The sequence below is a fragment of the Mobula hypostoma genome, chromosome 2, assembly GCF_963921235.1.
Source record: "Mobula hypostoma chromosome 2, sMobHyp1.1, whole genome shotgun sequence".
In the NCBI taxonomy this organism is placed as follows: domain Eukaryota; kingdom Metazoa; phylum Chordata; class Chondrichthyes; order Myliobatiformes; family Myliobatidae; genus Mobula; species Mobula hypostoma.
Genome location: NC_086098.1, coordinates 197,531,658 through 197,675,836, shown reverse-complemented (window position 1 = coordinate 197,675,836; position 144,179 = coordinate 197,531,658). Strand labels below are relative to the sequence as shown.

Genomic DNA, 144,179 nt, shown 5'->3' with positions numbered 1-144,179 from the left:
CGATTCATGCACTTAGATGTTTGGTATACAGATAGAGTAATCAAATTTGCACTGGCAATCTGACTTTTATGAACGGAACGTAATACACAAGAGAAAATAATAATGTACAGAAACCCACAGACCAATGTTCCCTCTAATTTCCTTTATAGCTGCAAGGAACAACCATTGCTCTGAGCAGGAAATTTTTACATGGCCTGAAAACTGCGCAACACTTTAATAAAAAATAATATTAAAGAAATTTCCAACTGCACAGCAACAAAAGGCTTTTGAACGGGAACATTTCAGTTACTACGTATCTGTGCACCCATGCAGCTCAGAGAGAACAGTGCTACAGAACGTGTACATAAATCAACACTTAAGCTACACAAGGGTCTTCCGACTGAGCTACAGTTTACACTATTACGACTCCTGAAGTGAGAAACAATGTCTTAGTGAAAGAAAATTCAGGTATCTTGGGGGACACTTTGTAAAGTTCTTCTCTATGTAAATGGAATGAAAGACTAGGTGGGCTGAAGCACTAAGGCAGCACTTGGCCTTTTAATATACGGATTGGGGTCTGTGATCTACTTACTATTCCAGTAGCATTTCCGCACATCTCCTGTTGCCGACATTTTGTTGGGACAAACTGTTTTTCTGGTAGTTGGTATACAATTGCTTGTTGCCATACAAAGCTCAAGGGATCCAGCCCAGGCAAGCAGATTGAAGAATAATGGCTCTACCTTACTGTTCAAAGAGCCACTTAGGGTGTAGATTGGTTTGAGAAGAGTGGAAGTGACAGGTGATGTGGGGAAAATCCTCTTCTCAATCCTAGGCATTCTGATACTGCCGATGCAGAACCCTCAACAGCTGGTTTAGCACCTCCTGTTTCTCCAGTCAATTATATCAAGGTGAATCCTGGAAAATCTATTGGGAATGTGATTCAAGAAATGTTGCCGACAGTAGTATTTAATGAGCTTCCATTTTTTTAAAAATTGGCATCATAGATTCACTGAAAAGTGGTTGCATTTCATTCTACCCTGCAATGTTTCTGTTCTGACTTTAGCATCAGACGTGGTCACTCTACCCCCTGACCTTCTTCCACCTCTTAGTTACATCACAGTAGATCCTTACCACTGGTTTATTTAGCCAGCATTGCTTTACGTTCCATAACATCCATTTTAACAATAAATTGGTCTCGAAAGCTCAGAGGGAAGAAAATTCCACTACTATTGTGTGGAAGAAAGTTTCCTGAATTTGATTCTGAATAAATAAGTACTAATTCTGTTCCATCAGTATATCTCTGCCAGAGTAAATACCTTCTCCATACCAACTATATTTAACATGTCTGAACATGCTACATACAGACCACAACAGCAACAATATTTTACAATAAAAGAAATGTAATATTAGTTTATGCAAGATGTTCTCATAATTTAGAACTCTTCTTAGAATTATTATTTGTATCTCTTCCTTCAGCTAAAGTCTATTCCTAATTAGGTTCTTCATGTTCATTTGGTGATCATCAATTTTGAAGCATTTAGACTATGCTGACTCAAGTGTTAATGCTAGATCAGAGGTCAGCTAAAAAAACAATAATTTTGAATATTTTCAATTTAAGAAATTGTGCTATTGTTTTTTTCACTGTTCCAGATGCAGAACATGTTCACACCTCATTGTTCATTTGTGAGCTGCCCACTGTGTGGTGAGTCAGCACTGTTAAACTGCCATGGAGATGAACGTAAGAACACAAGAACATAAGAAATAGGAGCAGGAGTCGGCCATCTGGCCCATCGAGCCTGCTTGCCATTCAATAAGATCATGGCTGATCTGACCATGAACTCATCTCCACCTACCTGCCTTATCCCCATAACTCTTAATTCTCCTACTATGCAAAAGTCTATCCATCCTTGTCTTAAATATATTTACTGAAGTAGTCTCCACTGCTTCATTGGGCAATAAAGGGAGATGTCATAAATAGGAGGGTGAGCTGAGGGACGTAATAGCACCAAGTGAAACTGGGTGAAATGAAGGATATTTTATTCTGATTAACCCTCTTCCCACCTAATTGGGACCCATACTCTGATTGGTCTGATACTGCAGTGACTATCTGAGCTATCACAACATCTTGTTTGAGGTGGGCAGCACTCCAATCCTGCAATCCTTTTTAGAACTGCTGACTGAAAAATAATATGGAATATTCAAAAATAAAATAAATATTTAAAATAAATAAAATAAGAGTGTCCCCCAGGAATACTTTAAATCATGGAAGATTCCCAACTTGATGCAAAATTGGCTCCATGTTACTTGGAGTGATTGAAAAATTAATGAAGTTCATAAGTTAGACTTTTGATCTAACTTCTGTCAGTTTGTCTAAAACATAACGAATCAACATAGAGGAGGGAGATTGAAAATCTAGCTGAGTGGTACCTGAACAGCAACCTCTCTCTCTATGTCAGAAAGACCAAGAAGCTGATTATTGACTACAGGAGGCAGAAACTGGAGGGTTATGGGTCTGTCCTCATCAGGGGATCAGAGATGGAAAGGGTCAGCAACTTTAGGTCCTTCAGTTTTATCAAGTCAGAGGATCTGTCCTCAGTCCAGCACATAAATGCTATTACAAAGAAAGCACAGCAGCACCTCTACTTTCTTAGAAGATTGCCAAGATTTGTCATGTCATCTAAAACTTTAACAAACTTCTATAGATGTGCAGTAGAGAGTATACTGATTGGTTTCACCATGGCCTGGTATGGAAACACCAATGTCCTTAAATGGAAAAGCCTACAAGAAGTAGTGGATGCACCCCAGTCTATCATAAGTAAAGTCCTCCCCACCATTCTCCATATCTACAAGGAACTCTGTTGCAGGAAATCTGCATTCATCATCAAGGACCCCACCTTCCAGGTCATGCTTGTTTCTAGCTGCTGCCATTAGGAAGGAGTTACAGGAGCCTTAGGACCCACACCATCAGGTTCAGGAACAGATTTTACACCATAACCATCAGGCTCTTGAGCCAAAAGGGATAACTTTACTCATTTGAATTTGAATTTATTTACATCTTACATCCATCCCACAATATGAGGAAGTAAAAATCTTTGCATTATGACTGCGTCGCAATATACAGATATGTGAATTTATAAGTCGAGTGGCATGTAGCCTGTCCTGTAGCCTGCTGCAGTAGTGTTTTCCAGATGGAAGCAGTTAAAACAGTTTATGGTTGGGGTGACTGCTGTCCCCAGTGCTCTTCCAGGCTTTCTTTATGTACCTGCTGCAACTTCACTCACCCCAACACTGAACTTTTCTCAAAACCAATGGACTGACTTTCAAGGACTCATCACTTATTTTCTTGATATTTATTGCTTACTTATGTATTATTATTATTATTATTATTATTTATTTTTACAGTTTGTTTCTTTTGCATATTGGTTGTTTTTCTGTCTTGTGCTTAGTTTTTCATTGATTCTATGGTGTTTCTTTGTATGCCTGCAAGAAAGTGAATCTCAGGGTTGTATATGTTGACATATATGTACCTTGTTAATAAATTTGTTTTGAATTTTGAACTTGTGCAATGCACCTTGGTGACATCGTCACTTATGTGCAGAAACAGTCCATTTCCTAATTTCTTTAAGAGTTGTAAATGCATGATTTACAGATATAAACTAATCCTTTTTCTGATCCAATTTCTAGGCGAGCTTCTCTGCAGGAAGGCCAGGCTAATAATGCACATAAATTCAAAATTGAAGGAAACCATTATGAGTTCTATTGCAGATATGAAATAGACTCCAATGCCTATAAATATTATTACATTCCTGGGGGCCTTTCACCAAACATTGACACTCCAAGGATTTTGGCCTAACATCCGAAGGAGCATGCTAACCAACTAAAGGAAGAGTATAAAATCATTGTAGGAGTGATTTTATTAACATTTGCTTATAAATATACTTCTTTGATTCATAATAAATCTGATGTCCAAATAACTAGCTGCACAAAGTGATTTGTGGATTAGAAATTGACTCCTGATTTCTGGTGAGGTATTTAGAGGCTGGAGGTGAAACAATTTTACTGTAATCTGGAATAATTTTGCAAATATAGTTTGATGTTGTGTACTTTACTCAAATATATAACTCTCTTTACTCAGATTGTCATAATACATGCATGGCACAGGTATTATGTAAATATGATTCACCAAACCCATTTCGCAGAGGTTATTCATTTCGGAAATAATTTAGTTGAAAATAATATAGTCAGTTGAAACAGCTAAGGAAAGATCCATCAGTTTAGTTCCTGGTGAATAATGAGGTTGTCCTGGTCTTTCAAATAGGTTTGCAGTAGTGGAGGTGAAATCAGAAGGAAGTGTGTACTCAAAGATATCCTGTCTGACCATGTTGTGACGGTCTACAAAATGAGAATTGACCTCAATATTATTTTTAAAAAAACTATCACAATTAGCAAATATCTAGCTACCTTTGTAGAATGAGCTGATCATATTATTTGTACATTTTTTTTTCTAGGCTGGTTTAAAAAGTAGTAAAGAGGAGGTCATTTTATGAGCCTATTCTGCAGTAGAGTGAGCTAAATTCAGCATATATTTAGAATTTAGTGTGTCATCTGCGACAATTTTAATGATGAATCTAGGGGCCACATTGAGCTGGTTGCAGCTAGACTCAGGCCATACCAACAGAAGTAAAATCACTGGAAAACAAAAACAGAAAATTGTGAAAATACTCAAAGGCTCAGGCCACATCTGTTGGAAAAGAACCAACAATAGTGTGTCAGGACACTTCCTACACATATAATCTGACCTTCTGAGTATTTCTGGCATTTTCTGTTATTATTTTAGATTTCCAGCTTCTGTGAATTATTTTGATTAACTTCGACTATGCATTTGTGCATTTGTGCTGTGAGTTCTGAACTTATTGACTAATTCAGTTAAGTGGGTCCCATGTTTGCCAAGCTTGGCTTTCTAAACACAACAGCTGCCACTTATAAGATCAAATAATTGTAAGTAACTTTTCAGCTAACATTGTTTAGCTTCTGGTTGTAAATGGGAGCTAGTTCTTCAGTTCTTAAAATATAAATGGCTAGCATTAATTTGAAAACACAGCCTTGTAATCAAGCTCTGCCTATAGGGTAAACTGCAAGTTCACAAAACCCAATTTATTGCTGCTCAAGTGGAGCAGTATAAGATGACAGGTTGTTTAATTTGGCTTGCTTCAAAACAATGACTAAGTTGCTTAGGTCAAGGAAGCTTGGAGATCAGATAGATAATACCATTTAGCATAGAACATAGAACAGTACAGCACAGTACAGGCCCTTCGGCCCACAATGTTGAGCCAACCCTCAAACCCTGCCTCCCATATAACCCCCCACCTTAAAATCCTCCATATACCTGTCTAGTAATCTTTTAAACTTCACTTGTGTATCTGCCTCTACCACTGACTCAGCAGTGCATTCCACGCACCAACCACTCTCTGAGTAAAAAGCCTTCCTCTAATATCTCCCTTGAACTTCCCACCCCTTACCTTAAAGCCATGTCCTCTTGTATTGAGCAGTGGTTCCCTGGGGAAGAGGCACTGGCTATCCACTCTATCTATTCCTCTTATTATCTTTTACACCTCTATCATGTCTCCTCTCATCCTCCTTCTCTCCAAAGAGTAAAGCCCTAGCTCCCTTAATCTCTGATCATAATAAATACTCTCGAAACCAGGCAGCATCCTGGTAAATCTCCTCTGTACCCTTTCCAATGCTTCCACATCCTCTCTATAGTGAGGCGACCAGAACTGGACACAGTACTCCAAGTGTGGCCTAACCAGAGTTTTATAGAGCTGCATCATTACAGGGTGAACTAGAGTCTATTCCTCTCCCTGCAATTTCTGCGATGAATGATTAGATCATCTGCGTCATTGGTGTATCTTTTTGTTTTATAGGAATTGCACTTGTGTTTTGGAAATCCTTTGATTTTGGGAATGTTTCTAAATTGGAAATGTTTATAAGATAGAAATCCTCTGTGAGATTAAAATATGTTTTAAGAATGTTGTTTGAATTTAAACATGTATGACTGAAAATGAATGAATTGTGTATTAAACTCCTTTGTTAGCTGGGCGTATCTTCTCCTTGGTAAGAGGGGGGACCCACCACACAAATAGTGGGTATTGGCAGCTTAGCTCAACATAAAGAATAGACAGGGAAGTAAACTAGTCTTTGAAGATTGGGTAGTTACAGTATCATTTCCTTTTCAAGAGAGCACTCGTGGCTATTTATATCCATTAGAGCTTAAAGTCTTGAGTTTGAGTTTTAAACACAAAATACTCTGCAGATGCTGGGGTCAAAGCTACACTCACAACACTCTGGAGGAACTCAGCAGGTCGGGCAGCATCCGTGGAAACGATGAATCAACATTTCGGGCCGGAACCCTTCGTCAGGACTGTAGATGGAAGGGGCAGAGGCCCTATAAAGAAGGTGGGGGGAGGGTGGGAAGGAGAAGGCTGGTAGGTTCCAGGTGAAAAACCAGTAAGGGGAAAGATAAAGGGGTGGGGGAGGGGAAGCCGGGAGGTGATAAGCAGGAAAGGTGAAGAAAGAATAGGGGAAAACACAATGGGTAGTAGAAGGAGGCGGAACCATGAGGGAAATGGTAGGCAGCTGGGGGAGGGGGCAGAGTGACATAGGGATAGGGGAAAGGAGGGGGAGGGAATTACCGGAAGTTGGAGAATTCTATGTTCGTACCAAGGGGCTGGAGACTACCTAGACGGTATATGAGGTGTTGCTCCTCCAACCTGAGTTTAGCCTCATCATTGCAGTAGAGGAGGCCATGTATGGACATAGCTGAATGGGAGTGGGAAGCAAAGTTGAAGTGGGTGACTACTGGGAGATCCTGTCTGTTTTGGCGGACAGAGCGGAGGTGCTTGACGAAGTGGTCCCCCAATCTGCGTCGGGTTTCACCAATGTAGAGGAGGCCGCACCGGGAGCACCGGATTCAATAGATGACCCCAACAGACTCACAAGTGAAGTTTTGCCCCTCTTGGAAGTACTGTTTGAGGCCCTGAATGGTGGCAAGAGAGGAGGTGTAGGGAAAGGTGTAGCACTTGCACTTACAGGGATAAGTGCGGGGTGGGAGATCTGTGGGGAAGGACGTGTGGACCAGGGAGTCGTGGAGGGACCAATCCCTGCGGAAGGCAGAGAGGGGTAGAGAGAGAAAGATGTGCTTAGTTGTGGGGTCTGCTGAGTTTCTCCAGCGTGTTGAGAGTGTTGAGTTTGAGTTTAGAACTTTACAGGCAAAAAAACAAATACCATCACATTATTGTCACATGTACCAAGGTACAGTTGAAAGCTCGTTTTGCATACTGTTCATGCAGATCAATTCTTTCCAACATTGCAGTTAAAACAATAACAGAATGCAGAATAAAGTGCAACAGTTAAAGATAGAGTGCAGTGCAAGCAGAAAATAAGGTACAAGATCCTAAGACTGTAAGATTAAGGTAGAATGTGAGGTCTAGACTCTATCATTGTACTATAGAACTACTCAATGGTCCTATATAATGATATAGAAGCTGTGCTTGACCCTGGTGGTATATGCTCAAAAGAGCTTTGAGATATTCTGTCCATTGGGAGGGGGGAAAAGAGAAAATGTCTTGGGTAAGTTGTGCCTTCGATTAATCAGGAACAAGTCAGGATCTGAGACCCAATTGACATCGAAGGGATTTGTGCAGCTTAAAGTCAAAGTATACAGCAACATTTTATAGTTCAAAACAATGTGCCTTTTATATGATGTTTGTTATTTTGCAATGAACTTTAAGTTTTGAATTACATACATTTAAAATCATTAAAATCTGTGAAAGCTTTGACAGTTGCAAAGCCCAAACTTAGTTTTGCTTTTGTGCAGCACTTTAGAAACAAGTGTGCCATCTTCATCCACAATCCATTATCATCAGACTTCATCCAGGCTGACTGTGTTGTTCAGTGGGAGAGTCCCACCTGCCCACATTTGGTCCATCTCCCTTCCATGTACTTATCTAGATTGCTTGTACAGTATATTCTACTAATGTGCCTGCCTCAGCCACCATTTTTAGCAGCTCATTACAAATATGCACTGGCATTTGAATGAAAAAGCTGCCTCTGATGTCCCTTTTAAATCTCTCACCTCTGATCTTAACCCCCTTCCTGAGGAAAAGACGATATGGTTTCATTCTGTCTATGCCTCTCATGATCTTATGTACCTCGACCAGATCACCTCTCCATCTCCTATGTTCCGGAGAATAAATTCCTGATTTACACAATCCCTCCTTTTAACCTAGTACAGAAAACATCCTAGTATATCTGTTCTGCACTCTATTGAGTTTAATAATATCTTTCCTATAACAGGATGAAGAAAACTATACAGGAAACTCCAAGTGCAACCTCTTATATATCTGCACCATAACTTCCCAACTCCTCTATTCAGTGCCCTTGCAAATGCAGCTGAAAATGCCAAACAATGTCTTCACCACTCTATCAACCTGTGACTCTGCATACCGTGAATGATATTCCTGCACTCCAAGGACTCTCTATTCCACAAAACACCCCAGGACCCATACTATTTACTACATTAGTACTACTCTGTCTTTATCTGCCAAAATGCAAAACCTCATGATTATCTCTGTTATCTGGATTATCACTTAAAAATGTCTATAGTTGTACCGTGAAGAGCATTCTGGCAGACTGCGTCACTGTCTGGTATGGAGGGGCTACTGCACTGGACCAAAAGAAGCTGCAGAATATTGCAAATCTAGTCAGCTCCATCGTGGGAACTAGCCTACAAAGTACCCAGGACATCTTCAGGGAGTGGTGTCTGAAAAAGGCAACATCCATTATTAAAGACCTCCAGCACCCAGGGCATGCCCTTTTCTCAATGTTACCATCAGGTAGGAGATACAGAAGTCTGAAGCCACACACTCAGCGATTCAGGAACAGCTTCTTCCCCTCTGCCAACTGATTCCTAAATGGACTTTGAAGCTTTGGACACGACCTCACTTTTTTAATATACAGTATTTCTGATTTTGCATGTTTTTTAAAATCTATTCAATAGACGTAATTGATTTACTTGTTTATTTATTTTATTTTATTTTACTATTTATTTTCTCTGCTGGATTATGTATTGCATTAAACTGCTGTTGCTAAGTTAACAAATTTCACATCACATGCCGATGATAATAAACCTGATTCTGATTCTGATTAAAAACCATTTGCCAATATTCAGCCCACAGCTGATGAAGATACCTCTATAATTTTTCATAACCTTCTACCTATTTAAGTATCATTCAGAATTTACTAACCATTTCCTGTAATTTCATATCCACGTAATTTATCCGAAATATACATAGCAATGGTCCAAGATAGTGTGGAGAAAAAACAAAGACAAAAATTGATCTGATTTTGTCAATGGTTGCTGGATGGAAGTATTAGCTATTGAGGATCACAGTAGAGACTCTTTCTATTCTGTATTTTCTTATGTTACCAGATGTCACCAGATTTTAATATTATATAACTAAGTTAATATTATATAACTAAGAGTCAATTGCATAAATATTATAGCATTAAATAATTACTTTGACTGCATCTTACAAATCACTCCATGTGAGATGATATCTTGAGAATATCTGTTGCTGCTATTGTTTCTTTTATTAACGATGGGGTGTCATTTTTCTTGCTTCAGTTTATCCGTGGCCTGGTTTATCAGGTCAGAGAGCAGACTTGTTCCAGTGTTAGTCCAGCACTGGCCAGATTGTTTACATTCTGCTTCACGTCAGACTCAAGTCATCATCCATACAGTCAAAGAGCGCATGGCAGCTTTCAGAAAGAGCTTTACTCTGTTCAGCTTCTGTGTGTCCTAGAGCTGGTATCGACAGCTCTTAAAAATTACAAATCAAACCATTGCCATCTCATTTCTTGAAGAGGCCGGGTACAAAAGAAGGAAAACATCAGGAGAGGCAGAAGAAGAAGGTGGCTTATTGCTCCAATAAAGTGACTTCGGATCGAGAAACACAAATCACTGAAATTAATAAGGACATTAAAAAGATAAATCATGTAATAGAATTAACTTTTATGATTACATAGATTAGCCCTAACTTTGATTATTGTGTATAATTCTCTACTTGAGAAAGGTAATGTGAGGAACAAATGAAAGGATTACCCCAGAAGTGAGAAGCTATATTGATCAGGAATCAAGAACAAGTAAAGCTGACCCATTGGAAGGAGTGATCTATGGTTCTATGGAAGGGGACTGATAGAGTAGAAGTGAAAAATTACTTTCACCTTTGTGGGACAAACGCACATTTAAAAGGTATACATACAAGATAATCACAATAGATCAACTGAGGAACTCCAAAAAAAAGTGGTTGCTTGAAGAAAACAACTCACTACAATAAAAAGATGAAACAAACAGGCTTGAAGCTTTCAGAGCAAGATATTTATTACTTATGGGAAAATGGAATGCTGGCTTTATATGCACAGGATTAAATTAGAAAGTAGTTAAGTGAGTAAATGCAGCAAAGAAAGTTGGGTTAAATGGTCTGTTTCTCTTCTGTAAACTTAGTGTAAAAATTCACTGGAAGCTTCATTATTGGAGGTGTAACTTTCTAAGGATAGCCTGGTAGTTATTTTCAAATAAGTTCCATTATTCATTCTTTATGACATCAATGAGTTTTGGATTTTGCTATATCGCTTTCAGTACAAATGTTACTAAACTCTCAAATCGATGGTATTCAGACCCTGAGTATGTCTATAAAATTAATCTGTACTCAGATGACATATTGCCACAGTTAATCAACCTTTCAAGTTTCCCACCCAGTGAAAATTTCCTAATTAATTACATTGATTCTCTCTGATTGCAAGGTCAACTGAAGGTTTATAACTTTTGTCTTTTGCTGGTTTTGCCTTCTCTTTATTGATCAAAATGTTCACTTTTACTTTAAATGTTTAATTGTTAAGTTGTTAATCATTATCACATCTTTATCTCATAAGGGATTTACTGCTACTATCATTGGCACGTTATTCTCTAAGGGATTTTGAAAGACTGATAATCAAACGTTTACTTCACTGAGGAGGCTGCTGAAGGAGTTTACTTCAAGATTGTTCTCTCATTATTGAAGATTTACAATTTTGAAGTCCTTTCTTTTTGAAAATAATGATGGATTCATTTTCTCATTAAAATCATAATTTAAACTTCTAATCAGTGCTCAGGTTTCTGTCAATCATGTGGCAGGAATTAAATGCATGAAGACATAGTCAAAAGGTCCAGTTGTTGTTCAGACCAAACATCAGAACGAGGAAGAAATGTGATCTACGTGACTTTGACCATGGAATGATTGTTGGTGCCAATGTGGAGTGATTTGAGTATCTTAGAAACTACTAATCTCCTGGGATTTTCACACACAGCAGTCTCTAGAGTATACAGGCACTTGTGTGAAAAACAGAAAACATCCAGTATTGGTGTTTCTGTGAATGAAAACACCTTGTTAATGAGAGAGGTCAGAGAGAATGGCCAGACTGGTTCAAACTGACAGGAAGGTGACAGTAACTCAAGTAAAAATGCTTTACAAAAGTAGTGTGTTGAGTAGCATTTCTGCATGCACAACACATCGAACCTCAACGTGGATAGGCAACAGCAGCAGAAGACCATCATCATATACTCAATGGACACTTTATTAGGTACAGGAGGTATCAATATAATAACATTAACCAGGCGCTGATTTGGGATTTGAACTTTCTGGATTCTTTCAAACTAACATCACATCAACCACTTGACCATAATGCAATACTGCAGACAAATACAAAGTAAATAGCAAAGGAAGCACGACAAATTGAAAGCATGCTGTGCTGTAAATCAATGTCTAGAAATTACTTTAGTTCTTCCTTTTAGTGATCACCTTCCATGTTTTCTTACTTCTCCTACTAGGACTATTTTTTTTCTAACCCTGTGTCTACTTTTTTTGAGGTTCTGTGGATGGTAGATCTCCAGCTCTGGCTTTAAACTGCATTCCCCCTTCCTGAGGACAGTGCCTGGGAAGCTGGTTAACAGGCAATAGCAGAGAGGTTAAGAGAATAGCAAATTCATGCTCCCCAGTTTCCCTTTCTCACTCTGTCACTCCCATTCCTAGAAGACCTAAAGATCTATCCTTCAAGTTCTGGATGCTGAAGGTAACTTGACTGATTTCTGGCATTGTATATGTAACCGGGTGACGTTGGATCTTAATCAGTATCGTTAAAAGTGTACTTAGGCATCCATCCGGATAATGCTAGGATAGTTGTCTGTGCCTTTAAGGGAGACGGTGATGTCATTACGCACGCGCGGGATAGTAGGGAGACCATTTTTGTTTCTGCTGAAGACGCTGGTGGGGCATTGGAATCAGGTTCCTCCCAGATTGTGCTGGGCATGGTGAGGAAAGGTGAGCATTAATTGACAATATCCATGTGAATTTGTTTGTACTTGTTGATGGATCGAGAATATCAGTAATTTGACATGTTTTACATGTGGATGCTTTAGATTTCCACGAGTGAAGGAAGCGACGCTGGGTACCATGGCTTATACAAAGTTCCTCATCATCCAAGTAGGTCAGTCTTCCTGTAATTTAACTACCAGGCAATACCTTGTAAAAGTTGTGCCAAAGTGTACCTTTTGTCTAACTTTATTGTAATCATGACTGATTGTGCATGCAACCGCGTAACATGAACGTTTAGTCTCTGTTCGGAAGTTTTTAGATTATGAGAACGCTCAGTCCTCTTTCATTGTCATTTAGAAATGCATACATGCATTAAGAAATGATACAATGTTTCTCCGGAGTGATATCACAGAAAACAGGACAAACCAAAGACATACACTGACAGAACCACATAATTATAACATATAGCTACAGCAGTGCAAAGCAATACCATAATTTGATGAAGAACAAACCATGGGCATGGTAAAAAAATGTCTCAAAAGTCCTCGAGTCGATCAACTTCTGAGTCCTCGATAGCAGGCAGCAAAAGGGAGAAACTCCCTGCCATAAACCTCCAGGCACTGCAGCCGACCACAGCCGACACTGAGTCCGCCTGTCTGAAAACTTTGAGCCTCCAACCAGTCCCTCCGATACAGCCTCCCAAGTGCCATCCTCTGCCAAGTGCCTTCAACCTAGCCCCGGCGGCTGAAACAAGCAAAGCTGAGGATTTCGGGGCCTTCTGCTCCAGAGATTCCAATTACCACACAGTTGCAGCGGCCGCGAAGCGGGCATTCAGAAGTTTTCCAGATGTTCAGCAGGTGTGTACGTTTTAGATGAGATGTATTCGCTTACATTTTTTGCTGTTATGTACAAGATGCAGGGAGGGTGGGATTCTAATGTTTGTATTGTGTTTCTTCAGGATTGCCACTGCCATATTAGTACAGTATTAGTTCTGGTATTTTTATACTGCATACACAATTCTGTTCATACACAAGGGTGTGGATCGAAAGTTAAACTGAGATTGTAACTGCAAGAACTGGTTGTAAATTCGTTTGTTTTGTTTCGCAGCCCTCTTCTGGCACTTAAACATCTAAAACAGATAAAGGAATTAAAACCCAAAGAAGTATTTGTTGTCCTGAGCGTGTACTTTTCCCCAGGCTACATATATGTGACTTCAGACTGTTGACATCCTTCTTGGTGTCTGGAATTCTGACATTAGGTATTGTCTGTAGGGAGTTCATGTGCTCTCTCCATTACCTCACGCATTTTCATTGGTTTCCTTTCAGATCCAAAGAATATGCAGACAGATGAAATGGTTACTGTAAATTACCCCTTTATGTAGAGCAATTGCAAACAACTAATCCAAAGAGACTTGATAAGCCTGTGCAGGAGAGGAGACTGGAGAACAGATTTCTCCTCAGGGAGCTGGTATGAACTCAGTGGGTGAAACAGCCTTCTTCTCTGGGCAGCAGAGTGAAGAAGCTGCTTGTGCTATTTCCAGAAATTCACCAATGCCTTACAAAGCCTCAGCATCTCATCCCTGCTCTTATATTCTAGACTTCTTGAAATGAGTGCTAACATTGCATTTGGCTTCCTCACCACCAACACAACCTGCAAGTTAACCTTTTGGGTGTTCTGCCCAAGGACTTCAATGTCCTTTTACATTTCAGATTTTTGGATTTTCTTCCCATTTACAAAATAGCCTACACATCTTTTTCTACTACCAAAGTGCATGATCATGTATTTTCCAACATTATATTTCATTTGCCACTTTCTTGCCCATTCTCCGAATCTTTCTAAGATTTTATGCAGCCTAGCTGTTTCCTCAATGCTACCTGCCCCTCCACCAATCTTTATTTCATCTGCAAATTTGCCAAAAAAGCCATCTATTCCATCATATTGTTTGCTAGCTTGCTTTCATGTTTTATATTTTCCCTCCTAAAGATTCTTTTAGTTGCTTTCGGTTGGTTTTTAAAAGCTTCCCAATCTTCTGTCTTCCTGATAAATTTTGCTTTGTTGTATGCCCTCTCTTTTGCCTTTACATTAGCTTTGACTTCACTTGTCAGACATGGTTGTACTATTTTGCCATTTAAGTATTTCTTCGTTTTTAGACTACATCTATCCTGCACCTTCCTTATTTTTCCCAGAAACTCAAGCCATTGCTGCTCTGCTGCCATCCCTGCCAGCATCTCCTTCCAATTTACTTTGGCCAGCTCCTCTCTCAATACCACTGTAATTTCCTTTTCTCCACTGAATACTGCTATATCAGACTTCACTTTCTCCCTAACAAATTTCAAGTTGAGCTCAATTATATTGCATTCACTGTCTCCTAAGTGTTCTTTTACCTTAAGATCCCTAAACATCTCCAGTTCATTACATGACACTCAATCCAGTAAAGCTGATCCCCTAGTAGGCTGAACAACAAACTGCTCTAAAAACAATCTCATAGGTATTCAACAAACTCACTTTCTTGAGATCCATTTCCAACCTGATTATCCCAATCAACCTGCACGTTAAAATCTTCCATAACTATCAATTCCTTGGTTTTACTGATGTTGAGTGAAAAGTTTTTGCTGTAACACCACTCAATCAGCTAATCTATCTCACTTTTGTATGCCTCCTTGTCACCATCTAAAATTCTACCAACAATAGTTGTGTCATCTGCAAATTTATAGATGGTGTTTGTGCCATGTCTAGCTACACAATCCTTGGTGTAGAAAGAATAGGACAGTGGGCTAAGCACACATCCATGAGATGCGCCAGTGTTGATTGTCAGTGAGGAGGAGATGTTATTTTTGATCCAAACAGACTGGTCTCCCATGAGGAAGTCAAGGAACCAGTTGCAGAGGAAGGTACAGAGGCCCAGGGTTTGGGGCTTGTTGATTAAAACTGAGAGTACGATTATGTTGAACGCTGAGCTGTAATCAATAAACATCAGCCTAATGTAGGTATTACTATTGTCTGGATGATACAAAGCCAAGTTGAGAGTCAGTGAGATTGATCCATAGATAATGTTTAGCCTTTAAATAGTGTTTTCAAAAAATGCATTTTCAAATCTTCATTTTAATTGTAACCTTCAAAATGATTGTCGATACCTTCAATTTCATCATAGTCCTAACTTGTTAAAGTAGTGAAATTGTTTCATATACTCTCCTATCTGTTTCGGGCATTTCTAAGCCTGAACACCTGAAGCCGCAGTGAGTAATGCAGTTCCGAATTGCCTTACTGCTTATTTTCGCCAACTATCAGTGGGAAAAAAAAATCACAGCTTTTGAACACAAACACACACAACTGACGCTATTTTAAAACTGTTCCCTCTAAGCACAGTGTAGTGTCTAACGCCCATGTGATGTGAACACAACCCACGCTAGTTACAAAATGTTCGGCACAGTCTTCTGCCCCAATTAGGTGGCATATACACGTATACACAGTGGCTTCCAGTTCATTGTATTATATATATATATATATATATATATATATATCGATAGATAGATTATAGATATATAGACATTAGATATATATGCATTACTTAAATGCTTGTTTCTTATTAAATATTATACTTTTTTATTTTATTCATGACACTACCTGTCTAATAGTGCATGAACTCCTTTCTAAACTTGGAGACAAAATGAAGTTTTCAGTATCAGTACATTTCTAATGGAACGTGGAATTGATTCAGGAGATCCTTACCGCTACTTTTGGGATGAAGCTCATAATCCTTGCATGTAAAATTTAAAAAAAAGCCACTCTCTGTCTTGCATGGGAAAATAAATACAATACAAAATATATAAGCATATAGATGACAATTGAAAGGGAATCATGTCAAATATGAGTATGATGGATCTTGTTTCAAATAGACATAACATATGGCTTTGTGCAATACATCTTCTCCTTGTCTATCAAGTAGTTTTTCAGCATGCTGGCTGGAGCTGTGCTGCTATTTATTTTTCAGTTATTGGTGACGGTATTTCACAGCTGCTGTATTTTAGCGACCATTCTGTCGCAAGCCCTCTTCATCCAGACTCATACACTTTCTAATCAGTTTACTAGGAATATAATGTATTTGAAAATAAAGGAAGAAATTGTAACCAGATATTCATGTTGTACATTTCAGAAAATATTGAAGTAAATGAGCTAGTTGCCACCGATTACACCACACTGAATCATCAATAAAACACATCACAGAAAGCTGTGTTTCTATTTTTGTCATTTTTTTAAATTCCCAGATCATCAGTCCATGCAAGCTTTCATCTGTGGGAAAGAATCTGGTGAGAATCCTGCAACACCAGTACATCTTCAACTATTATGTTGAATCAGGTTGACCCAATGTGAATCTCTAGAAGGCAAGGTTGCGAATTTATGTGATCCCTGAATGTCTATGTAGCAGTGATTCAATGCTCAATGGGCATGGAGGGTTCTGTTTAGTCTTGCCTACAATTAATGAACTATAGTTTCCAATTAAAATCATTTTTTGCCGTTTTACAACTTATGTGTGAATATTCACAAAGAATAATCTGGATGGTGTCCATATTTCCTTCTTTCACTAATAATTAATGGTCGGTTTACTGAATCTGGGTTCCTAGCCGGGAGCCAATGACTGTGTCTTCCAAGAATCTGCACGTATTCTGCCTGTAGTTTTCTGATCTTCATTGCTGGTGGTGAAGTGCTGTTTCAGGAGCCTATATTGATAAGATCATTTCTTAGGTGTAAAGATTATTCATACCTTTGCCTTTTTAGTTCTGCACTGTGGAATAGAAACTAAAGTTACAAGAAACTCCATTGTTTGTATCGTCAGTGGCAGTACCATTCATACTGCGATACCTCAGCTACTCCATAAAAAGGTTAACTTTGCACATCTGTATTCCCAGCATGAAGTTCCACTTGACCTAATGAAATAGCATTACCTTTTCTCTTAACCATAATCACAGCTAGGTAGTTTCAATACTAAGGAAAAAAATTCACATAACTTGTTTGTGCTTTCTCTGATCCCTGAGTAGTAGAATTAAAACTTACTGTATTTAAAATGAGAGATTAAATAATAGTAGATAAATATAAGTTATAAAAATTGTTTAATACCAAAATTCAGAGATTCATAAGTAGCAAAGCATTGGTTTTGTGATCCTGGACATAGTCAAAGAGATTTATTTGAATTTATGCTGTGCAATTCAGAAAAAAAATACCATCAATGTTATATGCAGCACCAATAGTTAAAAGGAAATTGCCTTATAAACTCACGAGAGAGCATAGGTCATCAACCTTTTACTGCTGATGTTTCTGTAGCAGGTAATACGAGGTCGAGTTGCTAACTCGACGCTCAACCCAGCACGGATGGAAAGCCTGCCTGGGGAGCTGGCTGGGTTCGAATTCTGGAGCCTTCGCTCCAAAGTCTGGTGCTGATGCCACTACGCCACCAGCCAGCTAACCAATGGTTATACTAGTGCTAATTTTTGGAAGGTAAAATGTCACTAACACCAATGTTTCAATGTTGACTTCCTCAAAGGCATAGAGTCAGAGTGGATCAGTGGTAATACCTCCTCCTCACTGGCAATCAACACAGGTGCACCTCAGAGATGCGTGCTTATCCACTGTTCTCCTCTATCAACTCTCATGACTGTGTGTCTATGCGAACACCATTTATAAATTCAGAGATGCCACCATTATTGTTGCTAAAATCTCTGATGGCAATGAGGAAGTGTATAGGAATGAGACAGATCAGCTGGTTGAGTGGTGTCACAAAAGCAACTTGCACACAATGCCAGCAAGACCGAGGAATTGATTGTGGACTTCAGAAAGGGGGAGTCAGGAGAACATGCACCAATCCTCTTTGAGGTGTCAGCAGTGGAAAGGGTGAGCAGCTTCAAGTTCCTGGATATCAACATCTCAGGAGATCTGTCCTAGACCCAACACATTGATACAGTCATGAAGAAGGCTCACCAGTGACCTTATCTCCATTGGAGTTTGAGGAAATTGGTATGTCACCAAACACTCCTGCAAATTTCTATAGATGCATGGTGAAAAACATTCTGACTCTTTGCGCAGGATTGCAAGAGGCTGCAGAAGGTTGTGGAATCAGCCAGCTCCAACATGAGCATAACCCTTTCCACCATTGAGAACATCTTCAAGAGCAGGTGCCTCAGGAATACGGCATCCATCATTAATGATGTTCATTGCCCAGGAGATGGCATCTTCTCATTATTTCCGTCCGAGGAGTTATAGGAGCTGGAAGACCCATACTCACTGATTCAGGAACAACTTCTTACCCTCCACAATCAGATTTCTGTACATTCCATGAACTCATGAACACGACATCATTATTCCTTTTTTTGTGCACTATTTATTTATTTTGTAGCTTACAGTAATTTTATGTCTTTGCATTACACTGCTGCTGCAGAATACACTTCATGTTATATAGGATGCCAATAATAAACTTAATTCTGATTCATATTCAGATCAATTCAAGATTACACCACTGTAGGCACTTGTGCTCTGCAGCATACTGAGTGATTAGGCAAGGAAAGTTTTAAATGACCCTAAGCATGTCCTTAACCCTGCTGTTCAGAAAAAAAAAGGTGTTTTTGTTCTGTACTGACTTTGGTAAGTACAACATCACAAATGACCTTACTGCTACTGAGAGCGAAGAGAAAAGGACAGAGGAAAGCTTAGAAATACCTGTAGCTTTAACTTTAATCTCTTGTAGTGTCTGTAGAAATAATTAACCTTGCAAGAAGTTAAATCAGAATGATATATAATTATTTCACAGCATCTTGGATAGATTGGAATTTAATATCAGTGGCATAGGTTTGTTAATGTGGCTTATAAATTTATTTCACTTCTTCTCAACTGTTGGAATTAAGGAAAAGTATACTTAAATATCTGATTTAGAACTCTTGATTGCCATAATGTCCTGGATTGTGTCACTAACATAAAAAGAAAACAAGAATACACCAGAGTTGCTAGAACCAAGACTTAAATATGGACAAGGGCTCTGCTAACCATAGGACATGTTACATGATGACCATAGGACATGATGAACATCTTATCTGTTCTAAGTTATGTGTATAATTTGCGTTCTCCCTGCATATTCTGAAATGTCAGCAGCCAAAAGGATCACCAAATAAATGTGAACTTATAAGGGAAGAGAAGATGAAAGATAAAGCTAATACCTTCTTTTCAAGGAATAGTAACATATAATATGGTGATATGCTATCGTAGCGGTTAGTGTAATGTTATTACAGCACCAGTGACATGGGTTGAATTCCACTACTGTCTGTAAGAAGTTTGTACGTTCTCCCTCCCCATAACCACATGGGTTTCCTTCGGTTGCCACGGTTTCCACCCACATTCCAAAGACAAACAGGTTAGCAAGAGTTAGTAAGTTATGGGCATGCTATGTTGGTGCCAGAATCATGGTGATACGTGGGGGTTGTCTCCAGCAGATTGTCAGACTGTGTTGGTCGTCGACGCAAACAAGACATGTCTGTATGTTTCGATGTAGATGTAGATGTGACAAACAAACCTAATCTTTATCTTTGTACTTATAAAACCATGAATACTGTCCATTTGGAGATAGCTGGGAACTGTGGAAGAGTATTAAAAGATTACAGTTTTTATTGTTTTACTTACTCATGGCGTGTAGACGTCTCACTCAATCTCAGCAATTATTGTCTGTCTCTAATTGTCCATGAATAGGTCTGAGCTTACATAATAGAGTGCAGAGTGTGGCGTGCTCAGAGTTGGAAAAAATCAGTAGTGAAGCAGATGGGTTTTTTGATGATCTGACAGTCCATGGTTACTGTTAATGTGATTTATTTTTTATTTAATTATGTGAATTTAATTTTCCCAACTGCTACACTGGCTTCAAACGGATGCCCCTGCATTATGGTCCAGACCTACAGCTGCTAGTCCAGTAAGTTACCTACTACAGTTAGACACACAAAATGCTGGAGTAAATCAGCAGGTCAGGCAGCATCCATAGAAGTGACTAAACAGTCGATGTTTTGGGCCGAAACCCTTCTTCAAGACTGAAATGGAAGGGCGAAGATGCCAGAATGAAAAGGTGGAGGGAGAGGAATGATGCTAGCTAGAAGGTGATAGGTGAAGCCAAGTCAGTGGGAACTATAAAAGGCTGGGAAGAAGGAATCTGATAAGAGAGGAGTGGACCATAGGAGAAAGGGAAGAAGGAGGGGAGCCAGGTGGGATGTGATAGGCAGGCAAGGAGAGGTAAAAGGCCAGAGTGAGCAGGAGAAGAAGAAGAGGGGAGGAGGAAGGGAAGGTTTTTCTGCTGGAAGGCAAAATCAAGGGTGGCCTCAATCTTGGCACAAGAGAAGGGCATGGACCAACATGTTGGAATGGGAATGGGAGTGATTGACTACTGGGAGGTTCCACTTTTAGCGGATGGAGTGAAGGTGCTCAGCAAAGCGGTCCCCCAAATTATGACGCCTCTCAGCAATGTAGAGGAGGCCGCATCAGGAGCATCGGACACAGCAGAATTGGGGGTGAAGTGTTGCTTCACCTGGAAGGACTGATTGGAGCCCTGAAAGTGAGTGAGGGAGGAGGTGGCCCAACATTGCCACCTATGTACTTGTGCATATAACAATAAACTCAACTTTGACTTTGTAGTTCACAAACTGCAACGACTTTGCCATTTGCAAATTTAAAAATTGTGACTCGCACCTCCAAATCTAGGTCACTAATACAGATGTAAAAAGGCACAGGCTCAGCAACTAATTTCTGTTCTCTTTAGAAATCTGAAAAAAAACTATTCAACAATTATTCTCTGCTGTCTTTTACTTATCCAACTTCATGGGCATTTTATCAGCCTCCTTTTTATAATGTGTGCTTCACCTTTGCTGATAAGTGAGTTATGTTGCAACTTATTAAATACCTAATTGAATCTTATGCACACCATATCAACTGCATTACTCTCATTAGCACTATCTCTCATGCAAAAATTCTGTCAGTTTGATTAAATATAATTTTCCCTTAACGAAAGCATGCTTTAATTAACCCTATCCAGATCAATGATTCAAAAAGTTTTCCTACTATCCAGCTAAACGGAACTGGCCTGTAATCACTATGCTTATCTTTACTGCCTTTTCTGAACATTTGTATTCTTCAGTCCTCTGACACTACACCCATATACAAAGAGCATTGGACGATTAGACACCACCCTGAAAATCTTAGGATGTGTCTTGCCTTATCTCCATTGTTCTCCTGATTTTCATATTATTTTTTAACATGTGTGATGTATTACTCTACACCTTAGACTCTAACTCTTTGCAGTATATAGTATCCACATATACATGAAGGCAGTTCATCTGCACTGTTGCAAGGATGACCAGAAATCAGAATTATAAAATGGTTTTGTCATTGATGCCCACATCCTGCAAGCGAATAAATATAAAGTCTCTCATATATTAAGTACAATCCCTTAAATCTAAAATCATTGGTGAGTATTCTAAGCTAACTTTAGTTCTGGAATGTCCTTTCACATCAGACATTCCAGAATTGAATACAACACCTAAAACTGTGATCTAACCATTGCTTTGCTTAAGTATATTACCATCTCATTAAATATTTGTTCACTGGCCCTTTTTCTAAAGCCCAGGATCCCATTAGCCATTGTAATATGTGTATTTACTTGCAATTGCCTGCCTAGAGACGCTTCAGACCCACTGTTCATTGAAGTCCTTTCAGTGTTCTTCCATTAAGTGGATGCTCCCATCTTTTGCCTTTTCTTCAAAACATATCAAATCACACTTGCCTATGTTAAATTTCATCTGCCAGCTGTCTGTCAGGTCCACTAACACATCAATGTTAATAACAGAAAAGCTGAGATTGAAATCTTCTTGAATTAGCAGTGCATGACAGATAAAGAATATTTTAGGCTGATATTGTGGAAGTGATGTGGGGCTTGTATTTAACTGTCAGCAAAATTCGGGTATATCATAGTCAAAAACTATTTCTCTGTGTAATAATGGTTTGTTCCACTTGCAGTGATATAATAATATTCAAAGAGATCTCTCGATTTTTGATCTAACCTGTGGTTGGAAATCAGTCTTCTTTACGTTCTGGTTTGTAGATGCAAATGAAATAAAGAGGCATCATTTCCCATTGGACAAAGGGATCTTATGTCAAAATTTAGGAGACAACCTCTTCAAATTAAAGTCCAAATTTTGATTGTGCTTTCCTCTCTGATTTTGTTGAATGGTTCTCTGTTGTAAATTCTGCCTTCCCCTCCATATAGGAGCCAGTCAGTTCTAGAGTAACCCACAAATATCTCTAGAATTGAAGTCAAAGCATTTAGCAGAATGAGATATTTTAATGATGCATTTAACGTTGGTATCTCTTACAGTCTTTCTGTTGTTTTGTAAATGCATGCAGCTGCTCATTGAGAACAGCAAACTGACCTCTTCTCCACAAACAAGAGAAAATCTACAGATTCTGGAAATCCAAGCAATGCACAAAAAATGCTGGAGGAACTCAGGAGGCCACGAAGCATCTCTGGAAAAGAGCAGTGGAGATTTCAGGCTGACACCCTTCATCAGGACTCCTATACCAAGTAGTTTTCAGTAATGTGGGGCCATAAATTTCATGCTCCTGATCATTTAGTTCATAAGTGAAGTTTCAGCTAACTGCTAACATTTGCCTACCTCAGGTGACTTCACAACACCGAACAACTATTGCAAGTATGTTCTGAAGCAGATTAAGGAGAACATTGCACTGAAAACAATATGCCAATGAGGTGTGTGTACTTCGGAGCAGGAAATAACAAGAAGGCAAGAAGACTGTCATTTGGAAGGAGATGGAAGTACACGATATTTCAAAGAGTTTGCAACAACATGAATTAGCCCAGGCAAGGTTGTAAATATTCTATAATTGATTAACCATATTTAGAAAAGAAGTAAGTACTTTTATTTAGGTGAAACAACAAGTTAGTTCATTGTTTGAATTAACTACACACATAATATAAAAATTATACTGAAGAGATTGGCAAAGGTATAAGTAATAATGAAATGGATATAATGAACACATTCATTAAGTCGAGAACAATGACTGCATTTTCAGGTATTGTTCCTCTCTCTTCAACCTTGTTATTTATTTATATTTTATTTTTCCCATGACAGATTTCACTTTATTAAGCAGGTTCCAAATCATAGAGGAATGGACATTTGTGTTTGGTCTCTTCACAATTAATTATAAATATCAACTATTTTTAATATAAAATGTTGGCTGTCAAACATGGAAAATTGATGGAATATTGCATCAAGGAATGTCTTTTTGAAAAAGGAATATCTTTTTGAAATAAAAAAAAGGTGACAGACACCTATTAATTAGATGTTCTCTGTTTAAAATTAGTAGCCAAAATGACTATTTTATGGTCTTCTTAACTTAGAGTTTTGTTTTGAGCTTTCATGTGTTTTATTCAACTTTTCCAGATGATGGGCATTCAAAAGTTTGCAAGTTTTAACAACATTTTCCAAAGACATTCCTTGAAGCTATTGCTTAAGATTTGGGGTTGATATGACATAATGACTTTTTTTTCCAGAGCCCTGGCGAAAATTCTTCCCTCAACAAAGACACATCATGTAGTCATTGATCATATTTGTTCTTTGTGGAGCATTATTGTGGCCAGTTGTTTGTTTGTTTGTCTGTATAACAACAGTGATGGTGCTGCAAGTTAATTGAGTGATTATGTAGCTTTCTGGAAAACTGCAGAAATGCAATCTGATGAAACATAAATCAATTTCTCCTTTCACACCCTGTAGTCCAGCAACCTGCTTTAGGTTTCTGTGTGTTGCTCTTCAAATGGCACTTCATGTTTGAATGTGGTCAGGGAATTATTTTCCAATTTTCTTCACATAGTTCCACAGCAACATGGTTTTAAAGACGGGTTGCCTGTTGAGAGTAGAGTCAAGCTGGAAATGTGTAGTTTTGCAGGACAAAGCATGTCATAATAGTGCCAGATAAACAAAAATGTTCTGGGGCTCTAATAATAGCTTGGACTCAAGCAGCATTCAAATTTAACACCAAACTCATAGATTGGCAACATAAGCTCCACTCCTTGATGATAGGGATGCCTTCCAAACATCACTTTTTTAATGTTCTGATATCTTAGCTACTTAGCATAGATGATTATCATTCATTGGGGTAGATTTTCAGCTTGCCCCTGGGATATTGAAGATTGGTTGGTTGCTATGGAAACCAAACAAGCTTTGATGAAAAGCAGAATGTTTCCTTTAATGGCTGAGCATAAATGTTAGTTTTACATGCTGGGAAAAGATTTAAACTAGCATTATTTTCTTTGAAAACTTAACCTGATTTTAACCAAAAGTTAATTTTGAAGATTTGTGTGATATTGCGAAATAATATGATAATTTTAATAACCCAGATATAAAGAATATTTGAAATCCAATTGCTTGGTTATCATGATTCAGCTATTTAAATTCTCCGTGATAAATCTAATGACTAACTCATTTTATTTGGCTTAGCTTAAAGCTACAACATCTAGGTGCCCAGAAAAATCTAAAGCCAGTGGAGCAGGAAGTCTGTGGTAGTCATCAACACATCGTTTTACATGACAGAGTTAAGACTCTGAGCACTCATGTGCGAAAGAATTTCAATTAGAGAAAGGCTGAAATATGTAAGTGGATATGTTATAATTGAAATATATTTTACACACAGTTGCACAAAGTTTAGATTTTGACTTATGCAAGGGCAGCTGATGTTAATAACAAAGTCTTTTAACTCAGGCTTGAATAAGCAAAAAACCCTTCCTCAGTGCAAAGAGTATAATGGGCTAAAGGCTATTAGAAATAGGCAGAAGAAACATTTCATTCTTTGTAATAACCTAGTCATAATGAAAGATATATAACACTTACAATCAATCCTTTCCATGATGTCTAATATACTGTATATCCAAAATTAATTAAAAGGCAAAAATCAAAAATGGAGATCAGAGGAAATCATAATTATTTACAAAGATAATTGATTGGTTTAGAATCAGCAACTGAAGCCTTAACTGGTATACCTTCCTGGAATTTCTCCCTGGGAATGATTTTAAGTCCAGCATGAAGCCAGTACACGCAAACGCGAGGAAATCTGCAGATGCTGGAATTTCAAGCAACACCCTTAGAAGTTGCTGGTGAACGCAACAGGCCAAGCAGCATCTATAAGAAGAGGTACAGTCGACATTTTGGGCCGAGACCCTTCGTCAGGACTAACTGAAAGAAGAGATAGTAAGAGATTTGAAAGTGGGAGGGGGAGGGGGAGATCCAAAATGATAGGAGAAGACAGGAGGGGGAGGGATAGAGCCGAGAGCTGGAAAGTTGATTGGCAAAAGGGATATGAAAGGATCATGGGATGGGAGGTCTAGGGAGAAAGAAAAGGGGGAGGGGGGAAGCCCAGAGGATGGGCAAGGGGTATAGTGAGAGGGACAGAGGGAGAAAAAGAGAGAGAGAAAAAATTATATATAAAATAATAAATAAATAGCGGATGGGGTACGAAGGGGAGGTGGGGCATTAACGGAAGTTAGAGAGGTCAATGTTCATGCCATCAGGTTGGAGGCTACCCAGACGGAATATAAGGTGTTGTTCCTCCAACCTGAGTGTGGCTTCATGTTGACAGTAGAGGAAGCCGTGGAAAGACATATCAGAATGGGAATGGGACGTGGAATTAAAATGTGTGGCCACTGGGAGATCCTGCTTTCTCTGGCGGACAGAGCGTAGGTGTCCAACGAAACGGTCTCCCAGTCTGCTTCGGGTCTCGCCAATATATAGAGGGCCGTATCGGGAGCACCAGGCGTGGTATATCACCCCAGTGTCGCCTCACCTGGAAGGACTGTCTGGGGCCCTGAATGGCGGTGAGGGAGGAGGTGTACGGGTATGTGTAGCACTTGTTCAGCTAACAAGGATAAGTGCCAGGAGGGAGATCGGTGGGAAGGAATGGCGGGGACGACTGGACAAGGGAGTCGTGTAGGGAGCCATCCCTGTGGAAAGCAGAGAGGAGGGAAGGGAAAGATGTGCTTAGTGGTGGTATCCCGTTGGAGGTGGCGGAATCAACAGGGTCAACAAACTCATTCATGAGGCCAGTGAAGTTGTGGGGATGGAACTGGACTCTCTGACGGTGGTGTCTGAAAAGAGGATGCTGTCCAAGTTGCATGCCATCTTGGACAATGTCTCCCATCCACTACATAATGTATTGGTTGGGCACAGGAGTACATTCAGCCAGAGACTCATTCCACCGAGATGCAACACTGAGCATCATAGGAAGTTATTCCTGCCTGTGGCCATCAAACTTTACAACTCCTCCCTTGGAGGGTTAGACACCCTGAGCCAATAGGCTGGTCCTGGACTTATTTCCTGGCATAATTTACATATTATTATTTAATTATTTATGGTTTTATTTTGCTATATTTATACTCTATTCTTGGTTGGTGCGTCTGTAACGAATCCCAATTTCCCTCAGGATCAATAAAGTATGACTAGACTATGACTATGACTATAAATTACGGAGAATTATATGCTGGACCCGAAGGCTGGAGGGGTGGTAGGTGTGGACAAGGGGAACCCTATTCCTGTCCCCCACTTTTCCTTTGCTACATCGACGACTGCATTGGCGCTGCTTCCTGCATGCATGCTGAGCTCGTTGACTTTATTAACTTTGCCTCCAACTTTCACCCTGCTCTCAAGTTTACCTGGTCCATTTCCAAAACCTCCCTTCCCTTTCTGGATCTTTCTGTCTCTATCTCTGGAGACAGCTTATCTACTGATGTCTACTATAAGCCTACAGACCCTCACAGCTACCTGGACTATTCCTCTTCTCACCCTGTCTCTTGCAAAAACGCCATCCCCTTCTCGCAATTCCTCCGTCTCCGCCGCATCTGCTCTCAGGATGAGGCTTTTCATTCTAGGACGAGGGAGATGTCTTCCTTTTTTAAAGAAAGGGGCTTCCCTTCCTCCACCATCAACTCTGCTCTCAAACGCATCTCCCCCATTTCACGCACATCTGCTCTCACTCCATCCTCCCGCCACCCCACTAGGAATAGGGTTCCCCTTGTCCTCACCTACCACCCCACCAGCCTCCGGTTCCAACATATAATTCCCCGTAACTTCTGCCACCTCCAATGGGATCCCACCACTAAGCACATCTTTCCCTCCCCAACCCTCTCTGCTTTCCACAGGGATCGCTCCCTACGCGACTCCCTTGTCCATTCGTCCCCCCCATCTCTTCCCACCGATCTCTCTCCCGACACTTACCCTTGTAAACGGAACAAGTGCTACACATGCCCCTACGCTTCCTCCCTCACCACCATTCAGGGCCACAGACAGTCCTTCCAGGTGAGGCGACACTTCACCTGTGAGTCGGCTGGGGTGATATACTGCGTCCGGTGCTCCCGATGTGGTCTTCTATTTATTGGCGAGACCAGACGCAGGCTGGGAGACCATTTCGCTGAAAACCTATGCTCTGTCCGCCAGAGAAAGCAGGATCTCCCAGTGGCCACATATTTTAATTCCACATCCCATTCCCATTCTGACATGTCTATCCACGGCCTCCTCTACTGTAAAGATGAAGTCACACTCAGGTTGGAGGAACAACACCTTATATTCCGTCTGGGTAGCCTCCAACCTGATGGCATGAACATTGACTTCTCTAACTTCCGTTAATGCCCCACCTCCCCCTCCGTACCCCATACTTTATTTATTTATATACACCCATTCTTTTACTCTCTCTCCTTTCCTCCCTCTGTCTCCCTCACTATACCCCTTGCTCATCCTCTGGTTTCCCCCCTCCCCCTTTTCTTTCTCTCTAGGCCTCCTGTCCCATGATCCTCTCATATCCCTTTTGCCAATCACCTGTCCAGCTCTTGGCTCCATCCCTCCCCCTCCTGTCTTCTCCTATCATTTGGATCTCCCCTCCCCCTCCCACTTTCAAATCTCTTACTAACTCTTCTGTCAGTTAGTCCTGATGAAGGGTCTCGGCCTGAAACGTCGACTGTACCTCTTCCTATAGGTGTTGCCTGGCCTGTTGCATTCACCAGCAACTTTTAAGTGTGTTGCTTAAAGCCAGTACAAGTAGGTATCAATCCCTAAAAACAAGCTATCAGCCCAGAATCAGCAACTAAATCCAGCTACAAATAGCATTTGTATTGGAGGCATAGGGAAGTGAGAAGGAGTTGGTGATATGATGTGGTTGTGTTGGACTGCGAAGGGTTTCATGAAGTTCCCATACATAGTTAGGGAAAGTCTTAGGGTTATTATACATGGCTTTATGGAAAATAAACCTGCACATCACCAAAGCCTATGGGGTTATAATTACAGAGCTGTGTGATAGCCGCAGGAAATACAATGGCTCCATTTCAACTGTTCCTTATTATTTCCAATTAATGAAGGAAAGGTACAGCTGCACAACATATCCATTAGTTACTATTTTAAAAATAGTTTATGCATCAAACTCTTGGAATTTCAACTAAAATTATTTTCATCTGCACAGAGATTCCTGCTATCTTTCCAGCTGGATTAAAAAATCATAAACCTAGATGTTGCAGTCAGCTGCACCTACTTTCTGCTGGTGTATAGGTTAAATTTTCACTTCTTCATGGAACTTCCTGGGCAAAGCCAACTGTAAACTAACATCTGTCTGCCAGATTCTACAGTGAGGTAATGCCCTTGTTTCACAAACACTGACACATTGTGGGGCAGGGGGCACTAAATAGTGGGGTGAGGGTTGAGAAACAATTAAGGTTGCTGGTAAAAACCTCTTCCATGAAATTGTGGAGAAAGCTGTGAGAGATAATTAATCTTTATTCCTTGTTTATCCAGCTTTCAAGTTGTCAAACAATTAAATGTTTCTGACAATAAAAGTACTAAACATAAATCTAATGTTTAGAGTATTGAATATTAATAAAAAGAATCTCAAGCAATTAAAATCATTCAAGTAAATTCAAAAAGAATCTAAAATATAAAAGCCCTAGGAATAACTTAAACTATCACAGTTAATAGTTTCTATTGAAATTAATGGAGTACATTTTCCTGTGTTATATATGTAGTAGCAGTATAAATTATCCCAGATTCCTACCTCACGCGTAAACTTCTCAAGAACCATAGTTAAAAAAAAGAGCTGTGGAATTCAAGTTTCATTGCTAAAGCAGAAAGCAGCAAACAAACACCATCAAATTACTTGGCTTCATCAATAAATGATAAAGAATAAATCTGACATCTCAGAAGTTTGGGTATAATTTCTATGTGGACCACTGATTTTGTCTAAAATGGGAAATCTACCTTATTAAAGAAGTGTATATTCTACTTAGAAAGTCCAAAGTGCAAATATTGTTCTATGCATTGACAATTATGGATTTATGCTAAAGGAGTCAAATTTTGAAAGGAAAATTCAAGAAAACTAATTTGAATACAATTTTTCCTCAAAATGCAAAAATGCACATTTAATGTCCTTATATTTAATTATCCTTATATAAATAAATTAACTTTTATGAATTTTAGCTAATTATATATAATAATTGCTTCATATTTATCTACATATTTTAAGAAACAATATATATTTCTATCAAAATATCAATGGCATATGGTGAATATAACTGAGTGGAAGTTAGTCCTCGAAGACTCAAATATTCTTTTTGCTTATTTGCCGGTTCTTCTGGCAGAGTGCTACACAAGAAAGAACTGCTGTGTTGGACAAAAAAAAAATATTTTATTATTCTTTTCTGGTTGCTCTGTACTTGTGATGGTATTGACTATAAAGCTTACTTCTGCATTCTTCAACTGAAGCAGCTAGAAAAAGTCATCACAGAATCTGCGGCGTCTGAGTCTGCGATAGATGAAAGCAAATAAAGATAAGTGCAGACTACTAATTTTATTTGAACACTATCATCTAGTTTTCGGGTAGAAATAAAAACAAAATTTTGAAAACCTCTAATGAATACTTGAAACAGAAAATAAAGCAATGTGAAGTGCACAAAATAAAACATTCTCTTATCCTTCGCTGGCAACTGATGGAACCAAAGAAAACACAGGACTAAGGAAAAGAATTAAAATCATTATATACCAGTTCATTTAAATATATGGTGAATAAATCAATCCTTGCTAATCATTCGTTCCACTTGAGATTTAAATAATTTAAATATCAGAGGCTATAAGTACATGCTGAAGAAACACTGGAATGTTTGACAAGTGACATTGAGATTCCTTCTGCCTTTTAGAATAGGTGTCTGGATTCCCATGATACAATGGAAAGGGCAGCTAGGAGATCACCTTGTGTTTTGTGCAAGGCCACCAGAAATAGATGAACAGGTTCTTTGTTTAGTGTCAAAAGTTTAGTTTCCATATTAATCTACTTGAACCTGTATAAGTCAAACATATAATTCACAATGCACAAAATGCCTTTGAATCTTCACAGACTATGTTAAGGTGCTGTATGAATGCAAGTTTGTTCTTAATTGCAGGGCTACAGCAGGTGAATCCTTCTGACTGCCTACCCTCCTTTCACCTTTCATCAATCAATATCAATGTTATCATCAACAGAAGAATTCTTAACTTTTGGAAATGGCCACAAGAAGAAGATCCTTAATTGTGTAAGCAGATGAACAATAATTACTTTTTACACAGGAGCTCAAAAATGTGTTTGGAATGGTGTGTAATCTTTCAGTATAAAAAGGTTGAATCAACAGTAAACTTGTTTTAAAAATTACCCAAAAACTGAATGTTACTTTGCAGAATTATGGACTCATTGTAGAATCATTCAGTGAATTCCATCTGCAGATTCTCTTTTATTTTTTTCAGAATGAATTGGAAGTGTTGGTCAATTAGTTATTTATACAGTGGAACATGATTAGCAATCACCATTTGGAAATACCAAACAACAAAACAATCATTGACCCCTATGATTAGTCTTACAAGTCTGTAGAATTCATTACCAATTAGATATGTTTTTTTTTCCTTTTATTGGACTAGTGCTGTCTTTAAGGTCCATTGCTAATTAGACAGTAGTCTTAATAAGTATCCACTAAACAAATCAGTCCCGTGACATATACTTATAAAATCACTGATATTTATTTAATAATGTACAATAAATTCCAATTAGTAATTGCACAGCTATTCACAATGCAACAAACTACACCGACATCAATTACTCGGCATTTTAATGATTACTTTACGAACGTTGAAAGTATGCTACCTTTCACGTAAGTCAGTATCCTAATTCAAACACAGAAAATATATTACATATTCTGTGTTATAATTCTTTTTTTCTCAAATCACTAGCTTCAAATTACTGGAGTTTCATGTTTTAATTTACAGTACAAAAAAGTTTTGCCATAAACTAGTTCACCAGAGCATATGTTTTATTGTCCAGTGTTTGAAATACCAATTGATATGACTTTCTTCATCATGATCGCACCACAAGGAGGAGTGTGATGTTTTATTGTGACCTCATTATTTTGATGCAGCCTAGAAAATTATAAATCTCACAGCACCGCTTGTAACATGTAAAAGGGACAATGAAAAATTGATCTTCTTTGGGTGGCAGTATAATCATAAGGAAATGAGCATTGTACATCAATGATATTGGCTTAAAAGTTCACATTGATTGTTTTGACCTTTTTTGTCAGCTCAAACCCTACTTAAAGCTGCAGTGTGCCTGCATGTCAGCCATTACAGTTCCTTTCAGCAACGAGCAGAAATGTTTGCAAATGTGACTACACCAGCAATTCACAAGCATTTAAATTCATGTACTATATGCTTTCACATTAATAATTAATCTCCCACTATCCCACCATCACATTCCAACAGCAAATTCTGCTCACTGCAAAAGCTGCATTTGATTTTGCTGTCACTTATAATTAATAATTGTTTACATTTCGTGGCAGAACACCATTCCTATTCACATTTTCTTCATGCACAGAATATTGAAACGGGATTTAATGTACAAAGGCGCAAAGCTATCACTGCATATGCATTAAAAACTTGCGATATGTGGAAGGTAGCTGATTAGACTTGGAATAGCATAGGGTGTTTCAGTGAACATACTGTACAATTGTGCAAAATTAGGAAAAAAGGAAATGCACTGAGCTTGTGAAAATAAACTGGCAGGCCTACTGGGAGCCTCTCACACAATTGTAATACATCTTTCCCATTATACTGTGAGGTAAAATAACACTGCCGCTGTTCCACTGGAAATGTACTTTACAGAAGCTTATTTCAGATAAAGAAAAACATATCATAGAAATGCTGTTCGCATTCGATGTTTCAGCAGTTTGCTGCTCAGATTTCATTAAAGCTAAAGCAGGAAACAATGCCACAGCTACGTATATTCACTTACCCTGTCAATCATTGGTACTCTGCAGTTCAGTTGTATGTATAAACACAATCTGTAACCTGTGAAATTCTAATACTATCAGGGCAAAAACTAGAAAAAAATATGGAAACGATTTCAAAAACTCATTTCTTTCAAGGCTTGAAATTTCATGTTGTTGTAATTTTATAGGAAAGTCACCTTGATCCTGAAAATGGAATACTTCTACATTTTTCCTCCATGCTGATATTTTAAGTTCTTGGAATAAAACTCACTTCATGCTGATGCACTGCCCTTCGGTGCATGTGATGCTTGATAAACTTGCGCACAGGTTTTGTCAAAAGTTTGAGTCTGATGAAAGAAGATAGGTATGAATACTGATATTTAATTCAACCTCACTGACTGTGCAAAGCACTATCTATTTAAAAGAAAATGTTCATGGTGCAAAAATTATATTGAAGTCTTAGGGAGCGAAATCAAAAAAAAATGCATGGTTCTGTCCAACAATAATCTGTTAGAGCCCCCATTACAATGCACGTAGAAACAAGAGGCAAAGTAAAAGTGAACTACAATAACATCAGAATTCAATGGTCTTCTGCTTTTTAAAAATTTTGCTTGTGTCAGCTGGGAGTCTCTGTGCACTAAGACATGTCACATGCTCAACGCCAAGCAATTTTTAGTCATCTGCTTTCAGGCTTCTATTAACACAAAATATTAATGTTTGAACAAACAAAAGTGTAACTGAAAAATGAAGACATTTAATTGCATGCAAAAGTGAAAAATTAAAGATGGAAATGAAAATAACTTACTAAATAAATATAAACAGAGAAAAGATAATAATTCTGTGAAAAGCAAGCTCGTGCTTTCATTGATGCTTAAATTCCAGTGAAAATCCAGTCAGATTGCAAAAGTTTAACTACGTAAAAACCATATCTTGTGAAATTGCATAAAATATTAAAATACTCTGTGTCCATAAAGCAAAGCTACAAAAAGGATTGAAAAATACAGCTTAAATTTGCAGAACACTTATTTGCAAAATCCAAATGCAAAATATGCTGCCCTTAAAATGCACATTGTTTACCGAACATATTTTATGTGCACATTCCTATACACTCCTTTTCCACATGAAATATAGTTAGGCTAATTGAAATCAGTTTTATGCACTCTCAGAGTTAACTTTGACACCTAGACATTTAAAAAAGTTACATGGCAAAAATTTATGTTTAAAAAACAATTCCATCTGCATTGCCTGAAGATTTAAAAAGAAACATCTGGGTGCCAATTTCCATCTGTGTGTGTTCTCTTGGGCAAAGGAGGTACCTTCTCACCTTTGAACTTGAGCAATACTTTTATGTGATACCTGTGAAATAGTTTGCAGTGTGCCCACAACCTGCTTTAAATACAGAGGTGAACATTATAATGGTTATTTCATTTTAAAAGAATGTAGACAAATCTTTGTAGGTTCCCCATGATCTATAAGTGCAAATAGATAAACAACAGCAAACCCTAGTATTCAAAACAGAGGGACAAGTATCATACACTCTTAACAGCATCATTTTCCAGATCAACTTCAACTGTAGCATGGAATCAGCAATGGAAATTTCTCTTATGCTGCAATGTAACATACAGTGCCTGTAAAAAGTATTCATCCCCCCCCCGCGAAGTTTACATGTTTTATTATTTTACAACATTGAATCACAGTGGATTTAATTTGGCTTTTTTGACACTGATCAACAGAATAGCCTCTTTTGTGTCAAAGTGAAAACAAATTCCTACAAAAGTGATCTAAGTTAGTCACAAATATAAAACACAAAATAATTGATTGCAGAAGTATCCACCCCCTTCAAGTCAATATTTAGTAGATGCACATTTGGCAGTAATTACAGCCTTGAACCTGTGTGGATAGGTCTCTATCAGCTTTGCACATCCAGACATTACAATTTATCCCCTTTCTTCTTTACAAAGCTGCTCAAGCTCTGTCAGATTGCATGGGGATTATGAAGGAACAGCCCTTTTCAAGTCCAATTCTCAATTGGATTGAGGTCTGGAATCTGATTTGGCCACTCTAGGACATTAATTTTTTTGTTTTCAACTGTATACCTTTGGCTTTATGTTTAGGGTCATTGTCTAACTGGAAAACAAATCTTCTCCCAAGTTCTGCCAAATTCTAGCTGAGATTTTATGCAAACGTTTTTCAACAGTAGCTTTCTTTTTGCCACTGCCCCACAAAGTTCTGATTGGTGAAGCTCCCAAGCAACAGTTGTTGTATGCACAGTCTCTCCCATCTTAGCCACTGAAGCTTGTAACTCCTCCAGAGTTGTCATAGGTCTCTTGGTGGCCTCCCTCACTAGTTCCTTTCTTGCACAGTCACTCAGTTTTTAAGGACAGCCTGCTCTAGGCATATCTACAGCTGTTCCATATTCTTCCCACTTCTTGATAATTGACTTAACTGTACTTAAAGGGATATTCAGGGGCTTGGAAATCTTCTTGCATCCATCTCCTAAGTTGTGCTTTTCAATAACCTTTTCATGGATTTGCTTGGAGTGTTCTTTTGTCTTTGTGATGCAGTTTTTGCCAAGATACTGACTCACCAGCAGTTGGGCCTTCCAGATACAGCTGCAGCCCATCTCATACATGTTCAAGGCAAAGATCAGGGATAAAGTCTTTGGAATATCTGTTGGTGTTTCTGTAGCTCTGAGTTTTTACAGGGTTGGTCACTAGCCGCGTGCCCAATCCTCTTCCTTTCACAGTCCAGTTCGGGCCGTCCATGGGGTAGGTAAATTATTTGATTAGCAAAGAATAAATAAAACCCTACTTTCAGCACACACGCAGAAAAGGTTTTCTAATTTACTTTTGAAATAATTACTGCATAGGCCCCTCCTTTTTCATGAGTCCTTGCACTGTGGAAGGTTATTTCACAAAGTGAAAACATAACAGAAAGACTTTTGTACACATTGTAGAATTTTCACAAAAGCTGAAAATAGCAGTAATAGTCCATGCGACTATATGCTGATGTAATAAAACAAAGGAGACAGCAATTGTAAAAAGTGTTCAACAAATTATTTATCCACAGGAGTAAACCACAGAGCTGTGAATGGCTAATATTTGAAAGACCAGATGCAATGTTAGTTTATATTCAATGCTTGTCTTTTATTTGTTCAAATTATGGCATTCAGACACCAAGAATTAATCTCAATATTCAAGATCTTAAAAAATAAATTAGATCATAATGCAATTTTGGTAATTGTTCCCTGTTGTACTAACTAGAATAATACTGTAATCCAATGAAAATATCAAAAAATATTATTGCTGCACTGTTGAAATGTCATTAAAGCATTCTATCTTTAAGACATTTTGGCAGATAATACCCATATCATTGAGATTTGGTAATTGTTAGAATGACTATTAAAATATGACACTTAACATGAGATCTTTATTAATTTGTATACAGATGTCATATAATACACTGTCACATTTAAACTGATCTATTAATAATATTATTTCTACTGCCTGTTCAGAAAAAAATTACTCTGAGGGTACTAACACTTTGATTTTCTTTCCCTATCCTTTGCAAAATATCTGGAGAAATCTGCAAAACATTACAATCACTCAAGTGAATGCAACAGAAAATCAAGCTCTGGATAAATGATTAACTCTTTCCTGATAGGTCTTCTTCATGTTTACTACCACAGCAGTTACAATCACCTTGCATTACTTTCCAATCAACGTGGTTTTATAATGATAAATCTGATGTCAACATTGGCCACATCCCAGGTTTCAGCATAATGCTTTCCGTCAAGGCTACTGCAGCACTTTCTAGCAATGACTCAACCACACTGCATTGCAACACAACAGATTCAAAAACGCTGTAGTTTGCTGATTTGTGCATTTCATTTGGGGCTTGCTGATCTCAAGGCTTTTTTTAGGATGTACTAGGTAAGAGTCATTATGGCTCACTCTAATGAAAGCTCTCGTGCACATAGAACGTTTGCCAAAGATTATTTTCATTACTAGTTAGACTGATACAGTATAAACCAAAAAAATATAACTCAAGATAAGTTAAGACATAATTAATAATATGTTTATTCACATCTGCTACTTTTATTTCTATTTCTAAAGCAATATGTTTTGGGATGTATTTAGGTAAAACTGACCTTTTACTTTGTAATTTCACTTTATTCTTTGAACTCCAAATGTAAAATCCTCCCACTAACAAAATGCTGTCCAAATGGAAAAAAAAATGGCCTCACAAACTTCAATCCAATTACTTATAAATTCAGATCAATTTCATAGATCCCAATAATCCCAGTTTTCAGAAAATTGATAACAAAAAGGATATATATTTAATTTTATATTTATGCAATTAAGACAATAATTAAGTTCAACATTAATATTTGAGAAAAAAATTGGAAACACAGAACATAATGTATAACTGTAGTTGCACTTGAAATCGCTTAACAGGAAGGCCATCCTGTTGAATGTCAACCTTCAGCTCACCCATATTCAATTACAAACAGAAAATTTCATTTAAAATAGCAAGGTAAAGGGTGAAGAAAAAAATAGGCCATTGCAATTCCTCTCAAGTATCATAGAGGATAATTAGATACAATGGCAAGCTGTGGTGGGTCTACTTTACAGTGTGGTTTGGAGAGCTGTATTTGTAATTACACAGCCATCATACTGAATGCAACAACTAGTGCTTGACTGCACCATGGCAGCCCATCAAACCACCAGCAACAAAATAGCTTGAGAATCTATATAAACCAGAAGTTAAGATCAATGAGTATCACAAAGTGTTTATGATGAATCCTGCTGGCTTGCAAGAAGGATTGTTCTTGTTGATCCATTATCATTCGAGAATAAAACTGGCCACAATAAACCGTGATCAAATACACATTTTTCAACTGCAGACCTCTAAGAAGGTCACTGTAATATATCATCTGTCCTATACTGACTGTCAACTGAAAACAAATTCATTACTTGAATTTTCAAGTTGAGAAGTACATAATCTCCATTCATTTCTTTAGCTTAATGAGAATATAACATAATTCCCATTTTCTTAACAAGTTAATCATGCTGTTTAGGCAGTGGACTTCTTCCTCACCCAACTTGAACTTCAGGCCTGTCCAATGTACTTTAACACTGAGTATTGTCTTCTGTTGATACTTTACTCGTATTTAGAAATTCAAGTATTTTTAATGAGAAGTGAAAATGTAAACTATCACAAAAATCACAGAATAAATTATCACCCAAAGCTCAATTGGCTCACTTCAAAGTAGATTTAGACTTGATTATACTCAATGTCAGCACATGATTGATTCTGCTAAAACAAAGACTGATTTGGTAACTCAAGAATAACTACAGAAGTAAAGTGAACAAAACCCAGACTTCCCCTGCACAGTACAACACTTTAATGAACCACACATATCATACAGAGAAGTAATTGACATTTTGTACAATACACAATGCATTTCCAGACATTCATTTAGGTTAACAGACACAAAATATGGGGGAACTCAGCAAGTCAGGAAGCATCTAAGGAGAGGAATAAAGAGTTGATGTTTCAGGCTAGGGCCCTTCATCAGTACTGTATGAATGGTCGTGACCTGCCCCAAGATGTCCGATCTGCCCCAAAATGTCAAATCTCCATAGATGCTGCCTGACTCGTTGAGCACCTCCAGCATTTTGTGGGTGTTAATATTGATTTGCAGCATTTTCAGAAACTCTTGTGTTAACTCTCTTAGTACTATTGAGATTTAGCATGGACATGGGTCTTAATAACTCGGTTGTGATTTGCTTCATGATTAGGTGTGTTCAAAAGATTTACATCTACTTGAATACCATTGGGCAATCCAAGGGGCCCATCTTTCTTAAGGTAGATTGCTTCTTTAAAGTTTTCATCTTTGATTATCAGACTATTTACAGTTCCTATATATTAATGCCCTTATTCTCCCTTGGGTTGTTTTCTTGTTCCACTTCTCAAAGTTCTTCTTGAATCCTTCCATAAACAGTGCTCAACCTACCCAGTCATATTTTCAGGTCTCCAAGTGATCTCTTTAGTTACCTTCAGGCCCAATGATCTCATTGCGATTTCAACATCTCAATGATTTTCCCTCCCCTTCTTGTTCTTCTCCATGCAATCCATCCTTCTCACCCTCACTGGAAACATAAACCCCACTCTAATATTTTTTCCTGACATCCTCCACAATCTCATCTCTCCCCGATGGAAGGTTATAAGCATTTGTGTGAGAAAAGCTTATCTATTATATAACTGTACCTTAGGTACCTTGCATGGTGAGTATTGGAGCCCACAGGGTATTGCACAAAAATGGAGTGGTCACCAGCACAATACCACTTCAATGAACATTTTATGTGATGAACAATTTCTAGACCAGAGTCTTTCAACTCGCACCAAAAGCTTTATTTATTTATTTTATTCAGAGATACAATGTGGACCCTTCTGGCACAACAAGCCACACCACCCAGCAACCCACCTATTTAACACTAGTCTAATCACAGGATAATTTACCATGTCAATTAACCTACTAAACAGTATGTCTTTGGAATGTGGGAGGAAACACATGTGTTCATGGGAAGGCCATACAAACACCTTGGTGACAATGTTGGAATTGAACTCCGAACACTGATACTCCAAGCTGTAGTTGTTTCGCACTAACCACACTCTGCTGCCATGACACCCCATGGTGGGGGATAAAATCATCACTCATCCAACAACATTGCAGTGGGACACAAATTCCATTCAAATACTGGCCAATCTTTGCAATCAGCATAAATGCTGGTAATTGGGCCCATGAACTAGAAGGGTGGCTAGGAATGGGGAGATGGAGCATTTTGCAGCAATTAGATGATTAACGAATAATCCTCCTAAATAAAACTGAAGCATTTGGACTTCGACTGCAATCTATTTGTATAATGTAAGGCAAAAATGACAGACAGGTGGCTTCCAGATTTTCTGGCAATACACTGGAGCAGAAGGAATATTTTATTTTCATTTGATGGGGGAGGGATGCACCATCCCTGGCTGAGAACGTCAGCAGTGAAGACAGCCAGAATGAAACAATGAATGGAATTCCTCCTTCTCTGATGACAATATCTGTGATTCTCGGCACACAAAGTTCATCAACCTGACTAGGGCAAAGGAAGATTTGTTCCCAGTGCAATCTCCCGCAGTCTTCATATCAGATCTTTAAGTATCCTTCAGTATGCTCTTTAGTCCCACAACTCACAGGTAGTTCTGCTATAACACAAACAGTCATGTTTCTAAAAAACCTCGCATTGTAGAAAGTTGTGCCAAAGCATAAGAGGCTGTAGTTGTCTACAAAGCACAGATTTAAATAGGTTTCCATGATCATGATCACACTATAACCAATGCAGATGCTTTTTCCTAATTCATCATTCATATTATATATAACCAGTTCACATAATGGAAACTTCAAAATGCAGAATTTGCACCAACACAATAAGTGATGCTTGTTTTGGATCTTCATGATGACATTCTGAAATTGAAAGATGTATCAAACTCCCAAAAGGGAACACCCCAACTCAATGCCCTAAGCTCATGAGCAGTGTGCAAGTAAACTCTGGGCCTCTAAACTGCTCACAACTACCCAATGCCAAAACTCAAAAAGCTGCAGCTAACCATCAATTAAAATCATCCTTTTCTATGATAAAAAGCTTAACTTGCATGTTTAACAACAGTACAATAAAAGAAGTTTTATTTGATGTGCAATATCTTGCATGAGCTCAAGGCAGCGGACTGCCCTTTTACAAAATATTAAACTTTTAACCCCTTTCAGAATGGTTAGAGGTGATCATGATATTTTTTGCTGTTGGTGCGTTTCAGTTGCCAGCAAAACTGAACCTTAGAGGCCCATCACACAGCTTTCCAATCCTTCTGCTTCACAGTAGGCTTTGCCAAGGGAGCAACCAGCCTCACAGTGCCCCAGGCAATATTAATGTCCGAGACCGGGCATTCCAGTACATCTGCCAGGTGTCAAGCCACAGTAGAGGGAAAGGAAATCTGTCTTTACAAAGGGTAGGGTGACTTTGACAGGATGAATATTTTCTTCTACCCTTGTGATAATAAATGAACAGATGAAATTGTTTACCTGCTACAAATTTAAACAGATTATTTAAATTTATTTACCGGAAAAATATATTTCATAACATTTCAACTCATTAAGTGAAGCTGGAATAGTTGCATCTTTTTTTTAATCAATTTGCACATTGAAACAAAACCTGAATGCATTCCAAGTGGAGCTCATTGCTTGATTTCTAGATTACTAAAGGAGTCAGAAAATCAGTCGTAAGGCAGAAATGAGCCAGCACTTTCCCAAGGTTGAGAATATGTAATCCCTTCTAAATGTCAAATTCTAAATAAATGATAAAACACAAACTGTTTGTGTTATAGGCAGAGTGAAAAAATATTAAAGACTGACCAAAAGGATTTCCACTATCAGCTCCCAGAGATAAATGAAATAACTACGCTGGAGACATTACCCAGATATTTATGCAAAAACTAGCACCTTTCACCAAATATTGATTTCAAGATTATTCTGTCTACCTCTCAATTATTTTTATTTTATTCAATTTATGATAAATTTGAATATGGTTATGTTGCATTCACAATCTTCCTAAGTGAGTAACAACAGCTGAGAGAAGTAGGATTGGGAGTACTCATTGTCGACAAAATCTATCTACATCTACACTGTCCCAGACTCCCAAGAAGCAGCTTGGGGCTCTAGGAATAACGCCAAAAGAATCCCGAAAATGACCTTGTGTCTGTTGCTGATAGTTCTGGCTTTTTAAATATCTATGAATATTTTAATTCAAATTAATCCTAAATTTCTTATTATTCTTTTCAAACGAGAGACAAAGCATTAAATTCTATTACCACAGTAATGGTGTATTTTGTTCTTCAGTATTTAAAACAGACAAGCAAATAGGAAAAATGTATTAAAGATGTCATAGATAAACATGATTAATTAACCTTCTTCATGGGCTGGAACACCATACTTCATTGCAAAATCCTTGCAACCCTATATGCACCTAGGAACCAGGTACTATAAAAATAGATAGATGGCCAGATGGACAGTGGTTGGGGATGGGGCCAGGTGCATTGATGGACTGGCCTTACAGTGGGCAGGTGCACCTGGAAAGGAAAGGTGTATAAGGACTGAGTGTACGTGGGAGGGCAATGGGAGCACCGGGGTGTGGAGGAAAGATACTCAAACAATGGATTCAGGAGCAGGGGTTGTGAAGGGCCAAAACAGGAGCTCCCAAACTGGGGTCCATGGAACCATTCCATAAAAAATGTTAGGAACCCCTGGGCTAAAACGCGTGTGTTCACTGAATTGGATGGGGAGCAACATGTGAGGCTATTGACAAGGGTTATGAAAGAGAGAAGGAGAGAGAGAGAGAGTGAGTGAGTGAGAGTGAGAGTGAGTGTGAGAGAGAATGAGTGTGGGTGTGGTGGGAGGGACACGATATGCTCCAATATATCCAGTAAGAATAGCTATATATAATCTGTTATGTAACAATTCTTAAAACTGTTACTTAAACAGGGGCATTTTTAATTCCATATACATTTTTATGTATAAAAGGAGTATTATTTCATTTTCTGAGCATATCTTGGTTTGGTAACATAAGTTACTCTGTAAAATTACATCATTCGGCTGATTTAATTCAACAGAATTAATTGGGCACTCACTTTAAAGATTTTGGCTGAAGTGGTCTCCACTTGAAAAGCAGTAAAGGTCATTAAGTAATATTTCAAAATTCAACTCTACAGGATGCCATTTTTTTTCAAATAAAAGAATATGTGGTAAAACGATTTAAAAAAACACTTTAATGCAAATATAGAATAGGAAATGGAAACAATCCATTCTTCAGTCAAAATCTATTTCTATTTCTTACACTGGTTATTTCATAAAATGTGTGGAATAGTGAAGAATGACAATCAAAGGGTTAATCAGAAATAAGCAGTTAGATAATTACATTTCAACTTCACTTTCATGAAAATGATGTAAAAGATATAGATATGGAATGAGAATGCAAATTAACAAATCAAAACAATTAATCAGTCATGTTAAATAGCCCAGGCAAACAGTGTTAGAGTGGATGCTGGGTATTCGACAAAATCAATTATACAATACTTATTGATAATTTATTCAGTCATTTACAATAAAAATAGCTTTTACTTTTTATGAAGGAAGAATTAATTAAAATTTATGTTTAGATAGCATTAGTTAGTATTTAGGAAGAAATTATGGTGCTTTTAACATGGGCAGATTCCCAGAGCCAATAAATAAAATATTTAATATTTTATTGTTCCAAATTAATATAAAACAATAAATCAGACTGGTTAAGTATGGTCTACATTGTAAAAGTATTTAATTAACATAGACCACATACTGTATTTTTTTTGTAAAACAGATGCAAAGATACTGTATGTACTTGACCATGATTAATAATTCAGCTGCAGCAATGCACATTAATTCAAAGGTAATAATTTGATTTTCTCTTATACAAATTATGGATAATTTGCCATTTTACTACAACACCGAAGTACAATTCACACTAATATAATTTTTCACTGTTGTGCTGCAATAGAATGTGATATAAGATGTTTGCACACGGATGGTTTTCCTCATTTAAAATAAGGATACAGGGAAGACACTCACATTCGTCCACCTCATTTGCCAATTGTAATTCCGAAGATCTATGCACTTCCTCTGTTATCATAGTATTCCATAAGCTTTTACTCAAAGGATTTCAAAATGGAAATCATTAATAAGTCATTGCAATTTATTAGTTAAACTGTATTAACTAATATTTAATCACCTTTCATTTTATATTTTAAAATATATAATTATTATTCATAATTATACAATTGAAATTTACTTCTTTTTCAGGCACATAATAAATGAAAACTAATTTCAGGTTGTTTTGCATCATTTTAGAAATCTAACAAGACATGCTTGAGCATGAGATCCACTTGCATCAACATCAGTAGCTCTCTGTTCATTTTTCCCTTTCTTGTTTCCTGACCAGCAATGTTAAATTTGTTGATTTTCTGATCTCTTCTTACCTAAAGAAGAAATCCCAGTCATTTTCATCAGTATTGCTAGACAGCATATATTAAAAGCATAGAATCAGAGGATCATAAAAATGTACATTGCAGCCCATCAAATCTATACCAACTGTGATACCTATCTAATCTCAGTTGTCCATATAAGGCCTGAATCCCTCTATGCCTTTCCTATTCAAGTACCTGTCCATATAACTTTTAGACATAATTGCATCTGCCTCCACCATCTCTTCTGACAGCTTGTCTCTCACCCCTAACAGCTCTAATGTACCCTGATTCATAATCTTTGAATTGAATTTAAGGCAGAATAATAGATGTTACTGCTACTATGAACTTCCGTGCAACATTGCTATACTGTTGATAACATTTTAAACTTTTGTCATTCATGTACATACATACATAAAAAATAACATTCTCTCTCTCTCTCTCTCTCTATCTCTCTCTGTCCGTAGACTTTTAATAGATGTACTCAGTCACAGAAAACTATGCCTGAAGAAGGTCTTGGCCCAAAATGTTGACTGTTTATTCTTTTCTATTGATGTTGCCTAACTTGCTGAGGACTTCCACCATTTTGTGAGTATTGCCTTGGATTTCCAGCATCTGCAGGCTTTCTCATGTTTGTGATAAACTATCCCTGTGCTGTATTACCTTGAAATGGTAAGAATTATGAGCACACATATTAAATCCTCATCAGTGTCTTCCCTTGTTTTCCATCCTACCATTATATTTCTACTCTTTCTCCTTCTACAACATTTTTCCAAAAAATATAACAACTAATGTACAAATTAAGCAAAACGCTATAAGTATACTGTAATTCATTAGGAATGGAAAAATAGAAACATGTGAGAACTTTATATGATCTGAAAATACTCAATTTTAATGAACGGCTAGAGTAGATTATTTTGTCATGAAGGATATAATTTGTATTTGTCGAGGAAATATTAAACAAATGTTTGTTAACATAAGAACATAAGAAATAAGAGTAGGAATTGGACATCTGGTCCTCTGAGCCCACGCTGCCAAGCACTGAGGTTGTGGATGATCTTTCACCTTAATGCCACTCTTCAGCACTATATCTACAACCCTTAAAATAAATCGTGGTTAGTTGCAAAAAATTCAAGTGAAGACTTGTGAGGGGTAGACCTTGTATTTACAAATTTTAAAACGGTCAAGGATAAATGTGACTTTCTATCAGGATTTTTTTAAGTTCCAAAAACAAAATTATCTCAAAAACAAAATAACAGACATATTAAAAAATACACTGCAGTGAAAATATATTGGAGGTCATTTTTATCCACTCGATTGCTATCTTTCTTTCTAAGGTTGAAGTGCCAGAGTTTATATGGTTGTGTTGTTTTGTTTTGTTTTCTTTAAAGTTTTCTTTTTAGACAAAGTCGTCTGGTAGACATTGATTTAGTGACTGCATTGATGAAACTGGAGGCAGTTCGGCTGGTGGCATAACTGAATAAATTGTTTGATGATTGCCTTTTAGGGCAAGTACCAGCATAGAAGGAAATAGACTGATTATCTTTCAGGTTGATGTGTTAGCAGGGTGAATAAATCTAGGTCATTCTCACTCGCTCTGCCCTGCTTTTCATACCACAGTAACAACTGCAAATAGATGCTTCTTTATGTTTCCATGAGATAAATTTGAAATCTGTGCTGAAATCCTGTTTCACTCTGCCTCCTTCACCCCCAGAATCTGTGATGTTTTAAGTAGAAACGCTTGCTCTCCAGAATCTCTGTGTGAATTTGCCTCCATAAAACATCCCCGCCTCCCCAAAACTTGTCTCTAGATTGATTTCTACATGAAAACATTATCCTCAACTTCAGATTTAGTTTTAGCAGCTCATTTCAGAATAACGCTTTCCACTCATAGATCTAGTAACTTCCTAAATTCTGTTCTTCTTTCTACTGGGAGTGAAGCAAATCCAACTGTATTAGACAATAATGTATTTTACAAAAATAGATTTCAGAATTTCTAAAGTCCTCTTTCCCGACTCTTTGGCATGTTATCCAATATCAAGTGAGAGGATTATGGGATTATAATTGTGTGTGTTACTGTTATGACAGACAAGGAAGTTGACATCACTCACCTAATGACAAATACTTTAGCAAAATAGTCATAGATAGACTTATAATTATAATAGAGCCTCTCACAGCTCAATGTGGCTGGAAGTGCTTTAAAACCAATGAAGTACTTCTAAAGCACAGTCAATACAGAGTAGGGAATATAAATTAAGAATTAAGGACAATGAGAAAGTAAAGAGAAAATGGTCCTGCCCCTTTAAATAAATTGTTTTTACCTTGACCTCATTAGTATTAATCTGGCTTTGCCTCTCATTTTATGCCGCAGGCTGACAGCATTGAACAGTGCTGTATCCATAGCATTTTTAACAGCAATGTGAACAGACAGCCACTGTTCTATAGTGCGCTCACATGATTGTTGCAAAGCACAGAAACAGACTCTCAAAGACACCTACAGGATTCTGCTCGCCCCACACCCCCTCCATCCCACTGCCTGCAAAATTTCCAATGGTTAAAAGCTCAAGAGGACTGATCAGTTTGTTTTCTTTTTGGTATAGTTGACCAGACAAGTTATTAAAGATTACACCACTTGCACAGGCATCTTTGCAACAGCTGCATGAAAGGTCACACTGTCCTTGCACAAGTATAATATATTGGAGTAATCTGCAGTCTGCAGAGAAAAATTGACCCTATTTTGTTGGGAAAATGAGCTGGATAAAATTCACTATTAGCTGCTAATGACTGTTTCCTCCAGGTACAACCAAATGATTGTTTTACAAAAGCTGATCTTTCTGCTTCTTTAGAAACCTGCAGTATCAATTTGATACCTTGTGATGCAACAGAGTTTCCACTGAAGCCTGACCTGACTCAGAAGTGAAGACATGGTCTTCTTTTCAGGCTTGTTCAGTTTGAATTGCTCCCCATCAGGTGAGCCCCTGAGTGTTGAGCTACCCTGCTCTTAACCCAATGTCAAAGCCGTGATTGAATGAAACATGAGTATGACGTCAGAATATTCCCGGACATTCACAGTCATTGAGCATGTCTTCTGGACTGCTTTTCCTTTGAATTGGCTTTATTTCTTACATCCTTCACATACATGAGGAGTAAAAATCTTTACATCACGTCTCTGCTTAAATGTGCAATGTAATTTATAGTTATTTATAATAATTTATAATAAATAGAACAGTCAATGTAACATAGAAATACACTCAAATCAGCGTGAGTTAATCAGTCTGATGGCCTGGTGGAAGAAGCTGTCCTGGAACCGGTTGGTCCTGGCTTTTACGCTGTGGTACCGCTTCCCGGATGGTAGCAGCTGGAATAGATTGTGGCTGGGATGACTTGGGTCCCCAGTGATCCTTCAGGCTCTTTTTTCACACCTGTATTTGTAAATGTCCTGAATCATGGGAAGTTCACAACTACAGATGCGCTGGGCTGTCCGCACCACTCTCTGCAGAATCCTACGATTAAGGGAGGTACAGTTCCCATACCAGGCAGTGATGCAGCCAGTCAGGATGCTCTCAATTGTACCCCTGTAGAAATTTCTTAGGGATTTGGGGGCCCATACCAAACTTCCTCAACCATCTGAGGTGAAGGAAGCACTGTTGTGCCTTTTTAACCGCACAGCTGGTGTACAGACCTCATGAGGTCCTTGGTGATGTGGATGCTGAGACCTAAAGCTGTTTACCCGCTCAATCCCAGATCCACTGATGTCAATAGGAGTTAGCCCATCTCCATTCCTCCTGTAACCACCTATACTAAAGCATTAATGCAAAATTAATGCCACAAATGAAGGTATATCCTTTCTTTCCAAGCAGTATACAGTAGCCCATGTATGATCTCCCCAAAGGCCTCTACATTTGCAGGAACTATTAGTCCTCCCTCCTACTGTCATACCTGCATACTCACTCTGTGTTTAGCATATGAGGATCCCCATTACTCTCCAAACAGCAGCTCTCTCTTTATTTTAACAATATCCTACTTTTCTCTTCTGACTTCCAGAGTACATAATCTCACGTTTTGCCTTTTCACATTTCACAATTCCAAATTTTTATTTAATATCCCTTTGCCTAGAAATTGGATCTTGTTGCAATAAACCAATCATGAATTGGGAAATTTGAAAATGTGGACAATCTTGATTTAAGAGAGCATTATCAGGCTTTTCTTCCATTTAAATAGATTTGAACTTATGCAATCACAGAAGGCACAGGCATATGAAAGAAACAACAGTAATGTCATCTGGGCATTGCCCACTGCATGGATGTACAGCCGTCATTAGGATAAGAGAGAAAATAATGGAGCATGGTGAACAATCAGGGAAAACATAGAGTGAATGACAAAAAAAATGAGGGTAGTTGGAGAAAGAAATGGTGAGGATGAAAGAAAATGAATTTTTGTTTCCCAAGAGAGAAGGAGAGACCCCTCTGAATTGTGGAGCTGGATAATTACAGCTCAGAATATGGATGTCTCCACACAGAAATGGTGTAGGTGACCACTGGGTCTATGAATCTAACTTTCTACTTCTGACGGAATCAGTGTGCAGCTGTTTCAGTCTGTGGCTGATGTTGCTGGAAATTCCATTTTCAATCTATTTAAGATGACTGGGAGAAAGGAGTGTTTAAAACCTAAAAAATGTCTCTTAAAGGTCATTTTATATCATGCCCAGTTCCTGGCTGTAATTTATTCAGTGCTTTATTTGGGATAAGAAATGAAACTTGTGACTTATTGAGTCTATTTATCGTAAGTTTTTAATGAAAACATGCACATTATTGAATAGCATCACACACACAAAATATGACAAAGAGGTGACAATAGCACCAGCGCGAATCATGACAGGAAGTGCAATTCAAGGATTTTAAAATCATACCTTATGCACAACATACACATACCAAACAAGTTTCAATCAACTCTCAAATCCTATGGCAAGACACTCTTCCTCAAAACATTCTTCCACATTTTATGCATTGTTGTATTATCTCTCTTTATCTAAGTCATTAATACAGATTGGAAACAACTCAGGCTCTATCATTGATCCTGGGTATTCCAAAGGTTTCATATTACAATTTTACACTGATTCTAGATAATCAGCAGCCTTCTTTATAGCTTTAAACATTATCCCCAATGTCACTGGAACTTCCCCTGCATAGCAGCCTGTACAAGGTATACACTATACCCTGTATAATATATGGCAACTTGTTAAGTTCTGTTGGAAAATCCAAATACTCTACATCTACTGATTTCCTATTATCCCTCTTGCTCTAATAAATCTGTCATCATTCTGACTATTTATTTGTAGGACATAATGATTTTGTGCCATTTTAATCAAAGATCTCAATACATTCACAATTAGAACAGGTCTATTATTTCTTGCTTTCTATCTCCTTGCTTTCTATCTCCTTCCTTTTGTGAATATGATGTTATGTCTGTATTTTTTCAATCTGCTGGAAACTTTCCAGAATCCAGGAAAGTTTGGAAGGTCACAACCAATGCCTTTAAGAGTCTGGGATGCATGCCAATGGATCCAGGGGACTTGCCAGCCTTCAACTCCATTGGTTTGACCAGCACCAATTCCATTAGTAATAATGCTTTGATGACATTTCTCTAGTTCTCCTTCCATTTGTTTCCAGATTTCCTGATATTTTTGGGACATATGCAGTACATGTTTTTCTACCATGAAAAGTGAGGTGGAATATTTATTCAATGTCTCTGGTACTTTCTTATTTCCCATTATTATTTTTGCCCAGCTTCCAATGTTAAGTTACTGTCTTCCTTTTTGATAGTGCCATAGATCCATAGGGTAATGCAGCACAGGAATATACATTTCATCTTATCATGCCTATGCTGACCATTAACAAGCCAATTATATTAATCCTTCTTGCCAGTACTTGGTGTGTAGCCTTCTATGCCTTGGCAGTTTAACTTCTCATCCAGATATTTGAATATGCTGAGAATAACAGCCTCCACCACCCACTCCCAAATTTGAGCTTCAAATCTAAGTTTCTTCCTCTTAACATGACTGTGAGTTTCTAAGATATTATGTTTGTTCTTCCCCAAAGCACCCTTTACAACAAAATAATTGATTGATCCTATAATTTCCTTTTATTGTATTCACCACATATTGTCTTGAGAAAATGCTCTTATTACCCTCTATAAACTCTTTCTTGGATTTCTAGGCTGCAAAAATGCTATTTATATTTACAAAAATGTGCTATTCTCAGATTCTTTGAGCCATCACAGCAAACCACATGATATCAATTAGACAGAAAAGATTATCCATTAGTGACAATGATTCCAGTGCATCATCCAGGTAAACACTGGCAACAAACATACAAACAATGGTAGCACACATACAAGCTGTCATAAGAAACCTTCTTAGTTACAATTCAAAGCCTCCCAATCTATAAATCAATTCATGAAATATTACATTTGGAAATCAACAGATCTTTCTTAAGCATCACCTTGGTACTTGTCCTTGTGTGGCTTTACCTGTCTAAATGCTATTCTACAATGGGTCATGACATTCACAGGATAAAGCTGAAGAGCAACTTGTAGAATGTTCAATAGCCCAGGAGGCAGAGCTGTGCAGTTCACTGTCTCAGCGTGAGGGCAGTAGCCTGAACTGGCTAACTCTCAAGCAGTTGCAAAGGGTGGGAGATGAGAGCCACCACCCTAATAGTGAGGAATGGGAGGATGAGAACTACCATCCTGGCATGATGTTTGGTGATGGCCCAGGTGCAGAGGGAGGGACGCAGTGCAGAATGAGCAGTTCACTGTGTTTTAATAAGAACAGAATAATAATTTAATAATAACAGAACCAAAGGGGAAAAAACTGCTGGGCCAAAAGGTCCACTACTTAGAACTCTCAAACTAAAATCCAATGCCATCACTGAGGCTCAGAAGTAGTAATTTAATACTAAATTAGTACCACTCCTTTGCAGCATCAATCTAAATTGCAGTCTTCTTTCCCAGAGCATAGACTAAGGTAAGCAGGGAGTGTTGCCTTTGCTATGCTTTGGTCAAGACAACATGACTGAAATGAAGGAAAGGGAGTTAAGTGCAACCCTGATGAAACACTAATTGGCTGCAGCATGCATATTCACAAGTGTGATTCCTGACCCCGTTCAGTTGTCTGCCTGCGAGGGTGTCAGACTCCGTGGCTGAGTCTGTGGTGGTGGCACATCCTGCAAGAGGTTTATACTTCATAAATCTCCTGCCACTCTCCAGGGGCGATGGCTCCTAATAGTCTATTGCAGTTCAAATTGCTGTAAAACTCTCTACACACTGAGAGCCAAAATGGAAGCCACCTGTGGTGCTGCAATATCTCTCATCAGATTCTGCCTCATGGTTGGGTCCACAACTTTCTAATCGATGTTGTCACAATTTCCAATAGTCTCCCAGCTCTCAGGATGTTGCTGCCCATTTCTTCCATTTTCTTTGACCTTGAACTCTTGCCTGCTAGACTTCTGAGTTCAAGGTCAAGGAACATGGAGGAGGCTTTCTTCTTGATAATGCACCATTAACATCCTCATTTGATTCCTCACTATCAGAACTAGAGTAGTCTTGTCCTTCAGCACACTGGTAGCCTTAATCTCCTGCTGTTTTTCCCAGCCTAGGTAAGTAGATTTTCATTAGGTTACTAAAGTGAGAAAGACACACACAAATGATTGTGGTGTGGAGCAAGGGGAAAGTAAAATGTGCAGGTCATCTACAACTTGTAACTCAGCGGAGAGCATGAGTTGAAGAGAAAGTATGAGTGAGAACAGAAGGTGTAAATATACAGCCACTGTTCAGCTACTCACCCGCAAAACTGGCCACTTCGTTAGCAACTGTGTTCCTACTGATTTGCACCTTGACCTTTATATCTTGACCTGCAAGAGAGAGGTGTGCGTGTCAGTGAGTGTCATATATGGTCATGGTTTAATAACTGCTGATAAGTTGCAGGAGTGGGCCAGGCAGTAGTGTTAAGTGTGGAAGGCTGCAGGAGAACATGCAATATGAGTTCTGATTGCCTGGGATTACTAGTATTAATCAAATATTACTAGATAATTTAGACTGGAAGATGTTGCAATTGAAGATGCCTTCTCTGAACATAGCCACTTTTCTGAGTTTATTAAACTCCTGCAGAACTGAACCTAGGCCCTCAGGCCACTCTTGAGCATTGCATTCCAGGGCTAGATCTTACTTCTTGGCATGTGCAAATAGGGCCTCTATAAGAAAGCATCAGACTTCTTTTTCGTCTCCTCCACCAAGAGTCTTAATGTCGGATCCAAGCAATTTGAATTATCTTTTCCACTTCAAGAAAGTCTTACACCATATTTTCAAGAAAGCTCCATGATGCGCCACCCCTTTAAGAGACTGGCTGGGTTTAAAAAGAATTTCATGAGATAAAAACCATAAAGAAACTACAGTTTCTGGAAAACTGAAACAAAAACAGAAAATGTTGAAAATATTTAGAGCTTGTTTATTTAATATTATTTTTTATTTTATTTATTATTTTTTTCTCTGCTAGATTATGTATTGCATTGAACCCTTGCTGCTAAGTTAACAAATTTCATGTTGCATGCTGGTGATAATAAACTTGATTGTGATTCAGATCAGGCAGCAACTGTGGAGCGAATATTTCAGGTCGATGATCTTTCATCAGAGCTGGTCCTGACCTCTCACGATATTGGTCTTTGACCGTAGTACCCAATAAATAAGTAGTGTGGATATTGGTGGATGGGTGGTGTTATCACGATAGTTAGCAGGCAACACAACATTGGCAAACAGCCCACGTTAAAGGTTGTGGGTTAATCATGTATTGTGGAAGTGTGCTCATTTTCAGACTTCGTCAAATATAGCCACCACCATATTTAGCAATTAGCTGGAATTTTCCAAAATTTACTTATAACCACTTGGTTGAAGATTAGCCATTTGTTTTTAGATCATTGTATGAAACTTAAACTGAAAGTCTATTTGAAAACATTAAACTGTATAGAATCAGAAATAAACATTCCTATGTTTTCTTGGACAATTATCTAATGAACTACTCCATTATTTTTTTCTGCCAAGCCATGTAAATGACTATTTATCAAAAATTCTTTACTCAGTTTTAAAGCTGCAGGAGTTTTAACAGAGGTTCAGGAAAATACATTCAACATCTCATTATTTTAAGCATGATTCTATACTATCTCATTCCCAGCATTAAATTCTTGAAAAAAAAAATTTAATCTATTCTATCATGTCCAAAGAATCTGTAAAAAAGGTATTTTATATCTTATTATTTTCAGACAATGTTGAAAATGCATAGATTTACTTGAGCTCTGTCCATTTAGTTTTATGGTTTATTTGTGCTTAAATGAAATGTGATATAATTTTTTATTTTAAAAAATATTTTGAGATGAGTATTGATAATTGATTGCATAATGTAGTGTGCATTAATATACATTTAAATGTGCATTAAATATCTAAAATGATTACATTATTTCTTATTATAAATATAGAAAATACCACTACCAAATGCTATAGGCTAATCAAAGCCTTCAAAAGCCATTAAAAATTTGAGATGAATTAGTCATTTATAAATGACCTCAGAACACAAAGGAACAAAATTGAGTGTCAAAGCCACTTTCTATTTTTTGTTATTTATTGAATGTATGGTATGTGTATGTTTTCAATTTATGCGGTTTCATTTTGTCTGTGGTCAGTTTTGTTGCTGGCAGCAGCTGGCAGTTTCAATGCTCATTGCCAATATCCCATGTCCTTGGTGGCTGACATTTACAAAAGAGGATAGCAGTCTGTGACATCATTACAGAGAGTTTATGGAGGAATGGTTTGAAGTTGATTACTCAGATTTTGAAGTCATTGTACCTCTAGTCTGTGCTAATGAAACATAAATTCTAACATTTCCTTAACTTCAGGGCTTCAGCAGTTTCCCATCTGTTATTTTCTCTGTTCTTTCGTATTCCTGTAGCTAGGATATTCTGCCTCCCTCAGAGGGAGAAAAAAGAGAGCATGTAATAGAGGAATCACACCTGCAGGCAATATTAATTGACCAACACCTAATAAACTTATATGATTTCCTTTGTCTTTTTGAACTTAAAAAAATGACAAAATTGTGATATAAGTGCATTATTAAGTCAAGAGCTCTTCAGTCAGTAAATTGTTTTACTCCTTGCTCTTTTAAAAATGTATCCTCTCTCCTTCTTTAGTTCTACCACATTGCATACCTTCCCCCAGGCAAGCAAGTGACATTCTCCTGGGCTTCTGTCAATGTCACTGTTGAGTCAGCTGCTAGGAGGTGTATAAAAGTGGACCAGATTGAATCACAGTCTGCTTTTCCCCTCCCTGCCATATGTAGATGCACCTGGTCTCCATTCACCACCTCCCCCATAGCTTAGGTGGAGTAGAGAACTCACTCTGTGCTGTTCTGCAAGTGTGAACTTCTAACACAGCATTTGTCCATTAAAGTGGTCCAGTATCAAGCTGTTCAAATAAATATGACAGCCATACTATTAGAATGGCACAATAAAATACACATTGACTTATGTTTTCAAAGCAAAATATTATCCACTTAATCGATATTGCAGTATTTCACCATCTTCAAACATTGCAAGCTGCTTCACACCACTAACAGTATTTTGCAAGCAAACAGCATTCTGTTAAGGAAAGCATGTTGGCCAGAATACCAGAAGAACTTCCTGCACTTCTCTCAACAGTGCCTTTATGATCTTTAACCTGTGCCATTAAAACAGGCAGGTGGTGTCTCAGACATCCCTTGTGAATGAAGATGCTTCCAACAATGTAGCACTCCTTCATTCTTGCACTGTAGAGTCATTTCCGATGCTATTTAAAACCAGACCAAATGGTGATGTTAACACAAAAACTCCAAATCAACTTTAAATAATATTGCACAGAATTTACTGCTCATATTTTATTGAAACAAAATTGAATTTTCTCAGCTACTATTTAGATGGCCGTGTAGATAAATATCAGAAATTTTAATGGAGTTCAGAAATCTTAAATAGTAAATAATAGAGTCAACTCAGGGCTGAGGAGGTTGGCAAAGGGAGTTATACTGTCTACAACAGCAAAAAGTCAAAACCTATGGTCATAATTCTCAGAATATATTTGCTTCTAAAATAATGTTATGTGAGCAAATACACTCAGTAGTCATTTTATTAAGTGCACCTGTACACCTGCTTGTTAATGCAGATATCTAATCATGCTCAATGCATAAAAGCATGCAGACATGGTCAAGAGGTTATAAACACGAGAAAGTCCACAGATGCTGGAAATCCCAAGCAACACATACAAAATGCTGGTCGAACAACATTCATGGAATTGAATAAATAATCGATGTTTCGGGTTGATGTTTCAGGACTGGAAAGGAAAGGGGGAGATTCCAGAATAAAAAGGTGGGGGGAGGGGAAGGAGGTTAGCTGGAAGGTGATAGGTGAAGCCAGGTGGGTGGGAAAGGTACAGGGCTGGAGAAGAAGGAAGCTGACAGGTGAGGAGAAGGGACCATAGGAGAAAGGGAAGGAGGAGGGGACTCAGGCAGAAGTGATAGGCAGGTAAGAAGAGGTAAAAGGCCAGAGTGAGAAATAGAAGAAGTGGGGAAGGGGAGGGAAATTTTTACCAGAATGGGAAATTGATATTTATGCCATCAGTTTGGAGGCTACCCAAATGGAATATAAGGCGTTGCTCCTTTACTCCGAGGATGGCCTCATCTTGGTACAAGAGGAAACCATGGACTGACATATCGGAATTGAAGTGTTTGGCCATCAGGAAGTACCACTTTTTCGGATGGAGCGGAGATGCAGAGATGCTCAATGAAGCGGTCCCCCAATTTACAATGGGTCTCACCAATGTAGAGGAATCCACATAGGGAGCACCGGACACAATAGACAACCCCAGAAGATTCTCAGGTGAAATGGTGCATTGCCCAGAAGGACTGCTTGGGGCCCTGAATGAAGGGAAGAGAGGAGGTAAATTGAAGGTGTAGGACTAAGGCCGCTTGCAGGGACAAGTGGGGAGGGATGAACGGACAAGGGAATCACAGATGGAGAGGTTCCTGCGGAAAGCAGGGTGGGGGGAAGTAAAAGATATCTTCAGTGGGAGGATCCCTTTGGAGATGGCGGAAGTTGCAGAGAATGGTGTGTTGGATGTGGAGGCTCATGTTCTTAGAGGACAAGAAGAACTCTATCACTGTTAAGACGGTGGGAAGATGGGGTGAATGTGGATGTTCCGGAAATGGAGGAGATGCAGGTAAGGGCAGCATCAATAGTGGAGGAAGGGAAACCCTGTTTTTTGATGAAGGAGGACATCTTTGATGTCCTGGAAAGGAAAGCCGCATCCTGGGAACAGATGCAGTGGAGACAAGATACTGAGAAAAGGGAGTAGCATTTTTACAGGAGGTAGGCTGGTAAGAGGTAGCCAAGTTAACCGTGGGAATTGCTGAGCTTATAAAAGATGTCAGTTGACAGTTTGTCTCCAGAGATTGAGAAAGGGGAGGAAGGTGTCAGAAACGGACCAAGTGAATTTAAGGGCAGGGTGGAAGTTGAAATTGATGAGCTCAGCATGAGTGTGTGAATGCAGTCATCAATGTAGTGGAGCAAGAGTTGTAGAGTATTACCAGAGGAGGCTTGGAACATGGACTGTTCTACATAGCCAACGAAGAGGCAGACATTAGCTGGAGCCCATGCGGTTGGCATGGCTACCCCTCAAGCCTACAGTCAAAGGAAAAATTGTTCTTCCATAGCCTCTGTCCTCTCCCATCAGACTTCCCCCCCCCCCTTCTCCAGCCCTGTATCTCTTCCACCAATCAACTTCACTTCATCCCTCCCTTCGCGGTTTCACCTATCACCTTATGTTTCTCTCTCACTTCCCCCACCTTTTAAATCTACTCCTCATCTTTTTTATTCCAGTCCTGCCAAAGCATCTGGGCCTGAAACGTCGACTGTACTTTCTTCCTAGATGCTGCCTGGCCTGCTGTGTTCCTCCAGTATTTTGTGTGTGTTGTGTGCAATCAGCCTTGGTTTTCCCCCTTTCTACAGGAAAGTTCCCATTTTAGCTATATCGTTCATGCTCCTTCAGCACTAAGATGTCTCTCTGTCAATCAGAATTATATTATCCCAGGTACTGCAAGCTCATTATTATTAAATTATCCATATATATGGTCTCTCAGAATTACATTCCCTTTTATGTTAATTAAAATCTAAACGGTAAATTGCAGGTGATGTTAATTGATTTAATATTGTAATATTATGTTTATATTAGGATCAGTATTTTTGGGTAGTTTTAGTTTGCATTGGAGAAGGTAGAAAATAGTGGGATAGGGTAGACAGTCAAGGAAAAGGTTAAGTGCATGAGGGAGAGATGGTAGAACAAATAGCGAGGATAAATGAAAACAAGCTCTGGTTTCCCAAGAGAGCAGGAGAGTCCCCTCTGACACGTGGGACTTGCACAGGGCTCTTCACATAGTGGCTCCACTCTGTAATGGGACTACAAAAATGAAGAAGTGCTCACCCCTCTTAATCATTCTTTCACTTGCATGGTTGCAATCCACTCATCCCATGTGGGTTTTCCTTAGATGATTTCATTTCCACCCATATTCACTGCCGGATGGACTACAGTTAGTTAATTTAATAATGTCAGAAGTCCCGCAACCACAATCCCAAAGATTTACTGGCAAACTTCATTCCTGACTACCCAGTCAGTGTACCTGTTCATTCTATCACCAGTCCTATCCACTTTGTCATCTTTCTCATCCATTCCATCAACCTCCTCATTTATTCTATCTGCTTCTCCATCCGTTCTACCACCTCAAATACTTTATCAATCTCCCCAGCCATTCCATCAGCCTTCCCATCAATTCTATTGGGAGGGATTAAATTTTTAAAACCATTCAATCTGAGTAAATTGATTGATACACTCTCCAACAGAGAGCACTTGTTCGCACATTACTCTATATCTGACACATTATGTCTGCTATGCAAATCTTTTCCATTTCCTTTGCCATCTCAAAACTTCACTATTCCACTTATTTCTCATTTCCTCGCCTAAACAATCGTCAGACTTCTTCAGTTCATCCAAAGCTCTGCTGCACTTATTTTGTTCTATTTCTCATTCTCCCAGTCCTTGCTGACATATATTACTGTCAATCATGCTGTTCCCCCAATCTTCAAGTTGAAATTCCTTCCTTATGGGACAAATTCCCATCACTGTAACCTTCCAAAGTCCATCACATTCCTCAGAACTTCTTTCTTAATGTATCTCCTCCTCCTTTCATCACCATTAGCAGTGGAAATCAGCCACACATTTGGGATTCTAACTCCACATCACCTCTATCATTTATGACCATTCTTAATTCCTATCCCATTAAGTAATCTTTTTGCTACTCTCTTATATACCTAGTGACCATTTTGCTTCGATCAAATCTGTCTGATTCACTTTGGGACTTCTCAATGCAATGGACAAGATTCAAATTGAGCAGGAGTGCAGAAGAGACATTATTATATCGATATCTGGTTATCCACCCAATTTAACAGAAATGAAGTTAAGACAGAGTATAAAATAGGCACTTAATTTGCTATTGTGTAACTTGCATGCATGCTTAATTAATATGCCATTCAATACCTAATTATTAGTTCTGTTGTAAACATCAAGTGGCACAGACTTCTCCATCTTTTTTGTTGTTGGGATTTAGAATCATGCATCCACTCAAACATGCTTGAGTTAATCTTGTTTAATTAACCCATACAATTTCTTTAATTAGTTCGACTCTTTTACTCACTGCTGGGTAAGATGGAAGCTAAAGGATACTGATCACAGTAATTGAACAATGGGGAGGTATTGAAATTTAGATTAAGTAATCTTAAGAAAATGAAATTGTCCAGAGCATTGTTATAAGTTAATCAAGGCATAAGCAAACTTTTCTTTGGAGAGAAGCTGAAGATTGAATTAATTTTAAAATTGTTTGATACATGTGGATGGCAATTGAAACTTGAGCAACACATAAAAACTGCTGGAGGAAATCAGCAAGTCAGGCAGCATCGATGGAGGTAAATAACCAGTCAATGTTTTGGCCTGAGACCCTTTATCAGGACTGGAAAGGAAGGGAGCAATTGAAATTACGTTCATTTGCAAGAAACAGAAGAAATTACAGGAAAGAGGCCTCCTGGTATCTACTCTTAAACAGTTCTTTAGGATTGTGGGCAAGTTATTTCTATTAAAGTTCTGAGGTTTCTCCGATGATTGATGAGGTGAATATGGAACCCACAAACTGCTACAAGTGGACCAGGAAGTGCTTGATAGATCAGACAAGTAGATAATGTGGGAGGTGGAGCACTGCCTCTAATGTTCATACTGGGCTCACAACAACTGGGCTTGACGTTCGCAAGGCCATCTTGAATGCTAATTCACAAGTTTGAGCTATGATGGACAAGAGATTCCCATGAGATAATGAGAGGGTTATATTTTTCAAGGAAGCTTTGAGAACTACTGTAAATTGTATACTTTATTCATATAGGTCATCGAATGCAGTTAAGCAGGCAGAAGGTACCGTGGCATTAGGACAAGGACTGTTAGGATTGGAAAGAGCATCTTCCCCAGGACACAAGACTACTGAACTCCCTGCCACCACCCAGGTCTCAGTACATACTGTATGAAACACCAGTAGTGTTATACTGTTTTGTTTTAACTTGAAACGTAATTCACCTAATAACTGTGAATTTATCTGTGGTAATGTTACTTCATGTGTTGTGCATTAGTTATACCTGCTGGGTTGTGCACCTTGGTCTGAAGGAATGTGGTTTCATTTGGCATTATACATATGGATGGTTTAGATGACATTCAACTTGAACTTAAACTTAATACAAACACCTATTTTTGATTCCTATTTCTTTATTTTGTTTACAGTCTGTTAATTTTTGGTATAAGCACTTGAAAAAAAGACTATAAAGACAGTCATATAGCACAGAAACATTCTTTCCCACCATGTACACACCAACCATCAAGCACCCATCTAATCGTAGTTTCTTCATCTCTCACGTCCCATCATCTCCCCAATTCTTGCAACCGTACTATAGAAAATTAAAGTGGCCAATTAACCTACTAACCTACCAAAGGCTCTGGCACATAGGAGGAAAGTGTAAACAGGTAAAGGAAACCAATACAGTCACAAAAAGAACGTGTAAACCACATACAGAGAGCAGCCAATGTCAGGACTGAACCTGGGTCACTGGAACTGTGGACAACAGTGCTCAACACTTTGCCACTCTCTCCCCATGATGTGTCACAACACTAGATTTCATATCATAACATTTGTTTGTCCAATTATGCATCATTACGATACTTAAGATCTATTTTTCCACCGTAAGAGGAAATGGAGGTATGTGGTGAGTACAGCACATATCAAGGTATATTAGATATACCACATAATGTGAAATAATAGTCTCGATCATGATGAGGATTTGGACATGGTGCCCAATTGGAATTTGATCCATTGTGTTTTTATTCTGCACTTCTGCCAAAAATTTTCTCTCACTGTAATATTTTAAGACCTACACATGTAGCAGCTTCTTTATTGTTTCTACATTCATATTGAAATACAAGCAGAAATGATATATCACTCAAGCTGTTAACAAAATGTGTAATTCTCATGCTTGAGGTTTTCAGAGGAAGTTCCTTCAAATGAACACCTATCCTGTTTTTTATATAAATGAAACCAACAATGAAGCATTTCTGTACAGCTTTACAGTGTTTTGTAGAAGATGCCCCAGACTTCTTCCCAATAGTTTAAGTGATTACAGAGTTGAGAAGGAAGGATTGGGGAAAATAATCAAAACATATTTTAAAGCAAAATTTAGTTAGATCCTCTTAGTGCAATAGATTTGTGAGTCAATTTTAAGAGAGAGAGAGCAAAGTGGACAATGGCAAGAGAAAGGAAGAGAGTTCAGATTCACATTCATCTATTTAATACATGTACAAAGAAACACGCAGTGAAGAGTGCTATTTATGTTCAAAAACAATGCAAACTAGGGATGTGCTGGGGCAGCCTGCAAGTGTCGTCATGCATACCAGTATCATCATAGCATCCCCACAATGCTTGGCAGAACAACACAGAACACAACAAGCAACAAAACAAGCCTCTTTTCACTCTTCCACCAACCCACTTATACCTCACGCATACAGATAGACCTCCAACCCTAGCACAAGCCTCCAGGCCTCCAGCACCTCCAACCTCCAATGGACTTGTGGACTTGCAGGTAACGGGACTTTAACTTCCCCAATGGACTCTCAGACTCATAGATTCAGGGCTTCAGCCATCTGGTTTCAACATCCAGACTTCCAATTGACCTTCAGGCTTAAATCTTTGATAACCAATTACAAGACTACTAGCATCAGGCCTAACTAATGACGGGACCTTGAGCTCTAGGCATTAAACTACAGACTCACCGACTTGCTCAAAAGTTCAAAAGGGCAATGGAGATACATAGGTGAAGGGAGATGTTCTAGATATAAATTCTCAGCATTCAAACATAGCTGGTCTCAGAGTCCATCACCTCATTCCAGAGAAAGCTACATAAAGCCTGAACTGATATTTCAGGTAATTGTGATGGCAGAGGCACAGTCCTTTAGAACTGGTGTTAAAATAGGGCACTTTCTACTCTCTCCATTGGATGTAAGAGATACAATGACAATACTTTTAACAAGAGTAGAAAAATTACCCAAGGCGCACAGGCCAATGATAATCCTTTTTTCAACATCATACAACTGGTCAGAATCACAGAGACATTTTCAAAAGGTGATGCCTCAGGACGGCAGCATCCATCACTCAGGACCCCCATCACACAGGACATGCCCTCTTTACGCATCAAGGATGAGGTGTAGAAGCATGAAGACAAATACTCAGTGTATAAGGAACAGCTCCTTCCCCTCTTCCGCATATACACAGTGCATCCCAGTAAATTAGGACACATCAGGATCAGAACACTTTGGTCCAGTTAGTTGAAGTTTTATGGAAATAGTAAAAAAGGTAAAAGAATGACAAACTACCATCTAACTGAGTGACAACTTATGGATTTAAATGAAATTCAGAACAAATTAGAACACTACCTATACCACTGGTGGTTGCTCTACTGTCGTGATGAGGCCACACTCAGGTTGGAGGAGACACACTTTATATTCTGTCTGGTTTAGCCTCCAACTTAATGGCATAAACATTAAGTTCTATAACTGCTGGTAATGCCCCCCTTCACCATTCCGCATCCCCATTTTCCTCTCTTACCTTATCTTCTTACCTGCCTATCACCTCTCTCTGGTGCTCCTCCCACTTTTCTTTCTTCCATGGCCTTCTGTCCTCTCCTAATAGATTCCCCCTTCTCCAGCCCTGAATTTCTTTCACCAATCAACTTCCCAGCTCTTTACGCAAACAACAGGAATTCTGCAGATGCTGGAAATTCAAGCAACACACATCAAAGTTGCTGGTGAACGCAGCAGGCCAAGCAGCATCTATAGGAAGAGGCGCAGTCGACGTTTCAGGCCGAGACCCTTCGTCAGGACTAACTGAAGGAAGAGTGAGTAAGGGATTTGAAAGCTGGAGGGGGAGGGGGAGATGCAAAATGATAGGAGAAGACAGGAGGGGGAGGGATAGAGCCGAGAGCTGGACAGGTGATAGGCAAAAGGGGATACGAGAGGATCGTGGGACAGGAGGTCCGGGAAGAAAGACGGGGGGGGGTGACCCAGAGGATGGGCAAGAGGTATATTCAGAGGGACAGAGGGAGAAAAAGGAGAGTGAGAGAAAGAATGTGTGCATAAAAATGAGTAACAGATGGGGTACGAGGGGGAGGTGGGGCCTAGCGGAACTTCCGGAATTCTCCGTAACTTCCGCCACCTCCAATGGGATCCCACCACTAAGCACATCTTTCCCTCCCCCCCTCTCTGCATTCCGCAGGGATCGCTCCCTACACAACTCCCTTGTCCATTTGTCCCCCCCATCCCTCCCCACTGATCTCCCTCCTGGCACTTATCCGTGTAAGCGGAACAAGTGCTACACATGCCCTTACACTTCCTCCCTTACCACCATTCAGGGCCCCAAACAGTCCTTCCACGTGAGGCATCACTTCACCTGTGAGTCGACTGGGGTGATATACTGCGTCCAGTGCTCCCGATGTGGCCTTTTATATATTGGTGAGACCCGACGCAGACTGGGAGACCGCTTTGCTGAACATCTACGCTCTGTCCGCCAGAGAAAGCAGGATCTCCCAGTGGCCACACATTTTAATTCCACATCCCATTCCCATTCTGACATGTCTATCCACGGCCTCCTCTACTGTAAAGATGAAGCCACACTCAGGTTGGAGGAACAACACCTTATATTCCGTCTGGGTAGCCTCCAACCTGATGGCATGAACATTGACTTCTCTAACTTCCGCTAGGCCCCATCTCCCCCTCGTACCCCATCTGTTACTCATTTTTATGCACACATTCTTTCTCTCACTCTCCTTTTTCTCCCTCTGTCCCTCTGAATATACCTTTTGCCCATCCTCTGGGTCACCCCCCCCCCCGTCTTTCTTCCCGGACCTCCTGTCCCATGATCCTCTCGTATCCCCTTTTGCCTATCACCTGTCCAGCTCTCGGCTCTATCCCTCCCCCTCCTGTCTTCTCCTATCATTTTGCATCTCCCCCTCCCCCTCCAGCTTTCAAATCCCTTACTCACTCTTCCTTCAGTTAGTCCTGACGAAGGGTCTCGGCCTGAAACGTCGACTGCGCCTCTTCCTATAGATGCTGCTTGGCCTGCTGCGTTCACCAGCAACTTTGATGTGTGTTCTCAGCTCTTTACTTCACTCCTACCCCCTCCCAGTTTCACCTATCATTTTGTGTTTCTTTCTCCCCTCCCCCCACCTTCTAACTCTGACTCCTCATCTTTTTTTCTGCGGTCCTGATGAAGGGTCTTGGCCCAAAATGTCGACTGTACTCTTTCCCATAGATGCTGCCTGGCCTGCTGGGTTCCTCCAGAATTTGGATGTTGCTTTGTAGATCCTAACTTGTTGAAGTCGTGAAATCATTTCATTTTCAATCCCAGCTGTTTCAGAATCAGAATCAGGTTTATTATCACCAGCATGTGACATGAAATTTGTTAACAGCAACAGCAGTTCAATGCAATACATAATCTAGCAGAGAGAAAAATAATAATAATAAATAAACAAGTAAAACAATAACAGTATACATATATTGAATAGATTTAAAAAATGTGCAAAAACAGAAATACTGTATATTAAAATAAAGTGAGGTAGTGTCCAAAGATTCAATGTCCATTTAGGAATCAGACGGCTAGGTCTGAATGCTTGAAACTGCAATAAGGAAAGCATTTCTGAATTGTGTTACTGCTTATTTCTTGCCAGCTATCAATGAGTAGTTTGTAATTTATAGTGTTTTTATTATGCATTGCACTATCCTGCTACCACAAGACATCAACTTTCATCACATATGCCAATGATATTAAACCTGATTCTGATTCTGATTGTAAATTGGCTGCTGCATTTCTTACCTTACACAAGTACACCACTTCAAAATAGAACATTGAACAGAACAGCATAGGAAAGGCCCTTCTGCCTATCATAATTCCAATCTGATTGCTCCATCTGCCTGCACGTGGTCCAGACCTCTATTCCCTGCGTCTTCATGTGTCTGTCTGATTACCTTCTCAACCTTCCAGCATTCCAGTCACCCACTACTCTCTGTGTAAAATATTTGCCTCACACATTTTCTTTAAGCTTTTCTCCTTGTACTTTTAACCTATACCCTGTGGTATTTGATATTTCCATTCTGACAAAAACACTCAGATTGTCTAACGTATCTATCTCTCATAATTTTCTACGCTTCCATCGGATTGTACCCCATCCTTCAATGCTCCAAAGAAAACAATTCAAATCTGTTTAACCTCTCCTTACAGCTAAAGCTCTCCAATTCAGGCAACATCCTCTTCTACACCCTCTCCAAAGCCTCCATATAATTCCAGTAATATGATAATCAAAACTAATACTCCAAACGTGATCTAATCTAAGTTTATATAGCTGCAATATGACTTCCCAACTTTTGCACCCAAAACCCTGACTGATGAAAGTAAGTATTATCTCATTGATTTTATCATGTTTTGGGACATTCTCGTGCAATGAACGTCCATGTTAATTGAAAAATTAGAGCAAAAAGTCTTTTAAATCTGAAACCAGGATAACAAGTACAAGCTTCAGGGTTTTCGATGATGCAGTTTCAGAAGGCATAAACAAAACTACGGATAATTTATCTTTTTAAAATCTCTGCAATATGGAGCTGCATGTACTCCCTGTCATTGTGTGGATTTCCCTCTGGGTTTTTCCGTTTCCTCCCACTTCCTAAAATTGCACTGGCTGGTGGGTTAATTGACTACTGCATGTTACTCTAGTATGGGTGGGTGTTGCAGAGTCAGGAAGGAGCAGATGGGCATTTGAAGGAGAACAGGCAACAGGAAAATAAATGGAGGAATGGGATTAAAGAATTGTTCTAGACTCAATGGAGTGAATGACCTCCATCTATGTTATAAGGAAATATTCAGAAATTGTAAATAGAACAGCAGCAATCATTAACCCAAAGGGAAACCTGTCAGGGAGATAGAACAAGAAAAAATAGATGCTGGGTGGGGAGAAGCAAGAGAGAAATATAAGTAAGCCTGGTATAAAATAAAACTTAGCTGGTTAAAACTCCTACGAATTAAAAGGAAGTTCTGACCATGCTGGGAAAATACATATACCTCTCTAAATGCTCAAAACAATTTGTAACAATGACTTTACTTTCAGCAATTGCATTTGTAGTATATCAAGCCAGTAGACTATTACTAATACTATAGACTAATACTATGATCACTTTGACCAAGCTGTTCTTCACCAGTTCCAATATTTCCTTCTTTGCCTGAGTGCTTTTATTTTAATTTTTGCCTCTGTAAGTCAATGGGGGTGTATTCTACATTACAACTGTTAGATTTATATATTTTGTGCTGTTAATTGGTCTGAAAAAGTGAAGCACAAGTAGTTACGGGGAAACATAGAAATCTGCAGCACATTACAGCCCCTTCAGCCCACAATGTTGTGCCGACCATGTAACCTACTCTAGAACCTGCCTAGAAATTCTGTACCACATAGACCTCTATTTTCCTAAGCTCCATCTACCTATCTAAGAGTCTCTTAAAATACCCAACTGTATCTGCAAATTGTCAACCACTGAAATAAAGCAGAGTGTCTATTAACATTTAGTCAGAAAGTGAGTTGGATGTGGGATGAGGTGTGGGACAAGCTTCACAGAAAACAGGTCACTTTCACCAGGGCTTTATATCATTATGTGGATATTTTTGTTAGACTATTTTATAAATTATGTAGCATTTTTCTGTGATCAATTTGAAATCTAACAAGTGCATTAAACTACCCTTAATTTTAATATTAAGAATTGCTCAGGTTTTCCCCAGGTGCTTCCACTTCCTCCCATATCTGGTTAGTGTTGTTCTGCAGTAAAATACCCTTCAGTGTAGGTAAGTGGCAAAGGAATGGAAAAGGAAAGGTACGTCACATCCGAAGTTTCTCCGGTTAGCGGACAATTTCCCTCCACGCCTCTCTGACGTAGTGGGGAACCGCGTACAAGGCAAGTTACAGCAGCAGTTTGCCATTGCCTTCTGCCGGCTGAGTTTCCAAAGAGATCACCAGCTCGTAACCCAGCACGGATGGAAAGCGTGCAGGGGAGCCGGCTGGATTCGAATTTGGGACCTTTCATCCCGAAATCCGCAAAGAATAAATGAGGATTAATGTGTGACAGAACATGTTGCATGATTAAAGGGAAATAAGGAAAGGTAGTAGGACTAATGGGAAGTTGTCATGGAGTTCATAGGTTGATTGTCCTCATTTTGTTCTGTAATAATGCAGAGCCTGGCCACTCCGCCAAAAGGCATTTAGTATCCCTACCACTTTAGCTTAATTAACCTGCATAAATGACAAACTATGTAAGATTTGCAAGCTTCCCTCTCAAATCTATACAAAAGATTTTTTTATATGTCAATGACTACATACGGTATATAAGAATATAATCATAGCTGGGAAGATTGGCCATGTTTGGTTTGTTTGGCTCAAGTACTACAAACAACAAGAAAACTGGACCTTAAGTGCATTAAACTGAGATTGAAAAAGTACAAAGACCCAAGTCTTGGAATTTGATGATAAGCTTTGAAGGAAAAAAAGTGTTAAAGGCTGAGCTGCAGTCAATAAACATCAATCTGACAATTGTATTCCACTGTCCAGGTAGTCTCAAGCAAAGTGGAGAGCCAATGAGGTAGTGTCATCTGTTGACTTATTGTAATGATAGGCAAATTTTTGCAGGTCCAGGTCCTGGCTGAGAGAGGAGATGATTCAAGCTATAACCAACTTCTCAAAGCCCTTCATTACAAAGGATGTAGATGCTTCAGAATGATACCATTAATGCCACCTGGAAGCAGATGGGAGCCTCAGACCACAGAAGTGAGAGGTAGAAGATGGGCATTATGAACAGATTTTTAGTACTTGACCAGGTATACTGTCAGGACCTGATGCCTTGTGAGGATTCATCATGTGAAAGATGCTTTAATGTTAGCCTCCGAGTCTGACATCACAAGGTCGCAGAATAGAAAGAAACCTGAGGGGCAATCTGGAAATGACTGAGGAACAGAAAATCATAGAGAAAATCATGAGAAAGGGACAGGAGACTATGGATGCTGGTGTAGGAGTTGTGGTAAGGCAAGGGTTAATAACAACTTTCCAGCCAAGGATAGACTGGAGCAGTATGTGTGTTCAACCCAGACAAGTGGGGCCTCTGAAGTGAGATCTTTTCTTGAAAGATATTTGAAGAACATAGCTCCCCTTCACCTAGTAGGGGGTGCCAGAGACAGACAGAAGGAAGTGAAACACACCCAACAACTAAGGGGCAATTCCTTTACTAACTTCAAGGTATCATCTGTTGTCCGCCTGTAGTTTCAATTGACTTTTAACAACTCTATACGAATGGTGATTGACCTCAAATTCAAACATAGAATTTTTCAAATGTCTATAACTGATAAGCCAATTCTGTATAAAAGTAGCACTTTTCGGTCTTGTCCTCAGATCAGTGTAGGTGACAGGGGCCATGCTGTTCTCCTTGTGCACAAGTAAAATAAAGTGTGACTGGGGAGTAAATGTGTGTGTGCTCTGAGTTTGGTTAATCAGCAACGACACAGGGATCTGCAGCAAAACACCAACAACTGGAGGAACTCATTGGGTTCAGCAGCATTTGTTGGGGAGAATGGATTCATCAACAATTTGGTTGAGACCCACATTAGGACTCACTGTTCATGATACCTTCAGCCCAATTGTCAACAATTCCATTTCCCCCAGAGATTCTGCTTGAAATGTTCAGATCCTCCAGTACTTTTTGTTTTGTTGCAAAAGATCAGCAGATTTGTGAATGGATCATGTCAGGGGAGGATGTGTAGAAGGGAGATGATTGTGGAAAGAATGTGGGGATTTGAAGATCTCTAGGATAAGGGAAAGATAAGAGGAGAAGATCAAAATAAGGAGGGAAAAGACTGGAGACACTTGGGGAGAAGAGTGTGGGTGGGGAAGATATTGGCAGATTAAGGATGAAACTGGAAGTAGAGTGGTAAAAGGTGTGAAGGGGAAAGGGGAGAAGACCAGGGTGTCAGTGAAAAGATGCCAAGGAAAAGATCATGGGGAGAGTGTGGAGAGGTGATCGAGGGGCTGGAAGCAAGTGCGTAGGCAATAATTTGAATCTGGCCACTTTAAGCATATGCATATTACATCCAGATATACAGGTGGGGAGGTGGAGCTTGTCAGCCTTGGGCGGCAGCCCACCTAAGAGAAGGAAAACTCTGACTTTAAACCTTTGCTGCCTTGTGGCCATACCCACTCATGGGAAAGGTTTCGGGAGTAAATCCCAAGGAAGAAATCAGAGGCCGGGATCCATAGGCAGTTTGATATTGTTGACAACTTCACTCTGGCAACCTCTGTGAAGAAACTGGTGCCAAGCTATATCGTTGCCTTCCCTTCCCTTGGACTACTTCAGTGAAGTGGAGAGGGGGAACCCGCTGCATGGGCAACAGCTAGTTCTTCAAATCTTCCAGCCAGGCTTGCATCCTGGAGTGGACACAGTCCACCAGTGGTGCAAACCCATGATCCCCTGGGATCGACAGCTGCCTACTCATTATACAGTCATGCACACTCTTCATGCAATGATGATTTTTGGGGCATCTACAATATGCCATTGGTGGTTCTCTCTCCTATTCACTGTTGAATCCCTGGAGAATTGTAAGTAAAAGATCAGGAGAGGAGATTAGAAAGAAGTCTAAGGAGCCATAGAGCACATTACAACAACAGAATGAAGAAATGACGATGATGGACTGCTACTTGGAAATAATCAAAGACTATATCAAGAGAGAAGATGAACATACCTGAAAAAAATTCTATCCTGGAAGAATAGAGCATATCCTGTGTGAACAGGCACTTCACAAAACATGGGAAATGACTTTAAACTGTTTTTTAAAGAGAAGATCTCCAGTCCTGATGAAGGGCCTCGGCCTGAAATATTGACTGTTTATCCCTATGCATAGATGCTATCTGACCCGCATCTTAACTTCCAAAAATTCACGCAAGTGTTAGTCATGCATGCCTTTTCAAACAATAACCTATACATTCCCAGCAGCCCCTATTTTCATGGTCATTTGTGTCTGCACACTAGTCAATAAAATTTTATCAACAAATTGATTCCAAAACATCTTGCTAAATGTATTTTCAGCGTAGCACACAAAATTGCTAGCCTTTGATGTGCGGGGTTCCTTATTAAGCACAATGGTGTTCTTATCAAGTTCAGATGTCACTTCTGAGAAAATCAATTGCATATGTGACTTGCAAATGGCACAGATCCCTTAGACAGGAATTACTTTCTCATAAATGTGAGGTCTTTTTCAAAAATTCCAGAAGAAAATCAGAATTGGTATCAAATTTGTTATCTTTGTCTTATATGATATGAAATTTGTTGTTTTGTGACAGCAGTACAGTGCAAGAAGATAGAATTACTATAAATTGAATGGATTCATGGAGAGTTCAGAAATCTGATGGTATAGGTGAAGAAGCTGTTTCAGAATCATTGAAAGTGGGCTTTTAGGCTCCTGTACTCTTCCCTGACGGTAGTAAAGCAAAAGGGCATATTCTGGATGGTGAAGGTCCTTAATGATTGATGCTACCTTCTTGAGGAACTGCATCTTGAAGATATGGAGAGGCTTGTGCCCATGATCGAGCGGGCTTACTCTACAACCCTCTGCTGCCATTGGTGATCTTCTGCACTGGAGGTTCCATTACAGACTGTGACACAACCAGTCCGAATGCTCTCCCCTCTATATCTATAGAAATTTGAAAGACTCTGGTGACAGACCAAATCTCCTCAAACTCCTGATGAACTAGAGTCACTGGTATATCTTCTTCATAATTGCATCAATGTGTTGGAATAAATGTGTTGAGGATAGATTCCCTGAAATGGTGATGCTGGGAATATAAACCTGCTGAGCCTCGCTCAACCCCTGAGTGAGGACTGATGGTTGTTCTCCCAATTTACCCTTTCCAGATTTCACAATGAATTCCTTGGTCTGTTGATCTGATTATGAGTACAAGGTTGTTGTTGCAACACCACTCAGCCAGCTGATCTATCTCACTCCTGTTCACCTCCTCGTAATAGTAGGTGCTGCCTAGTCTAGGGCATGTCTTTCTCAGGCCCTTCACTGTTGTAACTCCATCTGTGACATGACAACCATCACTATATCATAAGCTTCAACGTATCCCAGCATCAGTTTGTGATAGTTCCCTTTTAAACAACTTTGACTAACACAACACACCACTTGACTGACCAACCCTAATCTGGGCACCTTTATGCAAATCCTAACAAACCTCTGAGCCCCCGAAAAAAATCCAGAAATATCCTATTATTTATGTACATGGCTTGATGGTGAAACAATTGAAAGGAAGAACATGCAATAAGTGGGAGCCTGTAGGGGCATGTCCTCCATCCCTATTAACATCCAGGAAAGAATACAGCATGAGATTATGAATGCAAATGCATGTAATTGTCTTACAATATTAATGATGCACGCATGTCCTGATCCCAGAGCAGAAGTGAACCATGTTAAACTTGCAAACCCTGGACTATTGTACAAAATAGACAATTGCAACAGGGAGTCCTCATGCTATTTTTCTTTGGCTAACCAAACATTACTTGTCTAATACACCTTTACCAGCATTGAAAAGTTTGAAGTTTAAAACGACATCATGATTTAATTAAAAATTGAGGAGCTGACATAAAAAAGTACACAGTTCTTCATTATAGCTTTCAATGCAATCAACTCTAAGGCAACACGCAACCAATAAATGAAGGCCCAGAATAAATTGAGACTACACAGTCTTAATTCTTGGTGCTTTTCCAGAGTGGGTGAAAATGCGATAGAGGAAGACAATGAAATAAAAAGACAAGCTGGAAGTATACAAAATTAAGAATGCTTAAACATTGAAAAGATTACTATTTCAAAATTTAAATAGAAATTATGGATAGCCAACCAAAATAAATACGGGTTAATAAAAAACAATGCTTCTTCAGGTTACTCCAACTGCTGCAAATTCTGAGCATTTTGGTTTAACAGGCACAAGTTTCTTTCTCTTTCAAAATCAACACTATTTCATTAATGCTTTTACTGCTAGGCTCCAAATGTATATAGAAAATCATTTAAATGTTAATTTTCTTTAGAAAACCTCCAAGGGGCTATATATATTGTGATCAAAATGAATTTAAATTTTGCCCTCTTTATGATCTAATAATTAGTCCACGCAGATTGTCCCAAAATCCCCAATCTGCTTGTGTCTTCATATTAAACTACAAAATGAACATGAATGTTGCAGTTCATAATGTGCTATTGATTTTTTTTTAGTTTTAAAATCTTTTCAATTATATTTTCAAATTATCCACACGTTTGGGCTCCTCATTTTGGTCTGTTCCTCACAGCATCTTAAACTCTGTAAGAATAATGAGGCAGATGATCTACCCTGAAGGTATGTGGAGCAAATGACCTAACCCAACGGAAACTCTGCACTTGTGCACCCACAATATACAATAAAATGAAAGGTCTAATCCGTACATGTTCAGGCACACAAAATGTACCATTCAGTTTTCAAGGCATAATGTACTACCTTTTCAGGAGAGAAATCCCCATCCTCAGTGTTTCCAATAGTTGAATCATAAGTCAAAGAGGTAGTAAAATTACGTTGAGCCAGTTGTCGCAGAAAACCATTCCTTTTTTCCATTTTCCTGATTCGTGATTGAAATGGGGAGCATGCAACAATTAATCAAAACAGAATATTCATCCAGGCCTAAATTTGCCTTTTTGTCCATATTATACTTGCTGCTCTGCAGTAATGCCCTTCATTCCAAACTGAATCCCTAAACTCTGATAAAATAGTATTTTAAATCCTCATTGTTATCTTTAAGTTGTATCATATTGTTACCTTCCATCAAAGTTGTATCTTGCATTGAAGAAACAAGGCTCTTATATCCCTCACAGTCAGCGGATCCGTGCAAGTTATTCACCTCGTCATTAGTTAACTGAACCTTCAGCCACTCAGGCTTCCATTTCTAGACTTCTTCAACTGCCACTCTTTTGTTTAAGTTCTCAAGACCCATATCTTCTTTCCAGCTTCTGGTCATCTCCCATGAATTCTCTGGTTTTGACATCTAGTAATCCTGGAAAACCAAAGTCCTTTCCTCCTATGAGAGTTCTGGTTCTTGCTTTCTCATTTCTCCTCTTTACCTCACGTACATAACAGTTAATCTCCAAGTCATAATCAATTTACTCAATTAAACATAAGGGGGATGTGTCTTTCATTCAACATCTGCATGACAGCAGCCCTCTACCAACCTAACCAGAGCTGTAATACACCCTCTCTAACAGTAAAGAATCATGCCAAAACCTTGGGAAACGTGGACTTCTTATTACCTCTTGAGAGCCATGTCTCAGTGAAGGTAGACGTCAGTGATGCAATGCAATTCCTTTTGACTTCAACGTGCCAATATAGCCTTCGGCCTATTGAGAAAAATGGTTTGGAAGATCAAGATCTCAGAACTGGCACAGAAGTCTGGTACCAGTGTTCCCTGCCTTCCATATGGCTTGAGTTATAGACCATTTGCATCAGGTACTGAAAAGATATCACCAATGCTGTTTCTGCAAAATCCTTATGTCGACTAGAACCATAAACATACCAATGTCAACGTCCTCTTTCAGACCAAAGTTTCCAGTGTTAAGCTCCCATTTACATTCAGTTGACTCTTCTAGGCAGACCACTTTGTTCACTTTAGCACCACTTTCCAAAAACAAACTGTTCCATGAGACCATCAGACCATAAGTCGTAGGAATAGAATTAGGCCACCAGCAACTTGAGTCTGCTCCGCCATTCCGTCCTGACCAATTTATTATCTCTTTCAACCCCATTCTCCTGTCCTCTCCCCGTAACCTTTGATACCCTTACAAGGCTAGAACCCAACAATCTCCACTTTAAATACATCCAATGGCTTGGCCTCAATGGCTATCTGTGGCAATGAATTCCACAGATTCACCACCCTCTGGCTATGTAAATTCCTCCTCTTCTCTCTCCTAAAGAGACATTCTTCTATTGAGGCTGTGCCCTCTAGTTGTAGACTCTCCAGTATAGGAAACATCCTCTCTGTGTCCACTTTATCTTGGCCTTTCCATATTTAATAAGTTTCAATAAGATCCTCCCCCCATTTTTCTAAACTCCAGCAAGTGTAGGCCCAGAGCCATCACACCCTTCTCATATGTTAAGACTTCCATTTCTGGCATCTTCTGTTGAACCACCTCTGGATCCTTGCCATGCCAGCACATCCTTTCTTATCTAAGGTGGCCAAAACTGCTCACAATGTTCCAAGTGCAGTCTGACCAATGCCTTATAATAACTCAGCATTACATCCTTGTTTTTAAATTCTAGTACTCTCAAAATGAATGCTAATTTTGTATTTGCCTTCCTTACCAAGTTCTAATACAGACAGAGTAACAGCGTTAAGGATGTGCTCAAAGCCTTCTTCAAGACAAACGCCATTGTAGCCCCAACTATTGAGAATCCCTAGCCCGTGACCACTCAAAGTGAAGAAAAGTCTTCAGGATGTCATTGAAATCCTCAGATCCATGCAGTCTGGATCACACAGAAGCTAAACTTTAGTGGCAGAGGGGGGAGAACAATCTATGCTATCCATCTGCTAGCCTCATCAGAACTCTACTGCCCCATCTGTAGAATAGTCTGCAGTTCCTTTATTGCTCCCATCGGTCACTTCAAAACGCACATAACTGGAGTGGAAGCAAGCCATTCTCAATCACAAAGAACTATAGAAGAAGAATATGATGACAGTTTAGCAGTGGAACTGAATGTCAGTGGCAAGAGGACGGGGCTGATTCCATGATGCTATATTGCTATACAGTGATTTACAGATAGTCTATCCTACAATTATTGCAATGAAAGATGGTGCAATGCAGTTGGAAGCAGGGAAATATAAAAGTTCTCTCCTTGCCTCTGTCCTCTTTTACAATCCTTTTGACCAATTCCATCAAATATTCTCACAATCTATTCTCCAATGTTGACAGTATTAACTGCTTCAATCACTATATCCAAGATCATGTTCAACAGCTTCTGCAAATGGAGTTTCCTTGTCTTAAAGACACTGCAGTCATTCTGAGCAACCTTGACCTTTTTAAGCTTGACACATAAAATTCAAAGTTTAAAGTTCAAAGTAAACTTTATTATCAGAGTACATACATGTCACTATATACAACCCTGAAATTCTTTTTCTGTGGGCATACTTAGCAAATCTATAGAACAGTATCTGTGAACAGGAACTTTAAACTACAACAGACTATACGAATGCAGATATTTAATAAATAGCAATAAATAACAAGCGTAAATAACAAGATAGAAAAGTTCTTAAATGAGTGTAGTTCTCCCATTTTGTTCAAGACCCTAATAGTTGAGTGGTAGTAACTGCTTTTGAACATGGAGGTGAAGTCCTGAGGCTGTTGTACTTTCTAACTGATAGCAGCGGTGAGAAAAGAGCATGGCCTAGGTGGTGAGTATATTTGTTAATGGATGCTGCTTTTCTACAGCAACATTTCATGTAGATGTGCAGAATGGTAGGGAGGGTCTTACCAATGAAGTACTGGGCCAAATCCACTACCTTTTGTAGGATTTTCCACTCAAAGGTATTGGTATTCTCATACCAGGCTGTAATGCAGTCAGTCAGCACACTTTCCACCACACATCTATAGAAGTTTGCCAAGGTTTTCAATGACATGCCGAACCTCCGCAGACTCCCTAGGAGTTAGAGGCACTGTCGTGTTTTCCTTGCAAATATGATGGATTCAGGACAGGTCCTCTGAGATAGTAACACCCATTAATTTAAAGTTACTGATCCTCTCCACCTCTGATCCTCCGATGATTACTGACTCATGGACCTCCGGTTTTCCTCTGTATGGTCAGCAATCTCGACCATGGTGTTGAAGCTGTACTTAGCCACACAGTCATAGGTGTAAAGCGACTAAAGCAGGGGGCTAAGTACACATCTCTGCGGTGCTCCTGTGCTGATGGAGATTGTTGAGGCGATGTTTTTGCCAATTCAAACTGGCTCTGGTCTACAAGTGAGGAAATCCAGAATCCAGTTGCACAATGGGCTATTGAGGCCCCAGTCTTGGAGTTTACTGATTAGTTTTGCAAGGATGGTAACGTTAAATTCCGAGCTGTAATCGATAAAGACCATCCTGCTGTATGCATCTTCTCTGTCCAGATATCCCAGGGCTGTGTGAAGAGCCAATGAGATAGCATCTGTTGTAGACCTGTTGCTTCAGCAGACCAACTGGAGTGGATCCAAGTCGCCACTCAAACAGGAGCTGATATGCTTCAACACCATCCTCTCAAAACACTTTAGCACTGTAGATGCAAGTGTCAGTTGGTGATACTTATTGAGACAGGTTACCATGATCTTCTTGGACACTGGTAAGATTGAAGCCTGCTTGAAGCAGGTGGGTACCACACACTGCCACAGTGAGAGGTTGAAGATATCTGTGAATATACCAGCCAAGTCTTCAGAATTCAGCCAGGTATTGCATCCAGACAGGATGCTTTCCTTGGATTCAATCCCTTGAAAGCAGCCTGCAAGTCATCTTCAGATACTGAGACCAAAGGATCATCAGGTGACATGGGGGTGCACGATGGTTCCTCCCCTTTCTGGTGATCAAAGTGAGCATAGAAGACATGGAGCTCATCTGGAAGTGAAGCTCTGCTGTCTCCTATGTCACAAAATTTAACTTTGTAGGTGGTTGTGGCATTCAAATCCTGCCACAGCTGCCGAGCATCCCTCATTGATTCCAGTGTCGTCCAGGATCTCCACTTTGCCTGAGACATGTCTTTCTGAAGGTCATACTTGAATCTTTTGTAGCATCCTTGATCTCCAGACTTGAATGCCTCTGATCTGGCTCTCAGCAGGTTCTGGATTTCATTGTTCATCCAGAGCTTCTGATTGGGGAAAACCCTGAACAATTTTGTGGATACACAATCTTCCACAGCTGCCTTAATAAAGTCTTTAATGACCTTGGTGTAGTCATTTGGGTCCTCAGATGCGTCCTTGAACAAGGTCCAGCCCACTGGCTCAAAGTAATCCTGTAACCGTTCCTCTGCCTCCCAAGACAACCTTTTGGTTATCTTGATCTCTGGAGCTTTGGTCTTTAGGCTCTGTTTGTATGCAGGTAGCAGGAGTACAGCCAAATGATCCAACTTGCCAAACTGCAGAATCAGGATGGTACAATAGGCATTCCTTATCGTAGTGTGGCAGTGGTCTAGTGTATTGGGACCTCTGGTGCAACAGGTTACATGCTGGTGATAATTGGGCAGGATTTCCTTCAAACAGGCTGGTTAAAGTCACCAACTATAATTTGAAATGCATTGGGATGAGTTGTTTCTTGTTTACAGAAAACATTGTGCAGTTTCATGAATGCTTGCTTGTAATCAGCTATTGGTGATATGTAAACTGCAGTCACAGATGAGAACTCCTGAGGCAAATAGAATGGCCTACATTTAATTGTTGGTTGTTCTAAGTCAGGGGAACAAGAAGGTGACATAATCCCAACATCTGTGCACCAACGAGAATTAACTAAAAAGCATACACTGCCACCTTTTTCCTTACCAGAGTTTGAGGTTCTATCCATTCCAAAAATTGTTAAACCTTCCAGTCATATCACTGCATCTAGTGTATCCTTATTTAACGAAGATTCAATGAAACAGACAATTGAGATCGACCTCATCTGACTCTGATACAGCAGCCTTGACCTGAGATTGTCAATCTTATTTTCCAGTGACTGTATATTCGTCAACAAGATGACCATGCTAAGTGGATGAGGCCTCATCCCTCTCTGATTCAGCATGATTTGAGTTCCACCTCTCCTGCCCTGTTTTCGGCCATGGCATTGACCCTTCAAGCCTCCATGCTTAACTGCTCCGCATTTAACCATTGAACGTGAGATCTGATGATCATTGATGTAATTTCGTCATCCGCTGTTCTGAGGAAATTTACATGCTGCAGGTTGCAGTGAAAGTAGTTCAAAAACAGTATATTTAAGAGGAAAACTGGTACAATTTCCTGTAGGCCACAGAGAGTTGCCCACAATGTACACTGGTGCCATCTTGATTTTCTTTTTTTTGTCAAGCTAGCAAACTCACGACAAACTGGGAATCAAATGCAACATGTTTAAAAAGTCCAAAGCAAATTTCTTATCAAAGTGCATATATGCCACAATATTACTATCCAGAGATTTCTTTTCTTTCTTGCATTTACAGTAGAACAAAGAAATACAATAGAATCAATGAAAATACACGCAAGCACAGAAAAATAAGCGACTGATGTGCAAAAGATGCAGCTCCTCAGAGACCGTGTTTGAGATCTGGAGCTGCAGCTTGATGACCTACTGCTTATCAGGGAAAGTGAAGAGGTGATAGACAGGAGCTACAGAGAGGTAGTCATCCCTAGGCCACAGGGGTCAGAAAACTGGGTCACTGTCAAGAGAGGGAAGGGAAATGCCCGGATAGCAGAGAGCACACCTGTGGCCGTCCCCCTCAGCAACAGATATCTTGTTCTAGATGCTGTTGAGGGGGATGACCCGACAGGGGACGCCCACGGTGACCGGGTCTCTGGCACTGAGCCTGGCGCTGTCATGCAGGAGAGAAGGAGGGAGAAGAGGAATGCGGTAGTCATAGGGGATTCCATAGTCAGGGGAACGGACAGGAGATTCTGTGATACCCACATGGTGTGTTGCCTCCCAGGTGCCAGGGTACAGGATGTCTCGGATCGGGTCCTGAATATTCTGAAGGGGGAGGGTGAGCAGCCTGTTGTCTTGGTACATGTTGGTACCAATGACATAGATAGAACAAAGGAGGAGGTCCTGAAGAGAGATTTCCAGGAGTTAGGAAGGAAGCTGAGAAGCAGAACCTCCAGGGTAGTAATCTCGGGATTGCTAACTGTGCCACGTGCTAGCGAGGGCAAGAATGGTAGGATCAGGCAGATGAATGTGTGGCTGAGAGACTGGTGTGGGGGCAGGGCTTCAAATTCTTGGATAATTGGGATCTCTTCTGGGGGAAGTATGGCCTGTTCAAAAAGGACAGGTTACACCTGAACCCGAAGGGGACCAATATCCTGGCGGGAAAGTTTAATAGAGCTGTTAGGGAGGGTTTAAACTCATTTGGCAGGGGGATGGGAACCGGAATGACAGAGCGGAGGAAGGGGAAAACAGAAATAAATCTAAGATAGTGAGCAGTAAAGATGTCAGGTAAGACAGGCAGGTGATGGGGCAAATTTGTAGCCATTGGGATGAGTTGCAGTGCAATAAAGTTGCAGTGAAATCAAAGCGAAAAGTATCAAATACTGGTCTTAAGGTGTTATACTTAAATGCACACAGCATAAGGAATAAGTTGGATGATCCTGTTGTACAGCTACAGATTGGCAGGTATGATATTGTGGCCATCACCGAGACGTGGCTAAAGGATGCATGTCTCTGGGAGCGGAATGTCCAAGGATACACGGTGTATGGGAAGGATAGGAAGGTAGGCAGAGGGGGAGGCGTGGCTTTATTGGTAAGAAATGATATTAAATCATTAGAAAGAGGTAATATGGGATCGGAAGGTGCAGAATCTTTATAGGTTGAGCTAGGAAACCGCAGGGGTAAAAGGCCCCTGAAGGCAGTTACTTATAGGCCTCCAAACAGCTGCAGTGATGTGGACTACAAATTACAACAGGAAATAGAAAAGGCTTGTCAGACAAGCAGTGTTATGATAATTGTGGGGGATTTTAACATGCAAGTGGATTGGGAAAATCAGGTCGGCACTGGATCTCAAGAGAGAGAATTTGTAGAATGTGTGCGAGATGGCTTTTTAGAACAGCTTGTTGTTGAGACCACTAGGGGATCGGCTGTACTGGATTGGGTATTGTGTAATGAACCAGAGGTGATTAGAGAGATTAGTTTAAGGAACCCTTAGGAGGCAGTGATCATAACACGATTGAGTTCACTGTGAAGTTTGAAAAAGAGAAGCCGAAATCTGATGTGTCGGTATTTCAGTGGAGTAAAGGAAATTACAGTGGCATGAGAGAGGAACCGGCCAAAGTTGACTGGAAAGGGACACTGGCAGGAAAGACGGCAGAGCAGCAGTGGCTGGAGTTTATGCGAGAAGTGAGGAAGGTGCAAGACAGGTATATTCCAAAAAAGAAGAAATTTTCGAATGGAAAAAGGATACAACCGTGATTGACAAAAGAGGTCAAAGCCAAAGTTAAAGCAAAGGAGAGGGCATACAAGGAAGCAAAAATTAGTGGGAAGACAGAGGATTGGGAAGTTTTTAAAACCTTACAAAAGGAAACTAAGAAGGTCATTAAGAGGGAAAAGATTAACTATGAAAGGAACACACATCAAAGTTGCTGGTGAACGCAGCAGGCCAGGCAGCATCTGTAGGAAGAGGTGCAGTCGACGTTTCAGACCGAGACCCTTCGTCAGGACTAACTGAAGGAAGAGTGAGTAAGGGATTTGAAAGTTGGAGGGGGAGGGGGAGATCCAAAATGATAGGAGAAGACAGGAGGGGGAGGGATAGAACCAAGAGCTGGACAAGTGATAGGAAAAAGGGGATACGAGAGGACCCACCACCACTCCGCAGCCCCGTCTTCCTCAGATCCCACCGTCAACTCCTGGGCCCTCAGAGGCTCCATCTTCCTCTCAACCCAACCCTCCCCTCTCCATTGACACCCCCAGCCTCCCCTGTACCCCCTCTGATCCCAGCTCTCATCCGTGCCGGGTCTTTACCATCCCCTCCGACCTTCAACTGTCGAAGGCAGAACGCTCTGTTCTCAGTAAGGGCCTCACGTTTGTCCCCCTTCGCCCACACCTCAGCGAGTTCCGTGTTCGCCATGATGCGGAACTTTTCTTCCGCCATCTCCGTCTCCGAGCTTACTTCTTCGGCAAGGACTCTTCCACCCCCACCGATGACTCCTTCTCCCATCTTCAACCCTCCTCCTCTTCATGGACACCCCGCTCTGGTCTTCTGCCTGCTCTGGATCTCTTTATCGCTAACTGCCGACGGGACATCAACCGTCTCGACTTCACCGCACCTTGTCCCCATTCCAACCTCACTCCTTCAGAACGCTCTGCTCTCCACTCCCTCTGCACTAATCCTAACCTTATTATTAAACCCGCCGATAAGGGGGGTGCTGTTGTAGTCTGGCGTATTGACCTCTACCTTGCCGAGGCACAGCGACAACTCGCGGATACCTCCTCTTATTTACCCCTTGATTGTGACCCCACTAAGGAGCACCAGGCCATTGTCTCCCACACCATCACTGACTTTATCCACTCAGGGGATCTCCCATCCACTGCTACCAACTTTATAGTTCCCACACCTCGCACTTCCCGTTTCTACCTCCTACCCAAGATCCACAAACCTGCCTGTCCTGGCCGACCTATTGTCTCAGCTTGCTCCTGCCCCACCGAACTCGTTTCTGCATACCTCGACACGGTTTTATCACCCCTTGTTCAATCCCTTCCGACCTATGTTCGTGACACTTCTCACGCTCTTAAACTTTTCGATGATTTTAAGTTCCCTGGCCCCCACCACTTTATTTTCACCATGGATGTCCAGTCCTTATATACTTCCATCCCCCATCAGGAAGGTCTCAAAGCTCTACGCTTCTTTTTGGATTCCAGACCTAATCAGTTCCCCTCTACCACCACTCTGCTCCGTCTAGCGGAATTAGTCCTTGCTCTTAATAATTTCTCCTTTGGCTCCTCCCACTTCCTCCAAACTAAAGGTGTAGCTATGGGCACCCATATGGGTCCTAGCTATGCCTGCCTTTTTGTTGGGTTTGTGGAACAATCTATATTCCGTGCCTATTCTGGTATCTGTCCCCCACTTTTCCTTCGCTACATCGACGACTGCATTGGCGCTGCTTCCTGCACGCATGCAGAACTCGTTGACTTTATTAACTTTGCCTCCAACTTTCACCCTGCCCTCAAGTTTACCTGGTCCATTTCCGACACCTCCCTCCCCTTTCTAGATCTTTCTGTCTCTGTCTCTGGAGACAGCTTATCCGCTGATGTCTACTATAAGCCTACTGACTCTCACAGCTATCTGGACTATTCCTCTTCTCACCCTGTCTCTTGCAAAAACGCCATCCCCTTCTCGCAATTCCTCCGTCTCCGCCGCATCTGCTCTCAGGATGAGGCTTTTCATTCTAGGACGTGGGAGATGTCTTCCTTTTTTAAAGAAAGGGGCTTCCCTTCCTCCACTATCAACTCTGCTCTTAAACGTATCTCCCTCATTTCACATACATCTGCTCTCACTCCATCCTCCCGCAACCCCACTAAGAATAGGGTTCCCCTGGTCCTCACCTACCACCCCACCAGCCTCCGGGTCCAACATATTATTCTCCATAACTTCCGCCACCTCCAACGGGATCCCACCACTAAGCACATCTTTCCCTCCCCCCCCCTGCATTCCGCAGGGATTGCTCCCTACGCAACTCCCTTGTCCATTTGTCCCCTCCATCCCTCCCCACTGATCTCCCTCCTGGCACTTATCCGTGTAAGCGGAACAAGTGCTACACATGCCCTTACACTTCCTCCCTTACCACCATTCAGGGCCCCAAACAGTCCTTCCAGGTGAGGCAACACTTCACCTGTGAGTCGACTGGGGTGATATACTGCGTCCGGTGCTCCCGATGTGGCCTTTTATATATTGACGAGACCCGACGCAGACTGGGAGACCGCTTTGCTGAACATTGACGCTCTGTCCGCCAGAGAAAGCAGGATCTCCCAGTGGCCACACATTTTAATTCCACATCCCATTTCCATTCTGACATGTCTATCCACGGCATCCTCTACTGTAAAGATGAAGCCACACTCAGGTTGGAGGAACAACACCTTATATTCCGTCTGGGTAGCCTCCAACCTGATGGCATGAACATCGACTTCTCTAACTTCCGCTAAGGCCCCACCTCCCCCTCGTACCCCATCTGTTACTTATTTTTATGCACACATTCTTTCTCTCACTCTCCTTTTTCTCCCTCTGTCCCTCTGAATATACCTCTTGCCCATCCTTTGGGTCCCCCCGCCCCCCCTGTCTTTCTTTCCGGACCTCCTGCCCCATGATCCTCTCGTATCCCCTTTTGCCTATCACCTGTCCAGCTCTTGGCTCTATCCCTCCCCCTCCTGTCTTCTCCTATCATTTTGGATCTCACCCTCCCCCTCCAACTTTCAAATCCCTTACTCACTCTTCCTTCAGTTAGTCCTGATGAAGGGTCTCGGCCTGAGACGTCGACTGCACCTCTTCCTACAGATGCTGCCTGGCCTGCTGCGTTCACCAGCAACTTTGATGTGTGTTGCTTGAATTTCCAGCATCTGCAGAATTCCTGTTGTTTGAACTATGAAAGGAAGCTAGCAAATAACATCAAAGAGGATACTAAAAGCTTTTTCAAGTATATAAAGAGTAAAAGACAGGTGAGAGTAGATATAGGACCGATAGAAAATGATGCTGGAGAAATTGTAATGGGAGATAAGGAGATGGCAGAGGAATTGAACGATTATTTTGCATCAGTCTTCTCTGAGGAAGACATCAGCAGTATACTGGACACTCAAGGGTGGCAGGGAAGAGAAGTTTGCGCAGTCATAATTATGACAGAGAAAGTACTCAGGAAGCTGAATAGTCTAAAGGTAGATAAATCTCCCGGACCAGATGGAATGCACCCTCGTGTTCTGAAGGAAGTAGCTGTGGAGATTGCGGAGGCATCAGCGATGCTCTTTCAAAAGTTGATAGATTCTGGCATGGTTCCGGAGGACTGGAAGATTGCAAATGTCACTCCACTATTTAAGAAGGGGGCAAGGAAGCAAAAAGGAAATTATCGACCTGTTAGCTTGACATCGATGGTTGGGAAGTTGTTGGAGTTGATTGTCAAGGTTGAGGTTACAGAATCCCTGGAGGCATATGACAAGATCAGCAGAACTCAGCATGGATTCCTTAAAGGAAAATCCTGCCTGACAAACCTATTACAATTTTTTGAGGAAATTGCCAGTAGGCTATACAAGGGAGATGCAGTGGATGTTGTATATTTGGATTTTCAGAAGGCCTTTGACAAGGTGCCACACATGAGGCTACTTAACAAGATAAGAGCCCATGGAATTATGGGAAAGTTACATATGTGGATAGAGCGTTGGCTGATTGGCAGGAAACAGAGAGTGGGAATAAAGAGATCCTATTCTGGTTGGCTGCCGGTTACCAGTGGTGTTCCACAGGGGTCCGTGTTGGGGCCGCTTCTTTTCACATTGTACATCAACAATTTGGATTATGGAATAGATGGCTTTGTGGCTAAGTTTGCTGATGATACGAAGATAGGTGGAGGGGCTGGTAGTGCTGAGGAAAGGGAGAGTCTGCAGAGAGACTTGGATAGATTGGAAGAATGGGCAAAGAAGTGGCAAATGAAATACAATGTTGGAAAGTGTATGGTTATGCACTCTGGCAGAAGAAATAAACAGGCAGATTATTTTTTAAATGGGGAAAGAATTCAAAGTTCTGAGATGCAACGGGACTTGGGAGTCCTCGTACAGGATACCTTTAAGTTTAACCTCCAGATTGAGTCGATAGTGAAGAAGGCGAATGCAATGTTGGCATTCATTTCTAGAGGAATAGAGTATAGGAGCAGGGATGTGTTTTTGAGGCCCTTTGAGGCACTGGTGAGACCTCACTTGGAGTACTGTAGGCAGTTTTGATCTCCTTATTTAAGAAAGGATGTGCTGACGTTGGAGAGGGTACAGAGAAGGTTCACTGGAATGATTCCGGGAATGAGAGGGTTAACATATGAGGAACGTTTGTCCACTCTTGGACTGTATTCTTTGGAATTTAGAAGGATGAAGGGAGACCTCATAGAAACATTTCGAATGTTGAAAGACATGGACAGAGTGGATGTGGCAAAGTTGTTTCCCATGATGGGGGAGTCTAGTACGAGAGGGCATGACTTAAGGATTGAAGGGCGCCTTCAGAACAGAAATGCGAAGAAATTTTTTTAGTCAGAGGGTGGTGAATCTATGGAATTTGTTGCCACGAGTAGCAATGGAGGCCAAGTCATTGGGTGTATTTAAGGCAGAGATTGATAGGTATCTGAGTAGCCAGCGCATCAAAGGTTATGGTGAGAAGGCGGGGGAGTGGGACTAAATGGGATAATGGATCAGCTCATGATAAAATGGTGGAACAGACTCGATGGGCTGAATGACCGACTTCTGCTCCTTTGTCTTAGGTGGTCTTATGGTCTAAAAGAAGACAAATAGTGGAAATACTAAAAAACAAACATAAATAAATCAAAACAATACTGTGCAAAAGTCTTAGGCATATATATATAGGTAGGGTGCCTAAGACTTTTGAACAGTACTGTAGTAATTTTATGTATTGCTGCTGCTGCAAAAATCATATTTCATTACATCTGTGAGTGATGATAAACCCGATTCTATTATGGGTCTCTAATGAGGACTGAAAATGGGAAAGGGGCAGGGAGAAGGAAGAGAGCAGGAAGAAACAGAGGGACATTCTGTAATGATCAATAAACTATTTGTTTGGAATCAAATAATCTTGCCTGGCGTCTCAGGGCTGGGTGTGTCTGCACCTGTGCCATTTCACCCCGCCCCCCCGCCCCACCGCCCCAGCACTCCCCGTCCCACAATCCTCATACAGTGCTCCACCCTCTGCATTCACAACATCCCTTGCTCCCGCCAGATGTACAAGTTCACTTTCTGCTCCACATTGGCGAATACAATTCCCTAGCCATATGTATGTGCCTAAGACTTTTGCACAGTATTGTAAATACATAAGGCAGAGAACATGAGTTGAGGAGCCCTTGAAATTGAGTCCATAGGTTATGGAGTCATTTCACAGTTGAGGTGAGTGAAATTGTCCAGACTGGTTCAGGAGCCTTATAATTGAAGGGTAAGAATTGTTCCTGAACCTGGTGGTGTGGGACCTAAGGCTCCAGTATGGAGAAAGGAGTATGGCCTGGATGGTGACATCCTTGATGATGGTTGCTGCTTTCTTGTAGCAGTGCTCCTTGTGGATGAGCTCAAAGCTGTGGAGGGCTCTGCCTGTGATGGTAGGGGCTGAATCCACTACTTTTTTGTAGGTTTTTCCATCTTGGGCATTGCCATTTGCACACTAGTCTGTGATGAAACCAGTCAGGATACTCTCCACTGTGCATCTATAGAAGTCTATCAAAGTTTTAGATAACATGCTAAATCTGTGAGTATCCACCATCCAGTATTAAATCATGCAACAATCATGAACAAGAAAGTCATAATGAATTTTATTAAACATTGGTTTGGACTCAGCTGTGCTTTTTCCAGTTCTGGGTCACATATTTTTTTATGAAAGATGCAAATGCTTCAGAGAGAGTATGGAAATGATTTATTGAAATGGCTTTGGTCATGTGAACAGACTGGATAGATTGGAGGTTATTCTTCTTTGAATAGAAGAATTTGCAATAGGATCGGATAGAGATATTTTAAATTATAAAATGTATAGGTAGAATAGATAAACTGTTCCCTTTGGTGAAAATATAGTGTTTTGTAAGCTTGAAAGGGGGGTGATCTGCAAAATAACCAACAAGCAAAAACCTTCTCAAGCAGCATATGATTCAACACATTGTGGTACACTACAGTGTGGTAGTGGAGGCAGATTCAGTTGTGGCATTGAAGGGAGGCTGGCTATGTTCCTGAATGGAAAGAACGTATAGGGCTTCAGAGGAAGCAGGTTTGTGGAATTAGCTGCATTGCCCTTACATAGGTTTAGCAGGTCTGTACTGTAACTACTTATGATTCTTGCTGATCTTGTTGACCCATTAATGAAGCAAAAAGAATTTTCCTGCAGAAGTTCATTACCGAAAAGAATGCCAACAGAAGGAGGAAATGAGGGGCCTTTGAACCATAATGTGCTATCAGTATTGAATTAAAGTTCAGATATTGTACAACAAGAATTGAATCAAAATGTAAATGTTCAGAGGTGATTGGTTGAACTAAGTTGGCAAAAGCTGCGTTATTCAGATACACCTCTTCCTTGAAAAAAAACTGGCACACAAATTGGCAGAAGAATTCCCCTATGTATGTGTGATGATTTTTTTTTCCCAGTTCCTGTCTTTGTGATTGGCAACAGTAGAGATTGTCTTTGGCTGAAAAGGAGGGTACTAACGCCAACATTTTTTTTAAATTTTAAAGTGAACTGCCAGTTAAAGGAAATAAAAAGGGAGAATAGTGAAAACACTCAGCAGGTCAGCCAGCTTCTGTGAGAAAAGAAACAGTTAATACATCAGGTCAACAGCCTTTCAGCAGAATAATTCCTGCACTTTCCTGTTTTTTATATGGAATTCCAGCATTCTCTATATTTTACATTTTCTGGTAAAGTTCTGCCATACAGTATCTTTCTGGTAGGGTGACTACAGTTTAACTTCTGGCTAAGTGTTAGTATAAGCAATCTATCACTTTGAAATGCATCATTAGAAATGCTTTCTAAATCTTTTTTAAGGTATCATTTATATCGGAGACTTCAGAACATCACAGTTCCATTGTCAGAAATTATAAAAGTTCACACATGAAACTTTGAAAGCTCATGCAAGTTGTGATACACTTAATAGACCCCTTGGAATTTGTATGAGGTGAAGTCAAAAGATCTAGACCTAGGATAATGTTCACTTTGAGTGTGGGTAGAGAACTGCCAGGTGGACAGTGACTGCCCGCTACACAGCCTTAACAATTTTCTTTTCTTTTGAAACAAATGAAAAGGAAAATTTGGTGTTTTCCACCCACACTTAAAGTAATTTTAGCTCCACTGATAGAAACAAAAGATGAACACATGCAGTCACAAACAAAGGCAACCTGCTAATTGACTAGTTTGTGTCTTTGTCTTAGTTTTCAATAATTCTCCAATTTACTTGTTTTCTTAATACTGTTCTGAAGTATCCAGATCTATTCTATTAAAGTCAAATTTATCTGATTCTATGTCACCTTTTCCTTGATAATTGTTATTTTGTTGGAAGACATTCCCACTAAATGATTCAATTTACTGAGAGAAAGACGTTACAATAGAATTGTATACAAGGCTAGTTTTAACTGACAAGTAACTATCATGGTGAGGAAACCATTAAAAGAGATGGCCATTGCTAATCACTTATCAAACCTGGATTCAACACAAGTGAAAAATCTCAGTAAATTGTAAAGCAGATCTCCAATCACTGCATCATACTTGACAATAGAACTATCTTAGATCCATCATTCTGATAAGATTATCCCCCTGATTGAGTCCCTTCATGCCTACATCCATGACACTTTTCACATGCTCTTGATCCTTCCAATAACTCCAAGTTAATTGGCCATGATCATCTCATTTTCACTGTGGATGTCCAGTCCCTATACACCTCCCTCCCCCATCAGGAGGGCCTTTCAGCTTTCTGCTTCTTTCTCAACGGACCCAACCAGTTCCACTCCAGCACTATTCTCCTCCATCTGGTGGAACAGGTCCTAACTCTCCATAATTTTTTCTTTTGCTTCCATTTTTGTCGGCTACATGGAACAATCCATCTTCCACGTCTGCACCGGTACCACTCCCCAACTCTTCCTAATTCCCCAATTCTCTGTAACTTCTGCCATCTCCAAGGGATCCCACCATCAAACACACCTTTCCCTCACCCACTATCGACTTTCTGCAGGGATCACTTCCTACACGATTCCCTTGTAACTCAGCCTTCTGCACTGATTTCTCTCCTGGTACTTATCTTTGCAAGCAGAACAAGTACCAAACCTGTTCCTACATCAATGACTGCATTGGTGCTGCTCCCAGCACTTATGCTGAGCTTGTCAACTTCATCAACTTTGCTTCCAACTTCCACCTGTCCTCAAATTTTCTTGGTCCATTTCTGACACCTCCCTCACCTTTTTTGATCTCTCTGCCTTCATCTCTGGAGACAGTCTATCCAACAATATCTTTTATAAATCCACTGATTCTCATAGCTACCTGGACTATTCAGCTTCACACCCTGTCACTTGTAAAAATCCCATCCCCATCTCTTAATTCCTCTGTCTCCACGGTATCTACTCTCAGGAGGAGGCTTTTCATTCCAGAACTAATGAGATGCCCTCCTTCTTCAAAGAAAGGGACTTTCCAACCTCCACCATCAATGCTGCCCTTACCTGCATCTCTTCCATTTTGTACATGCCTGTCCTCACCCTATCTTCCTGCCACTTCTTGTCTTCAGCTACCACACCATTAGCCTCCAGATCCAGCAGATAATTCTTTGTAACTTCTACCATCTCCAACAGGATCCCAGTATCAAGTACATCTTTCTCTACCTCTTGCTACTATCCATTTTCTGTAAGGATTGCTCCCAATTTGATTCCCTTGTCCACTCGTCCCTCTCCACTGATCATCCTCCTGGTACATTCTTGAAAGCGGAATAAGAGCCACACCTGCTGCTACACCTCCTCCCTCAATACTATTCAAGGTCCCAAACAGTCCTTCCAGGTGAGGCAACACTTCATCTGTGAGTCTGTTGGAGTCATCTACTGTATCTGGGGCTCCTGGCTGGACTTCCTATTATATCTGCGAGACTACTTTACTGAGCACTTACACTCCGTCCATCAGAAAAAGTGGAATGTCCTGGTAGCCACCCATTTTAGTTCTGCTTCCCATTCCCATTCCAACAGTTCCATCCATGGCCTCCTCTATGGTTGCAAAGAGGCCACACTCAGGTTAGAGGAGCAATGCCTTAAATTCCATCTTTGTAGCCTCCAACCTGATGGCATGAACATCGATTTCTCAAGCTTCCAATAATTGCCCCCCACCACCACCATTCCACATTCCTGTTTCCCTCTCTCATTTTGTTCCTTACCATCACCTCCCTGTGGTGCTCCTCCTCCTTCCCTTTCTACCATGGTCTCCTACCTTCTCCTATCAGACTCCCCCTCCTCTGGCCCTTTTTCACCAATCAACTTCCTAGCTCTTTAGTTCACCCCCATCCCCCTCTCCTGGTTTCACCTATCACCTACCAGCTCGTACTACTTCTTTTCTTCCCCCCTCTTTCTTACTCTGGCTTCTTATTTGTTTTCCAGTCCTGATGAAGGGTCTCGGCCTGAAACGTTGACTGTTTATTCCATTCCATAGATGGTACCTGACTCGTGGAGTTCCTCCAGCATTCTGTAGCCTTGGGTTTCGAGCACCAGCAGATTTTCTCATGTTTGTGATTCTGATAATTTTGCCTGACAATGCACTTTGAATGCAAAGTCCAAAGGCCAACTAATTTCTTGTTTGCTGACTTTACATTCTGTTTTCACCTGCAACAGAAATAAAACAGTGTATAACTTCACATTTTGGCAAATCTGTAAAAATCACAGAAATGAAAATGAAATGGAGAAACATGAAATCACAAAAAATAGAGCACAGCCAAAGAGAGCCATGTTTACGCTTTGCTTATGTCCCAGCCCAATTTACTTTATATAGTGCCAGAAAAATTACTTTCTCTTTCATGCTGTTTACTGAAGCATATTTTTGGTGTATCTGTGTTATTTGCTTCAAATCCTCTCTTTAGTATAAACTATATATTCTCATGACTCTCTAAGTAACATCTTCTGAATTCTCAATTGGATTTACTTAGAGGCCATAATTTTGAAAATGACTCTGAGTGGAAACGCTTTCTATTCATCTACCAGATCAAATTCTTTCACTGTTCTGAAGGCATCTACATATCATTGCGTGATCTATTTTCTAATGAGTTCTAGCTTGTTCAAATTTCATGAGTGGCATAGCATTTCAATCCTGCCATCATTTCTCTTTCAATGGCTTTATCTCGATTTTTATATAACATGAAGGCTACAACTGTTTGTCACATCCTAACTATTTCTTACCAAGGTACCTTCAAGATTAACATCCCTCCTTTGCTTTCCAATTCATAAAAAAATCAACCACAGTGCATTTTCTCATCTTCCTGTGGCCGTACAATTCATAGCACCAAAAGCCTCTGAGCCTTCCCTAATCTTCACCAATTCTCTGCTCAACCACCCACCTCCCTTCGGCCATCCACCAACAGATCATGCAGCTTCTCAATGTATTTAAGCTTCTACTTTCCAAGGAATATCCTGTCTTACTATTATTGCTCAAAAAAGTATAACCATTCTGAAATACTTCACCAATTGCAGTCTTCGGGTTTATTAAGTCTTCACCACTCTGAATGGCAACATTTCACCTGAACTATCCACCATTTGTTTTGTCAGCTGTAACTCATCTGTAGTATTTTTGTACCTGATTGAGAAGGCTTCTGGCTCAAATCCCATCCAGAAACAAGCATTGATACCCGGACTAACACTTCAGGATCTGCTATACCATCAGAGGTGGACCCTTTTGGATGAGTCATTAAACTATGGCCCCTATCTTCACTCTCAAATTAACATCAATTATCTTGTATCACTATTCAGAAGATTAGAGTACGTATATCTAGTATTCCGGCCAATATCTATCTCAACCAACATTGCTTAAAAGAGATTAACCAGTTATTAGAATATAATGATATGCATTTTTGTGCAAAATGTGATCTATGTGGATCAAGAGTTTTACCTTCACTAAGAATGAATAAATGATCAGCAATCTTCTTCACTTTTATCTTGAAGCTTTTTACCTAATTTCTGAAAAAATTGTTTGATTTTATGTTCACTATTTGTGTTTCTGTGATGAATAACAAGGCAAAATAAGTACTTAGTATTTCTTGCATTTTGCAGTAATTACTAAAGCTTAATCATGTTTATCCCCACACACTCCTCCAGTTGTTACAGAGGCATAGAGTCAACGAGCCTTACTGTACATTTAAAGGCCTACAGCCCACTGACAATCATCAAGCACTCAGTTATGCAAAGCCTACTCTATTTTTTCCCATATTGCCATCAGTTCCCTCTGAATGTACCACTCATCTCAACTCTTTTCTGGAACATTCGGTGAGCAGGACCAAGCACTGGTGACTGAGCCAGAATGCCTTCGATTTTGTCTAGTCCCTAAGCTGATCATGAGTGGTTTAATTGACATTTTTGCCTCTTATACATACATCTGCTTTATTTATACATACATTTCATTGCCCCTTAGGCCTTTTCAAGTTGTAGAGAATCAGTTTCATTGGTGTAAGTTTATGGGCCAGATTGTGTAAGAGCAGCAGATTTCCTTCCCTGAAGAGCATTAGTGAACCAGATGGACATATATGGTAATTCGGGTAATTTCAAGGTGAACATTAACAAGACTGTTTTTTTTTAATTCTAGATCTATTTATGGTGGTAGTTAAAATCTAGCGTTATAATTACTGTATGTCCTTTACTCACTTCACTTATTTTCTAACATTCTTCTTCTCTCTCCTTTCTGTTATGAGATAGTTTATAATATACTCTTATTAATGTGATTGATCCCTTCTTTAACTTCAATCCATATGGATTTTGTTTCTAGCCTTCTGTTAACTATGTTCCTTTCTTCTATTGCCATTATGTTATCTTTAATTACTCTAATTAGTTGAGCTACTTCATTCTGTTCCTCCCTGATTATGTCGTAACCTGTAATATTTAATTGCTTGTCCTTTATTATATTACAGCAATGTTTTATTTAATTCCACTGCATCTGGTATCTCACTATAGATTATTGCTTCCTATTTCTCCATTTTAAGTGATGTCTATATTACTAAACAGTAATTTTAATTAGCAATTAATTAGTAATTATTTTCTTTATGTTGATTACAACTATTTCTTCTCTTGCATAGCATTTTACGGCGGTGTCCTATATAAAGAATTTGCTTTTGCCACGAATATTCATTGAACTTTGTCGTATTCAAGATATCGTCAAGGAGCAGTGCTTCAGGAAGGCGGTATATGTCATTAAGGACCCCCATCATACAGGATATGCTGCCTTCTCATTGTTACTCTTAGGAAGGACGTACAGACCCCTGAAGTCACACACTCAGTGATTCAGGATCAGCTTCTTCCCTACTGCTATCCTATTTCTAAGTGGACATTGAAGGACATTGAACCCATGAATGCTACCTCTCTACTTTTTTTTATTTAGTATTTTAACTTAACCATTTAATATGCATATATACAACTACTGTAATTATATTTATTTTTCTATATTTATCATGTATTGCATTGTACAGCTGCTGCAAAGTTAACAAAATTCACAACATATGTTGGTGATGTTAAACCTGATTCTGATTCTCCCTTTTTCATTGGGAAACAATGACAATCACAAAATGCAGAGAAGCAAGACTAGAAAAGGACCAATTAAATCAAAAGTGTGAATAAGATGGTACAGTCACTCCTGGAGATCACCAGTCCAAAGCGAAAGGCCACAAAAAAAACTAATGGTACAGTGATCTAGGTTTCCACTTGCTATGTATATTTCAGTAATTTAAAAAAAAACTGACCATGGTCAGTAAAAGTGACCGTGAACTTGTCAATTCGTGGTAAAACACTGCTGACCTTTAAGGGAAAGAAAATTCTTGTCTTTGCTAACTGAGATCCATATGTTGCTCCAATGTGGTTAAATATTTTTGCAATAAAGCATTGGAAAGATAGATGTGCTTATGATCAGGACATTGAATAAAAGCCAATGCAGACAGGCACAGTCTATTCGATTAAGTAGGTATATCTCTTTGGATACTGTAGCGGGGGAGGAGGATGGTAATCTCTCAGTGGAGAACAGCAGCAACCATTGAATTTCTGGCTGGAGAGTTAGCTCTGATGCCTAATGAGGAGTTAAAATTCTAAGTGAACAGTAATAATGAGGGATTCATTAGTTAGGAGAACAGATAGGCATGCTCTAGCTGAGAACTAGATTCCAGAAAGGTAGGTGTAGTATTAATGGCTTAGGTAGAAAGATCGATGAGGTCCTGCAAAGTGAGTTTAGAGTATTAAACAGAAGTTTAAAAAGCAGGACCTCTAGGGTTGTAAACACAGGATTACTGCCTGTGACAAGTACTAGTGAAAGTTGAGAAAGCAGGACAGAGGAACTGATGAATGAGTGGTTAAAGAGCTGATTCGGGAGGGAGGGCTTCAGGTAATTGGACTATTAGGATCACTTCTGGTGTACAAGTAGGACAGGTTGTGCCTTAAATGGGGGAACACGAACATCCTTGCTTACATTGCTCAGTAGGATTTAAACTAATTTGGCAGGAAGGGTGGTAAACACTGCAGCAGTACAGCAGATATTGAAGGATTATCAAGCTAGCCAGTAGGAAGAGCAGACAGAGCATAGGAGGGCTGGTGGGCTCAACAGCATTTACTTTAATTCAAAGGGAATCACGGGTAAGTCATAAGCATATAGCCTGGATCAGCGCTTGGAACGATGATGTTAATTCAATCACAGAAACATAGCTGAGGGAAGAGTAGGACTGACAACATAAGGAATCAAGTTCAGACTTATTATCACTGATGGGTGACATGAAATTTGACATGGGGGTCATGGTAGCATAGTGGAGGGAGGGTATGGTCACAAAGCAATTAGCGTAAAACATTGCAGTGCCAGCATTATGATCCAGGCTCAATTTCCACTAGTGTCTGTAAGGAGTTTGTAAGTTCTCCCTGTGACCTCTGGGTTTCCTCTGACTGCTCCGGTTTCCTCCCACATTCCACATGATGTTCTGGTTAGTGTTTGTAAAGTTGTGGTCATGTTAAGTTAGCACCAGAAGCGTGGAGAGGCTTGTGGGCTGCCCCCAGAATATTAAGTCCTTTTTGAGAGAGGTTAATGCTCATCCTTACCTGAGGAAATGAAGAAGAGGGTGGAGGAGTTGCCTGAGGAGCACGTTGGGAACAATGATAAGGATTCTGAAAGTTTCAAGTCAGCTATGGAAAGGAATAAGGTTAGCCCTCAATCTGAGGTCTTCAATTTGGAAGACTGACTTAACAAACAAGAGAGAGGACCTGGCAAAAGTAATTTAGAAGCAGATGCTTGTGGATAAAACAACATCTGACAAGTGGGAGTCTTTTAAAAAAACAGTTAGATTTCAGGGCCAACATGTTTGGATAAGGGTGAAAGGCAAAGATGGCAAGATTGCATGACAAAGGATATTAAAGATAGGATCTGAAAGAAAAAGGATACAGATGGCAGGTATAGGCAACTGCTATTAATGGCATTTCTTAAGGAATAGAGTATGTAGAAGAGCACCTATGAAAGCAATTAGGAGGAAGAAAAGGGATCACAAGATATTCTTGACAAGTAAGATTAAGGAGAATCTCAAGACATTCTCGAGGTATAGCAGGAGCAACAGTGTAGCCAGGGAAAGAGTGAGCCCCTTTTGAGACTTAAAGGGTGATATATGTGTAGAGCCAGGCAGTGTGGGTGGTGTCCTATATGAATATGGCCCATCTGTCTTTACTAAAGAAAAGGACACAGAACAGGTCATTATTAAGAATAAGGAGGTGTTAGATGGTTTAGGATTCAAAGGGCTGGCTGGTTTCCCCAAGGTTGGATTAAATCCATCCCAGGTTGCTATGGGAAGCAAGGGAGCTGATAGTAGGGGCCCTCTGTTGGAGATGCTTGTATCTTTAGTAGCCACAGGTGAGGTACCAGTTGACTGGAGGATATCTAGTATCTTTCTTTATTTAAAAAGGATATTAGCCAGGTAACTTCAGGCCAGAAAACCTTACATCACTGATAGGAAAATTATTAGAAAATAGAATCTATGAACAAATACAAATTGGGTGCTGATTTTGGATAGGTAGCAGGGCTGTATGGGAGGAATTTTTTGGGAGGTAACTAAGATGATTGATGAAGCCAAAGTGATAAATGCTGCCTATATGGACTTTACTAAGAGATTTAACAAGGTCCCGCATGATAGCCTTGTCCAGAAGTTGCAGAGGTTAAGACAAGTGAAATCCAAACAAATTATATCAGTAATTGACTTGGTGACAAGAGGCAGAGGGTACTGGAAGAAGGATGTTTCTCTGAGTGCTGTGACCAGTATGGTAAAACAAGGATTGTAGCTGGGGCCCTTGTTGTTTTTAATATTGACAATTTGAATGTACTTGTAGGCAGTAAGCTTTATAGGAGACAAGAAAGTTGAAAAGAAATGCTGAAGAACAAGGGAAGTGAGTGAACGTGAGTGAGAGGGAAAACCACATGACCATGTTCTTTACAAGTTTCCTGTCACAGGTGAATATGTGAATAACAGTATTGCTAGGAAACAGGCACACAATTCTCGAGGAGACATCACATGAGCACACTTTGTCTTCCTCTTTATTTAACCTCTCTGTTAAAAGGACAGATTGAGAACAGAACGAAGGACTCAGAATTAGGGATTCAGAGTGCAAGCCGTCAGCAGCAGCAGCAATACTTTAATAATCCAACATATTGACTGCCACATCCTTCGCTTCTCCTCACCATAAGAGCAGATGATCAGTCTATTTCAAGGAGCCTATTGCTAGGCAGCCTTGGAAACTCCAGGCAGGAGAATCAGAGTACTCGCGTGTTAACCAGTGGAAATAACAGCAGCAAGCAATCCTACAATCAAAGCATTAGGTCAAGGCACTACGGTTCTGCCACAGCCAGCAACTGGCAAAGAAATCTAGGATTGCAATTGCTGCCTCAAAATCTACATTAATCTGTGGCAATGATCGATGAACAGCTGCACTTTGCTGAAATTAAATCATTTCCTGTTAACGAATGCTTTTGGCAAGGTTTCTTGTGCCTTGATATCTACATGTGTTCAGTCTATGACCCATCCGCTCTGCACAGAAGAGAGGCCAGCTACTGCAGCTAGTCCTGGTGCCCTTTTATTCTATCAGCTGGTGTCCATAGAGATAGCCATGTAATTGTTGGCAAAGACCACACTGGTGAGCCGTTGATGTTTTTACCAACTAAAGGCAGAAAAATGCAAGACATGTTCCTGAAGCAACACTGAACCATCTGAAGCAAGCACTTAACAGCAACAGTGACGTTCATCGCCCGGCTAAAGCATGGACCTTTGACCCATTCAACTGAGTGTCTCTTTTCACAACCTGAAGAGGGCTGCAACAGCATAATTGAGAGAAATGCATCTTCCTCTTGAACTGTATTGCAGTGGTGCAGCCGGTAAGTTGCTGCCTCATAGCTTCGGTAACCCCATCCAGTCCTGATCTGTGGTGCTGCTGGTGTGCAGTTTGCATGCTCCATGTGTGACTGCATGGGTTACCTCCCACATCCTACAGACATGCAGGTTAGTAATTTAACTCACCATCGTAAATCGCACCGAACATGTCCGTGGGCAGCAGAATAGAATCTCAGAGTCAGAAATAGATACAAAAGAGTAGCAGGTCATTTGGCCCACTGAGTCTACATCAGGGGTTCCCAATCTGGGGTCCATGGGCCCCGCTGTTAAAGGAAGGGGTCCATGGCATAAAAAGGTTGGGAACCCCTGGTCTACACCAACCTTCAAGTGCCAGGTTTTACACTACTTCTGCCCAAATCCATTCCAATTTTCCTTTAATTGCAATAAATACGCCACCCCCTTTGCAGATTTTACCGTTCACTTGCACACTAAGGGTTAGTTAACCTTCGAACTCATCTATCTTTGGGGTGTGGGAGGAACTGGAGAACCTGAAGGAAACTAAATGACATTTAGTCATCTAAATGCATTACTAAATGACAATAAAAGAGGACTGCATGTCCTCATAATCTAATCTAAAAGAAAACTCATGAAGTTACAGGGAGAATATGCAAACTCCCTACAGATGACAATGAACATTAGGACTGAAGTAGGGTCACTGGAGTTGTGCCACTTTTTCACCCATGGCACAATATACTGCAACTTGGTGCTTTTGGTGAATCTGCAGGAGTTGGTGAGGGTATGGGGAGAATACAACGGGAATAGTGCAGGTGTTTGATGATTGACATGGACTGAGGGGACAAAGGTCCACTTTCTATGCTGTATGGTCTCTACTCCTAAACAGCTCCTGGAAACCCATATTGGGCTGGGTGCAGGCTTCACACCCTCCTTCATATGTTCCCTTCTTATGGCAGGTTATTGATGCAATGCTTCATATTCCTCCTCTTTAAACAATCAAAGAAAAGTGATGTATTTGCAACCCAGAGTAAGCCATGAGCTGGCTGGCTGAAGGTGTGTGAGTAGAAGAAGTGTAAAAAGAAAAACAAATCTGTAAGCCTAACACAGCTATGAGAATCCAAAACAAAATGTTTAAAAACGAAAAGTTATGATTAACATGACTGCAGCTGCTGGAAATCCAAAGCAACACATCACAAAATGCTAGAGGGACTCACCAGGTCAAACAGCATCTATGGAAAAGAGGAAACAGTCGATGTTTTGGGCTCAGACCCTTCATCAGCACCCTTCCTGCTGAAGGGTCTCAGCACGAAACGTTGACTATTTACTCTTTTTCATAGATGCTGCCTGGCCTGTTGAGTTCCTCCAACATTTTGTGAATGTTCCCAGAAATTTATGATTTCGGTGCTTGTAGACAGGGATACTTTGACCCGGTTTCTTCAAATTGTCCTTTGCGACCTTAATTTTCACTCAGAATTTTTCATCTTTGGATGTAAAACCTTATTGGAGTTCAAAAGCAAAATATAAATGAACAGGAGTATACCTTTGTACCATGTTTTATACCTGCTGTTAGATGAATGTTGACAAGTTTCAATAAAGGATATTTTGCTGGCAGTTTTATCATCCTTCCCTACCTTTGTGTTGCACAAAGAGTTTATGGGCACAAAGACTTTAATGACATCTTACGAATCTGGCCTTTATATGGATATCTACGTTAAAAGTAAAAAATGCAAGGGATGTCAATTGTGAGATCAAGCTAACAAAGAATATGAAATCAAACAGAAAGAATTTCTGCAAATAAAATAGAGTGTAGCTAATATAAACATTGGCACCTCAGAGAATCAGTGGGGAATAAATAAAAAATGGCAGGGATGTTGGAGAAATATTTCAGATCAAATGAGATGAAAGAGAAGAAAGGGGCTTCCCTTCCTCCACCACCAACGCTGCCCTCACCTGCATCTCTTCCATTTTGCACATATCTGCCCTCACCTAGTCCTCTCACCATTACACCAGGGATAGGGTTCCATTTGTCCTCACCTACCACCCCACTAGCCTTCACATCCAGCACATAATTTTTTGTAACTTCTGCCAGAAATTTTTTTTTTGGATTCTGCAAAGGTCTCAGAAGATAATTCTGATAATTCTCTCACTTAAGAAAAGAGGTCCTCAGGGATCACTGGGTATATAGACCCTGATGGAAGTAATATACAGCCCTCAAACAGTTTCAGGATGGGGGATATGAATTACAATGTGAGAGAAAGAAGGCATGTAATAAGGGCAACATTATGATAGTGATGGAGGATTTCAATATGCAGGTAGGTTGGGAATGTTAGGTTGGAGCTGGAGCCCAACAGAGGGAATTGTACAATGCCTACAAGATGGCTTTTTAGAGCAGCTTTTGGTTGAGCCCATTGGATGAAAGTTAATTCTGGATTGGGTATTGTGTAATCAACTAGACTTGATTAGGAAGTTTAAGATAAAGGAATCTCTAGGAGACCATGATCTTAAATGACAAAATTCATCCTGCAGTTTGAGAGGGAGAAGATAAAGTCAGATGTATCAGTGGAATAAAGGAAATTACCTAGGCGTGAGAGAGCAGCTGGTCAAAGTTGATTTGGAGGGGTCGCTAGCAGGGATGTTGGCAGAACAGCGATGGCAGGAGTTTCTGGAGGCAATTCTGAAGGTTCAGGATGGATGCATCCCAACAGTGAAGAAGTATTCTAAAGGGTGAATGAGGCAACCATGGCTGACAAAGGGAAGTCAAAGACAGCATAAAACCAAAAGAGAGAGAATATAATATAGCAAAAATTAGTGGGAAGCTAGAGTATTGGGAAGCTTTTGAAAACCAATAGAAGGCAACTAAAATAAACATGAGAGAAAAGATTAAATATAAAGATAAACTATCCAATAATATCAAAGAAAATACTAAAAGATTTTTCAGATATATAAAGAGATAAAGACAGGTGAGAGTGGATATTAGACCACTGGAAAATGGTTCTGGAAAGGTCGTTTTGGGGGACAAAAAATGACAGATGAACTTGCATATTATGCGTCAGTCTCCACTGTAGAGACATTAGCAATTTGCCAGAATTTCAAGTGTCAGGGGCAGAAGTGAATGTAGTGTTATTATTAAGTAGATGGTCCTTGGGAAACTGAAAGGTCTCAAAGTAGATACGTCACTTGGACCAGATGGACTACATCCCAGGGTTATGAAAGAGGTAGCCGCAGAGACTGTGGAGGCATTAGTAATTATCTCCCAAGACTCAGTAAATTCTGGAATGCTTTCAGAGAACTGGAAAAATGTAAATGTCACTCCACTTTTTAAGAAGGCAGAGAAGCAGAAGAAAGAAAATTATAACCAGTTACCCTGTCTTCAGTGGTTGGGAGGATGTTGAAGTCCATTATTAAGGATGAGGTTTTAGGGTACTTGGAGGCACATGATAATGGAGGCCAAAGTCAACATGGTTTCTTGAAGGGAAAATTGTACTTGAGAAATCTGTTGGTATTCTTTGAGGAAATAACAGTAGGTGTTGTTTAGTTGGATTTTCAGAATGCCTTTGTTAAGGTGCTGCACATAAGACTGCTTAACAAGGTAACAGCCCATGGTAATATCGGAAAGACACTAGCATATATAGAAGATTGGCTGACTGACAGAAAGGAAAGAGTGAGACTAAAGGGGGCCTCATCTGGTTGGCTGCCGATGACTAGTGGTGTTCTGCAGGGGTTGGTATTGGGCCTGTTTTGCTAACGTTATTTGTCAGTGATTTGGATGATGAATTTGGTGGGGTTTTTTTTGCCAAGTTGGTGGATGACACATAAATAAGTAGAGGGCAGGTAGTGTTGAGGAACCAGGGAGTCTAGAGAAGAACTTAGAGAGATTGGGAGAATGGACAGTGAAGTGGTAGATGGAATACAGTGGCAGGAAGTGTATGGTCATGTACTTTGGTAAACGAAATGAAAATGTGGACTGTTTTCTAAATGGAGAGAAAATTCAAGAATTGAAGGTGCAAAGGGTCTTGGGAGTCCTCTAAAAGTTAATTTGCAGGTTGACTCTGTGGTGAGGAAGACAAATATGATGTTAGCATTCATTTCAAGAGGACCAGAATATAGAAGCAAGGATGCAATGTTGAGGCTTTATAAAGCACTGGTGAGGCCTCATTTGGCGTATTGTGAGCAGATTTGGACCTCTTGTCTAAGAAAGGGTGTGCTGACATTGGAGAGGATTCAAAGCAGGTTCACAAAAATGATCCCAGCATTGGAAGGCTTATCACATGAAGAGCGTTTGATGGCTCTGGGCCTGAACTGACTGGAATTCAATGAGGGGGGGATCTCATTGAAACCTAGCAAATGTTGAAAGGCCTAGATAGAGTGGACGTGAAAAGGATGTTTCCTATTGTGGGGGAATCTAAGACCAGAGGACACAGCCTCAGAATAGAGGGACAGTCATTTAGAATGCAGAGGAGGAGAAATGGAGGCTGTGAAGGCCAAGTCATTAGGTATATTTAAGGCAGAGATTGATAGATTGTTGATTAGTCAGGGCATGAAGTAATAGGGGGAGAAGGCAGGAGACTGAGGTTGAGTGGGAAATGGATCAGACATGATGAAATGGTGGAGCAGACTCAATGGGCCAAATGGCCTATATCTGCTCCTATAGCTTATGGTCTTATGGCCTTATATCTGTACACTACATATTGGAATGTAATCTAAAAACGTTATTGCCAAATACAATTCTGAAGTTTTTTTTTCTGGTTCCTCAATATGTACAATGGTGATGTTCAACAGGATACTATTGATGTTTAACGTGATCTATGTAAGTGATTCTGCAAGAATGAGGACTTCAAACTTTAACATCTTGAACTGTAGTAATACCTCTGAGTGTGAGATTTAGAAACATAGAAAATAGGTGCAGGAGTAGGCCATTCGGCCCTTCGAGCCTGCACCGCCATTTATTATGATCATGGCTGATCATCCAACTCAGAACCCAGCCTTCCCTCCATACCCCTGTACTCCTGACCCCTGTAGCCACAAGGGCCATATCTAACTTCCTTTTAAACATAGCTAATGAACTGGCCTCAACAGTTTGCTGTGGCAGAGAATTCCACAGATTCACCACTCTCTGTGTGAAGAAGTTTTTCCTAACCTCGGTCCTAAAAGGCCTCCCCTCTATCCTCAAACTGTGACCCCTCGTTCTAGACCTCCCCAACATCGGGAACAATCTTCCCGCATCTAGCCTGTCCAATCCCTTTAGGATCTTATACGTTTCAATCAGATCCCCCCTCAATCTTCTAAATTCCAACGAGTACAAGCCCAGTTCATCCAGTCTTTCTTCATATGAAAGACCTGCCATCCCAGGAATCAATCTGGTGAACCTTCTTTGTACTCCCTCTATGGCAAAGATGTCTTTCCTCAGATTAGGGGACCAAAACTGCACACAATACTCCAGGTGTGGTCTCACCAAGGCCTTGTACAACTGCAGTAGTACCTCCCTGCTCCTGTACTCGAATCCTCTCGCTATAAATGCCAGCATACCGTTCGCCTTTTTCACCGCCTGCTGTACCTGCATGCCCACTTTCAATGACTGGTGTATAATGACACCCAGGTCTCGTTGCACCTCCCCTTTTCCTAATCGGCCACCATTCAGATAATAATCTGTTTTCCTATTTTTGCCACCAAAGTGGATAACTTCACATTTATCCACATTAAATTGCATCTGCAATGAGTTTGCCCACTCACCCAACCTATCCAAGTCACCCTGCATCCACTTAGCATCCTCCTCACTGCTAACACTGCCACCCAGCTTTGTGTCATCCGCAAACTTGGAGATGCTGCATTTAATTCCCTCATCCAAGTCATTAATATATATTGTAAACAACTGGGGTCCCAGCACTGAGCCTTGCGGTACCCCACTAGTCACCGCCTGCCATTCTGAAAAGGTCCCGTTTATTCCCACTCTTTGCTTCCTGTCTGCTAACCAATTCTCCACCCACACCAATACCTTACCCCCAATACCGTGTGCTTTAAGTTTGCACACTAATCTCCTGTGTGGGACCTTGTCAAAAGCCTTTTGAAAATCCAAATATACCACATCCACTGGTTCTCCCCTATCCACTCTACTAGTTACATCCTCAAAAAATTCTATGAGATTCGTCAGACATGATTTTCCTTTCACAAATCCATGCTGACTTTGTCCGATCATTTCACCGCTTTCCAAATGTGCTGTTATCACATCCTTGATAACTGACTCCAGCAGTTTCCCCACCACCGACGTTAGGCTAACCGGCCTATAATTCCCCGGTTTCTCTCTCCCTCCTTTTTTAAAAAGTGGGGTTACATTAGCCACCCTCCAATCCTCAGGAACTAGTCCAGAATCTAACGAGTTTTGAAAAATTATCACTAATGCATCCACTATTTCTTGGGCCACTTCCTTAAGCACTCTGGGATGCAGACCATCTGGCCCTGGGGATTTATCTGCCTTCAATCCCTTCAATTTACCTAACACCACTTCCCTACTAACATGTATTTCGCTCAGTTCCTCCATCTCACTGGACCCTCTGTCCCTTACTATTTCTGGAAGATTATTTACGTCCTCCTTAGTGAAGACAGAACCAAAGTAATTATTCAATTGGTCTGCCATGTCCTTGCTCCCCATAATCAATTCACCTGTTTCTGTTTGCAGGGGACCTACATTTGTCTTTATCAGTCTTTTCCTTTTTACATATCTATAAAAGCTTTTACAGTCCATTTTTATGTTCTCTGCCAGTTTTCTCTCATAATCTTTTTCCCCCTTCCTAATTAAGCCCTTTGTCCTCCTCTGCTGAACTCTGAATTTCTCCCAGTCCTCAGGTGAGCCACTTTCTCTGGCTAATTTGCATCAATTGTATCTAGAGATAATCAGCTCTTACAGTGAGCACTGCAACTGGTTCCTTGTCATCCATATTCCTCTATGTGGCTTCTGTTTTAATTTTTTTTCAGTTATTTCTTCTATTTTTTTATTATGTTTTCAGGCTTTCCCCATTGATTGTGTACCCAGCAATCGGATCCTTTTCCCAACAGATCTGCCAACCCCTCCCAAATGCCTTCCCAATGTATTTTCCCCATAATACACTCTGATCTACTCACATAGATTTGGTTTTCGAAAAATCTGGACTATGCCTCTTCACTGCAGCCTGCTTTATCCCACCAGGTGATGAACTGAGGCTGAGGCTGCTGGCCTGTTCTGGCTGTTGCAGGCTTTGTGTTCACAGACTCTCCTTCACTCTGAATGCTGCAGCTTGTTTGCACAATGTGTGGGTGTGTTCTCTTCTCCTATTTCTGCACTGGGTGTTTACTGATCTTTTTCTTAATCATTTTTTTCGGTTTCTTGTTTTGTGGTTGCCTGTGAGCAGACGAATTGCAAGGTTGTATAATTTATACTGCTTTGAAATTTAAACATTCAACTTTTGATCTGCTTTTACAGGCCCTTTCAAATTATTAGACTAATTATTTCAGTGAAGGTAGATCTGGGCTAGATATTACATGATTGGTTGACAATGTGTTTAACTTGAGAAAGTACAAATAAAACACAATGAGGTGGTTGGAAGTATAAGAGGGAAGATTTTTCTTTAAAACAGAAGGAACTTCACCAACTTCCTGAACAGAAATGACATGTTATGTGTTGCATTTTGGTTAGCTAAAATTATGCAGAACCTGCACAGTAAATGGCGGGTCCCTGAAGAGTTTTGTAGACAGATAGGAATGCAAGTACATGTTTCCCTGAATGGCAACATAGGTAGATAGCATAGTGAAAAGGGTGTTCAGCATGCTTACCTCAATAGCATTGAGTACAGGAATGGGGAAGTGTTGTTACAACTGTACAAGATGTTGATGAGATCACATTTGGAGTATTACATGCAATTCTGGTGGCCTAGCTAGAGGAAGGATAACACTAAGCTGGAATAGAAACATAGAAACATAGAAAATAGGTGCAGGAGTAGGCCATTCGGCCCTTCGAGCCTGCACTGCCATTTATTATGATCATGGCTGATCATCCAACTCAGAACCCTGCACCAGCCTTCCCTCCATACCCCCTGATCCCCGTAGCCACAAGAGCCATATCTAACTCCCTCTTAAATATAGCCAATGAACTGGCCTCAACTGTTTCCTGTGGCAGAGAATTCCACAGATTCACCACTCTCTGTGTGAAGAAGTTTTTCCTAATCTCAGTCCTAAAAGGCTTCCCCCTTATCCTCAAACTGTGACCCCTCGTTCTGGACTTCCCCAACATCGGGAACAATCTTCCTGCATCTAGCCTGTCCAATCCCTTTAGGATTTTATACGTTTCAATCAGATCCCCCCTCAATCTTCTAAATTCCAACGAGTACAAGCCTAGTTCATCCAGTCTTTCTTCATATGAAAGTCCTGCCATCCCAGGAATCAATCTGGTGAACCTTCTTTGTACTCCCTCTATGGCAAGGATGTCTTTCCTCAGATTAGGGGACCAAAACTGCACACAATACTCCAGGTGTGGTCTCACCAAGGCCTTGTACAACTGCAGTAGTACCTCCCTGCTCCTGTACTCGAATCCTCTCGCTATAAATGCCAGCATATCATTCGCCTTTTTCACCGCCTGCTGTACCTGCATGCCCACTTTCAATGACTGGTGTATAATGACACCCAGGTCTCGTTGCACCTCCCCTTTTCCTAATCGGCCACCATTCAGATAATGATCTATTTTCCTATTTTTGCCACCAAAATGGATAACTTCACATTTATCCACATTAAATTGCATCTGCCATGAATTTGCCCACTCACCCAACCTATCCAAATCACCCTGCATCCTTTTAGCATCCTCCTCACAGCTAACACTGCCGCCCAGCTTCGTGTCATCCGCAAACTTGGAGATGCTGCATTTAATTCCCTCATCCAAGTCATTAATATATATTTTAAACAACTGGGGTCCCAGCACTGAGCCTTGCTGTACCCCACTAGTCACTGCCTGCCATTCTGAAAAGGTCCCGTTTATTCCCACTCTTTGCTTCCTGTCTGCTAACCAATTCTCTATCCACATCAATACCTTACCCCCAATACCGTGTGCTTTAAGTTTGCACACTAATCTCCTGTGTGGGACCTTGTCAAAAGCCTTTTGAAAATCCAAATATACCACATCCACTGGTTCTCCCCTATCCACTCTACTAGTTACATCCTCAAAAAATTCTATGAGATTCGTCAGACATGATTTTCCTTTCACAAATCCATGCTGACTTTGTCCGATCATTTCACCGCTTTCCAAATGTGCTGTTATCACATCTTTGATAACTGACTCCAGCAGTTTCCCCACCACCGACGTTAGGCTAACCGGTCTATAATTCCCTGGTTTCTCTCTCCCTCCTTTTTTAAAAAGTGGGGTTACATTAGCCACCCTCCAATCCTCAGGAACTAGCCCAGAATCTAACGAGTTTTGAAAAATGCAGTGCAGTAAAATGAGTGCAGTAAAAAAAAATACCAGGATATAGAGAGCATGATTTATAAGAAACTGGATGGATGATGATGGTGGATGATGACGGCAGCATTTCAAAGTCATTTGGACAGGTACATAAATTGGAAACGTTTCTTTATTTATTTAAGGATGCAAAATCAAAATCAAAATCAAAATCAAAATCAAAATTATAATCAGAGTACATACATGTCACCACATACAACCCTGAGATTTTTGTTTCTGAGGGCATACTTGGCAAATCTATAGAACAGTAACTGTAAACATAAGGAAGAGTAAACTGTAAACTGTGCAAATGCAGATATAAATAAATAGCAATAAATAACAAGCATGAAATAACAATATAACAGAGTCCTTAAATAAGTCCTGAAACAAGTGTAGCTATTCCCTTTTTTTCAAGAGCCTGGTGGTAGAGAGGTAGTACCTGTAACTGTTCCTGAACCTGTTAGTGCAAGTCCTGAGGCACTTGTACCTTCTACCTGATGGCAGCAGCGAGAAAAGGGCATGGCCTGGGTACAGAACAGGCCCTTCCAGCCCAATGAGCCACACCCACCCAGTAACCCACCTATTAAACCCAAATTGCAGGACAATTTACAATGACCAATTAATCTACATCTTTGGGATGTATGAAAAGTTTGGCCCTCAGGTCTTCTTTCAATATCTCCCCTCACCTTAAATTTATGCCTTAGGGTTTTAGACTACCTTACTCTGGAAATAGACTGTCATTATTCTCCTTACCTATGCCCTTTGTCATTTTGTCTAACAGTACGAAGGTCATCCCTCAGACATCTACAGTACGTGGAAGGATCCCTAACCTATCCAGTCTCTTATAAATCATGCTCCCCATACTTATTTAATTTAGAGGGCTATGGATCACATGCAGGCAATTAACACCAACTCAGCTAGGGAGCGAGGTCAGCATTTATAACACAATGACTCTAAAGATTGTAGTTAGCATACCTTACAAGATAAAAAATGGAGACATTGCATTTTGGGCCTTTTCTTTTGCTCATGCTTGATAACATTTTTGTAATGTCAAATGTAAGAATTTCAGCATCTCTTTGGTGTGCACATTCATTTGTATCCTAACATTATCTGTGAATCTCTATTCCTAATCGGATGGTTAGTAATTTGAGTCCAGGAGCTCTGCAGTTCACATCATGGTACTGAGAGCCAGTTTCCTCTGCTTCTGCCTCCTGAAAGGAATTAATGCTCCAAGAAGAAAATTTCTGTGATTCAGACAAGCAAATTGGTGAAATTTTCAGTTAAGACTTGCTTCAAAGTCAAGATCTGAAACAATCTAAATGGAACCAAGATTTAGGAACAATATTTGGGAGATCATAACATGGCATAAATTCAAGCCAGATAGGTTTATAAATCTGGTGCTCAGTTTCCAATGTTAGATATTGTGGAATGCTATTTCATCTCAGAAATGGGTGTCAGAGTTAACTTTAAAGACAATTTTTTTTAGACTAATCATAAAAAGTGAAGTCAAGTGGATCATAGATGAAATTGTGTTCAGTGAAGGAGAACTTTCCAGTGGAGTAGGGATACTGATTCACATGAAGCTCTGGCACAATAAAAACATGTTTCTTCAATGTTAGTACTGCCAGGAAATGCAATGGAATGTTTAATTGAATTGGATCATCTTGGATAAAGAAGAAATCATTATTGGTGACGAATTTGGGTTAAGTTTCAGACGTGGAGCATTTTGTTTCCAAGAGTTAAAGTGGATGATCATTGGATAATAGTGGAGACGAGTTGGGAAGACTGATGAAAGGGACAAAAAGAAAGACAATTCTTAGATATTGGAGCAGATGGGTAATACACTACAACAATAAGATAAGACGATTAGACTTGCTGTTTTTTTTTATATATAGCCGATGGCTGTGTGTGTAAGAAGCCAAAACAAGAGTGTGGGGTGTAGGAAGCTGTGAGTCCAGAAAGGTAATGATGCAGTAAGAAGCAGCAAATGTTAACCATTAAAATGAGAAGAGGAAGAGCTGCAGGAAAAGAAAAATTGTCAGGTGGTATCTAAATCAAGAAATATCTGGAAATGAAGTCACAGTCAAGACTTTAAAGTCAAAAACACAAGAGATTCTGCAGATGCTGGAAATCCAGACCAACGCGCACAAAATGCTGGAGGAACTCAGCAGGTCAGGCAGCATCTATGGGAATGAATAAACAGTCAATATTTCAGGCTGAGAGCTTTCGTCAGGGCTAGAAAGCAAGGGAGTAGAAGCCAAAAGAAGAAGCTGAGGGAAGGGGAAGGAGTACAAGCAAGAAGGTGCTAAGTGAAGCCTAGTGGGTGATGGAGGGGGATGAAGTAAGAAGCTGGGTGATGCTGGGTGGAAAAGTTAAGGGCTGGACAAGAGGGAATCTGATAGGAGAGAATGGAGGATCATAGGAGAAAGGGAAGGAGGAGGCGCAACAGGAGAAGTTGATAGGCAGGTGAGGAGAAGAGGTAAGAGGGAGGCCAAAATGGAGAATTCAAAAAGAGGGAAGGGGAAGAGAAAAAAAGTACTGTAAAGAGAAATCAATGCTCATGCCATCAGGTTGGAGGCTACCTAGATAGAATATAAGTGTTGCTTCTCCAACCTGAGAGTGGTCTCATCATGGCAGAAGAGGAAGCCATGCCCAAATGTCAGAATGGGAATGGGGATTAGAATCAAACTGGCTAGCTACCAGGAAATAGAGATTTTTGCGGATTGAATAAAGGTTCTTGACAAAATGGTCCCCTAATCTACAGTGGGTCTTATCAATGTAAAGAAAGCTGCATTGAGAGTACCAGTTACAGTTGATGACCCCAACAGATTGCCTTACCTGGAAGAGCTTTTTAGGGCCCTGAATGAAGGTGAGGGAGGAAGTGAATGGGTAGCATAGCACTTTTTCAACTTGCAGGGATAAGTACCAGGAGGGAGATTAATGAAGAAGAATGAATGGACAAGGAAATCAGAAAGGGAGTGATCCCTGCAGAATGTGGAAAGTGGGAGAGTGGGAGTTAAAGATGTCTTTGGTGGCAGTGTCCTATTGAAGATGGTGGAAGTTGCAGAGAGTGATGTGTTGGATGCAAAGGCTCAGAGGGGGCAAGAAGATGGTGCGAGTGTGGCTGTCTGGGAAATGGAGAAGATGTGGTCAAAGGAAGTAGCATCGGTGGAGTAAGGGGAAGCCCTTATTTGAAGAAGAAGAACATCTCTGATGTCCTAGAAAGGAAAGCTTCATCCTGGAAACAGATGTGGTGGAGACAAATGCACTGAGAAAAAGGAATGGCATTTTTACAGGAGACAGAGAAGAAGTATATTCAAGATATCTGTGGGAATCAGTAGGCTTATAAAAGATATTGGTCAAATTTTGGTCTCCAGAGGTGGAGCAGGGAGATCATGAAAAGGGAAAGAGATGTCAGAAATGGATTAAGTGAATTTAAGGGCAGAGTGGAAGTTGGAGGCAAAGTTGAAATTGATGAGCTCAGCATGGGTGCATGAAGCAACATCAAGGTAGTCATCGATGTAACGCAGAAAAAGTTGGGGAACATTACCAGGCAGGGTTTGGAATGTGAACTGTTCTATGTAGCTGAACTGATAGCCAAAACACATTGCCAAACATGTAGTCAAACTCTATGCCTGCATTTTCATTTGCTATATGTTCCTCAACTTTTTCTGTGCTAAATTGACTACTGCATTGGTGCTGCTTCATGCACCCATACTGAGCTCACCAATATTGTCAACGTTGCCTCCAACTTCTGCCCTGCCCTTAAGTTCACTTGATTCATTTCTGGCACCTGTCTCCTCTTTCTTAATCTGTCTGTCTCCATCTCTGAAGACAAACTGCCTACCAATTTTTTTATAAAACTACCAATTCCCACAACTATCTTGAATGTACTTCTTCCCACCCTGTCTCATGTAAAAATGCCATTACCTTTCATCTTCACCACATCTGTTCCCTGGGTGAGGCTTCCCTTTCCAGGACATCAGAGATGTCTTCCTTCTTCAAATAGCAGAGTTTCTCTTCCTCCACCATTAATGCTGCCTTTGCCTCTATCTCCTCCATTTCCTTAACATCCATACTCACCCCATCTTCCTGCCACCTTAACAGGGATAGAATTCCTCTTGCCCTCATAAGCCTCCACATCCAACACATTATTATTTGCGACATCTGCCATTTTCAATGGGACATCAGCACCAAACACATCATTATCCGTCCCCCATTCTCTGCTTTCCACAGGGATCACCTGATATAATTCCCTGTCCACTACAGATGGAAAACATTGTTTGGGGTTTAATAAATGCCAAATCCTACATTATTGATTTGACTGCTAAGAATGCTTCAGTAATAGTATTGACCATGTGTACAATATTCTGTGAGAGTTCAGAATTGTGGTCAGATATATAATCTGTTCTCAACTACATTCAATCATGAATTTTCAAAGAAGTGTGGGAAAGAGGTACCACAGCAAGTGGTAAAGTTTGATGTGATGCTAAGCATATTTATGGGGAAGGCCAGGTAAGTAGATGAGGGGCAAACAATAGTAGGATATGTTACTGATGGAAGAGAGAGAGAGTGTGCTGATAGCAAGACTTAGATGATATGAAGTACATAAATGATAAAAGGGAACTGTATTATCAGCACTAAGAAAGTAAGAAATAATGGAAACAAGTAAAAATTAACAGAGTCATAGAGAAGTACAACACAGAAGCAGGCCTGTTGGCCCATGTAATCCATGCCAAAACCATTTAAACTGCCTACTCCATCGACCTACACCAGAACCATAGCCACAGCCTCTATTTCCCTATTATTTATGTACCAATTCAAACTTCTCCTTAACGTTGAAATCGAGCCTCCACGCACCACTTGTGCTGGCAGCTCATTCCACACTCTCACTACCCTCCAAGTGAAGAAGTTTTCACTCATATTCCCCTTACACTTCTAAACTTCCACCCTTACCTTGGAGGTAACAGTCTCATGCAACATCATTGGAAAAAGTCTGCTTGCGTTTACCCTATCTATACCTCTCATAATTTTGTATACCTCCATCAAATCTTCTCTGAATCTTCTATGTTTAAGCTGCTCTAAGAAAGATGCCTCTATTTCCTTCTTGTACTCAACAGGGGTGTTTGGGGTGTCCAGGGAGGGGTTGCACCTCTGGGGAAGTGGCTTGTCATGTCCATTCTGGGGCAGCTCACTCACCTTTAGTCCCCACTCGACACCCAGCTCTCACCTGTGGCTCCAAGTAGCTGTTTGCATGCAACATTGTCCACACCCCGGTACACCACCTCAACCAGCAGTCTAAACCAGGTGAGGGTAGCTAGTGTCCTTGTACACAGTTGAAATAAGGACCTGCCTGTCTTAGCATGCAAAGTCAGCTCTGGCGGACTGGGCAGATGAGATCTACAGAGAGATTCAATGACCAGGAATGGGGATACTGCAACGCTCCATGGAGAGTGAAGCTCATGATAGGGCACCGAAAATATCATGGTCATCCACTGCAACCATGGAAGACCCCAGTCTGTGACGCTTGTTCATACCACTGGTCCCAGAGTTCTGAGAGAGTGGAACGACCATAATGCAACAGCTTTTCCACTTTAAAAACTCTTCCTCACAGGTTTCCTGTCATTGTCAGACACAATGGACAACAACCTATCAACAGCACAGTCTAATATTAATTGGTATAGTACAACACTGAATTTTCCACACATCCTTAAAATTTGAGAAGTGACCAGAAGACCAGAAGACAGTGGAGCAGAATGAGGCCAGTTGGCCCATTGGGTCTGCTCTGCCATTCCATCATGGCCGATTTATCATACCTCTCAACTCCACTCTTCTGCCTTCTCCCCTAACTGTTGAGCTTCACTAATCAAGAATCTATTAGCAAGCTCTTGTTGTCCACAGTCATCTGCGGCAATGGATGATGCCTGTGGCAAAGGTGGATGAGCTGCTCAGTGTTCGCAAAGGATTCTAGGCTTTGCAGCTTTGAGAAATCAGTATTACTTGCATTGTTGGCATCTGCACTCTCCATTACATTACCACCACATGCATTCTTTCACTGTTGATTTATCGCATTCAGCAAATGAGGGTACTGTTGCAGGGGTCTGTGCTAGGAATTGCGGCACAAGCAGAGATGTTTAAAGTCTGACAAGTAATAAATAGTGAGTGTTGTCATACACAAGTCTGGCATTGTTGAGCCACATGCAAGTGGCTTCAGGAGGCCCTTGATTAACACAAACACTAGAGTAAATCTGCAAAGGCAAACAAAAGAACAGATCTATTTAGTCCTGCCAGTTTGCTGGCATTATACATGCAAATTTGCTTCTGTCTTTGGATCAGCACACATACCCTTTGAAAGAGCAACAGATAGCTTGCTGCACTAGTGCACATTTCTTCAAATTGTTTGAACTAAGTTGGATTGCAATATATGAATGTTATAAAATTAGCAAATTAGTTCTGCTTTAAAAGTAAATTACCTTTTATCATTACTTTACTAATGATAATTTTTAAAGGAAAGATTGGATCTATTTGTCACACGTACATCAAAGCATACCATCAAATGTGTCATTTGTGTCAATGACAACACAACCCAAAAATGCACTGTGGGCAGCCTGCAAGTGCAACATTGCCTTTGGCGCCAACATGGCATGCCCACAACTTGTTAACCCTAACCAGTACATCTTTTGCAATAAGAGCATAAGACATTGGAGCAGAATTAGGCCATTTGGCCCATCAAGTCTGCTCTGCCATTCAGTCATGGCTGGTCCCTTTCTCCCTTCCTCAGCCCCACTTCATGGGCTTCTTCCCATAACCTTTGATGCCGAGGCAAATACTCCCAATGACCTGGCCTCCACGGCTGCCTGTGGTGACAAATTCAACAGACTCACCACCCTCTGGCTAAAGAAATTTATCTGTATCTCTGTTTTAGGTGGATGCCCCTCTATTCTGAAGCTGTGCCCTCTTGTCCTAGATCCTCCTCAATCCTCTATTTTCCTGCTAATTTTTGCTTGTTGTACCTGCTTCCAAGCACCTTAAACTGTGCCCTCTCGTGTTAGCCATTTCAGCCCTGGGAAAAAGCCTCTGACTACCCACATGATCAATGCCTCTCATCGTCTTATACACCTATTATCCCTCTCAACCTCATTCTCCTGCCTTCTCCCTGTAACCTTTGGCGCCTTTTCTAATCAAGAAACTATCAAATTCCGCTTTAAATATACTCAATGACTTGGCCTCCACAGCCAACAGTGGCAATGAGTTTCTCAGATTCACCACCCTCTGGTTAAAGAAGTTCTTCCTCATCTCTGTTCCAATGAATATTGCCCTATTCTGAGTCAGTGCCCCCTAGTCCTAGACTCACCCCTTAAAGGGAACATCCTCTCCATATCCACTCTCCGTAGGCTTTTCAATATTTAATATGTTTCAATGAGATTTCCCCCTCATTTTTCTAAACTCCAGCGAATACAGGCACAGAGACATCAAACTTTCCTCATATGTTAACTCTTTCATTCCCATAATCATTCTTATGAACCTCGTCTGAACCGTCTCCATTGCCAGAATATCTTTTAAAGGATACCTGAAACTGTTCACAATACTCTACTATTCAGGGTCCCAAACAGTCCATCCACGTGAGGTGACACTTCATCTGTGAGTCTGTTGTGGATATCTACTGTATCCGGTGCTCACGGAGTCACCTTCTATATATCAATGAGACACGACACAAATTGGGAGACCGCTTTGTCGAGCACCTGTGCTCCATCTGCTAGAAAAAGTGCGATCTCCCAGTGACTACCCTTTTCAATTCTACTTCCTATTCCCATTCCGACATGTCAATCCATGGCCTCTTCTACTGCCACAATGAGGACACACTCAGGTTGGAGGTGCAACAACTTAGGTTCTGTCTTGGTAGCTCCAACCAGATGGCATGAACATTGATTTCTTGAAGTTCTGGTAAATGACCAACCCCCCCCCCTTCATCATACCCCATTCCCATTTCCCTCTCTCACTTTATCTCCTTACCTACCCATCACCTCCCTCTGATGCACCTCCCCCTTCCCTTTCTTCCATGTTTTGTCGTCTTATACCAGATTCCTCCTTTTCCAGCCCTTTATTTCTTTCACCAATCAACTTCCCAGCTCTTCATTTCACTCCTCCTCCTCTCCCTGTTTCACCTATCACCTACGACCTTGTACTTCTTCCTCCCTTCCTCCCACCTTCCTACTCTGATTTCTCATCTCTTTTTCCAGTCCTGATGAAGGGTTTTGGCCTGAATTGTCGCTGTTTACTCTTTTCCATAGATGCTGCCTGGCCTGCTGAATTTCTATAGCATTTTGTGTGTATTACTTTGATTTCCAGCATCTACAGATTTTCTCTTGTTTGTGTTCACAGTACTCCAAGTGTGGTCTGACAAATCTTATAAAGCCTCAGTATTACATTTCTATGTTCTAGGTCTCTCGAATGCTTATATTGCATTTGCCTTCCACCTCTGACTCAAGCTGCAAGTTAACCTTAAGGGGATCCTGCACAAAGAATCCCAAGTCCCTTTGTACTTCAGATTTTTGAATTTTCTCTTCAGTTAGAAAATAATCTACCATTTTATTTCTTCTACTATAGTGCATGACAATACACTTCCCATCTGCCACTTTTTTGCCTATTCTCCTAAACTGTACAAGTCCTTCTGTAGCCTCTCTATTTTCTCAAAACTACCTGACCCTCCACTTATCTTCATGTCATCTGCAACTTTACAAGAAATATATTAATTTTATGATCCAAATAATTTACGTATAACGTAAAAAGAGGTGGACCTAACACCAGCCCCTATGTAACACCACTCGTCACTGGCAGCCAACCAGAATAGGCTCCCATTATTTGCATTCTTTGCCTCCTGCCAACCAGCTTGTGCTCTATCCATGCATGTATCTTTCCTGTAATACCATGGAGTCTGAATTTGTTAAGCAGTCTCATGTGTGGCACCTTTTCAAAGGCCTTCTACAGATCCATTTGCAGTTTTCCAGTCCTCTGGAACCATGGCAGAATCCATTGATTCTTGGAATATCATTACTAATGCCTCTACAGTCACTTCAGCCACCTCCTTTCGAAACCTGCGGTGTAGACCATCTGGTCTAGGTGACTTATCTACTTTCAGACCTTTCTGTTTCCCAACCACCTTCTCTCTAGTAATGGCAACTTCATTCACTTCTGCCCCTTGACACTCTTAAACTTCTGGCATATTGCCAGTGTCTTTCACAGTGAAGACTGTTGGAAAATATTTATGCAGTTCATTTACCATATCCTTCTCTCCCATTACTACCTCTTCAGCATCATTTTCCAGTAGTCCAATATCTACTCTTGTCTATCTTTTACAGTCTATATATCTGAAGAAACTTCTGGTATTCTCTTTGATATTCATGGCTGACTTATTTTTGTGTTCCATCTTTTCCTTCTGAATTACTTCTTTTAGTTGCCTTCTGTTGGTTTTTGAAAGCTTCCTAATCCTCTAAATTCCCATTGATTTTTGCTCTATAATATGCCCTCTCTTTGGCTTTTATGTTGGCTTTGACTTCTCCTGGCAGCCGTGGTTACATCATCCTGCCTTTAGAATTATGTTGCACTACACCACATAATTTTCAGTCTATTATTTGGGTATGAATTTTTGATATTTGTTTCTGTTCATTTATTTCTCAAATACCCACAAATCTCCAGTCAAGCTTTTGGCTCTTCGCTTATGATTGCCTTTCATATGTCCGAAGCATGCAGGGCTTTTGTGGAACTTTGCATTTCAGGTTTCTTCATTAAAACTGGCTTTTGTTTAAGGAAAAAGGAGATTTTCATTTACTCAGATGGCAATGCTGTATAAAAGGCATGCATGCTTCATAACAGATAGTAGTAATGCTTCCAGATTCTGGTGGTATGTACTTTTGTTTCACTGAATGACAATATTGATGAAATATTCAGCATCCAAATCCTTAGAAGATTGGGGCCCACAGGAAGGGATGTCAAGGACATAGGCATTGCAAGGATGACTTTAGATTTCCATTATGTGGTTCCATTATGACAATAAACAAGGACTGAGTGTCCTCATAATCTAATCTAATCATGGGTGGGAACAAGAACAAGCATCGCATTCAGAATCAGGTTTAATATCATTGGTATATGTCGTGAAATTTGTTGTCTTTGCAGCAGCAGTACAATGCAATAAATAATAATAGAGAAAATCTGTAAATTACGGTAAGTATATACAGTGTGTATATATAATAGTTAAATTAAATAAGCAGTGCAAAAATAGAAATTTAAAAAAATAGTGAGGCAGTGTTCATGGGTTCAATGTCCGTTCAGGAAGAAACTGTTCCTGAATCACTGAGTGTGTACCTTCAGGCTTCCATACCTCCTTCCTGATGGTAGCAATGAGAACAAGGCATGAATTGGGTGATGGGGGTTCTTAATGATGGACATTACCTTTTTGAGGCATCGCTCGTTAAAGATATCCTGGATATTACAGAGGCTAGTGCTTATGATGGAGCTGACTAAGTTTACAACTCTCTGCAGCTTACTTTGATTTTGTGCAGTAACTCCTCACCTGCCACCAGACAGTGATGCAGCCAGTTAGAATTCTCTCCATTGTACATTTGCAGAAATTTTCGAGTGTTTTTGGTAACATACCAAATCTTCTCAAATTCCTAAAGAAATATAACTACTGTTGTGCCTTCTTGTTACTGTATCAGTACTGTATGTTGGGTTCAGATTAGAGTCTCAGAGATATTGATACCCAGAAGCTTGAAATTGCTCATTCTTTCCACTTCTGATCCCTCTATGAGGACTGGTGTGTGTTCCCTTATCTTACCCTTTCTGAAGTCCACAATAAGTTCTTTAGTTTTACTGACGTTGAGTGCAAAGTTGTTGCTCTGGCACCACTCAGTTAGCTGATATATCTTGCTCCTGTGCACTGTCTTATCACCATCTGAAATTCTGCCAACAATGGTTGGTATCATTGGCAAATTTATAGATGGCATTTGAGCTGCACCTAGCCATACAGTCACGGGTGTAGAGAAAGTAGAGCGTCCTTGAGTTGTGTCTCAGTGATTGTCAGCGAGTTGGAGATGTCGTCTCTGATCCACACAGATTGTGGTCTACTGGTCAGGAAGTCAAGGGTGCATTCAGAAAATGGTCTTTATATCACCACACCAGTTGCATTTGTCTCATTTGCAAACACATGGCTCTGGAGAGCTCTAGAATAATAATACGAAGGATTTTCAATGGAAATTGCAAAATGCTGCTGTGGAGATTTTACTGCATATTGCTTTCAATTACACCATCTAAAATAATTTCACAATTATCACTTGGAAGCCTTGTTTGTATTTATTAGGGATGATCAAGCTGCGTGAAAATGATTGTCATATTCGGAGAGGAGCATGGAGGATAAGGTTACATCCAGAATAATCACAGTTAATAAGTGACATAGGTAATTACTGCAAAGTTAAATAATTACCTTCAGTTTTATAGAAACCAATCCTGAAACTATTAAACAATAATAATAGCCACAGAAATCTAATCTGAGAGTTTGATGCTAAAAGTATTAATTATTAAAGCATTTAGAAATTTTGTTCTGTACAAGCTAGTAGTACATTAAACATCAGTCAGATCAACAGGATTCAGATACATTCTGTATTCTGTACACCACAGTTCCTAAGGAGACGTTGGATTGCATAGCGGGAGAGAGATTTCAAAAGAAGCAAGCGGAGACAGTTAGGACATTCTGCACACCACAGTTCCCAAAGACACGTTAGATTGTGCATAATTAGGTGCTTGGCAAGAGCCAATACAAAGAAGTTAGGTTTAAGTGGAGCATCCATCATGGGAGCGGACCAGTGTCAAAGTGAGAGCTCAGGCTTTGGCTCGCAGAGGCAAAGGCTGCAAGTAGATTCTTTCATTTTATTTTTCCTTTTTTTTTTATTGAACAGTTAGAGCAGTGGGGATGCCAGGCAGGATAATGGAATGTTTCTCTTGCAGATGTGAGAAGGCAGGGAGATTTCCAATGTCCCTGATGACTACACCGGCAAGAAGTGCATCCAGTTATAGCTTCTTTCAGACTATATTAAGAAATTAGAGTTTTGAATACTGTTGAGGGGATGGCCTAGCAGAGGAAAGCCACAGCAGTCAGGTCGCGGGCTCTGAGTCTGGCTCTGTGGCTCAGAGTAGGAGGTGAGAGGAGAGGAGTACGGTAGTGATAGGAGATTCCATAGTTAGAGAAACAGTTAAGACATTCTGTAGACATAAAAGAGACACTAGATGTTATGTTGCCTCCCAGGTGTCAGTGTCAGGGATGCCTCGAATCAGGTCCACAGCATTCTACAGGGGGGTGGGGGAGTGAGCAACCGGAGGTCATGGTACATATTGATACCAACAACAGTAGGAAAAGGGAGGAGGACCTGACGAGGGAATACAGAGAGTTAGGTTGAAAGCTGAAAAGCAGGACCTTCACAGTGGTAATCTCTGAGTTGCTGCCTGTGCCAGTGAAGGTAAGAATTAGATGATTTGGCAGATGAACGCATGGCTAAGGAATTGGTGCAGAGGGCAGGATTTCAGATTTCTGAATCTTTGGGATTCCTTCTGGAGAATGTATGACCTGTACATAAAGGAAGGGTTTCACCTGAACCCAATATTCTTGCAGGGGATGGAGAATGTTTGTTGCAGTTATTGGGGAGGGTTCAAACTAATTTGGCAGGCTAATGGCAAACAGAGTGATAGGGCTGAGGACTGAGGAGCTGGTATACAAGTCAATGCAATGTGTAGTGAGACTGTGAGGAAGAACAGGGAGAAGCTAAGGTGAAGTTGCAGTCAGTAGGATGAGCTGAAGTGCAGCATTGGAGAAAAATCAAAAAGGGCGACAAATACATGATTGAAGGTGTTATATTTGAATGTTTGTAGTTTATGGGATGGGGTAGATGATCGTGTAGCACAAAAACAACAGAAGGCAACTGAATAAAACATAAAGTGAGAGAAGATGATATATGAAGCTAAGTTATCCAATAATATCACTGAGGATACCAAAACATTTTTCAGACATATAAAGAGAAAGAGACAGATGAGAGAGAATATTGAACCACTGAAAAATAATGCTGGTGATATAGCCTGGAAAATAACACTGGAGAGGAAATAATAAGGGGCAAAGTAATGGTGGATGAAATAAGTATTTTGTGCCATTCTTCACTGTGGAAGACACCAGCAGTACACAAGAGAGTTGAGAGTGTCAGGGTGCAGAAATGAGTGTAATTGCTATTACTAAGGAAAAGGTACTAAACTGAAAGAAGGTAAATTAGTCACCTGGACAAGATGGACTACACCCCAGGGTTCTGAAAGAAGTAGCTGAAAAGATTGTGGAGGTATTAGTAATGATCTTTTAAGAATCACTAGATTCTGGAAGGTTTCAGAAGAATGGAAAATTCCAAACATCACTCCACTCTTTAAGAAAGGAGGGAAGCAGAAGAAAGGAATAATAGGCTAGGTAGTCTGACTTCAGTGGTTGGGAAGATGCTACAGTCCATTTTTAAGGATGAGGTTTCCAGGTACTTGGAAGCACATGATAAAGGAGGCCAAATTCAGGGATGGTTTCCTTAAAGGGATATCTTGCCTGACAAATCTCTTGGAATTCTTTGAGGGAATAACAAGCAGGGTAGACAAAGGAGAGTCAGTAGATGTTGTATTCTTGGATTTTCAGAAGGCCTTTGACAAAATGCCACACATAAGGCTGCTTAACAAGATGAAAGCCTTTAGTTTTACAGGAAAGATACTAGCATGGATGGAAGATTGGCTGACTGGCAGGAGGTAAAGAGTGGAAATAAAAAGGTCTTTTCTGGTCGGTTGCTGGTGACTAGAAGTGTTCCACCGGGGTCAATGTTGGGGCTGCTTCTTTTCACATTGTACGTTAATGATTTGGATGATGGAATTGATAGCTTTGAGATCAATTTTGCGGACAATCAAAAGATAACTGGGGGGGAGCAGGTACTGCTGAGGAAGTAGGGAGTCTGCAGAAGGAAGTGAGCAGATTAGGAGAATGGTCAAAGAAGCGGGAGATGGAATATAGTGTAGGGAAGTGCATGTTCATGCACTATGGTCGAAGGGGTAAAGGCATAGACTATTTTCTAAATGGGAAAAAATTTCAAAAATCATGTCAATGAGATTTGGGAGTCCTTGTGCAGGATTCCCTGAAGGTTGAGTCAGTGGTAAGGAAGGCAGATGTTAACATTGATTTCTGGAGGACTAAAATATAAAAGAAGAATGTAATGCTGAGGCTTTACAAAGCATTAGTCAGACCCCACTGAGCGTATTGTGACCAGTTTTGGGCTCTTATCTAAGAAAAGATGTGTTGGCATTAGAGAGGGTCCATAGGGTATTCACAAAAATGATTCCAGGAATTGAAATATTAAAATATGAGGAGCGCTTGATAGCTCTGGGCCTGCACTCACTGGAATTTAGAAGAATGAGGGGGGATCTCATTGAAACCTGTTGAATATTAAAAGGTTGAGATAGAGTGGATATCGAGAGAATGTTTCTTATAGATTCAAGATTCAAAGTGCATTTATTATCTATGAATGTATAAATTATACAACCTTGGGATTTGTTTGCTTAACAGGTATTCACAAAGCAAAGAACCCAAAAGAACCCAATTTAAAAAAAAGATCAGCCCCCAGTGCCCCAGAGAGAAAGGCAGAAAAAAACCAAACCATGCACACAATAGAAGTGAGCAACAACAAAAGCATTCCAGACCAAATTGAGTCCTTCGATCTAAATCGGTGGAGCACCTCAGAGTAGGCCCAAAGCCTCGGTGGGGAAGTCTAGGTCCAGAGGGGACACGCTCAGAATAGATAGAGGGACGTCAATTTCAAGCAGAGATGAGGAACAATTTCTGCAGCCCGAAGGTTGTAACTCTGTGGAATTTTTTGCCACAGACGGCTGTAGAGGACAAGACATTGGATATACTTAAAGCAGAGGTTGATAGGTTCTTGATTAGTCAGGATGTCAAAAGTTATGGGGGGGGGTGGGAGGAGCATGGGGTTGAAAGGGATAATAAATCAGCCATGATGAAATGGAGGAGCAGACTTGATGGGCTGAATTGCCTAATTGCCTAATTCTGTTCCTTTTGTTTGTTTTATGATCTTATAATCAGAAATAAAATAACTAAAATTGGAATTTATGATCTATTCAACTTACAAACATACCCCAATCTGCAAGGCACATATAGTCCTTTCTTCTCTTGTTGAATACTTGCACCATTTTTTTAACTGAATGTCTCACTCTTAACATCCAGGCATCGTAGACTATGAGTGCTTCAAAATGCCCTCCATGGGAGCAGTCAAGGCCATTGAGAGAGCATCTAGCAGGAGAGGCAAAAGATGAAAGGTCTTCAGTTTGGAGAGTCACTATAGATTTGAGTGATAAATTCATAGTAAGTTTTTGTACTTAATATCAACTTTATCATATTTTGCAATTTTATCTAGAAGATCTCATTGCAGTTTCAATATGCCATTGCCCCATAGGTTTCAATCTCCCTTAATGCAGTTTTTAGGGAATAGTGAAGGAGAAGAGCAGTCTCAGCCCCTCTGGTTACATTCTGTCAACTTTCTCACTCCTCGGTTGTACCCATCTCTTCCTGTTGTTTTAGTTCCCCTAACAACGATTGTCCCTACATTGCCCTGTTATGTAATATCCAGGATATTGTCCTGCACTTGATCCATACCATACACGCACAGCATCATAACTTTTGTCTCCAATGTAGTCAGATTACACTTGATGATTTTATCTGAGCTGTGACATCAGTCACTCATGGAAAGCACAATACTACTCTCTGAGCTACGATATTGCAATTCTTGAGTTGGAGGCAAGTGGACAAACCATATTGACAACACACAACAAATCCTATAGTGATCTTTTGGCTTGCAGTGAATAATAGGTCCCTATTGTCTGATATCTGCTTAGAATTTCTAGGGTGCAAATGAAGCCACTCATGGGGTGCACCCCAGTGCCCTCACATTGAATAATATTGCCAGTGTAAGGCTGTGGTCATTGCTAACCTGCTTGATAGTGAGGAACACAGCAAACCTCTGGCAAACTGGAAAAGAAACTAAAGGCAATGGTAAACTTTGGACTTTACTGGAGAAGTATGTATGCCTGGGTTAGCACACAACATGAAAGCTGAGATTGGCAAACATTTATTTGAACATAGAGCAGTACAGCATGGGAATAGGCCCTTTGGCCAAAATAATTGCAAACTTCCTGCATTTTGTTCATTAGTGATAAACTGCTTGGTGATACTCATTCTCATTAAGCACCACTTCTCATATCGCATCCAGAAAAGTGAGCCCTACTGTCACAAGCATCAGGGTTAAGATGTAAATAAACCCTCAGTAACTGGCTTCTAATGGTTCCCATACTGTTCATCCTGTTCTCTGATAACGCCATACTTCCCTCTTCAGCTTTTCCTTCTCCTACTTCATCGAAACAAAAGTGAGCCTCCCAATGAACAGCATGAATTTATCTTCAGTAACCCAATGAAAGCATGCAAACCACACGACGAAGAATGTCTTTGTTGCCAGACGTTACGCATAACTAGGATCTAAGTGCAACTTCAAACAAAGCTTTATTTGGTGGCTAATATTTGTACTCCATTCTGTCCAAGGATAAATCCACATTAGCAATATTGTCAGCGACATGACATCATATGTAACCTTCAGCTGAGAAGATCATCGGGGTCTCTCTTCCCACCAGCACAGACATTTACACCATGCACTGCATCCGTAAAGCAAACACTATTATGAAGGACCCCACGCACCCCTCATATAAACTCTTCTCCCTCCTGCCATCTGGAGAAAGGCACCGAAGCATTCGGGCTCCCACGACCAGACTATGTAACAGTTTCTTCCCCCAAGCCATCAGACTCCTCAATACCCAGAGCCTGGACTGACAGCAACCTACTGCCCTCTACTGTGTCTACTGTCTTGTTTATTATTTATTATTATTTATTGTAGTGCCTGCACTGTTTTGGGCACTTTATGTAGTCCTGGATAGGTCTGTAGTCTAGTGTAGTTTTTGTGTTTTTTTCTTACGTAGTTCAGTGTAGTTTTTGTATTGTTTCATGTAGAACCATGGTCCTGGAAAACGTCTCATTTTTACTATGTTCTGTACCGGCAGTTATGGTTGAAATGACAATGAAAAGTGACTTGACTTGACTTGACTTGACTTGACTTGACTTGACTTGACTATACTGCAGATATTACCCTGCCACCCTGTCCAACTTGGGTGGGATGAGTTTAAACTTACCATATAAGTTGTTGATAAAATAAGCAAATAGGAATATTTCACAAACACAAGGAAATCTGCAGATGGTGAAAATCCAAAGCAACAGACAGAGAAAATGCTGGAGGAACTAAGCAGATCGGGCAGCATCAATGGAAAAGCATAAAAGTCAATGTTTCAGGCCGAGACACTTCTCCAGGACCCTCAAGCATTTTGTATGTGTTAAACGGGAATATTTTATCTGATATGCGTAACAGGTGAGTGAAGGCCACAGACATAACGTGAAAAGAAAAAAAAGTGACACAAATTAGACTTAAAGAAAAGGAATGTGTAGAAGGAAAAACCTGAGAGAGGCCAGAAGCTATTTGAATTGCTAGAGAAGTCAGGAGAGACAAGCAAGAAAAATGGTCTAAGTTTTTTTAACTCCTTTCACCCGTATGAACATCTTAACAGTTAAAACTAAACTGAGACCCTGTGATTTGCAACAGCTGAGCTCAGAAAATAGACCAGAAAAGAAAATGATGTCAAATAAAAACTTGGATTATAAAACAGTTAGCTGAAGGCTTACCTGGATAATGTAGGTTAGCATCAATAATGGTATTTTAGATATAACCATATCACATATAACCATATAACCATATAACAATTACAGTATGGAAACAGGCCATCTCGGCCCTTCTAGTCCGTGCCGAACTCTCACTCTCACATCTCTCACAGATGTAACCTATCCTTATTCAAGATTAGCAATTATGTCAAGCAGAAAACTAATGATCTATTGCTCTTCATTGCTGTAGAAATTACATATAGTTTACAAGAATGAGATCCCTCCATCTTCCATCCTTTTGTACTTATAGGAAATTATTCATCCTGACAGAACAAATTAACATCATTCAGGTGTTTTAAACATCTCGGATTGATTAAGTCTTTAAGACTTTTTCCACTTGGTGTGGGAATATAATAAGCATTTTGCAAGAATTTATTATGATGTTTTGTCCTTCAATAATAAAAAAAATCACTTTAAGAGCACCCTATTGTGAAACAGCTTTTATAAAGGAAAAACAATGATACAGAATAATGAGAGGGTTCAGGCTGATGTCCACCTTTAATAAAGGGCAGTTATATCTCTTCTGTTGCAATATTTGCTTTATGAAATTGACTAATTCAAGGTCATATAATTAGCTGCTGAAAATTGTTATGGAATTCAAACTTTTATTTTTGTTATGTTATTAACAGAAAAAAACTATTCCCTGTACCTTAGCCTCATACAGGAATTGATCCTGGGAATATCAGTTTTCCTCATTAAACTTTCTGACAAATAAATTATTTGGTGTGCCATGGTATATTTCAGGTGATACATAATGGAAAATAAATTTTGAACAGAGTGAATCAAGATGATTTCAATGTCATTTCACTTCACAGCAGAAATTTAGCTAGGCAATTTTTCATTCATTCCTCCTTTAAGAGCACTGCTGGGAAAATTGGCACACTTTGTTCCAGGACCAACCATTATAGATCACACACAGGACAATCATTAGACTAAGATTCCACTGAGAACAATAACCAGAAACATATTTCCTCTATGGCAAGTTCTATACTTACCTTCAGCTTTCTGAATTCACCCCTTTTGTAATCATCTCACCCATCTTCTCAACCCCTTCCCCCAAGCAAGCTTGATCAGACCAGGCTGACCCTTTCAATCTCCTATTACCTCTGATTCACTTATCACCTCCGAGACAAATGAAGTAGACCCATTTACTCAGTCCTCCCACCCCACACTTACCCTGACCTTGAGAACATAGTGAAGATTAACATGGTATAGTTTTGATAAGGCTCAGTATGTGACAACAGTTTACATTTTACTGTGCAAATTTTTGGTTGGCACTCTTGAAATTTTCCATTAAGATCACAAAGCGCTTTTGTTTTATATACCTGAAGCAAACTCTAACTGTAATTGTGACCCTTCAGACTTACCGAACGGTCTCGGCCCAAGACGTCAACTGTACTCTTTCCCATAGATGGTGCCTGGCCTGCTGAGTTCCTCCAGCATTCTGGGCGTGTTGCTCAGATTTCTAGCATCTGCAGATTTTCTCTTGTTTCTAACTGTAACTTAATTGTTTAGGGGTATGGATGATAAATTCAGGAAACCAGCTAAGTTCCAAGTTTCCACAGGAGGAAATGTATATTTATACGGTAACAATACTGAAAAACTATCGGTTGCATGTCAACAGTTCCTGTCTCTCCACAGGTGCTGCTCCACCTGCAGCAGCTTGTTTGTTTTTCGCTCTCTCTCTCTTCTCAGTCACCTCATATTTTGGGAGTTTAACCCCTAATTCTAGGCAACCCTGATGGTCAATTGAAAAGTCTATATTTTTTTTACAGATTTAGAAGAGTAGATGCAGGTGAAATAAACTTTGGGATATCATGAAATGTAATAATAACGCAATATAACTTGATAGAAAGTTGGCACAAAAATCTGAAGATATAATTCTCGGCTTGAAATGTCGACTGTTTATTTATTTCCAAAGATGCTGTCTGACTTTCTGAGTTCCTCCAGTATGTTGTTTGTGTTGCTTTGGATTTCCAGCATCAGCAGAATTTCTCTTGTTTATAAATACCTGTATAATTGGAGCTTCCAAATTTTTAATCCAAAATAACTTATTAGCAATAGTAGCTATCAACAACAAATTAGATTTCAAATCAAACCCCAGTTTGATATTTGATATTTGTTATTTAAATACAGTTAAATAAATCTGATATAAAAATCTAGCATCAGTAGCCAGGCTTTGAAACTATCAGTCCAAGGTGAAATTCTGACAGGCTTACTTTAGTCCTTTGGAAGAGCATTTCTGCTGCTTTAACAGACTTTGAATGTGTGCTACCCTAGAGGGAAAGTTACAGATGAAAGTTCTGCCCCTTAGAAAGTCCTGAGAAAATGCATCTCTAATATCTCAAACTCTAATGTTGCCTGGACTGGGGAGTGTGCTTTATGAGAATAGGTTAAGTGAACTTGGCCTTTTCTCCTTGGAGCGACAGAGGATGAGCGGTGACCTGATAGAGGTGCACGAGATGATGAGAGGCATTGATTGTATGGATAGTCAGAGGCTTTTTCCCAGGGCTGAAATGGCTAGCACGAGAGGGCATAGATTTAAGGTGCTTGGCTGTAGGTACAGAGTAGATGTCAGGGGTAAGTTTTTTACGCAGAGAGCGGTGAGTGCGTGGAATGGGCTGCCGGGGGCGGTGGTGGAGGCGGAAATGATAGAGTCTTTTAAGAGACTCCTGGATAGGTACATGGAACTTAGAAAAATAGAGGACTATGTGTAAGCCTAGGTAGTTCTAAGGTAAGCACATGTTCGGCACAGCTTTGTGGGCCAAAGGGCCTGTATTGTGCTGTAGGTTTTCTATGTTTCTAAGCTTGTAGGAAGTGTGGAAAAACAACTTTATTTTTGGTTTTTAAATTTTGTTACCAATTTTTAAAGCTAAATCTTAAAGTCAGCAGAATTCAACTGATGAGATTTCTGTAGTTTGATGGTATGTAAATATTTTTTGTAAGGCCAGCATCTGTACCCAAAATTGTTATCCTCATAAGGAATAGCTACCACAATAATAAAAAAAAACAAGGAGAGAAGCATAGACAACTGAGAATAATGACCCATGATAGAGGATATACAGAAGGAAAGTGCTGGATTCAAGGAAGGTATATGGGGTGTCCATTAGACAATTGACAGGTTCACTGTAATGCTTTGCCTTCGAAAATCCCAACTGCTTCAGTGAGCTTTTGAAAATGAATGCACTGTGTTAATATGGATATAAAGTGTGCTGGGACAATTAAAGGCATGATTGAGCATGTCTGAATACAATGTCGTGGTATCATTGATCTCTGTGAATCTGAATTGCACTAAAACCCATTCTATTCATTTTAGTGCAAACTCTGTAATTGTGGGTATCTTTGCAGCAACTGGAAGTTTGTTGGCATGTGTGTTGCAATAACCATGCAAGAAATAATCACCTTTGATTTTGATTTCAGCAGTAAAAAAGATCAACTTCATTTTCAATCAAGATGTCAAAAACCAACTAGACTGTTAATTGTCTCATGAATTCTTTTTGTTTTTTTCTGTATTCATACTTCAATAATTCCCATCTGTTTTTTAATGACAATGGAATATGTTCAACATCTTTATGCTGCCAGGATATCTTATCCATTTTCTTCTATGATCTCTGAATTGATGCTACTCATCTCAAGAACCGTCACCAGCCCAAGCCCTCTGTCTGCCTTTTGCTCCTCTTTCAAAATATACTCCTTAAATTACTGTTCCAAACATTGCAGAACTGCATGCCTAATTCCATCTCTACTTCTACTTAGACTGATCTTCCAAAGATTCTCCAGGTCCCCTCATCTTTATAGCTCTCCTTGCCATTTTCTTCATGTTCCTGATAGTCATTAAACGTTTTGTTTCTTTCTCCCATCTTGCAAATGGGAGAAAGAAAAAAACCTATATATATTCGGTTTATACCTATATAAACTTCAACAAACTTCCATAAACATGTAGTGGGGAGTAAGTTAACTGTTTGCATCACACCCTGGTATGCCCTTGAATGGAAAATCCTACAAAAAGTAGTGTATAGAGCACAGTCCATCACCGGTAAAGCCCTCCCCACCGTTGAGCACATTTACATGAAACATTGTCGAAGGAATGCAGCATCCATCATCAGAGACTCCACCACCCAGGCATGCTCTCTTCTCACTGCTGCCATCAGCAAGTAGGTACAGGAGCCTCAGGACTCTCACCACCAGGTTCAGGAAGATTTATTGCCCCTCAACTATCATGCTCTTGAACCAAAAAGGATAACTTCACTCAACTTCACTTGTCCCAACATTGAAATATTCCCACAACCTATGGACTCTCTTTCAAGGAACCTTCGTCTTATGTTCTCGATATAACGAGAAGTTGGACAAACTGTTTTTTTTAACTGGAGCGGTGAAGGCTGAGAGAAGATCTGATAGAGGTTTATAAAATTATAAATGACGTAGGTAGAATAGGGAAACAGTATCTTTTTCCCAGTGTTGAAGTACCTAATACCAAAACACCTGGATTTAAGGTGAGAGAGCATGCATTCAAGGAGATGTGAGGAACAAGTTTTTTTACCTGGAATACGCTGCCTGAGTAGGTAGTAGAGACAGATACATTAGGAATTTTTAAGAGTCATAAAGTCATAGAACACTACAGCATAAAATAGGCCCTCTGGCCCATCTAGGCTGTGCTAAACCATTGATCTGCCTAGTCCCATCGACCTGCACCTGGATCATAGCCCTCCAAATGTTGAGATAGACACATGAATGTGAGGGAAATAGAAGGATATGGACATTGTTTAGGCAGAAAGGATTAGTTTGACCTGTCATTTGATTGCTAATTTAATTGGTTCAGTACAACACTGTGGGCCAACAGGCCAGTTTCTGTGCTGTGCTGTTCTATGTTTTATATTCTAAAACAATCCCACACCTTTCAGTGGGTGAAATGTTATTGCAGATACTAATTCTGATTAAAGCAACCAAACAATATTTAAAATGAGAGGCAATGGGGACAAAAGAACACATGGTATAATATAATCTGTATTTGCATCCTAAACATTTACACTGTTAGATGCTGAAACAGCAACAGATTTTCAGCATAGCATTTAACAGTGTTAATATTTAGGAGACAAATACAGATTATTTTATACTGCAAGTTATTTCTCTGAGTAATATATGTTTTTCAACCGAAAGCTCTAAAATCTGATTATCTTGTCAGGACACTCATCGTGGTGTGGAATTTAAAGTACACAAATTTGCCGGTTCTCACATTGTGTCAGTGACCACACTTTGGAAAGTACATAGTTGCCCAGAGAGAACTTTGGGACATGCTGAGCTTGTGAAATGTAGAGTCTTTCTTTTTCTCAAGGCAGAGTCCCTTTTCCTGGTTTACTCATGCTGTTGGTCATTTTTTCCCCCAAATTCGTGTCAGGGTTACCTAGCCAGTGGTGTAAATGCACAGGAAGCTGTGACAAATGTGCCACTATCCATGGCAATATAATTAGGTCTATCAAAGTAAAAAGAGTGACATTGTGGTACAATGAAAACAACTTGAATTGTCCTTTTAGAATGCAGAATTAAACAGGCAGCAAGATTCGGGAAAGTGGGTCTCCTTGTCTATCAATCTAATTAAACTTAGCTGTTGTACCTTCAACTGATTACTGCCTATGGAAGATCCAACCTACAGCTACTGATGGCTGAAGGTGATTTTAAAAGCTGCTTGCAAGTGTTAGCTACTTAGAAAATCTTGAATCAACATCATGCAAGAGATTCTATACTGTATATTGTTAGAAAAAATATTTTAATGTTTTTTTAAAGTACTTTTTATTAGAATTTGGTGCTCTGCTGTTAAATGTGGGGCAGAACAAAGACTGTGATAAATTGCTGTCCTCCATCTTTTCAGTCAATCCTCAAGGGAACACTCAGCTGGCTTCACTTAAAACTCTGCCTCTGGCGTCTTGTTACGAAACCATCTTCTCAGTCCCCAGATAAATAAGTGCCTGCAGTATATGCTAACCACTATTTATGGCAGGGACTGCACACTCCTCATATAATACAGAAATTGGGACAGGGAACAAAAGTATTGCTATATATTTTAGTCTCATGAGGAGAGGAATGAACAAATGTAATAATGTGAAGAGACATATAATGGTAATTTACATGTGTTGCTTTTCTCCATGCTGAGCGGTAAATATTCCGTTCTATAAAGAATAATGTAAAATAAGGTGTTCTGTCCTTTATAACCATACTGAAACTCAGGATCCACTTAAAATGTTACTATTTTTCAGGGATTTCTGAATTTTAATAAGGTCTAATCCTTAAAAGAATGTGACTGAAAGTAAGTAACTGATAAACAGCAGATAAAATATTTTACTTTTGTTTTATTGCTGTGCCTCATCTCACCAGAATTGCAGGCAGGGGAACAATTGAAATCTTTCCACTTTTGTATTCAATTGCTGCTTATCAATCAAGGTTTGAAATTTAGTTTGAGCGGAAATACATCTCCGTAACTGGTGAAATATTTTCAGTCATAGAATATCAATCTCTTTAACTAACTACGAGAGGCTTAAAATCTGTTTCGTTGTTCTTTGATATGCTGAGGGCATAACTGGCAAGAATAGTGATTATTGCCCACTTTAAATTTTGCTTGAGAAAATGTTGTTGGGTAGTCTGAATAGTGTTGCGACTATGTTCCCCATTTTGTGGACCAAGACTGTTGAAAATTCAAGCTTCACCAAGAGACTAAGCACCCTCTGTCATGAACAATACACGCAGCAGCATTATCACCTCGAAATCAGAGCATTCACAGATAACTGCACTGTCCTTCAGGTAAGCCATTAAATCAAAGTCTATCTGTACTGATGGATATGAAAGGTCACAAGAGCACTCAAATGTCACCTAAGTAAACAGGTTAACAAAACATTTTTCTCAGGTCTAATCTTTTGGTTGCTACATTTACTTACCTATTGGTAACTGCACTTTGAAAACAATGCAATTTGTGGAAGCACTTTAGCACATTTCTAGATCAGGAAAGGATGCCATAAAATAAAGTCCTACTTCAGAACTGCACCATGGGATTGTGTCTAATTTCTAAATGTGTTTTGATTGCACTAATAAAATCATACATTTATTAATCTATTGTGATGGATATAGCAATCAAACCCTCCAGCACCAGGCTAGTGAACCTGGCTTTAAAAATACTTTTTGAGTTAATTTCTTGCTATTTCCTGCTCTCTGGGGTTAGGTACTCTCTTACTGTTAAATAAGTATTTAAGGTATTGGAAACATTTTTATATGAGGGAGGGAAGGAAGTTAGTCAAGGCTCTTCTCCTTTGGTCAATGACAACCCTCTTCCTACCCCTATCCCTTTCACTGCCACCTCTGTAAAATGCAGTATGGAGCTTCACTACAATGCCTGCATAGTTTATATGCTGCTCACTGTCCCTGTCTTCAAGCACACATGAAGAATGACCACTATTGGTCTGTTCTTGCTGCTCACACTATTCAAGCAAAGTCATTGGTCTCACCTTCAGAAGGAGGGAGGGAAGTAAAAAAAACATTTAAGGAAATTACTTAGTTTAAAAATAAGGGATATTCTGAACGGCACAAAAGTTGGATCAATTCATGCTGCACAGGAAGATCTACAATCCAAAACCAAAAGTAACCTATAATTTTATCTCAGATTTTATATTAAGAATATAAATCTATATTCTTATTTCAAATGAGAACAAAATATGAACATATGGCAATTTTTGGTTTCAATTAAATGTACACATTTGTTGTATATGTTGGTTGCAGATGGTTAGAGGCTCTTAAAGATTTATGTTGCAGGATACTTTAAACAAATCTGAAGATGATGTGTGGAAAAACTTTTCTAAAGCAGAGCTGAGAGATAAAACAGTGCAAATAAAGACTTACTTAAAAAAATGACCAGTTATTGGCATGTGCTGAAATGATTTCAAGACGGAGAAGGAGCTGTAACTGTAGTGTCAGGACAATCAGGCACATAATCCTTAAATCTGCTGCAACAGTTTGTCCTCAGTGTAGAGAATGTCATTTTGCAAATCTGTAATTGTCAGACTCCCTACCTATGCTGATTGACCGACTGCTCATAAAAGCAAGAGCTAGGATAATTCCCTGCTTTAAATATGATCTACAGTCCCCACTGTGTGAGATTGATATTATTCTCAACAAGACATTAGATTTCGATTTATATTGTAGATTGAAATTTATAGCCAGCAACATTTAACTACTGGGAATCTCTGACACTGTTTTCAAAAGCCATTAATAGAATATGCTGCTGTGGCTTGTTATTACCTGTGTGGATGAATCTTTTAAAAAAATACAGGGTCCTGTACTTAATTCCTTAAGTATAATGGTATTTGTATATGCATTTGGTTCTTTAAGGTTGTCATAGCCAAGGGGAGGTAGCTCCCACTATTAAATGCTGTCAATGGTGTGTGTCTCTCCTCCAAGAGGACCACAATCTTGTCAGGGTTTGGAGGTTTGCATGCCTCAATGACCTGGAGTTCAATGCTGGCTGGAGTCGGGGTTTTATGCTTTGGCTCTTGATAGGGTCACCCATGCCAAACAGTTCAAATGGTAGAGTGGTCCACCAGTCCTCTAGGTTTGGGGGTTCAGCTCTGGGCTGACAACCCTGACTGGTAAAACAAAATTGGTACAGAAAAAGCAATGAAGAATACTTCTACATCTGAGTGCAATGGTACTTCTGGGTCTCTAGGAAGCTACTGACATGGTGATGGAAGCCCTGCACACCACCAGAGATGGAGGACATTCATTGCAGCCTTAAACACCATTGACATAGCAGGCAGTATGTAAGTACAAATAGCCTCTGGCATCCAAGTCCATCTCCTGGCCTTCACATATGGCCTAGCTACTAAGCCCAGCGGAACAATTTCTACTGACAGTAGAAGGGACAAAGGTGGGTTACTGGTTCCTTTAAACCAATCGCTTTAGGTATTTGCGGGTCATCAGCCATGGTTGGCCTCTTATCTAGGAGAAGGAAAACTCTGATCTCAAACCTCCACTGCCTTTCAGCTATACTCATTCATGAGGAACACTTTGGGAGTAAGTTTCAAGGAAAAATCCAGAGCTGGAATCTCTAAGGCAGTCCTACATTGAGTTCAATGCTGACTGGCAATCCCTGAAACACCACTGGTGCCAGACTATATCGGTCTCTGCCATTCCTTTGGATTTGTCAGCTGTGTGGAGGGGGGAGCCTGCCGCATGGCCAACAGCTTGCTCTCCATATTGTATTGCCCTGGTTTGTGTATCATGTTGACAGCTGAGACGAAATATGCAAGGACGGCCCCAGTAAACATGGGGCCTCAGATATTTAATTCTTTTACAAAAGTAATGTGAATAGGAAATGAGTACAAATATATTTATTCCTTGTTTCATTATACTTTGTTTTAAAGTGTTTGTATATAAACTGTTGCAATTATGTGATAAGAAATCTATATAGAGTTTAATCTGATATTGCTATAGTGAAGAGAGATATATCAAATTCTCAGTATTTAGATGAATACTGATTTCAGTTTGCTTGACCATATATTGGAGTTGAGATCTATGAGGAGATTTATGTTTCAACTGGGACTTCATCATTCCAATTGGATTTTGTATTAAACTGGCACAAACCATGAAAATCTGACCCATAAAATTACTTTAATTGTCATTATAGAGTAATGAACCTTGTTTGAATTATTAGGAAAGACAGGAGACAGACATTTTTTGTAATAGTTGATATTGAAACAGGTTTGGATTTCATACGGTATGCATTTACACAATATAAGAATCTAGATGCAAGATGCCTGTAGCATCTTAGAGTTAAAAAAAAACACAACTGGATGGTACTCTTTCAAGGGAATGAGAGAATAAAGATGTTGTCTGTGCTCCTGTATTTACTTGAGGACTCAAAAATGCAGCAAGAGCCATCGAGCTGATTCTTTTCTGCTTTAGCCTGCATGTTAAAGTAGAGATGGTTGTTTCAAGGATCAAGTGACATTTTGGTGGTGTTTCTAAAAAGAACCAGAATTCTGAGGAATCATGCTTATTCATCTTTTTGAAACAGAAATGGTCTTCCTGATGTTTGTCAATTGCAAATGCTCTACTCTAACTAGAAGGAAAGAGCATAATTAATCTCAGATCAACCAATCTACTTAAGGTGTCCTTTTAGAACCTAAATAATGAACTTTGATAAAACACACTGTGCAATGATCCCATTATCATTCTATCTCCAATATTTTGAAATCTAGTTTGGGAAGAAACTAGAAATTCTAAATGAACTTTAAATTCTGTGAAACCTCCAACTCCATTACAATGATTTCTCTGCAATCCATTCACCTGCTTTATGTGTGTCAGCTGAGCTAGGTTGACAGATATACTTCTGAGGCAGAGTTAAAGCCTTATTTTCAAATCATCCAGGACCTGGCTCACTGTCCGCAGTCTTCATTCATCCATATTAACTTTCCCTGGACATGAAAGCCAGAAGAATCATGGCATCTGTTGAGATGAACCAAGTTGTCCAAAGTCTTTTAAAACTCTTTTTCTAGTGATAGAAATGCTAGTTCAAACAGATTTAAATATTTTAGGAGTGTAAATAGCTAATAAAAAAGATTCAAACACAAAGGTACCAACAAATAGTTAAAAACATTAAAATAAAGTAAGGTGGAATAAATCAGACATTTATTTTCCCCATTTATTAGGGGCACAGTGAACAGTGAGAAAGATGATCAATGCTTAAGGTGGGTTCAGGATAGCTTGAAAAATAGGCTTAAAAATGGCAGATGGAATTTAATGCAGACAAGTGTGAGATGTTGCACTTTGGCAGGACAAACCAGTGTGGGACTTACACAGTGAACGGCAGGGCATTGAGTTATGCAGTAAAACAAAGGGATATGGAAATCCAAATCCATGATTCCTTGAAAGTGGTATCACAAATAGAACATAAAGAGAACCTTTGGCACATTAGTCTTTATAAATCAAAATATTGAGTATAGAAGTTGGTATGCTATGTTGAAGTTGCATTGGACAGAACAAGTTTAGAGTATTAGGTACAGTTCTGGTCACCTACCTACAGGAAAGATATCAATAAGTTAGAAGAATGCAGAGAACATTTACGAGGATGTTGCCACGAATTGAGCACCTGCATTATAGAGAAAGGTTGAATTGGTTAGGAGCGTAGGAGAATGAGGGGAGGGGTGTCTATATGGTAAATACATGCAGCCTTTTTGACTTGGGCAAAACTAGAACTAGAGGTCATAGGTTTAGAATAAAAGGTGAAATATTTAAAGGAAACCTGAAGGGCAGCATCTTCACTTGAACAGTGTTATGGTTGTGGAATGAGCTACAGTGGAAGTGGTAGGAGCATGTTCAATTGTAACATTTAAGTTTGGGTAGATACTTGGATGAGATAGGTACAGAGGGCTATGGTCCAGATGAAGGATGGCAGAAAAATGAATTGGCATGGACTTGGAGGGCCTATTTCTGTGTTGTAGTGCTCTATAACTTTATGACTCTATAAAAATAGAAACAGTCGAGATACTGAAAACCTAAAATAAAAAAAAGAAAATGTGGAAACGCCGGCAGGTCGGAAAGCATTGTAGGAAGTATAACAGATGTAACATTTTGCCTGACAAACGGTCTTGCACCTTAAGTGTTAACTCTGTTTGTCTTTCCATAAACGCTGCATGACATGCTGAGTGCTTCTAGCATTTTCTGTTTCTATTTATCCTTTCTCTCTGGTCCGGATTCAAATGAGTAGGGTTGATATTCATGTTTCACACCTCACTAGCATCTTGTTGAGAGGTGGATGTGAAGTCCATCTCCACCCTCTCCTCAGCTATACATTGCATCGTTGCTTGATTCAGTAAAGGGACAGCAATGGAACAGAGAGCCATATTTGCCAAAAGCCAAACTCCAGCCCCTCTCAGAATTTCACCTTTCACTATGTGTGAACTGAAGTCCAAGATTGTGTGAGATATGATCATCTGGTAGCCTACAGTTCTATCAGTCACTTTGGTCTGCTAGGTAGTCTGCTACATGGGTAATATTATTACAAATTGGGTGAAATCAGCTAACCAACACAAAAAAATTAGAAGCTTTTAACAAAACAATCACTTCTGAAGTATTAAGGTTTAATCTGCCAAATCAAGTCCCATCCAAAATACTCCAGGGAGAAATAGCAAGATTATGCCAAACACACAGGTTAAGTAAATTGCAATAATTTTTCATAATCACTAGTAAAATACAATATTTTAAAAAATCATAACAGCTAATACTGTTCAGTTTAGTTTTAACACATTTCTTTTTAGTTAGAGGCTGAGGTGTTCATTAAAAATGCATATTTTTAATAATCAAAGCTCTGTTAATCAAAAGGCACAAGGTTATGTCTCTTAATATCACAAATATAATTTAACAGTGAGCATGTTGTGATTGGAAAAATAAGCAGTTAGAACCTATTATTTGATCAATTACTTTAATTCATATGCAGATAAATTTTACCAGAAATGTCAACTGTGACCTCACCAATTCTATTTCAGATGCATTTTTTGACTCAATATTCTTATTGCAATTATTCATACCCGCCTACCTCACCCAAAGTCAGGTAGTTTTCTAGAGAGGGCTGAAAAAACTGTCTGTTAAAATCCAGACCAATTTAAAAAAAACATTTGGAGAAATTCTTCTGAGTCACTGTGGAGCTCATCAGCTTTGTGCCATATCCAGACAGTCAGGATGCACAACCTCTCCTTCCTCCCCATCATCCTCAACACAGTCCTCCCTAAACAGGGCTGTTAGCTGAGCCCATTGCTGTACACTTTGCTCACACATAACTGCACAGCCAAATACCCAAGTAATCACATTGTCAAGTTTGCTGATGACAACGACGGTGGTGGGGCTCATCACCAAAAACAATGAGATTGCTTGCGGAGAAGAGGTGGAAGAACTCCAGGCTTGGTGCCAGGCAAGTAACCTCTTTCTTAATATCAACAAGACAAAGGAGCTGGTTATTGCACTACTCATACCCTCATGTATATCGGCTGCTCACAGTAGGAAATGCAAGCAGTTTCAAACTCCTGGAGCACACATCACACACGACCTCGCGGGGCCCAGAATACATCATACACAGTCTAGAGAGCCTATCCATGCCTCTACTTTTTGAGGAGTCCGAAGAGAGATGGTGTTTGCATATCCATTCCCATGCCATTCTACAGATGTGCAGTAGAGAGCATCCTAAGAAGCTGCATCACTACTTGGTACAGAAAGTTCACTGCAGCAGACAAGAAGGCTCTACAATGGGTAGCCAAAACTGCTCAACACATCACCAGCACTAGCCTAATCCCAAACTAGAGAAAATCTGCGGATGCTGGAAATCCAAGCAATGCACACAAAATGCTGGAGGAACTCAGCAGGCCAGGCAGCTTCTATGGAAAAGAGTATAGTCGACGTTTCAGGCCGAGACCCTGCATCAGGACTTAAAAAAAAGATGAAGAGTCAGAGTAAGAAAGTGGGGGAAGGGGAGGAAGAACCATAAGGTGATAGGGAAAGTTGGGGGGATGGGTGAAGTAAAGAGCTGGGTAGTTGATTGGTGAAAGAGATACAGGGCTGGAGAAGGGGGATCTGATAGGAGAAGATAGAATGCCATGGAAGAAAGAAAAGGGGGAGGAGCACCGGAGGGAGGGAGATGATAGACTGGTAAGGAGATAAGGTGAGAGGGAAATGGGAATGGAAATGGTGAAGGTGGGGCATTACCAGAAGTTTGAGAAATTGATGTTCATGCCATGAGGTTGCAGGCTACCCAAATGGAATATAAGGTGTTGCTCCTCCAACCTGAGTGTGTCCTCATTGTGATAGTAGAGGAGACTATGGACTGACATTACAAATTACAAATTACAGCAGGAGATAGTAAAGTGCATCAGAAGGGCAATGTCATGATAATTGTCAGGGATTTTAACATGAAAGTGGATTGGGAATACTAGGCTAGTACTGGACCTCAAAAGAGAGAATTTGTGGAATGTCTAAGGGATAGCTTTTTAGAACAGCTTGTTGTTGAGCCCACTAGGGGATCGGCTGTGCTGGACTGGGTGTTGTGCAATGATCCAGAGGTGATAAGAGAGCTTAAGGTTAAGGAACCCTTAGGGAACAGTGATCACAATATGATTGAGTTCACTTTGAAATTTGAGAAGGAGAAACTAAATTCCAATGTGCCGATATTTCAGTGGAATAAAGGAAATTACAATGCCATGAGAGGGGAATTGGCCAAGGTTGACTGGAAAGAGACACTAGCAGGAAGGACAGCAGAGCAGCAATGGCTGGAGTTTCTGCAAAAAATGAGGGAAGTGCAAGACAGATATATTCCAAATAAGAAGAAATTTTCAAATGGAAGAAGGACACTACTGTGGCTGACAAGTAAAGTCAGAGCCAAAGTAAAAGTAAAAGAGAAGGCATACAAGGAAACCAAAGTTAGTGGGAAGATAGAGGATTGGGAAGCTTTTAAAAACTTGCAGAAGGAAACTAAGAAGGTCATTAGGAAGGAAAAGATGAATTATATAAGGAAATTGGTGACATATTAAAGACGATACTAAAAGCTTTTTTAAGTGTATAAAGGATAAAAGAGAGTTGAGGGTAGATATAAGACCAATAGGAAATGATGCTGGAGATATTGTAATGAGAGACACAGAGATGGCAGAGGAACTGAATGCGTATTTTGCATCAATCTTCACAGTGGAAGACATCTGCAGTATACTGGACATTCAAGAGTGTCAGGGAAGTGAAGTATGTGCAGTGAAAATTATGACTGAGAAGGTGCTCATGAAGCTTAATGGTCTGAGGGTGGATAAATCTCCTGGACCTGATGGAGTGCATCCTTGGATTCTGAAGGAAGTAGCTGGAGAAATTGTGGAGGCATTAACGATGATCTTTCAAGAAACGATAGATTCTGGCATTGTACCAGATGACTGGAAAATTGCAAATGTTACTCTGCTATTTAAGAAGGGCGGGAGGAAGCAGAAAGGAAACTATAGACCTATCAGTGGTTGGGAAGTTGTTGGAATCGATTGTTAGGGATGAGATTAAGGAATACCTGGAGTCACATGACAAGATAGGCCAAAGCCAGCATGGTTTCCTGAAAGGAAAATCCTGCCTGAGAATTGAGAAAATTACAAGCAGGGTAGACGAAGGAGATGCAGTAGATGTGGTGTGCTTGGATTTTCAGAAGGCCTTTGACAAGGTGCTGCACATGAGGCTGCTTAGCAAGATAAGAGCCCATGGAATTACAGGGGAGTTACTAGCATGCGTGGAGCATTGGCTGGTCGGCAGAAAACAGAGAGTGTGAATAAAGGGATCCTATTCTGGCTGGCTGCCAGATACCAGTGGAGTTCCACAGGGGTCGGTGTTGGGACCGCTACTTTTTATGATGTATGTCAATGATTTGGCCTATGGATTAATGAATTTGTGGCTAAATTTGCCAATGATACAAAGGTAGTTGGAGAAGCGGGTAGTGTTGAGGAAACAGAGAGCCTGCAGAGAGACTTAGATAGTTTAAGGGAATGGGCAAAGAAGTGGCAAATGAAATACAATGTTGGAAAGTGTATGGTCATGAACTCTGGTGGAAGAAATAAACGGGCAGACTATTATTTAAATGGGGAGAGAACTCAAAATACAGAGGTGCAAAGGGACTTGGGAGTCCTTGTGCAGGATACCCTAAAAATTAACCTCCGAGTTGAGTTGGTGGTGAAGAAGGCAAAAGCAATGTCGGCATTCATTTCTAGAGGTATAGAATATAACAGCGGGGATGTGATGTTGAGGCTCTATAAGGCACTTTTGAGACCACACTTGGAGTAATGTATGCAGTTTGGGCTCCTTATTTTAGAAAGGATATATTGACATTGGAGAGAGTTCAGAGAAGATTCATGAGAATGATTCTAGGAAGGAAAGCGTTACCATAGGAGGAACCTTGCAGCTCTTGGGCTGTATTCCCTGGAGTTCAGGAGAATGAGGGGGGGAGTCTCATAGAAGCATTCCGAACGTCAAAAGGCCTGAACAGATTAGATATGGCAAAGTTATTTCCCATGATAGGGGAGTATAGGATAAGAGGGCATGACTTCAGGATTGAAGGATGTCCATTTAGAGCAGAGGTGCGGATATATTACTTTAGCCAGGGGGTGGTAAATCTGTGGAATTTGTTGCCATGAGTGGCTGTGGAGGCCAAGTCATTGGGTGCATTTAAGGCAGAGATAGATAAGTTCTTGATTAGCCAGGGCATCAAAGGGTATGGAGCGAAGGTAGGGGAGTGGGGATGACTGGAAGAATTGGATCAGTCCATGATTGAATGGTGGATCATACTCGATGGGCTGAATGGCCTGCTTCTGCTCCTATATTTTATGGTCTTATGGACATGTCAGAATTGGAATGGGAAGGCCTTCTGTATATTAGTGAGACTCAACACAAATTGGGTGACCATTTCACTAGGCACCTATGCTCCATCAGCCAGATAAAACAGAATCTCCAAGTGGCCGCCAATTTTAATCCCACCCTTCTTCATTCACATCCATCAGCATAACTCCATATTCTCTTGACCATCAAAAACATGCCCACTCTTCTTTTAAACATACCAATAATATTCATTTCAAATGCACTCCAAGATAACAAGATCATTACTCCTTGGATAAAAATATTGTTTTGAATTCTCTATTATATTTCTTGATGACTGTTTTATATTTAGAAACTCTAGTAACAGGCCTTTACCAAAAGAAGAAGTATGTATCAAAACTCTTCATTATTTTAAAGACCAGTATTGGCTTAGTGCTTGACCTTTTATTAAGAGAAAGGAGGTGAAGTCCATTCATCCTCCCATGATGTTGTATGCTCTTACATTTCTGGTATTATTCTAGTAAACCTTCTCTGCATTCTCTCCAGATCCCACATTCTTTTTTATAATATGACAGAGCTGTACATAGCTTTCTAAATCCAGTCTAACAAAACACCAGTACAGGTTTAACATAATTTTCCCACACTTCAATTCAAACCTGCTAGAGAAAAGTCAAGAACACAGTTTACCATTTTAATATGGCCTCGTTAACCTGAGATGCAACATTTTTGTACTCCAAGATTCCTTCTTCCTCTACAACCCCCACCACCCCCCCCCCCCAGGCTTGCACCTTCCAAGAAATAAGTGGTCAATCTATTCTTCTAAAATTATATACAGGGCTTAACAGGTGCCAGTCAACAAATTATAATAGTTAACCCATTGTTGGCCTGGCCATTCCTTCAACTCTGCTCCAAGGATATTCAAAGGTACCGTCAATGTTAGTCCAATATCAGCCAGAATTTCCTTCATTCCAGGCTTATGTTTGTCTGGGAGCTCTCGCAGCAATGCCATAATACTAATTACAAGAGCATGCTAGTTAATATCTGTCAGGTGAATCAAACATTTGCTGTGCCTTCCAATTATATGTGTTAAACTCCATTAGCCAATTTTTTCCTATTCACCAAGCTTCTTCCCACCACATCATCCTTATTTGCTACAATCTGCAAATTTAAAAATATATATTTTTTAAACACAAGTGTAAATTGTGGTTCTCACATTGAGCTTTGGGGAATAACACTAGCCCCCCACTTCTTTCGCAGTATTTATTTCTATATTTTGAGGCCAACTTTTCTTTCAAATACCTATTCTTTCAAATACCTATTGCTCAACTCCACTCTCTCTAACTCTATAAGAAACACCTTATCAAAAGGCCTTTTGGAAATTAATTGTTGAATTGACTGTATTACCACTGTCACATCCTCAAATTCAAAGTTGATTGAGCAAGATCTTTTCTTTTGAAAACCATGTTGATAACTTTTTGATATAATTTTCATCTCTTCTCTTCTTTACTTTACTAGAGATGCATTAATGTTCTTACCACCATTGTTAACTCAATAGAACTGATCTTATTTGTAAAACTAGTAAATTCAAATGTAACCTTTTCCCTTTATCAGTAACATACAAAAACAATTTTTTTCAGCAGCAACATTGAATATTAAGAATTTCCATCCTTTCCCAAGTCTCAATATCATGCAGAAACCAAAGTGAAACAGAATTTTCTGACAGTGGCTTATACAGTTGTGGTACAATGGAGTGTTAGTGCCAGGACATGTTACTTCCTGTAGCTGCTGCCAAATGTGCAGGAAACAGCAATGCCAAAGTATTTTATTGTATATATACCACTTACTTCTTGCAGTCAGCAGATTTTGCATATTTCTCAGTGTGATATATAATAACTTCACCAGTCACGCTCCCAAATCTTAATGATTCTGATAAATTGTCTAATGAGTGATAAGATATTTTCTGTACCTGAAGAAAGGTTTTCAGAATCAGAGTCAGAATCAGGTTTAATATCACTGGCATATGTCACAAAATGTGTTGATTTGCAGCAGTGCAATACATTAAAAACTATAAATTACAATAAGAAATATATACGGTATCTAACTTTTAAAATAAATCAAATAAAGTACAAAAAGAGAGCAAAAAAAAAACTGAGGCAGAGTTCATGAGTTGGTTCATTGTCCATTCAGAAATCTGATGGCAGATGGGAAGAAACTGCTCCTAAAACATTGAGTATGGGTGGCTTCACACAAAGATAAAAAGCAAAACCAAACTTACATTTTATATCTGGTCAAAAGATAAAGCATTTAATGGATGGCACAATATATTTTGATTTATTAGTAATGTTTTTAAACAGTATCAGATTGAATAAATATAATGAGAAAAATTACATAGAGAAAGTTAAATGACTTTTCAGATTGCTAAATAAAGGAAGTGCTTAAAAACAAATAATGTTTGCAACATTTTGGTTTTTGAAAGGTCATCTAGATTTCTTTCTTAATAATTATATGTTCCTTGTAATATGGAATGTTTATTCCACACTTGGATTGTGATGTGCATTTTAAAATCTTGTATAGCTTTGTGTTAATATTAATAAATCAACATGTGTCCCACCATCTCTTGAAAGCTGTGTATTTAGGTCATGGGCCGTTGGTTCCATTTCAAACTCCTTGTAATCAGATCCTTGAAATTATTTCAACGTACACAGAAGTAGCCACATTTAAAATGCATTTTTCTTTGCTTTTTGCCATTGTCAGCTGCACTCTTAACACTCTGCACATCATTTTCCATAACAATGAATATCAAATACTGAATTATCACCATTGGATGCTAATTATATACACGTGGAAACAAAAAAATCCTTGAAATCAATAACCGTAATTGCTAGCCTTACACTATTGTCATTCATTAAAAGTTATGTAGAGTAGATGTCACTTTTTCATAGAATTGTTGCAGAATACTTTCAAATCCGCATTTAACAAAATACTCGTCCATGGTAAAGTAAATACAATGGACAAGACCCTGCTTGATTCACATCAAGAAAAGGGCATTACAATTTAACAAAAGCCATGTTAATATAGAATGCAGCAATTTTGAACAGATTTCTGGGTGTTTTAGGACAAGTTACCAATATTGTGCTTTCATTTAATAATGAGACCTTTGTATCCATCAGCCCCGCTCTCTAATATCAAACTCATATGAGCAACATCAATGGCGTATTCCAAAATTCATCATCATTGGTCTTGCTTTCATCTACATTAGTGTGAAAAAGAAACAGTCGCTGTTCTCTCAAAGGAAGAACAATTGTTACTGCTATTGAGTAAAAAATTATTTAAATGGATGGCCACGTTAAACCTGCATTCATAACTTTATTACATACACTCAGTGGCCATTTTATTAGACCCCCCCTGTACTCCTGCTCATTAATGGGCATATCTAATCTGTCAAACATATGGCAGCAACTCAATGCACAAAAGCATGCAGACGTGGTCAAGAGATTCAGTTGTTATTCAGACCAAGCATCAGAATGGGGAAGAAATGTGATCTAAGTGAATTTGACCATGGAATGATGGTTAGTGTCAGAGAAATTGGTTTGAGTATTTCAGAAGCTACTGATTATCTTGGGATTTTCCTGTATGACAGTCTCTAGATTTTATGGAGAATAGCGCGATAAACAAAAAAGAAAATCCACTGAACGGCAATTCTGTGGCCAAAAATGCCATGTTAACGAGAGAGGTCAGAGGAAACTGACTAGACTGGCTCAAGCTGACAGGAAGGTAAAAGTACCTCAAATAACTACGCGTTACAGCAGTGGTGTGCAGGCGAGCATCTCTGAACACACAACACATTGAACCTTGAAGTGGATGGGCTACAGCCACAGAAGACCA

General features: G+C 40.0%; 1 long non-coding RNA gene across 1 annotated transcript; it reads right to left on the bottom strand.

Annotated features, from left to right (window-relative positions):
* Positions 1 to 42,671: 42,671 nt before the first annotated feature.
* On the bottom strand, positions 42,672 to 125,370 carry LOC134336531 (uncharacterized). The gene is made up of 4 exons (XR_010015818.1): positions 125,309 to 125,370; positions 89,710 to 89,872; positions 51,669 to 51,737; positions 42,672 to 43,842 (listed from the first exon to the last, which is right to left on the bottom strand). It is a non-coding gene; the product is annotated as an uncharacterized LOC134336531 (long non-coding RNA).
* Between the last annotated feature and the right edge of the window lie 18,809 nt (positions 125,371 to 144,179).